This window comes from Lemur catta, chromosome 5, assembly GCF_020740605.2.
Source record: "Lemur catta isolate mLemCat1 chromosome 5, mLemCat1.pri, whole genome shotgun sequence".
NCBI classification, from domain to species: domain Eukaryota; kingdom Metazoa; phylum Chordata; class Mammalia; order Primates; family Lemuridae; genus Lemur; species Lemur catta.
Window position 1 is genome coordinate 100,116,811 of NC_059132.1, and position 144,179 is coordinate 100,260,989.

General features: G+C 39.1%; 2 protein-coding genes across 2 annotated transcripts in view; both read left to right on the forward strand.

Moving 5' to 3' along the window:
• Positions 1-4,577: 4,577 nt before the first annotated feature.
• Positions 4,578-119,239, forward strand: FAT1 (FAT atypical cadherin 1). Its single transcript, XM_045552343.1, has 27 exons — positions 4,578-4,686; positions 15,453-18,735; positions 55,780-56,094; positions 74,260-74,321; positions 75,185-75,529; positions 75,900-76,110; positions 78,422-78,561; positions 81,215-81,490; positions 81,619-81,829; positions 86,854-90,921; positions 91,471-91,667; positions 94,299-94,452; positions 95,267-95,500; positions 96,568-96,957; positions 98,245-98,459; positions 98,713-98,850; positions 101,709-101,852; positions 102,374-102,571; positions 102,979-103,780; positions 103,913-104,044; positions 105,479-105,636; positions 106,639-107,101; positions 108,589-108,742; positions 108,906-109,016; positions 110,455-111,086; positions 111,802-111,939; positions 117,813-119,239. Exons 1-27 carry the CDS (start codon positions 4,642-4,644, stop codon positions 118,439-118,441), a joined length of 13,845 nt encoding a protein of 4,614 aa, XP_045408299.1. The 5' UTR covers positions 4,578-4,641; the 3' UTR covers positions 118,442-119,239.
• A 15,143-nt stretch (positions 119,240-134,382) lies between these two features.
• Positions 134,383-144,179, forward strand: part of MTNR1A (melatonin receptor 1A) — a 10,416-nt gene continuing 619 nt past the window's right edge. Inside the window, exons 1-2 of the mRNA XM_045550699.1 lie at positions 134,383-134,581; positions 143,923-144,179. The exon at positions 143,923-144,179 is cut by the window's right edge and continues 619 nt beyond it. Coding sequence (XP_045406655.1) covers positions 134,386-134,581; positions 143,923-144,179 — 453 coding nt within the window. The 5' untranslated portion in view covers positions 134,383-134,385. The remainder of the gene's footprint in view (positions 134,582-143,922) is intronic.

The following is a 144,179-nucleotide window of genomic DNA, read 5'->3' on the forward strand; positions in this document are numbered from 1 at the left end:
TGTGTGTCATTTTTAGGGCTTGTAATGTGGTAAATTTCTAGTGGAAATACTGAGACATAAGAAGTCTGCTGGGCTCCACCAGTCTTCCTTTAGATCTCCTCCTCCCTCCTTGGCAATCTGGCACCTTCCGCTGCCACCTCAGTCTGGAGGGGCCTCTAAGACCCTATCCCACCCTCAACCCTCACCACCTCCTAGCTTCCTAGAGCCCTCCTCTCCCTTCCAAATCAAAATGTACCTAGAATCACTGGTGATCACCTGCTTTTCCCCCTCCTGATTTTACAGATAAGAAAACGGAGACACTGCAAAGAAGGTGGGGGGAAGGTAAGAGAACTAATACTGATCAAGTACTTACTACATGTTTGCTAGACACTTTATATGATGCCCAGTAAAAATGTGCTGCCTGCGTAAAGAATTTTTTTGAATGGATAAACACATGGATATATTTTTACTATGTAAAGCAGATATTATTCCCATAGCACAGGCAAGGATACTGAAATATAGAGAAGTTATATATGACTTCAAGGCTAAATACACATAACACTCCAATCACTGTATCTACTTAATCTTTTTCTCGCCTTACTGCTTAACTCCTTGCCCGGTTTCCTGTGTCTTCAGGGTTTTGCTCTTTGCCTTTCAAAAAGAATGACCAGCTAAACTAATCAATGGATTTACACTAATGGATGCCAATATAGTGATAGCACCTGCCCCCCAACCCCCTTTTTCAGGGATCTTCGAATTTTAATGCCAATCTTCTGGGGACAGTGTCAACTCACAGAAATGGCTCCCTCGGAATTTCACGCTGTTCAGCAGATATTTTATTTTGGTACTTTAAAAGCATTAGAAAATATTCCAAAGCAGGTATTTTCCTGGAGTGTGGATGCTTACATAAAGACGCCGCATTCAGTTATAAATTAAACTTCCACAGTGTTTGCGTGTATTTAGATATGTTGTTATTACGAAGAGTAGGTGATTGATTTATGTATTAGCCCCTATCTCTGTGGATGACTTGTAAGACACATTAGAAATTGGCTCCTCCCACGTCTCTTCCCCCCACCCCTCGGAACCTTATCTGCTTCAGAGTACGGTCAAAGACATAGGAGCATTTGGAAGGAATTTGAAAATTAAAATATGGCTGTGTGATTTTCAACACAAAGACCACAAACAGCGCTAGAGCACAAGAAGTCCTTAAAATACACGACATCCAGAAGTTGGAGGGCTACAAAGTGCAACTCGTCCAGGCCAGTCTGCAGAGATTGTTCATGCTTCCTCCCAGCAAAAAACCTGGCAGACGACACGTCGCGACGAATTTCAGCTGCAGAAGAGGAAGAGCATCACCTGCAGTCCGAGGCGTGGGAAACGGCGCCGGAGAAGGGTTCGTAAGCCGGAGAGGTGCGCGCGGCGGAGCTCGGGGCGGCTCAGGTGCCGAGTGCGAGGAGCCCAGCGCTTCGGGGGCTGGGGACGTAGGCAGGGTGCAGGAGGGCCGACGTCTCGCCGCAGGGACGGCTGCGGCCGGAGAGACCGCTGCGGCAGGGGAGACCGCGGCAGCCTCCGCGCCCGCTGCCGCGACTGCCGGGCCGGCGGACCCAGCCGGAGAATTCCGTCTGCGCCGGGGACCCGGGGGCGAGGCGGGGCCCTGACGTCACCGCCCCTGCCCCCTCCTCCAAGAGGGAGGGAGTGGGGCAAAGAGGCAGTGATCCGCCGCAGCTACCGGCCGCAACTCCTCAACTCGGCGGCTCGCCGCCTGGACATGTCCTGACAAACTTGGCTTCTCCGCGGCCCTCTCTCCAGCCCTCGCGCACTCTCTTTTCGCCTCCTTTTGGGGCTCAAGTTTCATCCCGGTCGGAAGCCCACGGAGATGCGGCCACCCGGGGCCGGGCTGCACGGGCGGATCGCACTCCGGTTGGGGATATGCTGAAGATCCGAGGGAGGCAAAGTTGGGACGTCGGACACGGCTCTTAACAAAATATCCAAACCGCGTGGGGATTACTGAGCTGCCGGGGACTTTCGAGCGGAGCATCAGGGACTCGGCTGGACTGGTGAGTTCTTTGTTTAGTGCGTGCCTTTTTGTATTTAAGTTTAAACGTAAATGAAATTACATGGGGGTGTTTGGCTCCAAACGAGAGCAGGAAAGCGTGTGCATCCTACAGGCTCGCCACTCGGGGAGCTGCACGCCCCTCTCTCCGGGTGTGCACAGCTCGGCAATGAAAGATCTGTATGCATAGCGTTTGGAATTTATAAAATACAGAGCACTGTTCAAAAGAACTTGAGAAGAGATGCCGTTTGTGCATTATTTTGAATGTAACTTATTATAGAAATGGTGCCTAGGGAGGGCGCATCGGGGACCGCGAGATCTGCAGTGGCGCAGCGCCCTCTAGTCCGGGCACCCGGCACGGCGCGCTCCTTGCCCGGCTCCGCGCGGAGGCGAACTCGGACCTCCCGGGCGCTCTGGGGACGCGGGCGCGTGCTCACCCCAGCCTTCACTGCCCACCCACCCTGGCCCATCCTTCACACGACTGCCACAAGTCAGCCTGGGTAGACTGCATGCAGAGGCTGTGCTGGAGGGAAGCGTTCTGTTTCGGGAACCGTCCCCCTTGTCCCTAATTCCAGGAGCCTTTGGGGATAGGGTTAGGGAGGGTCGATTAAAGGACAAATGTAGAACTTGAACCACATTCCTTTTTCATGTGAAAGTAATTCGATGGTGGCCAAAAAGGCATTCCCATTTCGTTCTCTTGGCGCTAAAGGATCAGTAAAATCGTAGCAGAGCCGAAGCCTGTAATCTCCATCTCTGGCTCTCGGCGGTTCCTGTGGCGACGAAGTGCAACTTCTTCCAGGCAATTAGGTTTCTCAGTGAGCTTGGAAAACCGGGATTCCCGCACATGTTTTAGTCTTAGTGAGCGTTATTATTTATTCATGAATGGTAATTTATTCAGAATTATTTTGTGCCACTTTAAAAAATCCTGTGATTCTGTGTTACAGGAATGGTATCTTTGCACTTTTTACTGTTCTTCCCTCCCCCTCTCAGCGCTGCTCCCGCCCCCCCCTCCCGGCAAACCGCGGCATTCCGGTGTGGTGGGCTTTTGCCGGGAGAATGCGGCCGGGGGCGCAAACCAGGGTGAGCTTGGAGATCAGGGCACGCACTTCCGAGGTGTTCCACGTAGGAAATCGACCTGTAACTCCAGGAGCAACTTGCGCGATCATGGCCGTGGCCCAGCGAGCGTTTGGATGACGGTGTTGATATTTGTTGGATGTGTGAATTTGTGTGTTTTCTAAGTAGTGAGTAGAACAAATAGTGCTACGAATCCGCACACTCATTCTGCAGGCATTATTTTGCTTCTCAGCCATAACCTCCTAGATGCCTTTATTTGTTCAATCACCTTCTTTAAGATGGCTTATGAGGTGACTGCATTAACTTTGAATCAAGGAATTCCTCAACAGTAGACTGCATCTGTTCCCCCTGAAGCTCCTTCCACCGGCCCAGGAAAATCGGGTCTCTTTGTCCTCGCAGTGTTAAAATGTTCGAGCCGCACAAACTTTCCGAGGTCACGTCCTCCTCCTCCAGGGGGCTGCGTCCCAGCACTGCGGGGCACTCCGGCTCCGGCGCCGCGTTGGGCCGGCGTCTGGAGGCTCACGGGCGCCCCGGATGGGAGCACGGCCCCCGGACGCAGCCGCGTGCCTCGGCGCGGGCAGGGAGTTCTCCGAGACCGGCGTCCCCTTCTCCCTGGGGAGCTGTAGTTAGCCTGGGCTCGCCGTCCGCGGGCCCATCGGAGCGGACTCACGGCTGGGAACGCTCCCCTGGCGGCACAGCTGCCTTTTGTCCTTCAGACCTGGGCGCCGGGGAGGCCGGCGCTGGGGCTTGCTCCCCGCGAGCGGGAGGTTGGGCATCTGGCCGTCTCTGCACAGAGAGGTCGCGGAGGAAGCGTTTGCATTTTCCTGGGACTTAGTGTGGACTGAAGAAGGAAGTGCATTCCAGTCTAGCAGCATTCCTTTTTTTGAGACCTTGTAGGACGATTTTTGTCCCACCAAGCAGTTGCAGACCCAGAACCGAGGCATTCAAATGCATATTTAGAAATTCCCTGAAGGTTCTAGAAAATCTAAAGGGATGCGTGGGAAGCTTTTACATTAAGCCCCAGTTGACTTTTTTTTTTAAGGCTAAGCTAACGTTTCCCCTTTACTAGCGGGGAAGATTCCCTATTCATTCCCTGCACAAGCGTCCGTGTGCTGGCCATAAGTAACCTCGGCATTAGAACAAGCCCCAAACTGTTCCCCGGACTGTCGCAAGAGCCCTCTGGGCGCTGGCTCGTCTCCTCCCTGCACGGAGTTGGCGTCTGAGAGGAGAGGGGCTCTCTCTGCCCGGGGGCCCCCCGGGCGCCGGCTCCCGCCGCCGGGGAAAGTCGGCTAGAGTTTCCGCGCCGGGAAACGAGTGCCGGCGTTGGCGGGCGTGGCCTCGAGCGGAGGGATCTCCTCCGCGCCGGGAGCGTGAGGTGCCCGTGCCGAGCTGGGCGGCCAGGATACCCGGGTGGCTGCCGGAGCTGGGCGCGCGGGCGGCCGGGCGGTGGGACGGTGGGCGCCATGCGAACGTGCGGGCCCAGGGGATCCCTCGGCGCAGCCGGCCCCGGCTCAGGGGCGCGCTGAGGTTTCGGCATGAGAGCCTCGAGAGCGCAGCCGCTACTTCAGAGCAACTTTGCTGTAAGTTAGTTGGGGCAGGAGGGAGAGCCGGCGAGGGGCCGGAGCCGTCCGCGCCCGGGGGGCGTGCAACTTGCTGCTGCGGGAGCGCGGCGCGGTGGGTGCCGCCCCCGGACCGGCCAGCTCAGGCCCCTCCTGCCCCTGGTGTGCCGAAGGGCGGATGGAAGAAAGAGTCTCTCTGGAAGGTGGGAGTGATTTGATCCTTCCAGCTGGGGAATTTCGGTCCTGGCCTCGTGTGCCGGGCGGCTTGGGGCGGACGCGGAGGCGGGGGGCGCGGTGGCGATGACCGGCGAGCGCCGCCGCTTGCGGGCCCGGGAGCCGCCGCCGGTCTCCGGCGCGCCGAGCTCGGAACTCCCCGCGCACCCCTTGCTCCTGTCCCGGAGAACACGGCCTGCTCGCGACTTCGCTGATCTCGCCCCTAGGGTGATTCTCCCAGCGTGTGAAATGTTTATGCACCGTATAGGTGAGATTAAGGAAAGCAGTAGGCTAAAGATGGGATCTTTGAAATGGAGTCGCAGAGTTCCCTTGGATGTTTTGTGCCATGCTGCCCTGAGATTGAGATGCCACTGGTTGAATGCACATTGAAAGGGTGCGCTTGATGGATTTCCCGGGCTGAGCCTTTGCAAAATGTGCGAGTTGTCAGTTGCTTCTGTCTTCTCCAGAAGAGAAGCTTATAAGTGTCTGTCTTTTTTTTTTTTTTTTTAAAGAGATTCTAGTTCTTTAGGGCTTTTTCTTACTCAAAGTGCTTTCTTGTAGGGAGCCAACTTTCTGTTGTCTGTGAGATTTTTTTTGTTCCTACTGATGTGAATTGCAGGGCTTTAGAAACAAGGACGCAATTGTATGAATTAGGAAAGTAAACTCATAAATATTTTCTATGCAGTTAGTTTTTTTTTTTTTTTTTTTTTGCATGGGTCTGAACTATGCTTTCGTTAAGTGGCATTTGTTAAGCAATTCCCTGGTGCCTGGTAGAGGCGTGTTTTTTTTTTTTAACTGGTTATTTACAGTGACTATTAAAATCAGGAAAGATTTAAAATGGTCTTCAGTTATTTATTTTTCAAAAGATTCTTAATGCTTCATATATTCGGAGATGAGTTCAATAGTTTAAGAAGATATCTGCGTGTGTTAACACTAGTTAATGGTTATATTTTCCACATTACTCTTAATGAGTTTAGTTAGGTTACCCAACACATCCAGTTGTTACAGGTACTCAGGAAAAGGTGTGTCTTCAGTTATATAGGGTGAATTCTGACATTTGACTTTGTGTTTGTGTCGTAGAAGGCCAGTTCTGATTCCACAATTAGAATTATCTCTTTCCTTGTTATGCATTTAAGCTTTAAGATGTAAAAATACTTGCAATAGTGTAATTTTTTTAACTATTGATAGAACTCTAAGTTATGTCCAACATAGCATTTAACACGCTCAATGTAAGGTTTGATTTGAATAAAGTTTGCATTTATATGCCAATTTCTTGAAAAATGAACTTTGTAAATGAGCCAAATTTTTTGTCACTCTGAAAAGAAGTGAGGTTGAGAGGATTTCATGAAATCATTTTGGCCCTTGTCTATTCATTTATATCTTTTAATTAGTCACTAGAAATATCCCTGTTGGGTTCTCAGCATGTTAGCAGATCATTTAAATCCATGTTATGGGCAGAAAAATGTTAAAAAATTGTGTGCAGACTAACAATACTGTTATCGTTCCCTTAATCCTCTGCCTCTCAGGTGCATGTCTTTAGACTTCGGTCTGGAGGGAGAAGGACAAGTGAACAATTACGGTGCAGTGTGCTAAGAGATCCATTAGGGCCAAGGTAGTCCATCATAGCACCTCAGTGTGAGCTGGGGGATTTGTGGTTGGTGGATTTACGACAGGGTGAGTTCGGAGGAAAGAGTAAATCAGGAGGGAATAATTCAAGGAGAGGAGATAACATGTGCAAAGCAAATTATAGAAACTATAGTCTGGCTTGACTGTGTTGTGAAGAATAGAGAGAAGAGTCTGGAGACCTAAGCATACCATGTTATCTTTAGGAAAAGGGTTTGTGGGTTTGTCATCCATGCTGCTTTTTTTTTCTAGGTAGGATATAGATATTCATTCTATGACTATGACTGCAGTTGGCCTATAAACCGGAGAGGGGCAGGGGTTAAAGATAAAGGAGAAGAAGGAAATGTTGAAGAAAAAGGTAAAAATAAATAAACTGTATGTGAGGAGCGGAGGGCAGTAAAAAATAAAATAGTAATGTTTGTGTTGTCTTTCAGAAGGGAAGATGTGGAGCCTGACCAGCAGGTGGTGGTGTTGACTTAAGACAGCTTGGTTGCTAAGCCTGTGGAAAGTATACCTTTTTGGTTCGAAATAGGAAGTAATATTGGGAAATTAGGTTAGGGAGAGAGGTAGAGGTCAGATTACCGAAGATCTTCAGTACAAGGCTAAAAAGAATATATATACTCAGCAGGCAAAGAAGAAATAGTGAGTATTTTCAAGCTAGGGAATAATGTCACAAAAAAGTTGGGATAGGCTAAGTAGAATGAGGTCCAGAAAGTAGGAATACCAAAAGACAATTGAAATACTATTCCTGAACAAATACACATATGAACTAGGTGGTAGCAGAAATGGAAAAGGAACCATTTTGTGAAATTGAAAATAAAAATGTCAAGTCTAGATACTTTCGAGAAATGGAGGTTTGGCAGGTAGGAATAAAAGATTGTGGAAATCCTGAATTTGAGAGAGAGAAGTGGAGTCCAAAGGATTAAGCAACTTCCTTGAATTCACACAGTTGAATAGTGACAATGCTGGCAGGGTCCCAGATTTGATGATTCTCAGCTCCTTTTTTGTCTCTTAGTTTGCAAACTTGGGTGATTTGGGCAGTGGTGAAACTTCACTGCAATTGGAAAATACACTGGAAGAGCTGTTACTTCGCAGTGGGGAATGGATGAAGAGTCTAATCAGTTGTCCCTTGGTATCGGAGGGGCTTGGTCCGGGACTCCCTGTGATACCAAAGTCAAGGATGCTCAAGTCTCTCGTATGAAATGGAGTAGTATTTACGTGCAACCTACACACATCTTCTCATATATTTTAAAATCACCTCTAAATTAGTTATATTACTTATTACAGTGTAAACGCTGTGTGAATAGTTGTTATACTGTATTTTTAAAAAGAATTTTTTAAGTTGTGGGTTTTTTTTTTTTTTCACCCTTAATGGGTTGAGTCTGTGGATGTGGATACAGAGATACAGAGGGCTGACTGTGTCACTTAGGTCTGATGGTATTTCAGGGGGAGTGTTAAAAGCACTTGAGAGATGGTAGGCTAGATTTGGGGTTTGACAGTGATCCTTCATGATTGAGGCAGAGGGGATGAGATCTTTAAGTAATAAATACACGTGTAGAAAGAGTTGGAAGACAAATTGTGATGCCATACTTTAAAGGTGGAAGAGTCAGTGTAGAATATAAAAATGTATTGAAGGGAATCAGGAAAAATTCCTGTTATTCATTTTTTGCATATTATGGATTGCCTCTGTTTTTAGGCAATCCGTGACCATATGAAGGACACTAGAGTGTTGGGGAGGGGAGTGAGTAGTGTCAAATGCGACATTTAAGTCAAGGAGGATGAGCACTGGGAAAAGGTCACTTGACATTAGCTTGTGATGCCAGAAGAAGCTGTTTGTGCTACCAGGAAGGAGCTGCGGGACCCTTGTGCAGCAGCGTTTAGAGGAGAGGGAGCTCTAAGGAAGTCAGGGTGGTGCTGAGAAACTACTATTTTTGATTTTTCTGTCAGTGTAAGAAAGAAAAAGATAGAGTGTTAATCTGAAGGAAGTGAATGTTTGAGTGAAGTTTGTTTTTAAGTAGGAAAGACCCTGTGTGTGGAGACTCAGCCAAGGGGGTTGGTAATGAAGGGGTGTTGAGGATGTTAGACTGGGAGAAAGGATTCCGGAGAGAAGAGCCCTAGAAGGGGCAGGATGTTATGGCATCAGGAGTGTCTTTATTTGTAGCTAGGGTGGGTGGTGTCTCTTCTGAGGTGTGAACAACAGGTGAAGAGAACATTTTAAGGAGAGGAGATGAGGACTTTCTCCCTGAGAACTTCCGTTGTCTTACTCTACAGGGCACATTCACATTCCTCATCCATCCTTCAGTGCCTGTATGTGCACCTAAATACACAGGGAACATCATTTGATTCATAATAAAACCTTACTAATTTGAGAGTGGAAGAAGTGGCCAGTGTTAATTATCGGCTGCCCTGCCAAAACACCACTTAAATTATTTCTGTGTGCAGAGAAAAATACATTAGGTGAGATGATCCTAAATCACAAGTTAAACAGTCTGTTTATTGAGCTTCTCTTTGGGCAGAGTTTGTCCTGGGATGTGGAGGAGGAGAAAGTGGCTGGAGGATAAGTGATGTAGAAGGGTCCTGTCTCTGTAAAGAGAAGGGAAAGGAGGAATAGCACAGGAATGCCTGGCCCAGCCAGAAATAGACATGCAGACCTTGTTCACCTGTCTTGTCTTTTAGGTCCCAACAGCACAGAACAACTAGAAGCTGTCATCTCCATAATGCCTGCAGACATGTTTTATAGGTTCATGTAAATTAGTAGGTTTTATATAGAGGCTATTTAAAAATTAGGACATCTGTTTAACTTTCTCAAGGCTGAGAACACTTTTAAGAATTTGTTTTGGATTGATTAAATCATGTCAGTGCTGAAGTTTTAAGTTCTGAAAAAGTCAGATTTGTAAGTTTTGCGTTGTCACTATCAGTAAAGACCATTCTTGGAGTTTAAATTGGAATCAATTGTTGATCATGTGAAGGCTATATTTAAATTAAATCTTGCTAGAGTTGTCAGACTTACAGCTGCCCTAATCAAAGCTAACAACATATGCATGGGGTTACCAGAAATAATTAAATGATCTATACCAAGCTTAAGCTGCAGCTCAGTTTCCAGGCCTCATAGTAACCCCACCATTTATACTGAAAATCCTATTAAGATGGGTTCAAAAAAATTAGTATGCACCCAGAAGATAAACATAATCTACTCATTGATTTTCCATTGTAAAAATAAAAACTCTTTTAAAAGTACTGTCCATGGCTATTGTAATTTACTAGAAAAATGGAGTTTTTTGTGGGTTTTTTTTTTTTTTTTTTGTAAATGTTATCTGGAAGCTCTAAATTGATTTTAGTTTAGTAAAGACAGGCTTTCTTAGTAAGATACAATAATTTTTTTTGCTCTTATTTAATGATTTTAGAAATTGTTAAAACATTTAATACATAACACTTTAAAAACAGGAGTCATTGACACTTCATATTCTCTTTTTTTGACAACTTCACGACATTGCTTTGAAAATGGCTTCGTATTTAGAGATCTGTAGAAATACTTTAACAGTAAACTGAACATTAAGCTCTAAATTTCACTAACAAGTTAAGTTTTAGTGATGCTCTTACCACTGTTGATAAAAAATGAGAGCATCGGGGGAAGCACAATGGGGAGGACATAAAGTTCTCAACTTTCATGTTTTTGTGTATTTTTATCAATATGTGGAATGAAAAGTTTAATGTTTTCGTATTATGTAGAGGGCTAGAATGACTTCTTGTGCATGTAAGAATTGTGACCTCTCAATAGTAAATAATACAACCTTTAACAGAATTTGTGGATTGGATAATGCCGTGTCCTACCTCACGTCCTGTCTCTGCAGCATATGAAATACCTCTAAAATGTAAGCTTGAGATCTAAATGCTTGAATATATGCAGTTATGTTCTCAGCACAGGAGAATGTGCATAGTAATTGATTGAAGTATTTGACATGAATGTCTCCCTAATGAAGAAATATGAGGATATTAATATCTGATTTTTACTAGAAAAATTATTTTTCTCCTGTACTTACGGATTTTCAGAAATCTGTGCTAAAGATATTTAAGCTTTGGACCCAGAGTTCTTTTCCCTAAAGATTGAACTAAGTAAACAGTCTTTGTTTTTGATTCCAAAAACATATTTTAGAAATCCTAAATTACTAGGAGTTCAAATAGTGTGATCACCTTCTAAATATCAAAGTGTAGCCCTTGGCTAAGATGGTCTTTGGAGTTTAGTTTTTGTAAGTGTGAAGTCTAGGTAATAATGTCCTTTTTAGATGAAATGGTATCAGTATCTTTTCTCCCCTTCAGCCTTTACTGGTTTGCATAGAGTCACAGCCATGGTTTTGATCAGGGCATTTTATAGTGAAACCTGAGTTCATGGCTCTTGGTTATATTACTGTAGGGTTAAAAATATCTCCCCCAAAATATACCTTTTTCCTTATCAAAAGAATTGCATTTAATAATTTATTCTAATTATGTTGGCATTCTGTTCGTCAGGTTTGCAGAGTAAATTCCGGGTTGTAATAGGTCTCTGTTATAAATGTGGTCCAAAAAGTTTATTCCAGCTGTGCTGTGTCCTGTGAGAACTCTGGTGGATTGTGGAAGGTGATGGGGTGGTGGCAGGGCCTGTGGTCAGACTGAATGGCCTGGAAGGCACCGGGAGAGGACAGCCATAGTGGTTTGATGTGTTGGGCATTTTCCTTAAGACCCAGGGGTTATGGCGGGGGCAGGGCCTTTCATCAGTCATGGTGGGAGCAGCATGGTACCAACCAGTATTTGTGGGTCATTTCCAAGTTCTAATGTTAGGCTTATGCACACAAAAGATTTACTTACTTATTGTTCCATATCGTACCACTCTTGGTTCCCTTACTTACTTCAGTGGCTACTCTGTCTCCTTTGCCAGTTCCTCCTCCATTTCTGCCTTTCACTTCAGGTCTTGGGGAGCAACAGTGTTCTTGGTTTTGTTTTCTTCTCTGTGCTTGCTTCCTTGATGATCTCATTCAGTTTCGTGATTTTAATAGCGTATTCCATGTCCTGACAGCTCTCAAATTTATATCTCTAGGCTGGACCTTTCCCACACATCTGACTGCCCACTCAAAATCTTTCCTTGGGTAACCAATTGGCATCTCCAACTTATCTTGTTAAAACTGAACTCCTGATCTGACTCCCAAAAACCTGTTTCTCTCTCAGTCTTCTCTCTCAGTCCCTGGCCACTTGTTCTCTTTGTTTAGCACACAGTCCTTGAAGCCTTCGATTCTGCTCTCTCTTTTCCTCCCCGTCGCCCCTCCAATGCATCAGCAAATCCTGAAATAGATCCAGAATTTGACCATTTTGAACACTTCTCCCACCTCTGCCATTTCCACTTTTAGGCCAATCTACTGTCTCTCCAGTATAATTACAGTAGCCTCTAACTGGTCAGGCCACCCTCCAGCTTTTACCCTTGCATTTCTCAACACTAGATAACCAATCACAGTGACCCTTTTTTGCAAGGTTAGATCATGTCACTCCTATTCAAAATTCTCTGGTGGTTTCTCATTGGTTTGTAGTAAACTCCAAACTCCTAAAAGCAGCCTGTATTTATGAGTCCATACTGATCTTTAAAAAAATGATTGGATAAAATATATAAATGGGGGAGAATGGACAAATCAGCATTATGGAAGAATTTAAATGATTTGGGGGGCATAACTCTCCACCCCTTAAGTGTGGGCTGCATGTAGTGACTTCTTTGCAAAGAGTACAGAAAGGGTGTAGGGCAGGGAAGAGGAGCAACGTTGCTGTGGAGAGACCTGGCTGACCCTACCTCAATCCTGGGAACGAGGTCCGTATCGACATGGATAAGTGATGTAATGAAAATGACACTTCATCTCTGTGGTCTTCCTCTCCCAAACACAGCCCCAGCCTAATCCTAAGAAAAACATCAAATTCCAGTTGAGGAACGTTTTGTCTGAAAGGCATTCTACAAAATACCTAACTAGTGCTCCTCATTAAAAACAAGGAAAATCTGAGAAACTTACCTTCTGAAGGAGCCTAAGGAGACATGACACAGGGTTTCTTTATTGTTTCTCTAACCTGGTGTTTCTCTACTGGGGGTGACTTTGAGCCCTGGAGCACAGTTGGCAATGTCTCAAGACATTTTTAGTTGTCACAGTTGGGGAGGATGGGGAATGCTACAGGCTTTTAATGGTTACAGACCAGGAATAATGCTGAACATCCTACAGTGCCCCAGAGAATCTGGGAGTTATATCTACCTAAAATGTCAGTGCTGCTGAAGTGAGAAACCCCAGCCCTTTTGAATTTTGGGTTCTCTCTCCTTCAGGTTCCTGTCCTCAGTTTCTCTTGTGCTTTTGTTTTTTGTCACTAGCATTTAATCATCAGCATCTGATGTACTTCTGTGTACTTGTTTGTCTCTCACCAGGAAATGTGTCCTCCATCAGGACTTGTTGGTAATCTGGTTCACGTTGGAATCCCCAGCATCTAGAACAGCACCTGGTACATAGTAGGTGCTCATTAAATATTTGTTGAAGGAATTAAATAATGAAGAGGATGATTTATCTACCCCTTCTCTCCTTTTTAAAACAAAAGTAAATGGGATCAGTTTAGTTTTTCCAGCTAATATATCTGAACATCTTTATATATCCATGTAGAGTGCTACATTATTCTTTTTAATGTATGCATAATATTTTATATTTAGAATTAAGCAAAAATATTTTAAGTGCTTGCAATATAATCCTGGTATAATACTGTATTGTAAAGTGGGTTAACAATAATAATGTCTCCTAAAACATAATGTATCTCCTAAAACAAAAGACAGTGCTTGTTGAACATCTTTTTAATTGTTCTTCAAAACATTTTTTTATATGCTAGTTTTATTTCTAGTTTATAAGTGCCTTGGGATTGAGATCTTTTGTCTTTTATTGTCTTAACTCCAGTCAAGGTGCTGTCTGATAGCAGGTCCTCAGTACCTACTAGGTTGAATTATATTGAACTTTTCACTTGTTTTGAATAAAATTACTAGATCATTTCATCCTATTCAGATTTCCCTGAGTATTAGAACTGTTGACCCTATTGAGATATTTAAAGAGATAGTTTTGGGAGAATTTTATTTCCTTATTTTGGTTAAATGATGATTGTTCTCCTAGAGGCCAAAAATCTGTCTAATTTCCTGACTTTATCTGCAGAGTTGAAGGCATGACAGCTTAAGAACAAGTTAGGGTGCTTAACTTGAACATGATTCAATATCAATTAAGCTTCTAATTGCTTTAAGCATATCAGGTCTTTTCTTTTTTTTTCCCCCGCCTAAGGAAATGACTGATGGGGCAAAGTTGGCAGTAGCTAAGATTTGATGTTGCCATACTAATTTCAACTGGGCTGTCCAACCAGCCCTCCAGTCTGCTGTTCTTTCACCTCAGATAGCATTCATATTCTATGAATATTAATTTGAGAATTACTTTGCAAGATTACAGTACTGTCCCTTATTGACATTGCTGTCCCTTACTGATAGTGCTGGGGGGTTTCTGAAGCTACATTGATTTACAAGATGAATTTGTTGGCATAGGGGAACAGTTGATCTGGAAATAGCTGTCCTGCTGTGCTGGCCAGACCTCAGCCCAGTGGACTTCGCCCAGCTTCTCATTTGATAAAGCACCCCTTTCTTCATTTCTTTAACTTCCCTCTGTCCTTCCTGGGTTACCCTCTGACTCTCCTGCAGGGTCTGCCCCCTTGCCCCATTGATTTGACCCTGTGAATGTGTTAGCTTAGATGATTTAGCTTTTGTGTGTGTGCCCTGTCTTCTAATGGAGGGCCCCAGGGTAAGAGGTTGTTCAGTGCCCTGAAGGTAGTAGACGCTCCTGTTGACAGCAGTGGTGATAAAACATTGATGTAGTTGGTGAGATTCGCTTCACTGACTTAGGGAGTAAAAACTCTGTTTGACATCAAGCAGTTGAATTCTAGGGTTTTTTTGTAACCTGCCTTTTTTTTTATGTTAGCATTATCAAACTGATGATATAATAATTTTAATACCTTTAAATATTATATAAAACTAAATAAGACAGTAAACCCTTATTATATAAGGAGTGAACTTACTCGTTCTTACAAAGAAATGATATAATTTCAGAATAAATGTTGGAATGAGATAAGCTACCATTACGGGAGGTCATATAAAACCACTGTTGGGTTTTTTCCCTCTAGATTAGTTGTTAGAAGCTTTGTATGCTCACAATACTGTTGTAGCATGAAGTTTGCAAGCTTTAGAGCATTAAATTCATTGTATGTAGTAAATGTAAGCAATAATCGTCTTTTAAACATTTGCTTGTATTTAAAGGTTTAAGTATAAGAATACAATTTAGTTGTTACAGTTAGTAATCTTTCATTTGATGTTCATTATGATTTGGGTCATTCAAATATAAAAAAAAATATTTTTGTTAAATTTAGTAATGCTAAGGCTGGGCGTGGTGGCTCATGCCTATAATCCTAGCACTCTGAGAGGCTGAGGTGGGAGGATCGCTTGAGGAGGTCAGGGGTTCAAGACCAGCCTGAGCAAGAGCGAGACCCCATCTCTACTAAAAATAGAAAAAATTAGTCGGGTGTGGTGGCGCATGCCTGTAGTCCCAGCTACTCAGGAGGCTGAGGCAGGAGGATCCCTTGAGCCCAGGGGTTTGAAGGTGCTGTGAGCTAGGGTGATGCCACAGCACTCTAGCCTGGGCAACAGAGCGCAACTCTGTCTCAAAAACAAACAAACAGTTTAGTAATGCTAGACATGTTAGGAGAGTATTGATATTTATGTTGGAAAATGGGGGGGGGGTGGAAACCCGAAACATTGCATTTATTCATACTCCATATAGATGGAAAATACTCTATTAAAATGTAAGGGTTTAAAACAATTTACACTTTTGCTTGTTTTATTTTCCCAAAGTAATGCTTCTTATTTCTTTTTTCTGTTTCAGGTTCCTGAGAGTAAAGCAATGGGGAGCCATTTGCCCTTGCTTCTGCTTTTGCTCCTCCTCCTCCAACATTTTGGAGATGGCGATGGAAGCCAAAGACTTGAAGAGACTCCGCTACAGTTTACACACTTGCAGTACAATGTCACTGTGCACGAAAACTCTGCAGCCAAAACTTACGTTGGGCATCCTGTAAAGATGGGTATCTACATCACCAATCCATCGTGGGAATTAAGGTACAAAATTGTCTCAGGAGACAATGAAAACCTGTTCAAAGCTGAAGAGTACATTCTTGGAGACTTTTGCTTTTTAAGAATAAGGACCAAAGGTGGAAATACAGCTATTCTTAATAGAGAAGTGAAAGATCATTACACATTGATAGTGAAAGCAGTTGAAAAAAATACTAATGCTGAAGCCCGAACAAAGGTCAGGGTGCAAGTGCTGGATACAAATGACTTGAGACCATTATTCTCACCCACCTCGTACAGTGTTTCTTTACCTGAGAACACGGCCATAAGGACCAGTATTGCAAGAGTCAGCGCCACAGATGCAGACATTGGAACCAATGGAGAATTTTACTACAGTTTTAAAGACCGAACAGATATGTTTGCTATTCATCCAACCAGTGGTGTGGTAGTTTTAACTGGTAAACTTGATTATACAGAGACCAATCTCTATGAGATGGAAATCCTTGCTGTGGACCGTGGAATGAAATTGTACGGTAGCAGTGGGATCAGCAGTATGGCCAAGCTAACAGTCCATGTAGAACAGGCCAATGAGTGTGCTCCTGTGATAACAGCAGTGACGTTATCACCATCAGAACTGGACAAGGACCCGACATACGCAATCGTGACAGTGGATGACTGTGATCAGGGTGCCAATGGGGAAATAGCTTCTTTAAGCATTGTGGCAGGTGACCTTCGTCAACAGTTTAGAACAGTGAGGTCCTTCCCAGGGAGTAAAGAATATAAAGTCAAAGCCATTGGTGGCATTGATTGGGACAGTCATCCTTTTGGCTACAATCTGACACTACAGGCTAAGGATAAAGGAACTCCTCCCCAGTTCTCTTCAGTAAAAGTAATTCATGTGACCTCTCCGCAGTTCAAAGCTGGGCCAGTCAAGTTTGAAAAGGATGTTTACAAAGCTGAAATAAGTGAATTTGCTCCTCCCAACACACCTGTGGTCATGGTAAAAGCCATTCCTAGTTATTCCCATTTGCGGTATGTTTTTAAAAGTACACCTGGAAAAGCTAAATTCAGTTTAAATTACAACACTGGTCTCATTTCCATTTTAGAACCAATTAAAAGACAGCAGGCATCCCATTTTGAACTTGAAGTAACAACGAGTGACAGAAAAGCCTCCACCAAGGTCTTGGTTAAAATCTTAGGTGCAAATAGCAATCCCCCTGAATTTGCCCAGACATCATATAAAGCCTCCTTTGATGAGAATGTGCCCATTGGTACCACTGTCATGAGCGTGAATGCTGTAGACCCAGATGAGGGTGAGAATGGGTACGTGACATACAGTATTGCAAATTTAAATCACGTGCCATTTGTGATTGACCATTTCACTGGTGCTGTGAGTACTTCAGAAAATTTGGACTATGAATTGATGCCACGGGTTTATACTCTAAGGATTCGCGCATCAGACTGGGGCTTGCCATACCGCCGGGAAGTTGAAGTCCTTGCTACAATTACTCTCAATAACTTGAATGACAACACACCCTTGTTTGAGAAGATAAATTGTGAAGGAACAATTCCCAGGGATCTAGGTGTGGGAGAGCAAATAACTACTGTTTCTGCTATTGATGCTGATGAACTTCAGTTGGTGAGATATCAGATTGAAGCTGGAAATGAACTAGATTTGTTTAGCTTAAACCCTAACTCTGGGGTGTTGTCATTAAAGCAATCACTAATGGATGGCTTAGGCTCAAAGGTGTCTTTTCACAGCCTGAGAATTACAGCTACAGATGGAGAAAATTTTGCCACACCATTATATATCAACATAACTGTGGCTGCCAGTCGAAAGCTGGTCAACTTGCAGTGTGAGGAGACCGGTGTTGCCAAAATGCTGGCAGAGAAACTCCTGCAGGCAAATAAATTACACAGACAGGGAGAAGTTGAGGATATTTTCTTTGATTCTCACTCTGTTAATGCTCATGCACCACAGTTTAGAAGTACTCTTCCGACTGGTATTGAGGTAAAGGAAAACCATCCTGTGGGTTCCAGTATAATTCTCATGAATGCTACTGACCTTGACACTGGCTTCAATGGAAAACTGGTCTATGCTATTTCTGGAGGAAATGAGGATAGTTGCTTCGTTATTGACATGGAAACAGGAATGCTAAAAATTTTATCTCCACTTGACCGTGAGACAACAGACAAATATACCTTGAATATTACTGTATATGACCTTGGAATACCCCAGAAGGCCACATGGCAGCTTCTAGATGTTGTAGTCCTGGATGCCAATGATAACCCACCTGAGTTTTTACAGGAGAGCTATTTTGTTCAAGTGAGTGAGGACAAGGAGATAAATAGTGAAATCATCCAGGTAGAAGCTACAGATAAAGATCTAGGGCCCAATGGACACGTGACATACTCCATCCTTACAGACACAGATAAGTTTTCAATTGACAGTGCGACTGGTGTTGTTAAAGTTATGCGCCCTCTGGACCGTGAAGTGCACCATGTGCACTACTTAAAGATTGAAGCTAGGGACCAAGCCAGAGACGAGCCCCCGTTGTTTTCTACTGTACTTTTGAAAGTATCATTAGAAGATGTTAATGACAACCCACCTAAGTTTATTCCACCTAATTACCGTGTGAAAGTTCGAGAGGATCTTCCAGAAGGAACCATAATCATGTGGTTAGAGGCCCATGACCCTGATTTAGGTCAGTCTAGTCAGGTGAGGTACAGTCTTATGGACCATGGAGAAGGAAACTTCGATGTGGATAAGCTCAGTGGAGCAATTAGAATTGTACAGCAGTTGGACTTTGAGAAGAAGCAAGTGTACAATCTCACTGTGAGGGCCAAAGACAAAGGGAAGCCAATTTCTCTGTCTTCTACTTGCTATGTTGAAGTTGAGGTAATTGATGTGAATGAGAACTTACACCCACCAGTGTTTTCCAGCTTTGTGGAAAAGGGTGTGGTGAAAGAAGATGTCCCTCTTGGTTCATCAGTCATGGCAGTGTCAGCCCACGATGAGGACACAGGAAGAGACGGGGAGATCCGATATTCCATTAGAGATGGTTCTGGTGTTGGTGTTTTCAAGATAGATGAAGAAACAGGTAAATATATTTTTATTGCTCTAGTTTGATACCTCCTTCCATTTTTTTCATGTCTGGCCTGTGACCCTTCCTTCATAGTTTCCAGGTGATCTTTATTAGGGCTCAGTATATAGAAGTGTGCATGTGAGAAAATACACATATAGATGTCCACTTTCTTGTCCAATTGCTGTATGTAGGTATGTTTATGTACGTCCAGTTGCTGTATATAGGTATGTTTATGTATGGTAAACCATGAAGATGGAACCAAAGGAGCCTGAATGATTAAGTGGGCATAAAATAGGTAAAAGAACAGGGAAAAATTGAAATTGTTACCAGTGGTACTGATCTCTGAGTTTGTCCTCTGTATTATCTGTCAGAGGCATTATTGTGGTTTTGTTCTCGCTTTGAGAAGCCCCGACATGTTTTTTTCAAGCTAATATATTTGTAGATTTATACTTAGAACTATCACCATTACCATCTGGCATGCTGTTCAGAGGTTATTGTACACCTGCAGAACTATGCAGTCTACACAGAGAACATCATGTGCTAACACTTCTATAATGTGATCTACTTTACTTAGTACCTCCTCTAGGTTTTGTCTGTGAGGCAGGTATAGGATAGTTAAGTGCTGAACTGAAAAGACCTGGCTTGGAATCCTGCCTCCTTCATTTGCTAATTTGTGATCTTGGTCAAGTGAATTACTTCTTACAACTAGCTTTTTTCATCTACATTATGAGTCATTCAAAGTTACTGCAAGATTTATGTGAGGCTAGGCTGGGTGCAGTGGCTACATCTGTAATCTTAGGATGCTGGGAGGTCCAGGTGGGAGGATTGCTTGAGCTCAGGAGTTCAAGACCAGCCTGAGCAAGAGTGAGACCCCCATCTCTACTAAAAAAAAGTAGAAAAAAATTAGCCAAGCACATAAAAATAGAAAAAAATTAGCCGGGTGTGGTGATGAGCACCTGTGGTCTCAGCTAGTCAGGAGGCTGAAGTGGGAGGATCGCTTGAGCCCAGGAGTTTGAGGTTGCTGTGAGCTAGGCTGACACCATGGCACTCTAGCCCAGGCAACAGAGCGAGACTGTGTCTCAAAAAAAAAAAAAAAAAAAAAAAGATTTATGTGAGGATAAAGTGAAAAAGCATGGGAAAGTTCCTAGATATGTTAAGTTTAATATCTTCTGGAAATAGTAGAGTGCTTTGTTATTATATTATATTCTTACACCTAGAATACAGTTCTAAAACCGGCACTTCCAGGATAGATTCGTGCTAGAGTGTTTATTGCTTTGCACTTTGCAAATACCTTACTTCTCCCTGCACAGATATTGTAGTGAGGTGTCAGTTTACTTGATGGAGTATGAGCCTTCAACGGCAGGCTTGTAGCTCACGCATTTTCTGTCTTCAGCACCTAGCAAAAAGTGCCTGGCATATAGAAGCTGTTCAATAAATATTAAAAGAATAAATTGCTAAATTAATGAATTTTTGGCTTTGAATGTCTTGTCCTCTGAGAATGATAATGGAAATAGAAAGAAACTGGGTAATCACAGCACTAATCAGTAATAGATGGGGCTCAGTTTATTAATCTCATTGATGTTTACTTTCTAAATCTGAAAAGAACCTCTTTTATTGCATTAAAACTTTATAGCACAAAAAAACCCTCCAAATTCTTGAGTCAACACCCACCCCAGTGCCTACGCCCACATTTAGTAGGTGCATAGCGTGTGAAAAATACAACTGTTGTCTTAGAAATAAGTTATTTTGGAGGATGTAGTATTTTTACTGTGCCTTTATCAATTCAATGGATTCTTTTTCTAATTGGTTATATACCACTAGTGTGTGTTAGATATATTAAATCTACAGATTATATGTCACTCATCTAAAGTACCCATAATTACTTTAATTCAAGAAAAAATAGCATAATCAACAGCATTTGATAACCATTCATATGAAGAGTAGAAATTCTTTATCATACTGTCTAATATAAATTAGAATTTTTGGATACAATGTCAACATAGAAAAATACACAAAAGTTAATAACTAAAGCCGAAACTATGATGTATTTTTATAAAATTTTCTAAGAACACTCATTCCTGCTTTTTTTCTTTCCAAAACTGCTTTCAAAAGTCTATAAAGAACTGTAACAAGTTAAAGTCGAGACAGAAAATAGAACCAAATCTTAATTTACATTCCCTTCATGACTTAAATTATATAAACACTGCCTTTTGGGGTTTTTCTTTCAATTGAAGAGTATTTTTATTGTTGCTTTTTAAAGAATCGTTTGGAAACTAGTGTTTTTCACCTATAAATTTAAGGAATTGGGATATTTTTACTACCAGGAGGGGAAAAAAAGGAAACAACCAACCAACCAAAGTGGTGTCCTGAAATAGATCTGTGGTAGTTTTGGGAGCTGAAGGGCAGTGCCAGACTTTTCCAATGGTAATTTAGCGGGAGGGCCGGGGAGGTGTTGGGATTTGGGCAGTGGGGTTGGTATGTGTATAGGAAATTTATGCATTTAGGTAAATACTGAGATTTAAAGGCGAGAGAGAAACTGGAGATTTCTAGGTCATTTTTTGGTCCTTGCTTTACAGAGGAAGATAAGTGGTATACAGTAGATTTATGTTTATATGCTTATTGAAATGGAATAAAAGTGATATAATAATATTTACACGTTTGATCTGGTATGTGTTACAAGATGTATTATATTTTTGGCAGAATTATCAGCCCAAATTATTTTAGAGATTCCTGGCAGGACAGTGGTATCATAGTATGAAATTCCTTTAGGAAAAATCAGTGTATTTTGCAGTGTGTTTCGTGCAGTAGGAATGTTAAAATTAGGTATGCTAATTCTTCCTTTGGAGTTTGTCTGCCTAGTTTCTGGGGTGTGGTGGAAGTGTGGAAAGAGGCTGGCAGATGAAGAAAAGCTGGGCCGGTCAGGACGCCAGCGGGGCCCCGCATAGGAGATGGCAGTGCGTCCCCACCTGGGCTGCAGTTGGCCTGGCTCTGGGCAGGTCGGTGCTTTCGGGAACTTCACTTGCTCTAACAGCGATGCATTTAATATCGGGCTAATTGATATGGGCCTGTGCAGGACTGTTTTGGCTCTGGAGACCAAGAACCTGTCTACTTAACTGTTTGTTTCTTGCTTTTGACTTATCTTTAAACTTCTATTCTTGATTGAGTCATGTAACCAGATTTTTGTGGTATTTTACCTATTTCAACATAGTCGCATATGTGTATAATTTATATACTTTTCACACAACGGAGAACATATCCAGCAATCTCAATTTAGTTCTATTTTTTTAAGATCCTTCCTTTTCTTTAAATCTGCTTAAATTTGGAACATCCTCTGAAAAGTAGTTTTCTGGGTTTTTTTTTCTTAGAAGTAGAAATCCTATGGATTACCTAAAATACGTCGCCAAATATATAGTCCTGTTAGCACTGGACTTTGTACATACTTTGCAAATGGCTTTGCGGAGAGATACAGTGTAATTGCAGTGTGGGGGTGGCATCATTGACTCATCTGCTAATCACTTGCTGTATCATACGCTTTTCCTGGAGAGGCCTCTGGGTAAATTATTAGTGAACTGTTCTGACAAATCCGTGCCCACACGATTACTCTTCCATTTGAGGTTTGCAAGGGTAGAGTGTTATGTGAGAAATTATTTAGAAAGTTGGTCTTGTTAGAGAGCCAGTCTCCAGAGCTCTAATTAAGGTTCTCCCCCTTAAATTTCACCCTTTATGGTCTACAGTGAGGATTATAAAGTAGATTTAACAAAAATGTTTAGTGGAGTAAATATCTTTGAAGCATGTATAGTTTCACACATAGGTTTTGATTTGCCTGACACACTTCTCTCAGCATTTACCCCATTACTTTAGATGTGTTTTTGGCTGCCCTGTAAGTTTTAATAACTTAGTAAGCAGAATAGAATCTTGAGCATCCTTTCTGTGGATCTGTGTAATAAACTCAGTTTAGTGTTCTTGGCTGATGGGTACTACCCATCAAGTTAATTATTACTTGAGCACTAGTAAAATACTGCAGCTTTTTGTTAATTTTTAAAAGTAAGGTAATGTCTAGAAAAATGCTTAGCTGAAAGATTTTTTTTTTTGTTAATAGAAACTTGCACTGAGACAGGGTTTCGTTGAGGTCTGTTTCCCTGATGTATGTATTGTAACGGGATGCCCTTAGGTATGTTTCATCTTCACTCTGGAGTGGTTTGGTTCAGTTTTTGCAGCTGAGTAAGAGTGTTTCCCCCTTCTGACTCTACTTATTGGGGGGACCGTGTGTTTCATTAAGATAAGAACAGATATCCTAACTTACTAGTGCTATGTTACTCTTAGAATTCCAGGCCTGGTTTCAGGATTGAAATACACATTTTGATGAAAAGACAAGGAATGAATTAACATGGAAATACAGTCATTGCAACAAGATAAGTCACCTTTCATGAAATAAGGGAGGGAAAATGAGGACTGCGTTTTTCTCAAGAGAAAATGGCTAATTCTCCTTACAGGCAAGTGTTGGTGCACCACTCCCGTATCACCCACTCGGAGGTCAACTCCTGCCTTCCCTAGTTGGGCGCACACTGGGTGAGCGTAGCTGACGGGTGGAAACAGAAGGGAATTCCAGCCCAGGCTAACCTTGCTGTTGGCCTCAGTGAGAGGAACAGTGTTTCTGGAGCTTGTGTCTGCTTTGGTAGAACTCTGAGTATTTTAATTATTTTATTCATTCAAGTTTAAAAAATCTTTTCCTCACTTTAATTAAAATACAATTTCATTAAATTCTGACTATAATCTGGGACCTACATTTGCTCCCGTTGCTTGTTCTGTCATGACAAGAAGTAGAATGTGGAGGAGACCGATGGGCCCAAGTGTCCTGACTGCATAGTTGGTAAGAACGGCTGAGCGCTGGGCACCTGTAGAGTGTGGCCTACGGTGTAGAGTGTGGCCTACGGTGCGTAGTGGGACCCAGCACCTCTGCTGGAGCCGGTCTGGAATTCCTGGCAGCAGGAACTTGAGTAGATGCTGGTGGGAGGGCCCGGTAAGGAGTTAAGAAATTTGCTGGTGAAAGGGCTTTTGTGTGCTTGCTCCTCCCTTAAGTGGCAGCAGCTGCTGCCCTCTTCGCTCTTTTTGTTCTCCTCCTAGGAAAGTTTAAAAGAAAAGAAACTTACTTCCGAGCTACAGTGGGACTGAACGTTGGGCTTTGGCAGAAATGATTATGATAGTGTGCTGTTGCTGTGTTTGGAAGTAAAAATCTGCTCTTGAGTGATTCTGAGTCAAGGCAGGGCGTGGTATTAACAATAATTTCTACTAGGGAAAGGATTCTTCTTTGAAGCAGGAGGATTTTAAGGTGAAAATAGAATCTAGTTAGAAATCCGAAGGAAACTCTATTTTGTTTTGAAAGAAAACAGAGGAACAGCTTTTCTTTACTTGTTTGTATGGTATTTAACCAGTGGATGCTTTAAGTACTGATCGAACAAATCTTGTTGGAAAGGGGTTGGAGTATAAAACTCTGTGAACTGTGTGATTCGAGGTCGAATTATGTTGTGGAGCAGAACATTGTGACACTGTATAGTCCCCTTGTATAATTCTAAATGATGTGCAAGTCCCAGGACCTGGAGGGTATGGGGTAGAACTGCTTACCTAAAACATGCTCGTTTTGGCCCCTGTGGTGGCAGTGAGCATCAGGGTAGTTAACCACAGACACTTAACTGAGCATTACCGCCAGGGACTGTTCTGAGCATCCTGTGTATATTAATTTATTTAATTCTCATAACTACCATGTAGATACTGTTATCCCCGTGTTACAGATGGGGAAATGTTTGCAGAGATGTTATGGGTACTAAGTGGTAGCAGAACTACATTTTATTGCCCCTCACTCTTTTAAGAATAATCTAGAGAGATGCTCTAAGGGAGCCCGTTGGAAAACTCCTAGTTAAATGAGTTTCTGAGCCAAGCTGGGTTAGGCTGGACTGGAGACTTGAATCCTGGATTTGAGGCTTGGTCTTGAAGGAATCTTGAATCTAAGAATCTTCTTCCAACATTTTTTATCAGAATGACATATTGCTGTTTAGTACATTTAGGAGAATCTGATTTTAGAACTACGTAGTAATGCCTTTAAATAATTTAAGAGTATTCCAATGAAATGGTAGGTGATGGGAGATGAGTATAGATAGCTTCACTGTCTATACAGTAAAGAGATGGACAAATGTCTTATCTGTGTTTGCAATTGGGAAAACATGATTTCATCAGTAAAAATGCTGCCTGTCTAAACTGTACAGGGTGTTAATTGCTTGGAGGCTTTTCTTGTGGAAACAATGTTTTAGATGGTTGTTTTAGATGGTTGTTAGGGTCCCAGCTAACCTTCCAAAGCAGTTTAACCCCTAGGGTAGCTGGAGCTAACCTAATTTGTACTTCCCCTTTGAATCTAGCTACTTGGAGTCATTGTTCTCTTGCATTGTGCTCCTTGATGCCTTGGCCTCAGCAGCTGTCCTCACCAGCCATCTGGTTCATGGTGGGAAAGCCCAAGCGAACTTATTGTCCATCTCTCTTGGCAGGGAACCGTTTTTATGTTCTGAGGATGTTTAAGGATGGTGTTCATAACTTCATGAATGACCTGTGTATGTAGAGATTTAATATTCAATTATTTGGTCTGTTCTTTCCCTATGCCTACCTTGTACAATTATAGAAATTGAATAGATCTTAAAACTTTAGTTGTTTGTTCATGTTGTATTTTTTTCTTAACTTTTTAGTTCCTATTGTTTTGACCTTGTGGATTATTTTAGTTCATAGGAGTGGATTTTTCAAGTTTTTAATTAATAGTTTGTATTTGATATACTATGTTATTTTACAGTTACCTTTATGACATTTATTTTTTTAAAAAACAAACCATGTTGGTTGTAAATGGTACATTACATGCTCACCGTACAAGACATAATGCCATGAAGCACAATCTTTCATGTCTTTGTTACTAGGAATAAATGGACTTGGAAAGATTATTATTCAAGGGCACATGCCTGTGTTTGTTGAATTGGCAGATCTCCAGTTTAACAGCAGTGATAGTAAGTCTAGGAAACTATTCACATATATACTTCAAAGGTCAGTCTTATCAATTAACTTGCCTTGCCAGTTAAACTATGTCGTATCTCCTTGGAATATCTCATATTGTATTGAACCTGTTTCATTGCTAGGTCTCCAAGTGGCTGAGTGAACTAACCGGTTGAATGGCATTCTTTAGAATTGTCTTATTTATGTTATGCTGGGGAGAGTCTACTAAATAGTCTTTTTACTTTTAGACTAATTGATTTTTTTAAAAAATAAAAGTTAACCAGTTATTTCAATAGTTACGATTTCTTATGATAATTTAACCATATTCTCAATCACTGGCAAGCTTTTTCTTCTTAATTATCATCACTATGTAATTACAGTTAATATTTATTGAACACTTGCTGTGTATCAGCCCTATTTGAAGCTCTTTACATAAACTATCTCATTAGATCGTCACAATTTATGAATAAAATTAGATAGTATTATACTCTGTTCATGTAGATCATGTCTATATTAAATTATAAAAGTATGACAAGTAATGAGATTGTGATGCATACTGTACCATTGAATTTTGAAATATTTTGTTGTCCTTTAAAAAAAATTAAGTAGTGCAGTAGAAATTGATGTGGTTTAAAGTGTGATGCATTTGAGGGTATTCTGGAAATACACTGATGGCTCTTTTTTTGGGGGGGGGGGGGACAGAGTCTGTTGCCTGGGAGGCTAGAGTGCCATGGAGACAGTCTAGCTCACAGCAAACTCAAACTCCTGGGCTTAAGCCGTCCTCCTGCCTCAAACTCCCAAGTAGCTGGGACTACAGGTCGCAGGCTGGTCTCAAACTCCTGACCTTAAGCAATCCTCCTGCTTTGGCCTCCCAGAGTGCTAGGATTACAGGCACCCGGCCCAGAGATGATTTTGAGCAAAGGTGTTCCATCTTTCACAGATTTCTCCTTAAAACCTTTCTGTGTCTTCCCATTTCCCCATTCCGTAAAGTCCAAGCTCTCCAGTGAAGCCTGTACCATCCTCACTGGCCTGCCTCACTAAGTTTCCTGCGTGTGCTCCCCTCCTCCCCTCCCACGCACCCTTGCAGCCCTCCACCCCTCTGTGCCTCATTGCTTCCAGTCTCCCTGCTTTGGGGTGCACCTTGACCACTTGGTCAGCTCTTACTACTTCTCATAACTGCTTAATAAAACTTACTTGACAAGCCTTTTTCTTCACATGGAGCTAGTTCTTTCCTTTTATACAATTTTTAAAAGACATTCTTCCAGATATCGTTCTAATGTAATTGTTTATTTAATTGTCCTTTTCCTCTAGATTGTCAGATCATTCATTGCCAGTTTACCATGGATACCTTTTGTTGCTCCACTTTTGGTATGCCTTTATTTAAGTAATTTGTCAGAAAATTTAGACTTCTAATAATAAAGTTAGCTTTCTTGACAGACTGAATTTTTATTTAAATGGACTTGAAAATCAAGGTGTTTAGGATTTAATAAACCAGGTTAGGTTTGTGAATAGCCCCCTATTCAGTACAGATGAAAATGGTGTGAATAAGTTATGCTTATTTTTGAAGATTATTTATTATAAGAGGAGCATTAAACAATCTTACAGGAAAGATGAAATAAGTGTATTGGTGGAAAAAATATTCTGATGTGAGGTTTATAGGCATTTATGTTCATATCACTTCTAGGCATGTGTTTTTCACCTCTGTGGAAAAACAGCTCTACCATAAATACTTAGCTAAAAGATTCTCCAAAATCTATTTGTGGGTACTGCTTTTAGCTCTCTAATTTTTTTACTTGCCTTTTTACTCTTAAAGCTGCCTGACATCAAGTTGTCTCAGACATCTGAATTTCTCCCACCACAGTGCTTGGCACACAGTTGCTATTCAGTAAATACTTGCTGAGTCATGTTCATCTTTTGATAAATCCATGTCACATGTCACATGATGTTCTTTAGATTTGTTGCCTAGCTGAAGGTATTTACACATTTAAATGAAAAAAAGATGAGTTTGCAATTTAAATACCAAATTAGACAATAGAATGGAAATCAGTTATTTTTAAAGGATCTAAAAAGTTTTAAAAATAAGTGATTTTTCTTAATAGTGCAATAATCTCATGTAGAAGATGGAAACTAATTAGGAAAGCATGAACATGAATAGATATCTGTATTTGGTTTAATTAGCTGAATGTTATTGGTTTCAGAAAGAAGTCAAACTAAGCATCATATCTACAGAGTATAAAGTTTTATAATTAAAGGTCAATGATTTTTTAAATATGTGTTCTCCATGTAGTATATATTAAGAATTATTTTAGCATATTTTTAAAATCTGCTGTTGTCGTTTGACTTCCACCAGAGTATAAGCTTTCTGAGGGCAGAGACTTTGCTCTGTTCATGTCTGTATCACTTGCTTAGAACTGCACCTGGCATATAGGCACCCAGCAAACACTTGTTGAATGTGTAAAATTTGAAATTGAAATAGATTGTTACAAAATATTAATGGAAACACTTACCTAAATAACTATTGCTGAGAAAGACCTTTTAAATTTGTTCAATAGGTCAGTCTATTCTGTTAGCATGGTTAAAGGTGCTCTTCCACTTAAAACACCCCCTTTCCATACCCTCCAAAATAATAAGAATTAGAACAACAAAATAGTAGCCATGCAGGTTCCTTTTTGTTTGTATTTTGCCTTAGCTAGAAGCAACTTCATTGGTCAGATTGAGTACCAAAGCCTAGAATTAGGAATTCTAAATTCTGTGGCTTTCCAGGGTAAGTATGCCTGAGTTAGGTGTTATTTTCTTGGGTTTTAGAATGGCAGTGTTGCCTATATCATCCTTCTCGACTGAAAAGTATTTCTTCTGCTTTAAGTATAAAAGATGAGTATCCATTTACATCTTACATTATTTAGCAAAAACTTGAACTCTTAGAAGACTCTTAGAAGATTAGCAGGATCTTTTTTTATTTGCTAATATCATTATTGAATAATTTCTTAAAGCTTAAAGAAATTTACTTGTAGAGATTCACAGACTATTTGAAACTATCAGTTTTCTGGATTAAATTGAACACACACACACACACATATATGTTTAAAAAGCTATTTATTGTGTATTGTATGTCTCTTGGTTATTTCTATTGATAGGTGCAATTTATTTATAAGCAAACCCCTTCTTTTAAAGTCTGGTTGAATAATGGGGTAAATTGAGTGACCAGACTAATTGAAGGAGAATAGTATGTAAAAAAACTAAAAATATTTTCCTTGTTTTAGTGACTACCTCTAAATAAAACTTTTTTTAAACTCTCATTTGCTGTTTGTCTACTTTTCTTGCTACATGTAGACTGATTCTAAACCGTCACCCATATAAATAGAAAATAACAGTAGCCAGTTCAGTTAGTCTAATTTAAAAGTAATTCCTTAGGATGATTAAAGGAAAGAAAGAAGACCTTTGTGGAAGTTTTCTCTGTATACTTGGGTAGAAATCTTAGGAGAGGCAGATTTAGAGTTTGAGAGAGATTGAGCAGCATGAGAGATGGGAAGATAATAGTTAGGTTAGATGAGAGATTAGAAGCTCAAATGGAATAAGTGTAGGCAGATCCAAGGCCGAATTGAAACGTTTTATTATCTTTGGGCTGATATTAAGTATTGTAAAGGAAATCACAGAGAACTGTATAATTTAGGATTTTGTTGGGAAACAGATTGTCCTAAAACTTAGTGGCTTGAAACAACCACCCTTTACTTAGGTCACAATTCTGTGAGTGGGCATTTGGGCTGGACTCTGCTGGGTGTTTCCTTGGCTAGTTTCAGCTGGGCTGACTCATGTTCAGTCAGTTGCTGTTGAGCTTGATGGCTCTACTTCTGGGAGTTGGCTGCGGGCAGGGGTCACTAGGCCCTGTGTCTGTCACCGTCCAACAGCGTGTCCTGGACTTGTTCACATGGTGGCCTCGGTTCCAAGAACACAAGGAAAGTAGCCTGTCCTCTTGTGACTGAGGCTCAGAACTCACAGACTCTCACTTCTCCCACTTCTGTTGGCCAGTAAGTTGATTCAACACCAGGTAGGAAAATAGACTCTACCTTTTGCTGAGAGGCGTTGCAGGGTATTGTGTTCAATTTTTAGTCTGCTAGACGCACCATTACCTAATTTTTTTCCCTTTGAGGAAATTCCTTTTGGATGTTAAAATGTGCATAAGAATTTAAAGGCTTTTGAAAATCATCTGTAAAAATATCTGTGATGTCTTAAAATATTTCTACTAATACCTTATATAGTCAGCTATACTTTAGATTATTAATACTATTAAAACATGTAATGGCATGATACATCTTCAAGTTATTTTTAATTACATTTCCGTTTAAGCTAGAACCTAAGCAGAGATACCAGTGGCATACATGAAGTCTCAGATACCAAAGCCACATTCTTCTGTTCCCTCCCTATTTCTATCACAAAGATTGCTGAAGTGTCTTACCCCCAAGGGAATTTGAGAGTCTCAGCTATTGCACACCGTCCTAAAGAGAAAGGAAGACATGCTGAGTAAAAGGCAGCAAGTTCTTCACAACAGGCTTTGGCCTGCAGATGTTGGTTTTGCTCATTAGCACCACTTCTCTTCTAATTAATTTGTCGCAGAAGTGTTCATTCATTTATTATTCTCCGTTAGAGGATGGAAGACCTGGGAAAAATGGAATTGGAAGTACATGGAAGGTTTTGGGGCCGTGAAAATAGAAACTGAAATAGGGAGAGAATATAGGAGTGTTGCTTTGGGATCTTTAGATTTCATGCACACCTTTGACATCTCTGCTTAAGATTCAGCTTAAATGGAAATGTATTAAAAATAACCTAAAGATGTATCTTAATACCATTTAGTATTATGCTAAATTTAGCTTATATTAATGATGTGCAACAGATTAAATAGTAAAGTGCTCTGTGATAAATTGAAAGAGAACTCTTAGGATTTGAAACAGAAACTTGTAACAGTATTGACTCACGAAACATCCTGATGTTATTTCTGTCTGGAAATTTGGGGAATGGATGTCTTCATACACATTGACATATATACATGGAAAAGGAGACTTGTGGCCATCTTTAACAGAGTTTTTTAGAGAAGTAATCATTAAACCCCAACTGACATTCTTCTCCTCAAAGAGATTAGAAAAACAAGTAAAAATCATCATCATTAGAGGTAAAAAATAAGTGGCCACAATAAAGCATAAATGTTTATTTATTGCTTGAAGAAAAGTTCAGCAGTCATTAAATATCCAAATGAGTGGTCTTGTTTCTAACAGAAAGCTCCTTCATAAAATGAAATTGAAGTTCTGTAACAAGCTTAGTTGACAAACTTCATTAGAAACCTAATCTAGAGGTTTCTAAATTTGATATTTTCAAGAGTAGTGGATCTTGGATATAGTTAATATAGTTAATTTTGTCTAAGAGAGTAATAGTGATAGCTTTACATCTCTACTAGAGATGATCCTGTATTACAGACACTTAATCAGTACGATCTGAATAAACTAAAACACAACAAAATAATTCATGTCCCAGGGTAGACCATAAAACCATTTATTAAAAATATTGCATTGTTTAGTATTTTATTTAGATATAAGTGCTCATATGAAAGCGTGAACTGATTTTTACAGTTTATGTTAATGGTGTAAATTCTGCCAGTATTTACTGTTATTTGTTACTGTTCAAATCAAGGGAGTCAGTTTAACAGGTTAAGGCAGCACTGCTTAATAGTACTGTCCATATATGTAATTTTACGTATTCTAGTAATCACAATAAATCAAACAGATGAAATTAATTTTAATAATAGATATCATTTAATCCAACATGTCAAAAAATATAATTTCAACATGTGATCAGCATAAAAAAGTATTAGACCCTTAACATTCTTTTTTCTCATATGAAGTCTTTTAAATCAGTATGTATTTCACACTTACAGCACATTTCAATTTGGACTAGCCCCATTTTAAATGCCCATTAGCAGGTTTAGCGATTTGTATAGAGTCCAAATGTCTTAAAGATTATTTGCCAATTTAAATCTGGACAGTGGGGTTACTGGGCTTTCTGTTGAATGGCATACATGAAACATTGTATTTGACATGCAGCTCCTTCTCTGACCAAGTCATTCTCTTTGGTTAGTCATTCACATCAAAGAACCTATGCTGGATTATTTTGGGGTGGATAGGGTGGGAGAGATGGTTTGGTTTCTGGTTGTTTTTACTTTCTTAACTGTCTTAAAATTACTAGCATTTAAAGAATAGTAAAATTGCGATAAATGCTTCATGACTAATGAATATAATTTATCTCCATAGTCTCAAGTATTCTTTTAAAAATTTTCTTTTTAAAGAAATACAGCTATGAATTGGGCCACACTCTTGTATGATGCATTGCAGTAACTAATTTTTTTTTGGTATTAATAGCTATTAGGGAAAATATAATTGACCAGTAACTGAGGAAGTGGCTACTGAAACCTGAAAAAATAAAATGATGAGGAAATTCCCTTAATTTTTTTGGGTGACAGGAAAAAGGTATGAGATCGTCTAATGGGGTGGTGATTCCAGTACTCTTTGCAAAGAAAGTCACATGGTGCCTTAGTTGTCTTGTACTTTCTGTGACTGTTAAGAGAGAACCACCAGCAAAGGAAGGCCCAGCACCCCAGGTGAGGTGAGAGGCCCTGGTCTAATCCTTTGTGACTGGCTGGCACACTCTTGTAGGACGAGGAGGTGGAAAGAGCTAAGTAGTTGCGCATGTTGAGTGTAGCGAACATTGTGTGGGTGCCAGGTACCCTGTTCTGATGGCATTCAGCGAGGACATTAAAAGCCCATTATGCTTGTGTTGCTGAAAATTCATTTGTCAAAGAGGCCGGTGGCCTAGATCCTGGCGTGGCTTTTAAAATATTACAGTGAAGCAATTCTAGTGATGTTAAACTAGTGTCAAAGGTAGATGGAAACTCATTTTGCAATCACTTGACTTGGGTGTGCTCTTTGTGTTAATGGATGTGGAAACAGGACCTAGCAGTTAATTTCAAAACAGAATCTTGTTTTCAATTAAAAATTGCCCAGTGATAGCTTTTGTGAAATTCTGAGTAAATCAGATGTCTTTACTAAGGATAAACATCTATTAGTGAAGTTGGCCCATTTAAATTGCTTTTGGGGGGGGGAGGGCATAGTTTGGATTGGTAGCATAATTCTAATTTGATTTGATCTGAAACATATACTTTCTTTATGTGAAAGTATATGACATCTTAAAATAATATTTTACAGAGTAATTTTTCAAAAGATTTGTTTAGACTGGGTTCCACATTTCCAAGTGAAGCAAAACCTTTTTAATGAGCTAACAAGTTCCTGTGGGTTTCCAAAATTGTTAACATGTACAGTATAATTAATTCAAAACCCATATTTTTCACACTTTTCTGTGGAATTAAGGGACATTCATAAAAAGCAGTTGCTGTTCTGTAAACTTTATCTTTGTGTTGTGATCTATTTATTTTCAGAGTTAAAAAGATCACATTTTCAGGTTTATGGAATTTTCCATGTAAAATTTGAATGTGTACCCAAGGATGATTTTTTCAGTTATGTTTATTTTTGATATGATATTTTCATGTCATTGGGTTTAAATGAACACAGACTATTAAAACCTATCCCATATTGTCACTGCTACCTTTGTGTCTCACAGATCTACCTGTTTCCATTTGGGCTTCAACAGTTTCACATCAAAAGTTGTGAATGAAGCTTAAGTAAATATGTTTATTTTGTGCTGGCTGTTGACGGGGAAATCTGCTGTAGGAGCGGAAGGGTTTTTTTTTTTTTTTAAACTCCTGCTGGGTGAACCATCACTGTGACAGGTAAATAGAATTCCTCAATAAAGCTTGAACTCCCTCCCCCTTCATTTCTTCAGGACTGTTGAATGTAGGGATTGTCTTGCTTGGAACCCTATTGATTAGGTCACAGCCTGGCCTGCAGAAAACTGAGCTGCCCTGGGGCCATCTCATTGCAGGGGATTTGCTAAAGCCCGTGTGAAAGGACCACGTGGGGTCTCACAATTACCTTATGAACAGGAATCAGTTCAGGCAGCAGATCCATATTAAGGACCTATTAACTTCTACAGGCTTCTCTTTGAGTTGAAAAGCACTTGGGAGCAAAGGAATAATAAAAGGAAATTGTTGTCAAAGCCACTGAAGGTGCATCTTGCCTTATCTCTGTGGGTGCATCTGTTGAGTTGCAAATTTATTTCCTGCTGGGGCTTCTGCTTAGCTTTGGAGGTCTCCTTTAAGGTTGTGAAAAGGGAGTTTGAAAATGATGGCACAATGTTGGTTTTTTTCTGATTTTTATAAACCAACTTTTTGGGATAGTATTCTCTGATTTAACTTACCTTTTTTTTTTTTTTTTTTTTGGTCCTCAATGGCATTTAAGGCTAATTTCTTTACACTATTTTTAAGTGTCTTCTATGTGCCAGATAAGGTTCTCAGGAAGGGGGTCTATAAAATGGGGTTTTACTTTTCATTTCACTTTGTTAGGTACTGTTTACCCTATAAAATCATAGATTTAGCACAAATTTTTAGTTGCAGTTGCTATGAGGCTTTTCAAATAAATGTAGTTTTACTGTTAAAAACCAAGAATATAAGTTCTTTCTTCCGTAAGTGGTCCTTGTGAATTAATTCACTGTCTTGTGTCCATAGTTAATGTGTACTCAGTAGTATAATGTTTGAATCAAAGCATATATCTTCTCCATGGAATGATTTGAGAACAGATTATCAAGGATCTGATGAGGCAATAAGCAATTCCTTGGCAGCCATTAACTCATTGGGAACTTGGGAAAGACTAGGAGGCAGACAGAAGACATAGGGCTCTATTCACAACATAATTGGGTAAAGAACAGTTAAAAAAAAAAAACAAAGTTACAAAAAAATTTCTAAGTTGGTGACTTAGGCATTAGATTCAAGAATTAAAAATTAAAATGAGATTTGTAATTTAGGCAGTGAGCTGCATTTCAGCAAATTAGGCCCAGATGTTGTGAGGTTACTATATTGATTTAAATATGCTGAAGTGATTTCATTGAGCGAACACTTGTTCAAAAATTAACAAATATTTTATTCTTTGTTAGCCTCATATTGCATATTTGTTAATATATAATTCACGTAAGTCGTAAAAACTGCATTTTAGAGTCTAATTTACCAATAAAATGATAAAGGTGGAAGAAGTATGCAGAAAAAAAAATCCCTACACGTTTTCTTGAGAATTTGGATGGAGAAGAAAATTCACAAATAATTATGGTATGCAAACTTTCTGCCTTCCCGCACCAAGGGAGACTCATTCTAAAGGCCACAGTATTGAATGGATGCATCTTTAATCATCTGGAAGTAAGAAATCCATTATTTTTCTAAACCAGACAGTAGTTGTCTGTTTTAATGGAACGGTTGGTTACAGCTCTTCAAGCCTTTATTTCACAGCACTCACTTCCCATAGATATTTGAGTTCAGTTTTAGGGATTGTTCATAAGTGAGTCAGAGTCAAAGGATTTAGAGTAGGAATTTGATGTTGCTTAATTTATTTTGGTCCAGAGTTAACTAAGGGAAGTAGGTGCCCTTATAGCAGATTCCCACAACCTTGGTGGTTGGAGTTTGTTGGATGCTTAGAAATTGACTCTTATCTACAAATGCCTAAGCAAAACTTTGGTATGTTCTGGTACAACCTACCAAATAGGACAGAGTTCAGAATCTGCCAGAGTTCTCTTTTTTAGTAGAGAGAACAATGATTCTTACCTTAGTTGAAGGGAGTTAAACAGTCTCTTACAGAAGTTAACAAGATATCTTTACTGTCTTTTACAATAACCAAATGTATGTTAGCTTTAGAGAAATCAGAGTTAAGTTTTAATTATAGAATACCATATATAGAAAACATTATGCAGGTTGAAAATAACCACTGGTAAAATGTTTTGAAAAGTTAAAGGAACCTCTGAGATATTCAGTGGAAAAGTTAACTGGAGTAAAAAAATATTGACTGCATAATCCTAACCTAAGGGATAATCAGAAACACTAAAGCAATCCAGGCCCTATATACTGCTCATAAAATCTGTGAATTTAAGAAAATCTTAATGAAGATGTTTTATTGAAAGTGGGAATTTTTAGGCCTTCATGTATTTTATGTTATTATTAAAAATAGCAGCATTTGGCTTATGTTGCTTTCACTGTAGTGGTCATTTAATGTTCTCTGATTGCAGTTCCATATACTGTCAACTATTTGAAATTTTATTAAAGGACACGGAAACGCTTCATTACAGCTTATTCATTCATGAAATTTGAGGCTTATTCTTCTTTCCCTCTGAGAAGAGCTTCTTGTGAATGCCTTTTGCCTTCTGGAATGCTTTGTTTGATCTAAGTGTAATGCCCTTGGAGTGCCCTTCCTGTCAAGAAAGAAAGGTGAGGTGAATCAAAGTGATGCGGGATAAGACAGGAATGTGGGCCTCCTTGGTTGTGGCTTTGAGGCTGTGACTGTATACTTTACCTTTCCTGCCCAAGGGACTAGGGAGGGCACTGGCTGACTTTTTCCCTTTTAGATACAGTAAAGTGGGACTTGTCTGCTTAATTCCTGAATTCATAACTTGATTTTTGATATAAAAGGAGTTACCAAAATAAGAAGAGACTGACATTTGCAGTTAGTGAAAACTGAGCAGAGAAGAGTGAATGAAAGTACCCCTTCTTTGTTTAGTATGTTACGCTATCCAGAGGTTACCCTTTCTGTTTAAATTTGTTAAATTTTTGTTTAATTTTGTTACCCTATTCAAATTATTTGTCTAAAAGTGTTTTACTGTGCTTTCATTAATACTGATGGGGTAAAGCGACGTGGTTTTTTTTCCTCATTACCCCCAAAATTAATGATTAATATATGGGTCATTGCCTTGTGAGCAGAATATTGATGCTTTGGAAACTACATGGTAAGTATTTAAAGTTTTGTAAAGAAGTTTGGTAGCTATTTCATTCTGTTGAAAATGAGCCAAGTGTCAATTCCACTTTATGTGGGGTGGAATGTTCAGATGTGCAAGGCAGGCGCAGTCCTCCAGGGAGGAGCGCAGTGCACGGTAGCTGGCGAGTCTGGTCTGAGAGCCAACAGGAACTCCGTGAAAGCACGTTCCCCCTCACGGCTACAGTCCTGGCCTCCTAAAGCATTCATTTCAGAGTGTCTGGCATGGAAGCACTACTGTGTACTGTGCAGTGGAACCTCAGTCTGGGCTTGGATATAATTGGAGGGGAGGTTCAGTCTAGATGGCAGTTTTTTTTTAAAAGGAGATAATGTAGTTAAATACACAGTGTTCATAATGACATAATTGAGTGGGTAGATAAGACTCCTAGGTAATGAAAAATTTCTTACAGATGTCATATGTTCTTAAATACAGCAAACATGACAAATTCTAGGTTATTTTCCTAAGTAAGCATATGTTTATAGTTCTATCTAGTTAATTTGCTTATTCTATTACTTGCATAACTGAATCATGTAATGCCTGTGAAGTGGTCAGTGGAATTGATGATGTAGCAATCTTAGTGTGCTATAACTATTGAAAACAACTGGAAAACTCAATTTTATTAAATTTTATGTACAGTATTTTGTGATTTAAAAAAATTTCTCTGAAGATTTTGGGGGTCACTGAGGGAGTTTATCCATTTATAGATTTCTCACAAGGATTACTGATCACCATGTTAAGTAATAATATGGATTAATAACTCCAGAGAGAGTAGAAAGAATGGTATAAATTCTGGTGATCCTTGTTGGATCCATGGCCATAGGGAGAACCAGTTTATGGGACTAGCCTGGAAGCCCAGGAGAGGAGGGTGTGGGGAAATGAGAATGTGGGGAGGTGGAGGGGGGCACGTGTACCTGCTCAGAAGGGCTGCGTGTCAGCAGTTTCAAGTCCTGCTGTAGGTCCCTGTAGGAGGAGCCTTGGGAGAATTTCACGGAGGTCAGATTCAGAGGATGAAAGGATGGCTTGTATGAAGAGCTCATTCGTGCATTCATTCAGTAATTGATGTCTGTTGACCGCCTCCTGCATGCCAGAAGCTGCTCTCAGTGCTGGGATTCCACAGCGTGCAAGGTAGACAGTGCTGTCGTCTTCAGAGAGCTTTCCTTCTGGAGAGAGGAGACAGCTATTAAACAAGGAAGGAAGGAAGGAAGCACACACAGTTTCAGCTTGGAAGTACTGTGGGAAAAAGTATAGGACATGTGTTAGTGGGTCTTTCTGCAGGCTGTGCGTGGCCTCCTTTAGATTGAGTGGCCAGGAGGGGATTTCTAAGGAGGAAATACAAGGGCTGTCCGGAAAGGATCCAGCCATGTAACTGTTCTTGTTATATTAGCAATGGCTGGATCCTTTCCAGACTGCCCTCCTACGAGTTGGCATTTGAATGACAAGAATGAAGAACCAGCCATTAGAAGACAATTTTTTTAAAAGATATATAAAAGTAAAAAAGTTTATTTTATCTTCTTAGAGGAGAGAAAGAGTGTGAGAGAGTGAAAGAGGTAGAAAAGAAGGAGGGGACAGAAGACAATTTTTGATCAGAGGGAATAGTAGCCCGGAAATACAAACAAGCTCATATGGCTGGAAGTCTGAGATGAGGTAGGCAGGGGCCAGGTCATGTGGCTTGTGGTCTGCACACCCAGGCACGGAGTCCCAGGGTGGAGTGCTCTGCTGCCCCAGCCCCTTACCAGGAGTGAGCCTGCCTCACCGCAGGGGGCACTAGCCTCTTGCCTGCCCTCCCTGTTTTGTGGCAGGTGCTCCTTTTTCCTACCGCTGACTGTCCTGCTGTCTCGGAAGTTCCATTACTAATTATTAGCCCAGTCCAAGATTTATGCCTGGCTCCTTGGGGCCTCTGTAATAGCTGGTAATCACTGATGACAAAGAGAAAAGGAGGAAAATGCTCCTCTAATCTATCTTACCGCTCTGTTCAGTTTCGGTGGCATGCCAAACCAATTTTCCTCTTTGGTAACAGACTTTCTTTTGGATATAAACCCTTGAAATAAGATTGCCATTTTAACTACTTAAAGTCATTAAAAATCTTTCTTCATGCATACACTTCATAAAAAATCACATTAGAAACATTTATACTTTTTAGCAATTCAGAAGGTAAGTTAATAATATTTTGTAAGAAATCTTAGGAGATGTCTGATTCATATTCCTTCATCTGGGTGGGAACCTAGCTTTTCTTCACAGCCCTTGTAAGGTCCCTATCTCCTCCATCTCATACTAATAATTTTGTATGTTTGGTGACTAAGGATGAACTACTGACTAAGGATTAACTATAGGTAGAAAATTTATGCTTTAATTTTGTTTAGTAATCATGATATATTCTAGGAGTGACTTCTGTTGAACTTGCTTAGTTTTAACCTGTAAATCTGTAACAACTTCCGAAATTAAATGTTTAAAAATGTAGTTATGACTAAATTGGATGAAAGTAAATGGGGAAAGAGTAATGGGAGTGAAGTTGGATGAATGTCCTTTATTTGCCCCAGGATTTTCTAATTTGATTTTTCCTAGTTTCCGTTATCATTTCATATTAGAAAGGAAACGTTATAATATCTTATAAAAGTAGTTCTTTATTTGGGGTTGGAGGGAGACTTTATGACAGACCTCAACTGCCACTTCAGCAGTATTGGTGCATACTGTGCACATTTAACATTTTTTTATACTGTCAATTGAAATAACTTATTTCTGTGTGTATTAAAAATGTTGCTGTAGTATTCTAAATGTCTTTTCTCTGCATGTATCTGTGCATTTCACCTCAGAGTGCTCCAGAGTGCTGGTCACTTGTCTTTCTAAAGAAGAGTCACCTGGTATTTACTATAAGTGATCTACGTTCTGTTTTAAACATTACTTTCCTAATAATGTGATTTCTATTGGCCAGTTTTCTCTCTGGAATAATTGTATCCTTGTAAGTACAGAGGTTAGGGATTAAGGTGTCACACGTCCATAAGAATCTTTCTGTATCTTGATTTTTGCTTTAGTTTCTGAAGCATCAAAATGAACTTGGTAGTAGTAATTACCTTTATTTTTATACTAATTACTTAATCCTTATATCCCATATATTTTCTGCTTTTATACATGAGGAAACTGAGGCATAGAGTGATAAATTGCTGAAGTTACACATTGATTAAAATGCAGAGTTGGGACTGTTAGCAGGCGTGCTGTAAGAATGATTGATTACATTGCTTAAAGACCAGTAGTACTTTGAGGTAACAGACTTGGAGAACAAAACCTACATTCTCTTAATTGTTTCCTTCTCCAATTCTGAAATAATTAAATGATACTCTGGAGTAGTGATTGGAGTGTGATCAAGTCAGAGTCATTGATACGGTGAGGGAGGGTCAGGAGTGCTTTCTAAGCTTTCTCACACTTTTGTTGGCAAATCATTAACTCTGAGATTGCATCACTGACCCTTGCTTTTCCTGATATCAGTCATTTCGCTTACAAATCAGAAACGCCCTATGAACATTCTACTGGAATTTGGGTTAGTGCAGCACGCACCTCTCTACTAGGTACCACTCCTGAGTGGAGATTGAGATTTCAGGAGACCTGGGTGCCAGTTGTAGCTTTGATTCAGCCTAGTAACCCAATAACAAGTCATTTATCCTCTGGTCCTTGGCTTCCTCAGCTGTAAAATTAGAAGGTTGCACTAGATGATTTTTATTGCTCTATTTTAACTCTTGTGTTTTTCTGTTTCTTTGGTTTGATCATTGAGGATAACTGAATGCCATGCTTTAGAATTTATGTTGGGTTTGGGAATCTATAAAGTAGTAGTCTTGTAGGAAGGGGTCCACTGCTTACATGTACCTTTATAAAGGTATTTGGGAGTGTGGATCCAGTGGTGTTTTCTTCCCTTCTGAGGGTGGGGGGAGTGCTGGATAAAGAGAGAGCATTATAGCAATGACAGAGCGTGATCGCCAACAATTATAGATGTGAATTCAGTCATATTCAGATTTCATGGTTATGTTGTTATGGCTGTATCCTTTGGATTTGCTAGTTTTACCTTAGTAGAGAACATCAGCTCTATTTTAAAGATGTCTTATAGCCTTTGTCTCTCAAAACTAGTTACCTCTTTACATGTCTCTTCTTTGGAACAGATTAGGTGAGTCTGTTGAATTGTATTTCTTTTTTAAAGACACAGATATGCCAGCCTTATTTCAAAATAGACTTGTAAAATGAACATCTTTAAAGTTCCGTCAATATTTGGTTAAATTAATTGAGACTAAATTTACAAACATGTTTTTCCCCCTTTTCCAATTAGGTACTGAGGTCATTTGGGAAACATTTGTTTATTATCTTCTGTTACTGGATATAGTTAGCAGTAGTAGCAGTTAGTTTCCTGGGTCTGTGAATTATGGCTGATTGAGAATTTACCAAATTATAAAGTGATCATTTAAATGATACCATTTTTAAAGTTTTTGAGTTTCAGATGATAACAAATAGCCTGTTACAACAAACCAACCAAAGTAGTAAAATAAGTGGAAAAACTGTGATTGCTTCACTACCTCTTTCTTAGATGGATGACCGAAGAGAGGCAGGTCCATCCAGGAGTTTAAGTAATATCTTAAAAATCAGTTTTAAAACTATAAACTTTATAATAAAACATGCATGCTCTTTCTTTTGAACCTGTATACCCAATATCCTGTCATGAGCTAGAAATATTTGAGCTTTAGCAAAACCAAGTGTTTTAAGGACCTTGGTATTTTTTTTTTTATTTTGAATTTGTATCTATTTTTTTAAAAAAGGAGCTAATTTTCTAAATAAAATGGGAGATACTTCCTGTGTTTGAGTAGAAAGGCACACTCTTGTTTCCCCTATTGTATTCTCACAACATGCTTCGGACACCAGATGCCTGGAGACTTTTTCCCCACACATCAAACAAGCAAGCAGGTTTGCAGTGGATACAAGGGGTGTCCCACACTGCCTACCTGGAGATTGTGTCAGACCCCACGGGTTGAGAGCTTACTCCACAAGGCTGTCCCGCACTTCACATGCCAGTCGCAAGCCCCAGGAGGTTCTACCTGTGCTTCTGAGCTGGGCTTCAAATCGGGGTTTCCAAGACCCCTTCCTTGGGTTCAATTAATTTGCTAAAGCAGGTCATAGAACTCAGGGAAACACATACTTATGTTTACTGGTTTATTATAAAATATCCAAATGAACAGCCAGATGAAACAAAGCGTGAGGTCTGGAAGAGTTCCGAGCACAGGAGCTTCCATCCAGTGGAGTTGGGGGGCACCACCCTCCTGACACACGGATGTGATCTTTTCCGCCTTCCTGGAAGCCCCCCTCGCTCAGTCCTTTGGGTTTTTATGGAGGCTTAATTCCGTGGCAAGATGGAGTAAGTCATTGGCCATTGGTGATTGGCTGGACCTTCAGCTTCTTTCCCTGGAGAAGCTGTGAGTTCCAGCCCTCCAGTGACATAGTTGATTCCCCTGGGAACCAGAAACCATCTGTGGTTATCTAGGAACTTTCCAAAAATCACTTCATTAACATAAGCCCTGGTGTAGTTGAAAAGGACTTATTATAAATACGAAAGACCATTTTTCACCTTTATTGTTCTGGGACTGTTCCTGTAGCTGTTGAAGGTAATAAGGAGGAAAGGCCAAATATTTTAACAAAAGATACTCTTATTGCCCTAGTCACTAAAGAAATGACAGGAGTTATAGGAGCTGAGAGCCAGAACCATGGAGGAAAACCAAGAAACCTAAATATATATCATGATATCACACTTCCATTTTCTTGAATTGCCGTTTACTTCACTATTAAGTAAGATATGATATGCTGTAAAGATGTTGCACTTTCAGCCCATTATACCTGTAATCAAGAGGCTTTTATTTTTATTTATATTTTTGTCTTCTCTGATACATATATTTCAGCAACTTCTCTGATATGTATATTTCAGTAACTATATATTTTTGAATATGTTTTTTCAGTGGTTAATTTGATTATACACTTTCCAAATATCTATAGCTACGTGATGTCCTGTATTTATTTTTGTATTCTGTATCTTCTGTTATCACATTATTTTATTAATGATTAGCAGTATTAAGGAAGAAAATATGCCACTTTTTAATGAAATATTTATGATTACTTTGTTAAAGAACTCTATTAAAGAAGAACTTTGGGCCAGGTGCAGTGGCTCATTCCTGTAATCCCAGCACTCCAGGAGGCCCAAGTAGGAGGATTTCTTGAGGCCAGGAGTTTGAGACCAGCCTGGGCAATACAGTGAGACCCTGTCTGCACAAAAAAATAAAAATATAAAACTTTGCCTTCAATGGAGGAAATTAAGAACAAGGATAATATAAGAACTACTGCAGTTATTCTCTATTTTTAATTTTTCCAAATTTCATTTTTTTTTTCTTTTTTAAGAGTCAGGGTCTCACTCTGTTGCCCAGGCTGCATTACAGTGGCACAATCATAGTTCACTGTAGCCTCGAACTCCTGAGCTCAAGCTATCCTTTCACCTCAGCCACCTGAGCAGCTGGGATTGGAGGCACACGCCACCAAGCCTGGTTCATTTTTGTGTAGATGGGGTCTTGCTATGTTGCCCAGGCTGGTCTTGAACTCTTTGCCTCAAGTGATCCTCCCACCTCAGCCTCCCAAAGTGCTAAGATTACAGGCATGAACCACCATGCCTAGCGTTTTTTTTTTTAAATGAAGACACATGACAGTTATTTGAGATTCACTGATCTATTATATAGTCTCTTAATGTCTCCAGTGAGAGTTATGTCTTCATAGTCTCTAAACTGATGAATTAGCAACAGTCTTTCTCTGCCTGTTTTAACTTTGTTTCCAAATACTTATGATATTTGTTTCCTGTTTGCTTAAAATACTGCAGGTTAGGTCATTTATATGTGTGCACCATAGTCTTGGTTATCATTGTTCAGTTTGTGATTGTATACTGGATATTCTAGGAGATTTGTTGAGTCTTAATTGTTTACCTCTTAGTTTTAGAATCCTGATACATACAGGGGTGACCTGTCTTTTGTGATTTCAAAAATATATATAAAATTAGAAATCTTCAGTTATACAAGTATGTCACACCTTTCTTCATTAAAAAAAAAACAACAGCAACAATTTAGAAAGCAAGTAAATTAGAGGATTGTATGTATTTACAAATTAATGGTTTTCCTTAACAAAGATTCTTAGTAAGGTTTAAATAATCAAATCCTGCAAAACACTTAGTTTATTATTTAGGGATATTTGACTTAAAGTGTTTCTTAGCATAAAAAGGCATATTAGAAGTTTCTCCTAGATTATCAGTGTCAGTTGAATCAATTCATAACTAGATTAGCTTGACCTAACTTTAGTTTCCAAGCTCTTACAGGTATTGGGTTTGGCAGCAAATTGTATGTTAAAGTAGCTGAATGTTGTCTGTAAATAATTCCTCTTCAATTTGCAAAATAATTTGAATTTTTAAAACTTAAAACTACTTTGTGGTTGAAATAGAATTTAATGGAGAAACAAGTTTGTTTTTTTTTTTTTTCATTTGATCAAAAGTGGAGGGTTGAGTGAAGGAAAATGCCACCTGCGAGTGGATGGGAAAGGGGGAGTTTATACAGGTCCATTACCACAGACACCAGCAAGTAAATGGGATTTTTATTTGCTTCAGTTGGCATTCCGTTCACTTTCCTTTTTGCATAATTGAATTGCATGTGATTCTTAGGTTTTATTTTAAGAAAAATAGTTGCAGTTTTCTGTATTTAGAATCCGTTTTAGAAGAGCCCAAACAAACCTTAGAAAAAGGAAAAATTGCTCTTCTACCAGCCTTGTGCATTCTAGGACTCTGGAGACAACTGTCTCTTTGGCAAGAGCTCTGTTTATACAGTGACCAGTGTAGTACTTGACTGTAGCAGGAGGAATCTCATTCCATTCCTTCTTTAGCAAGGGAGTGCTTTAAGGAGTTTGGCATGAGGCTTAGTCATTTCAACTGACATTTTCATCACTGAATAGTGCCTTGTCTTCCAACTGGAACATACTTTGCAATACAAATGCCTTAGGCAGTTGTTATTCAGCTTATGAAAACCTGTAAGTCTCTCTTAATGTTTAAAGGTTGCTTTTACATTTCTGAAATTCCTTAAGTTCTGCTGATACACTTTAGATTAACCCTTTATATGTATTGGTTTTAAAAATACATATTTATATGATGCATATATATTTTTTCTTCTAGAAAAATTAGAAAATATTAACACAAAGAGGAAAATAAAATTCATTCATCCCTATAACGCATCATTTTTCGTGTATATCCTCTTCTTTTTTCCCCCCCTCACAAAATGGAATTGTCATTTATTTTTAAAAATTGAGTTATTACATGTTGCATGATAAAATTCAGGCAGGAACTCATAACCTACTAAAGGATTTATTTGGCTCTATGTAAGAGATAGTTATAAAATAAATGGAAAATAATTTTTAAAGTAACTAGTTGTTAAAATACTGTGTTTTCTTTTTCTCCCTGCTGGTCCAGGGAATAAATTACTTTTTTATTTAACAGTCTTTCCCATATGACCTCATTTTACTCTTGTTCATTTCTTTAGCACCTTGTACTTGGCACGTGGTAGGAACTCATTCTGTGTTTGTTGAATAAATTAAAGCAGTAGCAGGTGTAAATCACTGATGCCAGGTTCCAGATTAATTTCTAACAGGATCCAAGCTACTACAAACAACATTAAAACCTTGTATATGAAGAGGATTTTATATAAGGTATAGTTTTCAAAAATCTATTATTTTAGTTTTGAGGACTAGATTAAAAAGTCATCAAGATTTCTTTTCTAAAGAAGAAAACCCAATTCCTTAAAACATCAATTTTGATCTGCCACAAAACTTTTATAACTGGTTGACAATTTAGAACTCTGGATCTACCACCTACCACGTAGTGTTTTAAAGATAATAACAATGACTATTCATAACTCAGGATATTCTCACAATGATATTCAGTATTATTGGTATAATGCCTTATACCTAGTATGTTTCGTTTAATGCAAATTTAGCCTTTGCATTGTAATATATAAAGATGATATGACAAATATGGTAACTTTCTGAGTAAAGAACAATGTTGGATTCTTTTTTTTATGCTTTTTTCTTTTTTATACTAAAAGAACTTAGTCATGTGGTAGTCTTGAACTTTGTACAGGGATCTGTTTGCAGTGCCTTCAGTTGAGTTTATAATTTATGTCATTCCTTTCACCGTGGACAAGTGCTGGTAAACTTTGGTTGATGTGTTGATTTTTTCCCACCAACAGTGATGGATTTATGAAGATCACCTGCACAGGCTTATAGGGAAGGAAGTAGGACTTGAGAGTCTGACAGGGCTGTTGAATCTTTGTTCTGCTACCCCACAGGAATAGCACCTTGGTGGTGATAAGTGTGAGTTCTGGAACTAGTCAGCCAGGTTTGGGATTCTGGCTTCTCTGCTACTAAAATTGGGCAACTTAGAACAACTCACTTAACTTTTGAGGCATAAACAAGTTATTAGATGTAAAGCACCAAGATGGGTAACTGGTAAGGTAACTCACTTAGTTACTTCGTTGGTTAATTTATTACTGCTATGATGATGAGTAAATAACTTTATATCAGTGACTTTTCAGCCCTAAGCCTCTGCTTTTGAATATGGAAAATGGGGAAAGACCAGGTTGATTGTGAAGATTAAACAATATGGCATATATAAAGCTTTTGCCAAGTGTCCTTGTAGTACATATACGGTGGGACAAGTAATCAACACTGACATTGTAAATTCTTCTAAAATTTTAAACAAACTGCTAGAAATATTGCCATTGATATGTAAAATATATTCTGTGTATTTTAATGCCTCCAAAATCTGGCTGTCTTATGTATGTAGTTTTATCCAGTTAATAGGTATTCACATGGTAACTTTTGATACCCAAAGATGATCCTCCTTAAAAAGATAGCTTATCCATAAAAGCTCTCATTAACAATATTAATGATTCTGATGTCGAAATCAGAACTTGGAATCATTCCTCAACAAAGCGTGAAAATGTGGTTTAGCAGAGCTTGCCCTGGGAATGACTCTGCAAACCTAACGAAATCCCTAGGCTTGAAACATGATGCTTAAAATCTGATTATGAACTTAATTAATAAAAGTTTTAGTAAGTTTGCAAGTCGGAAAGCTTCCTCAGCTAATTTTAAAGTTATTGCAACAACTTTAACTGAAAGAGTTGATACATATGTATTTTAATTAAAATGATTTAAAAGGCAATCTAAATAATGAAAAAACAGAGTGATAGTTGCTACATAAAAAGCTTTTCCTTTAATCGTTAACTTATGACCTAACTCTGGGCATTATAATTATAGAATTTTCTATACCTAAAACTTTCTAAGTAGTTACATGTCTAAATACTTTTAAGTGTTAGTTATTAAAACTATAAGAATATCCATTGTTATACATCTACTCAGATTAAATGAAACACATACTTGGAAGTGAAAGGACATGTCCTAAGAGGGAAATATTAAACAAGAAGGTTCTACTAGCAAAACTTTTAAAGATCTGTTGATACTATTTGATGTTTTATTGTGTGCATTTTAAATATAGATTTTAAATCCATTGTTATAAAAATTTACACATTAATAAATATTTTAGTTCACTGGATTGATTGTATTGTCCACTCATTACCTTGTTTATTCCAGACTTTTTTTCTCTACACATATAATTGTGTGTGTGATTTTTTTTTCCCCTCAAACAGCACTAAACAAAACTGAGACCATATTTTATGTGCTTTTACACAGATTTGTATTTTCACCTACTTTGTATGTCACTGACATTCTTCTATATAATTAATACACACATCTTTGTTTTAAAGCTGTATATGTACCACCACATATTAAACCAGTCCCTGTTCTCTCCTGATGAAATGGTGACTTCTTTAACCCAGATTCCCAAGTGCTGGGAAAACAGCAAAACCAATTTTTTCCATCTGGCCACTACATTTTTGCATTCCATTCAAGTCAGAACTTCTGGTGAAATTTGTTCTCTGTGTTCAGTTGCCCCTTAAGCTTCCCTCCAATTAAAGGACAGCCAGAGATTCCGAAACATTTAGCATGATTATCTGGAGCCAGACTTTTTGGGATTGAATCCCAGTTCACCACTAATGAACTATGTGACTTTGGACAAGTTGTTTACAATGTCTCAGTTTCTTCATCTGTGAAATAGGGTATGATCATATTACCTACTTCTGGGGGTTGCTGTAAGGAATAATGAGTTGATATATATTAATAAGAAGTGATTAAAATAGTGTCTGGTATATTAATAGTGCTGTAGATGCATATGCCGCTATCATACTGTCATTGTCATTATCGGTTCACTGAGTTTGCTCTGGTCCCAAATTACAAATGGCTTCCCCCAAAATGACACTCATGGCAAGTCATTGCTTTGGAAAGATTGGATCATGGTACTGAGTAGCATGGCTTCATTTAAATTGGAGAGGTATCAATTATACCTGATTTACTCTGTTTTTACCTGTAAGAGGGCAGAGAGGTATCTGCGACTAGCAGTTTGCTTGGTAATGACTCATTTTCTTTTACTTCTTTTGACTTTTTTTCTTTCTTTTTTGTTTTTAAAGAGACAATGTCTACTGAGTTACCCAGGCTGGCCTTGAACTCCTGGGCTCAAGGGATCCTCCTGCCTTAGTCTCCTGAGTAGCTGGGATTATAGGCATACAACACTATGCCCAACAATTTTGACTTATTTTTTATTATCAAAAGCATGGAATATTTACCTTATTCGTGTGGTCTCAAGCAATTAAAATTGTAATTATTCTCATACATATATACACATAAATAGAACAGTCTGTTTTAAAAGTACTAGAATTTGTTTTTGTTCTTTTTCTGCAAAATAAACTATTAAACATTAGTCTTTACATTTTCCTTATGTTTTATGACTGCCAACACCAGTGAAGTAAATAGTAATTTCTTGTTTACATCAGGTCAAAGGAAAGTGTAAATTTTAATTTTGGTACTGAAAGCATTTTTTCTGTGTCATTCACTGATGTGAATAGCTATTTAGAATTTTAAATGCCTTCAACTTAACAGACTCATCTTTTTTCATTTCTTCCTATATTTTAGTCAACAGTAGTAATACAACTTTGCCAATTAATGGCAGAAACAAGCAAGAACATTAAGTGTATATTTACATTTTTTTTAGTACACACACGATCTATTGTACTAATATTTCTAAAAGAATTCAAGGGTTTTGACTTACTAGATAATAGGCAAAACAAGTAATGATTTTTTCATAATTTACAGTACATTTAAAAGTTAAAACGCAGATGCTTAATTTTTGAATTAGATTGTTATTTAAATCTGTAGCTTTACATAAAAAATTTCTTATATACACATTAGAATCTCTCAAGGTATCATCAGGATATGGAAATATTAATAACATAAATGAGATGAGATTAGTTTTACAGAAGGAAAGAAACATTATATATTATAAGCTCTGATAGATAAGCTTTTAAAAAAATTTAAATAGATTTACAGGAAAATTGAGCAGAAATTACAAAGTTCCCATAGAACTCCCTAGCCCTACCCCACACACAGTTTCTCCTATTGTTCACATCTTACATTAGTATGGTACAGATGTTAACAATTAAACAGTATTGATAGATTCTTAAAGTACATAGTTTATTTAGATTTTCTTAGTTCTTGCCTAATGTACCTTCTTTTGTCCAGGACACCGCGTTATTACATTTAGCCATCATGTCTCCTTAGGCTCCTCTTGGCTGTGACTGTTTCTCAGAGTTTCCTTATTTTTAATAAATATCTCTTTTTCAGCACTTGCTTATGAAGCATCCACTATTTCCCCGGCCTTGAGCAAAACAGATCACAAATCTTTGCCCTTAACAAATTTGCATTCTAATAGGGAGCTTAGTCTACTTTTAAAATTTAATTTTAAGGAAGAATTAATGTCTCTGAGCAGATTAATGTTTAATATGAAAATTCTGAAGCTTCTGATTTTTCCACAATTACCAGAAAATATTGAGTAACCATTTATAGATTAATTTCAGAAACCACAGATATTGGGTCTCTCGTGTGTGGGTGGTATCCCCATTCTTTTCAATATTGTTTTTATATTTGGGAAAACACTTATTTCCAAAAGAGTTATTCTGGACATGGAATTGGAGAAAAGATCGGTTAGCTTGTTGTTGCCTGTAAGGAAAATATCACCAAAAATTATATTTCACATTTAAGTTTTTCTTGTAATTGACCAAAGCAGATTTCATACAATTGCTGCCTTAAGCAATTGTATAAAAAGTTTTAAGAAAATGCATGTGACATGGTATATCAGAAAGGAGGGTAGGGTTTGCAGATTAATGTTGCTGGGTTGTTGCTGATTACAAGTATTGAGTTGGAGTAGCTGAAGAACCAGAAGTAATAAGGTTTTGTTGAAAGCTTTGGCATTAAGGCTTGATAGGGGGCCAAGGCCTGTTAAAGAAAGAAAATAGGAAAATTCCAGGAAGAAAGGTGTTCCATGTGGCCGTGGAAATTTGAATCAGTTAAATTATTTTTGGCTGACATATTACCTATGATTTTATTTTTGCCTTGAAACCATCTTGCTCCACCTGTGTCAGTGGAGGGAATGCTGGCCTTTCCTCTTCAGGGACAATATTCATTAACAGCAACATAGCCATCAGTGGTGGGTAGTAGAATTAGTTATTCTTGGAAACCTTTACTTACTTTTGAACCATCTATTTGAACAACTCCAAAACCTTTGAATAATCAGGCTATGGGAAAAGAACATCAGTACCTGTTTAATTAAATATATGGACATTAGTGAACATATCCACAAAGAAATTTTGCTGTGAGCTACACTTTCAACTACATTGGTCAAGCTCTTTTAGAAATTACATGGTTTTTTTCCCCCCTTAGGTCTAGTGCTTCCACTGTATGCATATTTAAAATCAGTTTCCATAGTGACATCTGGTGGTAGTTCTGAAATCCTGGAGACTATGTTTGGAATGATAAATATTTTCACTTAATAGCTCTAAATTTCTGACTTCCTTTAAACTTTTCAGATTATTAACAACTTTTCCTGAAAATGTCTCCATTGTATTCTCAAGACTGGAAAGCTAGGCATTTATTACTTTTGTAATGCTTCATTAAAGTAAAGGGATGATTGCTAATAGCACTGCTGAGTGGGACATAGAACAAGCTTCTCTAAATTTGTCTTCTCTGCTCTGAACATGCATCCTAGCATCACACAGGAGCATCACTACTTGGCCTCACTGCTTGTGCATTGTAGCCTCCTGACATGAATGGGGGTGGTGTTTTCCTGGCATTCCTCTCATCTGGCTCATCCTGGGCTACCGCCTTGCCCTCTTTTGCAGCCCAGGCTCCCATATCTGCTGGTTGCATCCTATTGTTGCCATTTCAGAAAGTGAAAGAGGAACTGGAAAAGAGGACAGAGGTGGCTGAGAGGGGAGAGAGTCAAGACAGAAGGAGGCCACAGCAAAGAGTATGGGGTGGATTGGATGCACGTGCACACACACACACACACAAAAGATGAGGTCTTGTTTTGAGTATATGTTTAAGAAAAATGTCTGTAAAATCTATAGTTCTTTCTGGTTTCTTATTTTTTCTCCAGGAAGAGTGAGTACAAAATGTAATTATTTAAAGTTGATTGGTAGACAATTCTGGATTAAGAGAAATAAGAGTGGGGATAGAGTTTTGAGAAGGAACACAGTTGTTTGATTCACATCCAGTGATGGCTATGGCTAGGAGTTTTTAGTTTTATTTTTTGTTTTTCTTTGTTAAAGGTACTAATCAGAAGTCTTACCAATGGAAATTTGAAAATCTGTTTCTCTTTATGGGATTAAGGTAACTGTTAAAGTTACAGAAATCAATTTATGATCCGTAAATGCCAGTTGTGGCTTTAGGAAGGATTAGTAAAAGAAGGATGCTAAAGTATAGGGACAAGGACCATAGTGACTTAAAGAATAAGCACTGCTTCTGGTCAGACTTCCAGATAGCTGGTGTGTTGGTCACCTCAGAAGCCAGGACTCCTTTAAAGGATGGCTTCAATCCTGATGACTCCTGGTTAAGGAGGTACCTTACTCTAAACTCCCTTTCGCTTCCTAAAGTTGGACAAATCATTTTAGCTTTTTTTTTTAACAACAACAGTATAGCACTGGAAGATTTCCAAAGGGTTCCCAGTCTAGTTCTTAATTCTGAGATGGCTAAGGCTAGATCTACTACTGGTCTTTCTTCGCAGATTACCCAGACGCTTACCTAGCCCTTCCCAGACCTTCTTCCTGCTCTGGATTCAAGATGGGAAGCTTGAGGCTTTGACCTGTGATCTCAGGCTAGTGCGATTTGCCCACTTCAGAAGCTTCTGCCTGGGAGTCTTGAGGAGCTATATCTTACAACTGAAAAGACAACAAAATAACCCTGCATACTTGTGGCTTCTTTCTACCCACTTTATGTGTATATGACGGTTTTCGGCAGTTAATAGAATAGCGCTTAGGTACCCTGACACTCTATGACCAAACAGTCTTCAGATCCTCTCCTCTCCTTCATTGTCCTTTAGGCATGAGGGGCACCATTATTTCAGCATTTGAAAACTCCTTGTAGTTGTTACGGTAATAGCCCCGCTGTGCCCTTGGTGCTGGGGAGTGTCTGACGGTGATGCAGTGGGTCAGGGCACAGCCTGCTCGGAGACCCTGAGTTCTGGAGGAAGACTGTCCCCTTCTGACCTGGATCTCACTACTTGGACTCTTGACCAAGACCGTGTTTCTTAAGCACTGTAAGGCTTAAGCAAGTTTCTTGATTTATCCAAGTTTCTCCTTCCTCATGTGTAAGACTGGGATGAAAGTCATACAACTTCTTTGTTCTTTAAATGATTTAATGCATGTAAATCATCTAGTGGAGTGATTTGGCGTACAGTGAACACTTGTTAACATCCTCATGGTGAGTGTGAGGGTATGGGTTAGAAGAGGTTATTCAGTGTGCCCTCCTTTCCCTTTGGCAGCTGAAATTCTCTTTATTTTACAGCTCTCTATAAATTGTACTAGTTTTTTTTCTTTTACAAGGGTATAATGACTAAAATATATAAAAACATAAATATCTTAGCAGTCACCATATGGTATTATAAAAGTACACTGTTCATGAATTCATGAAATAGTAACATTGGGCATCTGACACATTAATATTTACTATTTTAATTCTTAATACAATTCTAATTTTCTGCCATGTTTAAATAGAGCCACTTTATTTTCTCACTTTTTATTGTAGGTAATATCCAGAGATTACCAGGGTGGGAAACTTCCCTGCTGACTGTGGCTAGGGGGCATGTAAAGAGGGATGCGGCGCTGTCCGCGTGCTCAGGTGCTGGGGAGACAGGGGCAGTGCCCAGCAGAAGGCATCTCACAATTGTGTGAGTGGTCTGGACACTTACAGACCAGATAGAACGTGATGCAACTAATAGCTGTTTTTATCTGTGATTGTGCACTTCCCAATATATCTCCATTTTATATTTCTTTTTTCCCCTTTACCTTGAGACTATAGAGAAAGCTATTGTGTATGGACGAATACTGATGTGTAAAACAAATGGATGAAATATAAAGCTTGACTTTTCTGAGTTACCACATTAAGTTTTGTGTATTCCACTTTTGTCTTACAAGCTATAAGACAGACGAGGAATTTTGCTGGCACTGAAGTCAGAGACTTGTGGTGTCTAAATTCCAGCTCTGCTGTTTACTATGACCCAGAGAAAGCTCCTGATCGCTCTAAATTTGAGCTTTTCATCAGTGAAATGGAGATAATAGCACCACATATGTAGGCAGGTTGGATATAAAGATTAAATAAGACAATGCATGTAAGACACTTATCATAGTGCCTGGCATGTAGTAAACATGGAGCAAATTGTTTTTGAATGCCTGTGAATCACATTTAGAGGCACACATTTTTAAACAGTGGATGACAGCATGATTTATGTGAGGATTAGAACTCTAAAGAGGTGAATAAAGGCACCAGGTACCTGTCCTCTTGAAATTTACTAATAACACTTTACCTGTCAAACAAATTTTATTGCATTTTGATGAAGTTGTAGAATACAGAGGAACATATGTACATTGGATTTATTAATATGTTATTCTCCTAAAGAGAACATTCTGCTATTCCCTGACTTCCTTGTATCTATCAGTGGATGGGTGTGATAAATTAGAGAAATGGTGAAAAATTATTCTTTCAGACTGCAAACAGATATAATTTTACTAATTTAGCAAATGGATTGAGTATGCATAGATTATGTTTGGGTCAGAGAAAAAGGGAAGTGTGTTTGACTTTATCTTCAGTTGTCTGTTGTACGGAGTGAGCGTTAGCTTCTTTTTATTTAGTTATGAGGCTTTATTCCATATTTCTAGAAGTTGTATTATAGATCCTTTTTGAGGGTTCAGTGAGAATTAATGATGCAATACTAAATAATAATGCTTCTGAATGGCAGTAGACATTCATTTTATGATAATTTATTTCACATTTTGTTACTTGGTTACATTTTTAACTTTTAAGTTATAAGCTTTTTGGGGAGTGTTAGATATGACAATCTTCCACTCAAAATAAATGAGTTTTCATGATATTAACAACCTCAAATAAGCAAATTTTTAAATTTAAGTCATGCTCAAAAATATGAAATACATATTTCTTTTTGTTTGAGAAAAATAATTTCATTTCTGAGCATAGATGAAATTGATATTTGTTATTTTTCTCATAGTATTTTGCGTTGGATGGGAAACTTTGGTGATTCTAAAGTTGTACAAGTTCCAAAGTCCAACCTGGACCATGGTGTTGAACACAAAAAGTATCATTAGCTCAGAATGATCAGGCCGTGAGAAAAAAGGCAGTAATGTATTTTGGGAGCCAAAGGGCAAGATTACACCATGATTAAAAAGGTGGGATTTGCTGAAAAGAAATGGATATTTCCACTTTTAATCACCATGAGAGGAGGTCAGTCCTGGGATTAAGTACGGTTTTGACTGGTTTCAGTGGCTGGCCAAAAATTAGATGCTCTAACCCTCTTCTTCATAATCATGTAATTTCATCTCTTGCTAGTTGACTTAATAAGAAATGTGTCCTACTATTTCTTATTAAGACTTAGTAAGAAATGTGTCCCCCAATTGAAGACTTTTCTGTACCAACTGCAGTTAATATATTTTTACATTTCATTCATCTATTTAATAAGTAATTATTATGCTTTGTGTAAGGTGTGAGGGCTACTGGTATTTGAGAATGAAGTGACTTCTGCCGTTTTGGAGTTTATAGCATAATTGGAGAATTTATATTTTTATAGCACACTGATTATCTTCCCCTTTGTTTGAAGCGATGAAATGGAAGAGAACTGAGCAGTCCATTATTCTGGACTTTGAAAGGCTATATTCTCTTTCCTCAGCCACTGTGAGAAGGAGTGTGTGTACAGACTATGCCGTCTCGAGGAGTATTGCTCCGGCCTCTTTCCTTCCACGGTGGCAGTACTGGGTCACAGGAATGCAGTGTGGGGAGCAGGGACGCTAGACTGCGGGGACTCAGATCTGGGTTGTGGCTCTGGTGTTGTCCCTGGCTTCCTGATTAGCTGCTTGGAAAGTCACCAAATCTCAACCAACCATAAATTTCACCTTTGGACAAATGAAGTATTGGACCGTTAGATAATCTTGTAGTGCCCATCCCACTGACTTCTTTTGAGATTTAAGTGAGATAATATTTTTAAAGCACTCCAAATAGTGCCTAACACCTAATGCTAACAATAATAAATACTTTTATAGCCCATATTATGAGCCAAGTGTTGTTCTAGTTATTTTTATGTGTATTTGTTCATTTAATCAACCTATGTAGAAGAGTTGTTACCTCTATTTTATAGGAGAGGAAACTGGGGCACAGAAAGGCTAGATAACTTGCTCAAGGTCATGCAGCTAAGTAAGTGGCACATAAGCCCTCAGTAAGTCAGCGTAATTATCATTAGGCTGACACTTTCTCAGAGTAGCAGTGTTTTTTGTTTTTGTTGCTGACATGCTACTTGACAGTTTTCTTCTTTTTTCTCTCTAGGTGTCATAGAGACTTCTGATCGACTGGACCGTGAGTCAACCTCCCATTATTGGCTAACAGTCTACGCAACCGATCAGGGTGTTGTGCCTCTTTCATCATTTATAGAGGTCTACATAGAGGTTGAGGATGTCAACGACAACACGCCACAGACATCAGAGCCTGTTTATTATCCAGAAATAATGGAAAATTCTCCCAAGGATGTATCTGTGGTCCAAATTGAGGCATTTGATCCAGATTCTAGCTCTAATGACAAGCTGATGTACAAAATTACAAGTGGAAATCCACAGGGATTCTTTTCAATACATCCTAAAACAGGTGTGTGTTAATACTATTATATGGAACGTTCATGCTTATACTCTCCTATATGGGAACAATTAAGAATTAGCATTTATCTTTTGCGTAATTTAGTTTTTGATAAATTATTTTCCTTTTGAATTATTCAAAACAAGTCTCTATTTTCAGATGAAAATGTCGTCCAAATGTGTGTTTTTTTTCTTTTGAGTTTGCTTTTATACATCTATTGTATGATTTTCCTCATTAGTAGAGTTTCACTTCCAGGTGAAAATGCAAATATTGTTATTTCAGTAATAGCTCCTAAATTAGTGATATATTTTAAACTTACAGCAGAGTCTACTGCTGCTAAGAATTTGAATTTTCTTAACTCAGCGTTTTGTATAGAATATCAAAAGAGTTTATTTCACAATTCAGTAGTTTTTTAATGTTCTTTTATATTTTTCCCATAGAGCAGCTCTACATCTCTGCAGGTGGTAGGGGATGGGGATTAAACAGTTTTCACACTGGCAGTGGTTACTTTCTTAAACTGACACCTCCATATTTTTCCTCCTAACTTTTTTCTCTTCTCAATGTTGTGACCCCCTGCTGCCAAGAAGATAGCTCTGTGATCCCAAAATCTTCTTCCAAAATCCTTATAAACTTCTAATCTTTGCTTTCTTACATTTGACAGTGTATTATTTTTAGTTCTTAGTTCTCTTGTATTATTTCACCAAAAACAATGTTCAATGTAGTTATCATTTTGTGAATGATAACTTAGTCCTCATTTGTGCTGTGAAAACTTCCCATGTGGAAGTTTGATTTATTGATCAGAGTTAAAGTTTGAACCACCATCTGACATTGAGAAGACAGTTTATTTGTAGGAAAATAAAACTGTTTATCAAATAGATTACTGGTCTTAGACAAAGATGTGTAGTTATTCAATAATTGTCGGTAGAATCTAATAGAAAATTCTGAAGAAGGAGATTTATTTAGTACTTTATATACCTCAATCATGTCTTTGCTTATTATGTTTTTCCTTATTCTAGGGTAATTGGTCTGTTCAGTTACTGGGGTAAGTCAGAGAAATAATATACAAAAACCAAAATTAAGGAAGCAGCCTCAGCTTCTTTGCCAGTCTTTGCTATCCCTTTTGTTGTGTCATTCTTATTTCCTAATTTCTTTTATTGAATTTAAAAGGAAGCAATTCTTAAAGTGGAAAGAAGCTTGAGTTTAAGATCTGTATAACAAATGCTTATAGAAAGGTAGAGATCATGTATGTATGTAATATTTTGTTTCTCGAAAAGGATGTTAAAATGTTAGTTTTTAAACCTCTTGTCAGCATATTTCAACCTGACATTTTTAAAGACTTTCTTGATTGTTAAAAGTAAAAACATAAGTTTAAGATTTATTTTGAATGTGTTAGTATTTGCTTTTCACTTTGAGATAGTTACTCTCTACCTTTGGACAAATTCTGATGAGTTCCTCTGATGAAGAAAGGAGGGGTGTTGGATTTAGAAAATTGGTAATTGATTATTAAAATTGAGCCTTAAACACATTTATATAGGAGAGAGATTTACAGGGGCTGAGAGTTTTTTCTTTTGGATGCCTTCGGGGTAGAGTGCGGGATGCTGGGCCCAAGAAAAGGGGCTGGAATTAAGACAAGAACGTGCAAAACTTGAAAAAGCTTCTGTAAATGATTAATGAAAGACTTGTTTTAGCATGTGGTTGTACACTATTTTTACTGCACGAGTGTTAACTAGGTTCACCCACTGTTTTGTGAAATAAAGCAAAAGAGCTAAGAATTAAGAGCTGAAAAATTATAAGGCATTGTCAGGTATAAAATAAGAAAGAAGTTTACAAGAATTTTGGAGGAGGATTTCAGAATCCACAAAGTCTGCCTTTCTGGTGGTGGTCACAGACCTTGAGAGAGAGAGAGAAATCTAGAAGTAAAAGCCTTGAGGTGGTGTGAATGTGAGGGGAGAAAACAAAAAGCTACTCAAAAGAGTTTTTCTCCGATTCTCTTCCTAAACTACAAAAATCATCAACACAGAAGATTTCTGTGACCGAATGTGTAGGGGCTTTCCCCACACACCAAGCGGCGGACACCAGCTGGGTGTCCTTCCATTCAGTTCTGAGGCTGTCTACCTGGAGGTGGCCTCAGATCCCACAGGTAGAGGCTCGGTCCCGTGAGACTCTGCCCTCCCCTTCAGATACCAGGCGCAGGTCTGGGCCTCTGCAACTTCTGACCAGCTCCATGTTGGGTTTCCTATGACTCCCTCTTGGGGTCTGATCAATTCGTTAGAGTGCACTCAGGGGAACACGTTAGTTTACTGATTTATTACAAAGAGTATTTTAGAGGGTATAAAAAATCAGATGGAGAGGTACATAGGGTGAGGGTCCCTAGTGCAGGAGCTTCTGTCCCTGAGGAGTTGAGGTGCACCACGTGGGTAAGTTCTTATTCATCCTCCTGGACCCTCCCAGAAGCTCTCCATACCCCATCCTCTTGGGTCTTTTATGGAGGCTGCATTGGATAGACTGATTGATAACCTTGTCAAAATGTGACTGGACAAACAGGGTATGATCTTATACTAATAGACTGGGGAAACCTAGCAGGCCTGTCTGTTCAGATGCTGCTTGGCCTCTCTGTGCAGCATTCCTTCCTCCAGGGTATGGGACAGGACCCCTGTTGGAATGAGGGTCTTATGACCCACAATCAGATTAGAGTCCTGCCTCAGGCAGGAGAAGGTCAGAGAGAGAAAGCGATTCTGTTTCCTCTGAGGCCTGGCTCTGAGGCCTAAAGTGCCCCAACATTACAACAAAAGACTAACAAGGGTTATGGGAGGGATGAGCCAGGAGCCATGGTTGGAAACCTGTATATATATGTCATAATATCACAGGTAGTAATTCAAGAACATAATATTATTATGTATTATGTCTGTATTAATATTGTTGGATGAATTAGATTTAAAAAATGCTTTTGTTTTTCATCTCTTCTTTTAGATCAAATTAAATTCTCTGTGAAGAGATGGAGGGGGCAAAGCAATAAATGCCCTTTGAAATGTCTGAACAAAGAGTGTAGTTCTGGGCGTAATATATATGTGAGGAGAAGAAGCAGAAAGAAACTTTAAGGCAGTTACATAGATTGGAGCTGTGGTTCTTCCTGGGCCCTCTGAAGTGATGCCATCAGGGCTGTGGTCTGACAGCTCCTAGAAAAGATGTCTGCAGGGACTTCTTCACTCTTCTTTATCTTTGGCAATAATAAATCCCCTCCAGGAGCCCACAGCTAGCTCCCAGCCCTGGCTGGAAAGCACGTGCACCTGCTGCCAGGACAGCAGGAGAAAATTCATTAGGGTGTCCAAAGAGGTTTTCTTTTTTGGTGAGACGAAGGCAGGTAATAGTGGAGAATAACTGCAGTTAGTACACAGGAGCATTTCTTGTGAAGTACGTTGTAAACCGAATGGTTAATAAAAAGTCTGATCATTCCACAAATCACCTAACGTCTCTACAGATCAAGAAATAACCATATTTTAGTATGGGCATTATTAAAGAACATGGTAAATGTAGCTTCACAAGATCTGTTTCTAGATGATTCTTCTGCCCCAACACAATAGAAAATTTGGGCGTGATCCTCAGAGCTCACAGCGTACATGCCTCATCTTCCTCACAACCTTTAGAGCAGACTGGTGTTTAATAGTAGGCCAGCACTGTGGGGGACTTGACTGTGGAAGTGCTTGTGATTTACTGACCCATCACACTGCCTGGAGACCCTAAATCATGTCACTTAATAATTAATGGCTGAGTGAGATGATCACCTGGCTGGAAGTTAGGAGATCTGAGCTATAGTGAGGCTTTACCTCTGGGATCTTGGGGAAAACTGGCTTCCAGGTTCTCACATTTTGTAACGCGGGATAACTGTTTTGCACTCCTGTTAAGACTTGTGTATGCAGAGTGCCGAGCACCCAGAGTCATTTATGGGAAAGGTGCCACAGCCTCTTCCACTTGCAGGTGTTGTAGTGGCTCTGTTACTGTTTATAAGACAATCAAGATTTTACTAGATTAATAAATTTGTACATCTCCTTTGGATAAATAAATTTGGTAGAGTGAAGTGGATCTACTTGCTTCTTAGTGGCAGAGATAAAATTGGGCCCCTGGTGATTATCATAAATGTCCAGCAGACTAGAGAAAACCTAGATTCATCATCATTCAAAGGATTTGTTTATGCATCAGATACAGTCATGTGTCCCTTAACAACAGGGATACATTCTGAGAAATGGGTCATTAGGTGATTTCATTGTTATACAAACATCATAGAGTACTGAAACAAACTAGGTGGTACAGCCCACTACACACCTAGGCTACAGACCTACAGCATGTGGCTATACCGAATACTGTAGGCAGTTGTAACACAAGCATAGGTATTTGTGTGTCTAAACACATCTAAACATAGAAAAGGTAAAATAAAAATGTGTTATAATTTTATGGGGCCATCATTGTATATGAAGTCTGTCTCTGTCCAAAGTGTCCTTAAGTGACGCATGACTATTTAGTGAGCTTTTCTACTCTATATACAGCACCTTAAGAGAGGCTTTGAAAATTTGTAGTATGCAAAAGTGAAATAGCAGAGAGAAACACACGTGCACAACAGAGTGTGGCACAGGCTCTGATAAACGTGTCTGCAGAGAGTGGGAAACAGACCGACGTGGTGGGTATAATTGGGAAGAGGAGGCCCCTTGGGAAAGTTATTGGGCTGATTTTGAAAGTGGTAAAAATAGACTGATGGAGAGAAGGTAGGGGATGTTGGTCGTGTTGGGGGACAATTTGAAGAAGTGTTGAGAATTAGAGACCAAGAGATAAGTTAAATGAGTGTATGGGAAACAGCAACACTATCAAACGTTTCTATCAAGAAAACTTGAACACCAGAATAAGTGTTAAAGATAATATTTGTTATATTTATAAATAATGACCTATTTTAAAGAGTCTATGTATAATCCCTTGGGACATTTTAAATTTAAATCAGATGACCTCATTAAAAGTCATCTCCTCAATACCTTTCTCTTCTTTCAAAGTATGATAAAAATATTTTAAAAACAAAAATACTTCTTAGGACTGAGTTTAGTGATTTTTATGAACTTTGGGCTCTAAATGACAAGTTTGAATGAAATTTTTGGAATGTTTTTTGTCTGCCAGTCACAGTTTTTGTGCTAATTATGGTGCCAGGAGCTATCTTCTACATCTCAGACATTTCTTATTTTATTGTTTATAAGTAGGGTTGGCCGTGGGTTTTCTTTTTAGGGTGTACAAACAAAAGATTGTATTCAGTTTCTTTTTCTTGATACATACACTTCTGTTGGCACTGTAAATTTGTATAACATTTTTAGTTGATTATGTACAATATCAGTTAGGGTAAATTTGCTTCTTTTAACATAAATTGTGCAGTCGCTCAAGGTGGGAGAGAGACAAGAGTGTAGAATGTCAGATTGTTTGGAGCTTCAGCAGCACAGCCCTGGCAAACCAGAGCTCACAGCTTTGTGGTATGTCAAGGCCAAGAGAGGAAGGGGAGTCCTGAACAAAAGGGACGAGTGTGAGCTTCTCAAGTTTCATTATCCACAAGTAACCTCGGGAAACTGACACCACCCTTGCAAAGTGTCTTTTCAGTTACTAAGTTAATCAATTTGAACTTTGAGGAATGATATGCATCTTAGAATTGGCAGATAACTTTGAAATGTTACTTTTAGACATGTGGGTGCTTTAGAAAGGACCACAGTCTTATTCTTTTATTTGTATGTTTGGTAATTTTTAAGTTTTTGTTACAAACCTAGTATTGCTCTTAATTTTTAAAAAGCTTGTTTGAGCTATAATTGACATATGACAAACCGCACATACTAAGACAACAATTTGATTTTGATAAGTTTTGACATATCTTACACATCTGAGAAACCATCACTATAATCAAGCAATGAATGTCTCCATCCCTCCCAAAAGCTTCCTGATGCTTCTTTGTAATCCCTGTCCCCTCCTCCTCCCTGCCCCCATCCCCATGCAACCACTGATGTGCTTTCCGTCACTGAATATTAGTTTGCATTTCCTAGAATTTTATATTGATGTACTCATGGCATATACCCTTTTTTTCAGTAAGCCTTCTTAGACTTTTTTTGTAAGGCTTCTTACACTTAGCATATTTATTTTGAGATTCATGCATCTGTAGTGCATGTCAGTACTGTATTTCTTTTTGTTGCTGTATGTCCCTTGCATAGATAAAATTTGTTTATCCATTCACGTGTTGATGGACACTTGTGTTGTTGCCACTTTTTGGCTATTTACAAGTAAAGCTGCTATGAACACTGAGTACAAGTCTTTATATGGACACACACTTCCATTTTTCTTGGATTTCACACAGGAGTAACTGTCTGCAAACTGTCTCAAGGCAGTAAGCTGGTGCAGTCATAGATCTCACCTTGTTTGCTTCTGTCTTTCAGGAATCATTATCTTTCTTTGCCTGATGTCTAGTGTCCTGTAAACTATTTCATTTATTTTATCTGTTTCTTGGTGGTTTTATGTTAGAGCATAAATCTGACCCCCTGACTAGACCTAGAAGGTTAGCTATTGCTTTTTAATCCGGAAAAAAAATGCTTTTTCAATTTCAAAAGTGCCGCAAATATGTATATATTAATACTACAAAAACCTCGTTTATTAAATAGTGAATCTTCTTAACCAAGGTTTTTGTGTTTTTAAGGAGTAAAAATAAAATTCTAGATTTATTTTAAACAGAAACTTAGCAATATCCTGGATATATTTCTGGAGTTTGTAGAAATATAAATCAGTATATACATACTTTGTATGTCTTCCAAAATTGTGCCGTTGTGTTGTACCTAATAGCCTGAATGGCAGTCCTCAAGTTCCCCAGAATGCCGTTCATTATCAGCATACTCTGCTTACCAAGACTGGAAAGTACATGTGTGTTTGTGACGTGTACACACACATAACACACCTCATAAATTAAGTTACTTTTTTAAAATAGTAATGTGGTACAAAATTCAAAAGGCACAAAAAGATATTCAGTGGGATATTTACTCAGCTCTCCAGACACTCAGTCCCCTGCCTTAGTATATTAACTGTATTTTCTTATTGCCCATCCCTTGATGCTCTGGCTCATGAGGCCTCACTGGCTGGGGAGAGGCTGCCCCTCCTAGGGCTAGAGACCGCTAGCTAGTGACTGGCCCAGAAGAGTGCTTTTCACATGCAAACTAAGCAACCCGGAGCCCTGTCTTCAAACTACCACCTTTATGGTGCTAAGCCCCTGTTCCTTTGCCCGGGTCTTCTCAGGGCGAAGTACCTGACTATTAGGGACAGCTCCTGTGTCCCAGAGCCTTTGAAATTATTCAAACCAGCCCATCCTAAACCTGCTTACTCTGCCTTGCCTAGCCTTTTGGAAACCACAATCAAGGCCCTTGCCCACGCTTTCCGTTGTTCCTTCTGCCTCTGAAGTGACTCTGGAGCTTCCCTGTGTGGCCCTGCACTGCCTTGTCGGTATTTCAGTGGGGTGACAAGCCTCTTGGGGAAGGAACAAACCCTTCAGTGGGAGTCATATCCTGAACTGTTGGTCTCACCATACCTTAATAATAATAAAGCCTGCACTTTTTAAAACACTGAGAGGCTAATGTTTTGCATTTTATTTCACTCACATATAAGCAAGTAAGAATACATTATTTTTTTCTCTTTTTCACAGGTAGTAGCATACCATACACACTTATGTGCAACTTGGGTTTTTCCCTTAACTATTAAATGCTGTGTTTTTAGAAAAATCACTTTATTATAGTTATTGGTGAACTTGACACAATATTATAGGAGTGGATGTGCATATACATGTACCTTTCGTTGCCCATTTTACTAAGCCACTGATTTTACCTAACAAATGTGTTACTTTTTACCTCTTTTCATTCATTGATGTACGTCTTCCTATTTGGGAACAAATACACTGAGAAAGAATTCTATTTTGTGGCTAAAGATACATTCACCAGAAATGCATGGAAAAGCCAAGTATGGTGGCTGGAGCCTGTAAGTCCCAGTTACTGAGGATGCTGAGCTGGGAGGATCACTTGAGCCCAGGAATTTGAGAGCAGGCTGGGCAATGTATTGAGACCCTGTCTTAAAAAAACAGAAATGTTTAGCAAGTAAAGGTAGGGCATCCTTTTTTGAATATATGTGTATGTTTGTGTATGAGATTTCTATGTGTCTACATGTGCATATTAAAAGGGTCTAGGCTCTTTGACAACTGCTACATCTATTTCTATCCACTTAAAATTTTAAATAGTTTAAAAACTATTTTGAGGCTATTTCAGCTTAATGTTTCTTAGCTTTTCCTTTATTAATTTTGTAGGGTTAAAATTTCACGTATTTTGGAGGGTGATCCTTACTCTAAATCTCATCTCATTATTGAACTTGGAGCATGTTGAGCTGTTAGACTCTTGTGAGTCCTGCTGGTTCTTTCTCTTTGAGCAATTTCCATCCACTGTCTTAGGCCTGTTCCCTTTGAGAATTGAGCTTGAAGGAGACAGCCAGAGAGAAACCAGCAAAGCCTGGTTTTCTTCCTTTTGCCACCTTTCTGTCTCATTCTCTGGTCCACCCTTTTACCTTCTTTTGGCATCATGTGTGGATAAGGCTGGAACAAAACTTTCATTAGGAGTCAGAGGGACGTTGACATGGGTATCTCACATGCATGTGTTGCACTGGGAGGTCGAGCCAGACACACATGAATTTCGTAACTGCCTCTTCTCTGTACACAGTGCCACTCGCATGCAGTGTGCCTTTGGGTTTGGTGTGTGGTTTGGGGGCCAGTTTTTCTGTAGCTTATCTATTCTTTGTATTAAGAATTCCTGTAGAATATAATAGTTGCTTTTGAGGCTAACCTTATTTACATGGTACTTTCAGACCAGAAAACACAAAGCTTCTGAAAAACAGAAGATGTTTAAACTTAGTTTTATTAACTATGTACTGGAGGGGTCATTTAACTTTTTCTATAAAGGGGCATAATATTTTTGGCTTGTAGGCCATGCAGTCTCTGTCACAGTACTCAGCTGTCTTTGTAGCACAAAACCTGCCACAGACAATATGGAATGAATGAGGATGGATGTGTTCCAGTAAAACTTTATTTATGGACATTGAAGTTTCTATTTCATATACTTTTCATGTATCACAAAAGTCTTTTTTCAGCCATTTAAAACTGTATAAGCCATTCATAGCTCATAGGCCATACAAAAACAAGTTAGCTATAGTTTCCTGATTCCTGATTTTTGATGTATTTACTAGTAGGACTAGGTAAGCCATATTGATTTTTTTTTTTTTCCCTTTTGCTCTAAGCAAGAATGCTTAGAAAAGATGATATGTATTTTGCTTTTCTGGATCATTAAAATTCTGGGTTTTGCGGGGGGTGGGGGGAGGTTTTGGTTTTTTTTTTTTTTTTTTTTTTTTTTTTTTTAAACAGAGTCTCGCTCTGTTGCCCTGGCTAGAGTGCCATGGCGTCAGCCTAGCTCACAGCAACCTCAAACTCCTGGGCTCAAGCGATCCCCTCGCATCAACCTCCTGAATAGCTGGGACTACAGGCACATGCCACCACGCCCAGCCAATGTTTTCTATTTTTAGTAGAGATGGGGTCTTGCTCTTGCTCAGGCTGGTTTCAAACTCCTGACTTCAAGCCATCCTTCTGCCTTGGCCTCTGAGAGTGCTAAGATTACAGGTGTGAACCACCAAGGCTGGCCTAAAATTGTTATTTAAAGAATAGTGGTTAGAGACCGGGTGCGGTGGTTCACACCTATAATCCCAGCACTTTGGGAGGCCAAGGCAGGAGGATTGTTTGAGGCTAGGAATTCAAGACCAGCCTGGGCAACATAGTGAGACACTGTCTCTACAAAATAATAAAATTAGTTGGATGTGGTAGTACATGCCAGTAGTCTCAGCTACTCAAGAGCCTGAGGCAGGAGGATCACTTGAGCCCAGGGGTTTGAGGCTACAGTGAGCTGTGATCACACCATTGTACTCCAGCCTGGGCAACAGAGCCAAGACCCAGTCTCAAAAAAAAAAAAAGGGCAGTTAGAATATTAGTTATCAATGTTGAAATCTCAGATAAGATTAGCAAGTTGATAGTATACTGTTAGATTGCTTTTACTTTGAGAAATAACTTTCTCTCATTAGTAGATAAAATATCCCTAAATTTTGAGATTTTCATAACCTCTTTGTGTTGGTGTGTCCTGTTGAAAGTATTTCAGAGCTCCAAATTCTAGCTCATACAGTGGCTATATGTGTACTTACCAAATCTTTGCAATTTTCTCTATTTTTTTAATCCCATATTCTTTGTTGAGATGTTCATGTTCATGTTACTAAATTACAATTTTGTATGCTTTGTAGAAGTCAGTGTTATCCAGTGGCACATTTTTTGTTCATTTGTTACATTGTAGAATAGTATATAATATAGAATTATTTTATGTTCAGTATAAAAATGTGATTTTTGATTGCAGACAGATTGGATAAAGATACAGTTTATATGTAGTAATCCCTAAAGCGCCGCAAAGTCACAAGATGCTGTGATAGCTAATAAGTATATTGGGTTCTCCTCATGTGCTAGTCCACTATCACTTTACAGCTATTTTTTTCTGAACCAAAGTAAATGGCATTTTATTGCGGCTGGAACGGAGACTGAAAAAAGCGTAATAGGAAATAGTTACAGCTGCAAACAACTTCCAAGTGTTTCCGGTAACATTTGATAGCTGCAAAGGAAGGAAATGAAGGGCCAGTCCAGTTACAATGGCAGGAATTCATTTTTTTTTTTTTAAAAAGAAGTTCACCTATGTGTAGTCTTTTTACTATGATATGCAAATATTTTAAGGTGGAATCTATAGCTTTTTCTTACCTGTTTCTCATACTAATTTGTATTTTATAAAATAGAAGTGTATTATCCCTAAAATCTGAACAAAGTCACATTTTAGTCAATGCCTTTTCTGCACATGTTGATAATAACATGCTTTTCCAACTAAAATTGATTAAATCCTTAGGATAGATTCTATCAAGAGGCATTTGGATTTTTTATATGTTGCTGAATATCATTTGCTAAAATTATATTTAAGATTTTGCATTTAAAGTGCCTAAGTGAGATTACTCTTTATGTCAACATGATGTTAACCTTACAAATTGTTGGGTCCCTTCCCCCTTTGTTTCTGTACTTGTTAGGTCTGACATTTATAGGAATGCTGAGGGCAGTTCCCCATAGATTGAGTTTTGCTGTTGAACTTGTGTTCATCTTATGTTTTAATACCATCAGTTTTAACAAGAAACAGCTAGTAAGATAGAATTACAATCAGAAGAGAAGTCCGGAGATTTTAGGGTACAAGTTGTTGCGCAGCCACTCCGTGTGTGACTTTAGTCTTTTGATTAATTTTATTAGTGTTTTCTTTGGAACTCTGGAAGTTTGAACCAAATGAGTTCTGAGCTGCTTTCCAGCCTCGACAGTCTATGAATAGAATTAATTCCATCTTTGGCTCCAAGCCTAATCCTGCCGGCACCAGTATTACAGTGACAAACAATAGCTGCTCAGATGGCCACAGCTGCCAAAAGAGCTCTCACCAGGCCACAGTTAAATGTGGTCCTAGAACACCACCCAGATAAAGACAGCTCAGTGCTGCAGAGTGTCTCTGAGCCCACAGTCTGAAGCTCTCAGGGCCTGGATGCTGAGTGATAATGTAGGAAAAGTTGAACATTTGCACATGACCTACAAGCAAGTCCGTATTTTTAGAAGGGGAATGGAGGGAAGAGATGTCCTCTCTGCCAGTCTGCAGGTCAGCTCTGCCTTTCCAGTGTTGGCTCTGGTCTAGCCTGTGTTTCGGGGATCCAGCCCTGGCCCAGGTCCTTATGGGCCAGGGCCACCCCTTATTCACTTACTGTATCTACCACAGGACCAAGGCTGATACTGAGGGGGTGGTTGCTGTGTAATGCTTTCCGGTTGACTGGTAAAAGATTTTTTAAATTAGCCACATTTGAATGATTTTCCCTTTCTCCTGTTGGAAGAGGAACCATAAGACTTTGAACAGATAAATGCTGCCCTTGGTTTAGTTTCTGTCCCTCCCCTGTCTGCCTGTGACGCCCTCTGCCTGCCCACTGTGCAGATCTCAGGACTCCAGCTGTGAGCTCGTCAACTGCAGTGAGCAGCCTTGTCCTGAGGCCATTTTCATTTTACGGAAGCTGGTTGAGTACAGAGCTGTAGACCAGGATGTCCCATAGAACAAGTGCTGACACAGCGACAGTCACGCGTTACCTGGAATTCTGCAGTTACTGTCTGCTGTTTCTCTACCTCACGGCACTTTGTTTTACTTAAATGCTTCATTTTAAAAATCATTATAATTACTAATTGCATTGCCATCGTTATTCTCCGTACATTTGGATAGTCCCTGTAGTTCTTTGATAGTTTAACTAACTCAAAAAAGGCTCAGTAGTACACCCGGGAAATTTTTTAAAAATTATACAGGAGCCCAAGGTTTGAAATACATGTCCTGTGAAGTTCTAAAACACTTCTAAAGTCTAACCTCTCATATCTTTAATATTTATTTTATACAAGTTATGTTCATTTATCCTGGTAGTAGGCATTTTATTATTTTTCTTAGTTTCTGTGTAAGAGGAGTTAGAGTTACGGCTAAAATAGAAAGGACAGTTTGGCAGATGTAGGGTGAACCCAAGTAAATGTTTTTAACTAAAGAGAATATTCTAGTGATGCGGCATGGTGGCTTATGCCTGTAATCCCAGCACTTTGGGAGCCTGAGGTGGGAGGATCGTTTGAGGCCAGGAGTTGGAGACCAGTGTGGGCAACATAGACCCTGTCTCTAAAAAAAAATTTATTTTTAACTAGCTAGGCAGTGGTGGGCACCTGTAGTCCCAGCTACTTGGGAGGCTGAGCCAGGAGGATCGCATGAGCCCAGGAGTTGGAGGCTGCAGTGAGTTATGATCATGTCCCTGGGTGACAGAATGAGACCTCATCTCTTTAAAAAACAAACAAAAAAACACCCAGAAATGCATCCTCTCACAATTCTGTATGCCAGAAGTCTGAAATCAGTGTCAGTAGAGCCATGCTCTCTCTGAAGTCCCTAGAAGGAGAAGTCTTCTTTGCTCCCTCAAATCTTCAGGCATTTCTTGGCTTGTGACAGTGTCACTCCAGTCTGTCTTCACATGTTCTTCTTCCCTGTGTCTCTGTGTCCCAAATCTTTCTCTGCCTTTCTCTTAAAAGGACTCTTGCCATTGAATTTAGGGCCCACCATACATCCAGGACGATCTCATCTTGGAGGTTGGAGTTAAATTGAGGTCCTTGATTTACATCTTCAGAGACCCTTTTTCCAAGTAAGGTCACATTCACGGATTCCACATTTGACGTATCTTTTGGGCAGCAGCTACCATTCAAGCCACCACAATATGTATTTCCAAAAAGACAGAAAATATGCTGTTAAATGGAAATTTATATAGCCATTTAGATTCCTGTTTGTTTGTTTCTTTGTTTTGTTGGAAAGACTACATTTCATTTAACTTACGTTCTAACAAGATTTAAGGATTTGGTCAATAGTTGCAGACTTTCCAAGAAGATTCTGGGAGATGTTTTAGGCCTTGATAAGTAATTTAAGAGCAGTTGGAATCTTAAGCTACGCTCCCCTGGCCACATTGGTGAAGTATTTTCTGTAATGTTAATTATTGTTCTTATGTATATGATATATTTCTCATATATTTATAGTCCTGTTAGGTTTCTGTGTATCTCAAATAGTATTTTTAAGAAATAGATAATATACTTTGTCCCAGAATATGTCCAGTAGTAATTATTATAATGACTAAAAACAAAACTATTAAGTGAGTGAATTTTTTTCAACTTCTGTAAGCACTTAGACTGCGAAGGTTAGCATTGAATGGATCTCCAAGTCACTTGGAAACCTTTATGAGCTTTTACAAGCTGGGTCCTAATGGAGATTGTGATTTGGCGGCTCTGGCATGGGGTGGTACCTCATGACTCTGCTGCATACCTGGTTGAAAAGGGCTAGAGCAATAGAGAGACTTCTGAAAACTTTCTTTGGTCAGAGCTCAATGCTGGTTTCCCCTCGACAGCTAACTCTGAACTTCAGGAATTTATTTAATATTCCTACACCTCATTTCCCCAATTTTTAAAGTGTAGGATTTGGGCTAGAGGATTGTAAGAGACCCTCTGGCTGTAGCAAACTTTGATTTCACAGTATGGGAATATTTGAGCATGTATGATAGGTGTCATTAAAAATTTGTTTCAACTCAAAAACATTAGAAAAAGTTGTTTAAGGTATGCCACTGTAGTGTTTCCAAGAAGTTTTAACCTTCTATACACATGGCCATATATTTTAGGCTTCAAAGAAATCATTTATTTGGAACTTTCCAGCTTAAGATTAGTTTTCAACCAAGAGACAGTATTTCTTTTTGCTCTGAGCTTTAAAATATTTTATTGGTTAAATTTCTTTATGTACTTATTAAAAATTAAAGATAACCACAATGAAGAAGTGTATAAAGTAAAAAGTGAAGAGCCCTCTCCTTTTGCCCCTCTTCCTTTAGCCACCTGTTCCATTTCCCAGGAGTAACCACAGGCAGTATTTCAGAGTTTAACCTGTCAGAACTTCCGTGCACAAAAATGTGTGTATGTGTTGCATATGTACGTACATATGTATGTCTCACGCCAGTGTCTCGCCTTGCTGGGTTTTGTAGCGCTCCTTGTCCAAAAGTTGCTCAAGCAATGTAAGTTTTACAGTCTACTCAGTGGTGTATTACAGGTTTTTTACTGTAATTGTCCTAATGGTGCTGATTGTTAAAGCGTACTGAATGTCCTGGGAGCAATCCCTGCCAAAGTCAGGATTGAAAGGTAGAAATCCAATTTCCAGATCGTGGTAGCAACAGCTGCTGAGGAAATTAGCCTGTCTATACTGAAGGCCCCTAAAACTTCAACCAAACACTGCCTTTACCACTAAATATGCCACAGTTACAGTTCTTATGTTTAGCATAAAGTAGAATATATGAAAGTGTTTCAGAGAAATCAGTGGGGGGAAAATGGCTGAAAATCACATATCTAAAGTGCATGCCTACAGTCAAAGGTTCATCACAATAGTGCTGTGATTCATAAAACATTATGAAGAAGTGATAGAGCCCCGCGGACTCCTACAAAGGAGCTGAGTTTGGTAGAGAGAACATTCCAATCCGAGAGTAATGTGAGAAAGCCACATGTATGCACTGAATAATTTTATTGTGTAATCATTTTACATATTAAATATATAATTATGAATATACACTTACAGTTATTTATGTGAATTAAGAGCTTGGACTCTGGAATCAGACAGACTTGGGGTTCAGTTTCAGCTTTGCCATTTACTGGCTTTGTGATTTTACCTCTCTAAGCCTCAGATACCTTTAAAATGAAGATAGTATGCTAGTGTCTCCCTTATGGGGCTGCTGTGATTATCCAGTGAAAGTGAAATATAAAATCCTTAGCCTAGAGCTGGGTCCTGGGAAGCACATAATTAGTGTTGGCTAAACCAGGAGCTATGAGTCTAATACCCATCTCTACCTTTTACTAAGACGGCTGTATCCTTAAATAAATTGTATGCCTTTGAGGACAAGAGCCTTGTCTTAGGGTTTTATGTATGTGTCTCAAAGTAACATATTTGGGGAAGACATTCTGAAAAGTAAGTTGAGTAACAATGCAAGCAGAACAAGTGGTGGATGTCTGTGAGCTGGTACACATGACATCATTATTGTTTATGAACATACACTTATTAATTTTTAGTGCTTAGCAAGAGATTTTAGAATCAAAAATATGTAAATTAGTAGCATAATGATTCTTCAAAAGTCCTGGTTAACAGAGAGACTTGATTCTTAGGTCTTCAGATGAAGCCATAAACTAACAGTGATGAACCAGGTTTCTCCATCGCCAGCTGAGCCCAGGGAAGTGGCAACTCATAATGGGGAGGGGATGTAATCATTGCAAAGCAGTGTCAGCACAATCAAAATCTTGGAACATTTTGCTTTTTTTGCTATATAGGATTAAGACATATGTGGATTTGGATCTGGATCAAAATTTGGATTTTGATAAATATATTTACTATTGAATTATTGCTTCAAATTTTAGCCACAGGAAAAGATCTTAAATATTGTAGAGGTCCTTGTGGGCTTTGCTACATAGAAGACTTTTAAATGAGTGACTATAATACTGTTGGATGATGCTGTGATAGAGGAAATTTAGGGCTCAGAGAACCCAGCAGCAGAACCCAGATTAGCCCTGTCAGACTAGGCCTTGGAAATGAGCTTACACTCATTTCAGGTTAAACTGAGAGTTGAAGAAGTGAATAGGAGTAGTCAGGCTGAAATGGAGAAGAAAGGAGCATTATAATTCATTGCATTTGAATGGAATTAATGTTCCATCTGAGTTATCAGAGAATTAATTTGAAGCATATAGAACATACAAATAATTTCAAATCTGGGAAGGAGATATTCGGGTTACTTTTTGGCTGTATATGGTAGTATGGATGTAGGCACGCCTTTTGTTAGCCTTCTGATGTGCTGTAAATAAATTGTAAAGTGGGGAATTGTGTTTGCTAACAGATATTTGCGCAGTGCTGTTGCTGAATGATTAAGTGTTACGCAGAGAATATTTTGTGAGCATGTCATGCTGTTGCTCCATGTGATATTACCATTGATAGCTACTTGTGATGGATGCTTTAGAACAATTAGGTGAAACTAATAAATGTGATTTATTGTCATTCTTGAACTATTTAAAACTGCAGTCACAAGAGGGTGGCAAATTTTTGATAGAAAAAAAGGGATTCACTTAAAAGGTTTTTGACTAATGAAAATAAAGTTTGTGCCACATTTAAGCATCATGTTCACACCCTTAAGCATGTGAAGCATTTTCCTTAAGACCCTTGTGATTTGTTATGTAAGTATGGTTTGGGAAAAATCCCAGTATCTAGCTGTTATATAGTCTTTTGTTGTTCTTGTGTAGACAGCGCTGCTTCATTGAATTGTGAGGAAGATCATGTTGATCTAGATCCTTAGTAACTGTTTAAGAAAAAAAACTTTGAATTCAATGAAAACACGAACTTCTCATTTACAACTTTAGAGAAACATTTTGAATAGCCTTTAAAATGTTACTTATTTTTTTAAATGATGGTGGAAGTAAAAAAATTGGTAGTCCTTTGAAATTAGTTAGGGTTATAGGATAAAAATAATTTAGAGTGATACAGTCTGTTTCTAAATATGAATTATTTGAAATGTTTCCCTGTGGGAAAAAGCTAGAATGCCTGGCAGGAGAAAGTTTAGCCCTGTCGGTTGTCATGTCACACAGGCTTTACCTGATCTTCAGGTCTAATGTACAGATCGCTCAACATGCCCTTGTCTGTGGTCAACACAGATTGGAGAGGATATTTTAGTGGTTAGGGGAATTTGTTTGTTTTACAAGAATACATTTTATCAATTTTAATGGTCTTCTAGGTTCCAACATATGTTGACTATTCAGACAGTTATTAAAATTAAAGTTCTAGAGTGAAGTTGAAATTTACAGATATTCTAGTTTGATAAGAAAATTAAAGACATAAAGAATATGGAATTTCTTGGAGAATCACTTACTTTCTTCTTTTATCAGGAACTAAATGAGTACTATTACCCAGAAGATCATATTAACTTTTTATAACAGGTTTTCAGTTTTGAGGGTAGATGGTTCTAAGGTAATAAATTATAGTTAACATTATGTTTTTCAATGGTCATTTTAACATAGTTATATAAGTTGTTTCTATAAATTCTTAGTTATCTCTGGAGCAATTAAAGGAGATATAGATGAGATTGAAATCCTCATAACTTCATCTCACTTTTTAAAAATCTTTTCTGACAAAATATATATTGAAACTACTAACAAGTAGAAAATGTAACTGGTTTGAGTTTTTCTTCTTCCTTAATACTTGTTTATCTAATGTGTTTAAGAATCATTAAAGTGAAGAAATATATTGTTGTTTGTAGACAAAATAATCATACCTAAAAATTAAATATCTCTAGTAATCATTTTTTTTCCCTTGAGAAAAAGTTAGAGGTTTGCTCAGACTTTTACAAGAGTGTAGTTTTAATTACAATATTTTGTAATTGACCTTATTTTGTGAGTATTAATGAACTATTATCATTTTACAGGTCTCATCACAACGACATCAAGGAAACTAGACCGAGAACAGCAAGATGAACACATATTAGAAGTAAGCATTTCTTTATTTTCAATTATTTTAAAAATATTTGTAATTATAAGTTATCACGGGAAAGAACAATCTTATTCCCATTAGCCAGTATTTATAGCTGTTAATATTTTGTTATATTATTTTCTGATCATTAATATAATAAAAAGGAAAATAAAGAAAACTTCATGAATATAGTTTGTATGTCCTTTATCCCTGCCCCTCCCCAGTCCTTTCCCAGAATACATGACCACTGTCTTGCACTCTGTTCCAGTCTTTGTACTTTATACTCGAACACACGGAGCAAATGTAACTATAAAGCATTAAAAACTTGTATGTAAGAAAACAGCCCAACAAAATAAAATGGTGATAACTAGTATTAAAAGGTGTACTATTTAACATGTACTTTCAAATGATGATTTGGCAGACTTTACTGATGAAGCTTACAAGTGACAATTTTTTAATGTGGCATGTGGAGATTTTATTTTTAAGTATATAGAGTATATATTATTTTTAAGTGAACTCTTTAAACGTTTAAATTAGAATTTTCACGTATCTCTTCCACTGCCTAAATAATTGTTAAGTTTTTGGAAGCTTACTTAACATTTTGGTGAAGTTCACTTTACAGTTACAGTAGTTTGAGAAGAGAGGGCATGGTCAGGAAAGAGTGAGAGTGAACAGCTGTTTCTTTCTTAGCCTCTCTGAGTCCCTCTGTAAAAAAGGGAGGAGTTGCCTTCCTTCCTCACAGGGCTGTTGCCGGAATGAGAGGAGGTGGCCTGTGTACCGTAGAGCTTGCACAGGTGCTGACTACCATTAGGAAGAAGGTATTCACTTTTTATGCAGGATATCTTAAAAACGTTTATTGATATGTTACCTTTAAAAAACAGGTTACCGTGACCGACAATGGTAGTCCCCCCAGATCAACCATTGCAAGAGTAATTGTGAAAATCCTGGATGAAAATGACAACAAACCTCAGTTCCTACAAAAGTTCTACAAAATCAGACTCCCAGAGCGGGAAAAACCAGACCGAGAAAAACCAGACCGAGAAAGAAACTCCAAACGAGAGCCTCTCTATCGTGTCATAGCTACAGACAAAGATGAAGGTCCCAATGCAGAAATCTCCTACAGCATTGAAGATGGCAATGAGCATGGCAAATTTTTTATTGAACCAAAAACTGGAGTGGTTTCATCCAAAAAGTTTTCTGGAGCTGGAGAATATGATATTCTTTCAGTGAGTTAAGATCATACCCTTTGAATTTCTTAAAACATACTTTAACGATAAACCTAGTCATGGATTTCTTCTCTTAAAATTTTATTCCTAAAGTAAATGGCTTCAGTGTTTGTGACCTAACATTCAGGCAGTGCTTGATACTGCTTGAGAAGTATGAGTTTGTTTTTCCTTTTCAATTGTCACTCCATTTGCTTCTTTATGTTGAGTATGGTCTTGAAGTGGTTGCTCTTTTTATCAAGCATTAAACACATGGTATACAGATATTAAATGTTTGAAATTGGCCCACTTTAAGACCGAACCAATCTATGCTTCAGTTATGGGCTGTAACTCTGACTTGCTTTTTGTGTCCCCTCTGGGTATATTTTTATAGATTAAGGCAGTTGATAATGGTCGCCCGCAAAAGTCGTCCACCACTAGACTCCATATTGAATGGATCTCCAAACCCAAACCGTCCCTGGAGCCAATTTCATTTGAAGAATCGTTTTTTACCTTTACTGTCATGGAAAGTGATCCAGTTGCTCACATGATTGGCGTGATATCTGTGGAGCCTCCTGGCACACCTCTCTGGTTTGACATCATTGGTAAGCATTCCTCGTGGTGGTGGTTATCTTTGCTAGGTTACACTGAGGAGAACCTGCGTATGGGTGTCTGAGTTTTGTGCACATCTCATGATTTAATATTGGAAGTAACACCTATAGGTGGAGAATTTGCTTTAAACTATAATATTTTGATTGTAAAATTTTTCACAGTGTGCAGTGTATATTAAACTGATTTAAAATAGGTGCTCTCTATCCACCGAGTTGTTAATGTAAAAGTAAAGTTTTTAAAATGTGCATCAAGGAGTTACAGAAAAACCTAAATGTTTTGGTCCAAAAGCACAGCTTCTTAATTTTTAATTATTAATACATAACATATGGCACATTATTATTTTTAGTGAATATGATTGGAACATTTAAGGTAACTATGCCTGTGTAATTGTCGCATGTCACTATTTTGTAGGGAATAAGCTTACAAATTTTGTTTTCTATAACTTTAAATTAAAGTACCAGCTATGGCTATTTTAGTTTTATTTATCTCATTTTCAAAAGGAAGCAGGGTTCATTAGATTAATTCACCATCTACTAATAAAATTTACATGCTTAATAAGCCATTTCTTCTCCTTTTCCGTCATCCAGTTTAGCTCAGACATATTCAACATGCTGTAAAAAATTCACATTGAACTTTAGCATCTTAGATTTTTTTTTCCTTCTGTTTCTTCACAATATTTTAATTACAAGAGTATTTAAGATCAAAAGTATGTGTTGCGACTCAGCTCTAGCTGGAACTTTATGTCCATTTTTCCTCCTCTGCCCCTTAGCCATGTTACCCCCAAACGCTCCTTCAGCAGGTTGAAGCTGAAGGGATGCAGACTGTGGGGACCTGGGATGCCAACAGGGCAGGCTTTGCCTCTCTGAACTTTCACAGTCAAAGGCTGGGCTGTTACCCCAGTTTGGGGTAGTATATGAAATAATTGATATCATCAACACCTGTGAAACCATTACAGTTTAGTTTTGAGGGAAGAAAACAACTATTTTCATAGTTATCTGTAATCAAAGTAGCTTGTTTGCTTCTGTTAACTTTTATCACATATCCAGATCAAGAGGCTGCTGTTACGCAGTATCTGACTTGGCAGTTTAATACTTATGGTGTTTGGAGCTAGTTTGATTGACTGTTCTTATTCTGTGCTTGCTTTCCATGCTTGCTTGCTTCTTTTTGGCTGGCCAGGAGACACCTTTGCTAGAGAAGTTTTTTACATCTTTCAGATGACTTGTGACCTGAACTGTACAGCAGAAGGTATCTGCTGAGATCACATAATTTGCCTCAGATTATGAGATCTAAAATAAATGCATTGTTTTTTTTTTTTTTAGAACTTATTTCCAGTGACTCTCTTTCATCGCTGTTTCTTCTCATAGTGTGCACATGGTCACCCATTCCAACTGCAAACACGTTGACTTAGTACACCCCTAGATCCATAGTTTTAGGTTTGGCTTAAGACTGTGTGTGCGTTGTTTTGTTTTTTGGTTAGATTTAGTAGTAGAATTTCATCATGACATTAAACATTTATTTTCATTCCATTACATTTCATTAATATAAGTGTCTCAAGTTCAATGGTTTTATCTAGAATATAATTGAGGATGTATTTGGCTAGTATTAGTAGGACAGAAACTTTTGCTTCATTAAGCTTTGTATTTGACAAGAATGGGAAAATAAATTCTTTTCAGATAGTGTATAGTAGCCAGGATTAATTGAAGTTAACTACGTTTTTTTTTTTCCAGAGTTAACATTTATTTATTTCTTTCTTTGAGACAGAGTCTCGCTTTGTTGTCCAGGCTAGAATGAGTGCCGTGGCGTCAGCCTAGCTCACAGCAACCTCAAACTCCTCGGCTTAAGGGATCCTACTGCAACATTTATTTTTAATAGTTATTTTACTAGGGCAATATGTTCAAAATATCAAAAAACTTTTTTTGAATACTTAAACATTTAAATGGCCAATGATGTTTCATATAGCTACTGAGATATAAATTGAAGATGCTCAGATCCCCTGAAAAAGCAAATTGAAAGTAACTCATTTGGCAATATTAGCAGCGCTTTCTGTTTTCAGAGTTGCTTTCTGGCTTCCTCTCAGTTGGTTGCATCCTTGACAGTTAGGGGTCCAGTTTTGCCTTAATAAGCATTGTCTTTCTAATTGGCTGCTCTTTTCTTGTCTTTCTGAATGCTTGCTTCTTGGAATCACTTTGATCAGTATATCAGAAGGTTTTCCCCGCTACCATTAAATGTTAGAAAGCCACAAAATAAAGGACAGATTTTCATCCTGTGACCTGTTTTTACTGATTTTATCCTAATTTAAACTAGGTGGCAACTATGACAGTCACTTTGATGTGGACAAGGGCACTGGAACCATCATCGTTGCCAAACCTCTTGATGCAGAACAAAAATCAAACTATAACCTCACAGTTGAGGCTACAGATGGAACCACCACTATCCTTACTCAGGTAAGTGAATTACTAATGGTAGATTTGTGAGAGGAAGATTCAGATAACATTCTGATTTAAGGGCCCACAGGCAATATGAGCGGTTGATTTTGCCCTATGAGGTTCTAAAATTAGAAGTATGTTAGTATGTTGATACAGTTTACAACTATAAACTATGCCAAGGCTTTTTTTTCGGGGGGGGGGGGTTTTGTTTTGTTTTGTGTTTTTGTGATAGGGTCTCATGCTGTTGTCTGGGCTAGAGTACATCATAGCTCACTGCAACCTCAAACTCTTGGGCTCATCTGGTCCTCCCACCTCAGCCTCCTGAGTAGCTCACACTACAGGCATGAGGCATGTGCCACCATGACCAGGCCTGGCTAATTTTTCTATTTTTTTGTGGAGACAGAGTCTCCCTATGTTGCTCGGGCTGGTCTTGGATTCCTGGTCTCAAGTGATCCTCCCACCTTGGCCTCCCAAAGTGCTGGGATTATAGGCATGAGCCACTGCGCCCAGCCCCAATGATTTTTATTTAGAGAAAGAAAATTAGTTCCAAATCCCAATTTAGGTTTTGGATATAATTAAGCAGTTTTGAAGATATTGAGAGATGACTTTAAAAACAAAAGAAGCCTACATTGCCATTTGCTATCAAAATCTTCTAATTTGGTGCTCATTTTTCAGCTGTTGCTGTAAAATACATCTCTGTTGAGGATGAATTGTCTAAGTCATTTTCAATAAAACTGGTTACAGTGATTAATGTTTTAAATCACTTTTTTTACACTCCCCCTCCCCCTGGGCTACCTTAACTAGGACTGTGTAAAATAACTGATAAAATCATTCTAATAATTCCTTTAACATTTTTATTTGTTCCTGTCTGATGACAGAGATGGCCAGATTACTGAGATTTCAAATTTAAATGTTAAGAAGCTATATGTTAAATTTTTAATTTCTCTTCTTTTTAATAATTCTCTTTGGTTCTCAGTGTGGGCTATTTGAGCTCTACAAAAGAAACATTCCTGGATGAATGACCATCATAAGGTTTCAGGGGGAGGCAGAGCCATTCATTTAACAGATATTCGTTAAACATTTGTTATATGCCAGGTATTGTTTTTGAAACTGAATAATAGAAAGAAAACAGACAAAAAATGCTACCATCTTGGAGCTTACATTAGACTGATAGAAGCTAAAGGCTTGTGTATAATTTGTGTTCTAAAAGAAAAAGGAAGAAGTTAAACAGTAGAGTTTAAAATGCTTATGATTTCCAATTCTCTAGCTTTAGGTTATACTATTTTAAAGCTTAAGTGAGACAGATCATCTGCTAAATCATTTAGTGGTGGTATAGGATAAAAATTGTAGTCTGGGATGTCTTTTCAATTAATAAATGAGTAGATAATTTAAAGCCACTTGTGAATAATTTATTTCTATTTCCAAATCCTTGTGATTTTTTGTGTATGTAAAATTGATATATGTACACTATTCTGTATGCTTTTGGGATCATTTTGAGATTGTCATGTAAAAGTGCTAGTGCGGTATTAAAATTTCAATTTCGTTAGTAGCTGTTCTCATTCTGGAGACAAGCAGAATCAATTGGTTTTCTCTCTCTTTAAGGATAAGCTCTTGAAGGTAAATTTTAGAGCATGAAAATGAGAATAAAAGCATCAAGAATTGTAATAAATCTAACAGGATAATTCTAAGAGAAGGATTTAAAGAGTGTAACTATAGTCCTGTTCATGTAATCAACTAACCAGAAATCCAGCAGAAGGAACTTAATAAGCAGTGGGAATGGCCCGGTGTGTCAAGCATTCTCATTGCTAAATACGATACATCTACCTGAAGCATTCATTATTTATTACATCAATGAATACTTAGTATTGCACTTCTTTCCCAATAATTGTATTTTTAATTAGTACAGTTAAAAACTTAGTATGAAATATGTACATTGACTAAAATTCCTATAAAACCCAGGAAATATATTCTAGTTTTCTTTCTCAGGGGCACAGTAAATCTCACATTTCTATGCTTCATTTATACAGAAGTATAACTTATTTCGAGTCATTCTCAGAGGGTTTTGATAATCTAAAGAGGTGCTGGCAGGGAAAGGTAGTCAGAATATGGGAGAGTGATTCCTGAGCCCGGGTTGACCTGTGAAGGTGTGGGACAAAGGGGACAATCAGTAATTAGGTTTAGGTTTTCAGTCTGGGGCAGAGAACAGGGAGACGGGAATGGGGGGTCGGGGGGCGTGCAGAGCCCCATACACCACACGAAGAGCAGCACAGATCAGACCCGGGTAGACAAAGCACTGGAACACGGCAGGGTAGATTTGGGTTTGTAGGTAAAACTCAAAAACCAACAGAGCAGATTTTGTGCATCCAGGTGAGCAGCAGCAGATGCCAGGTTTGAGCAGGTTTAGGAGAAGGTTTGGGAGAGTGTGGTGGGTGAAGCAGGGCGATCCTCAGCCGAGGTGTGTAGTGGGAGGGAGGGTCGGCACACCCTTCAATGAGAAGGGTTTAAGAAGTTTTTGATTCTAGATTTTTATTGCTTTTATTTCTCATTAGTGTTTCATTTTGCTAAAATAATTGTTTTTTATCAGTGTACATTGGATTTTTTTCCTGCTTTAAATATTAAAACATCACAATTAGGAATATGATTACACGAGTCACTTTGTCATTCATTACAGGTATTCATCAAAGTAATAGACACAAATGACCATCGTCCTCAGTTTGCTACATCAAAGTATGAAGTTGTTATTCCTGAAGATACAGTGCCAGAAACAGAAATTTTGCAAATCAGTGCTGTGGATAAGGATGAAAAAAACAAACTAAGCTACACTCTGCTGAGTAGTATAGACCCATTGAGTCTGAAGAAATTTCGCCTTGATCCTGCAACTGGCTCTCTCTATACTAATGAAAAACTAGATCACGAAGCCATTCACCAGCATGTTCTCACAGTCATGGTAGGTCGGGCATTCTGCTCGCTCTTCTGCCACCTTTGGGTCCTGAAAGATTTCATGTGTTTGAGAATGATTTTTAATCAGTTATAAGGAAAACCCCAACAGGATTGATAACGTATCGATTCTTTCAGGTACGGGATCAAGATGTCCCTGTAAAACGCAACTTTGCAAGGATTGTTGTCAATGTCAGCGACACGAATGACCATGCCCCATGGTTCACCAGTTCCTCCTATGAAGGGCGGGTGTATGAATCAGCAGCTGTCGGCTCAGTGGTGTTGCAGGTTACAGCTCTGGACAAGGACAAAGGGGAAAATGCTGAAGTGCTGTACTCAATTGAATCAGGTACTCTTGGGGCACTCAGTAGAGTGCTTCGTACTTGCTAAGTACGAAGTTAAAGTTATTGAAGCATTTCTGTGTATCTTTGCAAAAATTGCTTAAAGTTATCTCTAGCTACAATATTTTTACATGTTAGGGGAAAGAAGAGGATTTTAAAAAAAAAAAAAAAAGCTTTCAGCCCATCAGAGAGCAAAGGTAGGGTCCTAACTAAATTCGGGTAAAGTTCTTGGGGATTCATGATATTAGCATAAGTCAAGACTCTGAGAAGTCCTACCGTAAGGAAAACTTTATTTGACGAATTCAGTAATTCCAAAATTATAACCATACCTTTTCTTCCATTATATCAGTTAACTATGAGACATACTTAGGAAGATGCTGGCCTAGTAATTTAACATTTTACTACTTTGTCAGAGTATTTTCTCTTGGGCAGAGCAGGAAATCCCATGACAGAGTGCTGACTCATGCAATTCCAGTTGACTCAAATCTCAGAAAGCGGGTGTCATACCTCTCCTACCCTTTCCAGGTTTGGCCCATTTTTTCCCACTCACTTTAACCAGTTACCTTTAACCAGGTGAGTTTCATTGATGGAACTGGGTAGTTGAAATAGACCCCAGAGTTGTTGGGACTGGACTAGAGGAATGTTGACAAGGCCGGGGCCTGCCAGAGCTGTGCGTGAGGCAGCGAGGGCCAAGGGGCCCCCTGGAACTGCAGGTCAGGACAGCTCTTCCAGGGACAACAGGGCAAGAAGCCTGGAGTCTTACTGGGGACAAGGAGGGCCACCAAGAAGCAGTCCTGGCAGAGTGAAAAAATGCTTTCGTTTCCTGTTCTGTTTTGTGCTGCTATTGCTGCATTCACTCCACAGGCAAGTGAGTGAAACTCGTTTTATGTGCCTAGTGCCACGTTGGGAGCACTCATGCTTGATAGGTAGGGGTTACCATTGGGTCCATATGATTTATACAGTCAGAAATCTCATTGCTATGGGACTTTGCCTACTCATGCCAAATACTATAAATGAGTGATTAAATATTGAGAGGCAATTCACAGTTCTCCATTTTCCTCAGTGCCACTGTTAGTACAAGGAATATAGTCTATTTCTGTCTTCTTTGTAATGAGTTCAGAGAATTAAGATCTTCCATTTAACTTGACTTTAGCTCTATATATTTAGAAATGGTCTCTTCTAGGAATTAGAATTGGTACAGATGTATGTTAACTGTAGATCATGTAATCAAAATCTGAGTAAATGGAAAGTAATTAAAAAAATACTGATGTGTTTTAGGTAGTTAAACTATTTTTATTTGTTAACATATTTGAAATTTCATTTGTTTCCCTTAAAACAACCAAATTGAGTTCATTATTCACAAATAAGATCTTACATACTGCCTGTGATTGCAGTGTTAAAATGCATTGTAGTGTAGGTAGTGCCTTGAATAAAGATGGAGTTTTTTTCCACTGGTTCAGAAATTTAGCTGTTAAAAAAACAGTGCATTCCATTTGTGCATGCCTGAACACTTCAATAAAGTAATTTTGTCATAGACAAACTGACGGGGTTTATGTAGGAGAAAATGTTAAACTTTCCCTTAGCTTTCACATAATTTTCAACAACTGGGTGGTTAAAATATGATTGTTGGTGTCTGAGTAAAAGCATGTGCATTCTTTGAATGCTTGTAGTGACTGATGGAATTAGTAATTTGGTATTTTAAGAATGGAACTCTATCTACCCTCAAAGAATAGATAAGACCAATGGCCTATTTAAATGTAGAATTAGAGCTTTTTAGAAGATATTTTTATAGTTTTGGTGATGTAAAATTATGCTAAACAATTACTTGATAGGAAACCACTATTAAAATGCGCTAGAATTGTGTGTGTGTGTGTGTATTTGGTGGAATAGTATGAATTATAAAATGTTCATACTGCCTGTCATTTAACAGTTTATTCATAATCACCTGCTTGTAATTTGTGTCAGATAACATTTAGTAAAGTTCAAAAGACTAGTTATAAATTCAGTCCATAACACTGCATGTTTAATTAGCAGTAATTTATTGAGCAAAAGGTTTGGCCTGATTAGGAGTCTTTAGGGAAAAAGGAATTAATAAAAGATATTTTTGGTAACAACTGGCTTATGTGCTAGAGACACATCAGTGCCATACTCTGGCTGTATGATGTTTTCTTCTCTTTACGTCTTTTTTAAAAAGTAGATTATTGGAGCACTACTTTAAAACTTTTGTAATGCCTAGAAATAGAAGACAGTAAATACACTTACTGATTAGAACTGGTCTTCTTTCCCAAACTTAGGTTAAATGCAATTGCCTTGAAAGTTGATAGAGGTTGCCATCCTGTCAGCCAGTCAGCAGGTCCTTACTGACCGTCCCAATGAGTCCACAGGGGAAGAAACAGACCCCCCTGTGCAGCTCTGTCTAGTAGAGTGATAGCTTAGGAGCAAAACTTAGCTGTTTATCTAGATATACAGATAACAATTTAGGGTTGTTTAGAAAGTCACTAATATTTCAGCTAAAGTTAGTGAATAAGCCTCCAACCTAGTACAGACTTCTCCTACTGCCTTATTCATTCATTCACAAATACCATGTGTGTAAAAAATTTCAGTGTTTGGTGAATGTACCTATTATTAGCAAAGGCAGGGGCACATTCATGCCACTCAGCAGCCCTTAGTGCTTCTCCAGATAAGTATGATGCTGCTTTCCTGGCTGCAAATCTGATGATTTCTGCCTTAGGAATAAGGCAGTGAGATCCGTATGGCAAATCACTAGCTGGGCTCCTGTTTGACTTCTTATTATCAGTGACAAGCTCAGAGCCGTCTTTATCAAAGTCAAGACACCCTAGATAATAAAGAATGTTTCTCAGTTTCCCATGGCCAATGAAGAACAAGACTATATACTGTAAAGAAAACTCAGGGTGAGGAGACAGAACAGCCTTGCTGAATTGGGACGTCACGGGAGGCTCACAGGGGGCGCTGGAATACAACCCGAGTGAATGAGTGAGTGGAACCACAGTGAGGGTGGCTGGGGAAGAGTGTCCAGGAGAAGACATGCCACATCCAAGGGCTCGGTGGTGAGTGTGCTCTCCTGGTTCGGGAGCCGAGGAGGTCCCAGCATGGCTGGACGGCAGGGAGCAAGTTGCATGGAAAGCACAGTGTTCAGCACAGCCAACCTGAACACACTGCAGATAAAATCTGTTCCTTCCTTCTTGGAGGCCTTACATATTTGAAGCTTTACTGGCAAAATATTTCCCTATACAAAATAAGAGAAATGCACGTAGAAGGATGAATATAAAATATGGCAGATCAGCTGCTTTATGAGTACAGACACAGGAAGTCTGAGGGGTGGGGAGGGAGACAGTTAGCACAGTCTCCTGTGTCGGGCCGGGCCGCCCGTCGCAGTTCTGGGAGGTAGGGGTGATGCGCCGGTAGGATGAGAAAAGGATCCTGGAGCTCTGATGACTGCCTACAACACCAGGACCTGGCATCGCTGCCTCTTGTAAATACAGGCAGGCCGGAAATCAGTGTCTCAGCAGCCTGGCAGGGGCAGCAGGACCTCATCCTGGGCCAGGGTTCAGCTCCAAGCGCCAGGCCTGAGGAGAGAGCCTGGGCCTCGCCCTGTTGCAGACAAGACGCTGCCTTGGGGCCTGGACTCAGAGCCAGGCAGACTTAATGAAAACCAGGCTGGGTCTGGCCTCTGAAAAAATGGTCATGGATTTTTGGAAAATGTATTAAAGGAAGGAAATGAAGACTGTAGGGGAAGTGTTTACTGTTAATGATGTGGAGAAAGAAGTACTTGGTTAATCCCCTGGTTTGCAGCTCTGGTCTGTGAAATGCCATACTGATTGCAAACCTAGAGGAAGAATTTGAGAAGGCAGTTAAATGGCAAATGAACTTTGTTTTGGGTAGGTGTAATAGTTCATTTGGGGAAAATAAATTCCATGCTATGATGAAAATAATGAATTCTGGACATTCATTTATGAAATAGGAAAGGGGTGGAGGTTTCGTGGACAAATCAAATGTGAGGGCCCAAACACTGCCTTGATCTCTCCAAAAGGGCTGCAGAAAGCTGCTGTTTTCTTCAAAAAGATTTCAATTGATGGTACGAAACTATGGAATTATTGTAGAGTTACAGTTGCAACTAAATATATATACACAATATAGCCTGAAAAAGTCCAAAGAAAAGCAAGTAAAACAATCCTCCTAGAGCAGTCTCTCAGCTAGACACTGTTGATGTTTTGGGCCAGATGAGTTTTTGTTGTAGGGGGCTGCCCTGTGCACTGTAGGATTCTAGGCAGCATCCCTGGTCTCTACCCACTAGATGCCAGTAGCACTCTCTCCTTCCAAGTTGTGACAACCAGAAACGTCTACAGACATTGCCAGATGTCTCCTTGGGAGCAAAATCACCCCAGTTGAGAACCACTGACCTAGAAGATAAATTGACCTGAAAAAGATTAAGGAGGGAATGTTGCTGAAATCTTTAAAACCCGTAGAGTGGGATGAATAGTTACACAAACTTATTCATCAGTTTTCTGAATATTTAAAATAAGAGGCAGCTCTTTTGAAGCTTGATGTAAGTTTTCTTGCTAAATTGACATATATTCCTTTATAATGAAGAAGAATCTTGAGAATCTATGAGATATAACTGCTGAAAATACGTGTTCCAGAAGGATGTTGTGAAGGGACCCTTGGAAAATTATTAACTCCCGCTGTTTTACGGAAGGATAACCATGTCCTTGCACAGGACCTCCCCAGTTTAACCCAGAGAATGAGTTTGGGCTTTAGGTACAGGGTGGTATTTCTTCTGTTTCTAGCTTTTCATAATTTAGGAAGAAAATTCTGAAAAGTATAGCTGGTTTTAGGTGGATAAAAATAAAACAAGTTGACGGTTCTGTTCAAATATTATACCCCGAATTTCTGCTTAATTTCAGAATATAATTTTTCAAGACATCTGTGTTTGTTTCTGTTTCTCCAACTATGATACTACTTCTATTGCTCCTTGTATTTTTCTTTAACATATTTTTTTCTCTCCTTCCAGGAAATATTGGAAATTCTTTTACAATTGATCCCATCTTGGGCTCTATAAAAACTGCCAAAGAATTAGACCGAAGTAACCAAGTGGAATATGATTTAATGGTAAAAGCTACAGATAAAGGCAATCCACCAATGAGTGAAATAACTTCTGTGCATATCTTTGTCACAATTGCTGACAATGCCTCTCCTAAGTTCACATCAAAAGAATATTCTGTTGAAATTAGTGAAACTGTCAGCATTGGGAATTTTGTCGGAATGGTCACAGCCCATAGTCAATCATCAGTGGTGTATGAAATAAAAGATGGAAATATAGGTGATGCTTTTGATATTAATCCACATTCTGGAAGTATCATCACTCAGAAAGCCCTGGATTTTGAAACTTTGCCCGTTTATACATTGATAATACAAGGAACTAACATGGCTGGTTTGTCCACTAATACAACTGTTGTAGTGCATCTGCAGGATGAGAATGACAACTTGCCAATTTTTATGCAGGCAGAATATACAGGACTCATTAGCGAATCAGCTTCAATTAACAGTGTGGTCCTAACAGACAAGAACATCCCTCTAGTGATTCGAGCAACTGATGCTGATAAAGAATCAAATGCTTTGCTTGTTTATCACATTGTCGAACCATCTATACACAAATATTTTGCTATTGATTCTAGCACTGGTGCTATTCATACAGTCCTGAGTCTGGACTATGAAGAAACAAGTATTTTTCACTTTACTGTACAAGTGCATGACATGGGAACTCCACGTTTATTTGCTGAATATGCAGCGAATGTGACTGTACATGTCATTGACATTAATGACTGCCCTCCCGTGTTCTCCAAGTCAGTGTATGAAGCATCTCTTTTGTTGCCATCATACAGAGGAGTAAAGGTCATCACAGTAAATGCTACAGATGCTGATTCAAGCACATTCTCACAGTTAATATACTCCATCACTGAAGGCAACATTGGGGAAAAGTTTTTTATGGACTACAAGACTGGTACTATAACTGTACAAAACACAACTCAGTTAAGAAGCCGCTACGAGTTAACCATTAGAGCTTCTGATGGCAGGTTTGCCAGCTTTACCTCTGTGAAAATTAATGTGAAAGAAAGCAAAGAAAGTCAGTTAAAGTTTACCCAAGATTCCTACTCTGCAGTAGTGAAGGAGAATTCCACTGAAGCCAAAACATTAGCTGTCATTACTGCTATTGGGAATCCAATCAATGAGCCCTTGTTTTATCACATCCTCAACCCAGATCGCAGATATAAAATAAGCCGCACTTCAGGCGTGCTGTCCACCACTGGCATTCCGTTTGATCGCGAACAGCAGGAGTCGTTCAATGTGGTTGTGGAAGTGACAAAAGAAAATAAGCCTTCAGCCGTAGCCCACGTTGTTGTGAAGGTCACCATAGAAGACCAAAATGACAATGCACCAGTGTTTGTCAACCTTCCCTACTATGCTGTTGTTAAAGTGGATACCGAGGTGGGCCATGTCATTCGCTACGTTACTGCTGTAGACAGAGATAGTGGCAGAAATGGGGAAGTGCATTACTACCTTAAGGAACATCACGAACACTTTCAAATTGGACCTTCGGGTGAAATTTCACTGAAAAAACAATTCGAACTTGAGACCTTAAATAAAGAATATCTCATTACAGTGGTTGCAAAAGATGGAGGAAACCCAGCCTTTTCAGCTGAAGTTATTGTTCCAATCACTGTTATGAACAAAGCCATGCCTGTGTTTGAAAAGCCTTTCTACAGTGCAGAGATCGCAGAGAACATCCAGATGCACAGCCCAGTTGTCCATGTGCAAGCCAACAGCCCAGAAGGGTTGAAAGTGTTCTACAGCATCACAGATGGAGATCCTTTTAACCAGTTTACCATTAACTTCAATACTGGAGTGATAAATGTCATAGCTCCTCTGGATTTTGAGTCCCACCCAGCATATAAGCTGAGCATACGAGCAACTGACTCCTTGACGGGGGCTCATGCTGAAGTATTTGTGGACATCGTAGTGGAAGACATCAACGATAACCCTCCTGTGTTTGTCCAGCAGTCGTATGCAGCCACCCTGTCTGAGGCATCTGTAATTGGAACATCTGTCGTTCAAGTGAGAGCAACAGATTCTGATTCAGAACCAAATAGAGGGATTTCTTACCAGCTGTTTGGGAATCATAGCAAGAGTCATGATCATTTTCACATAGATAGCAGCACTGGTCTCATTTCACTAGTCAGAACCTTGGATTATGAGCAGTTCCAGCAGCACAAGATTTTCGTAAGAGCTGTTGATGGTGGAATGCCCCCACTGAGCAGCAGTGTGATTGTCACAGTGGATGTCACTGACCTCAATGATAATCCGCCACTGTTTGACCAACAGATTTATGAAGCCAAAATCAGCGAGCATGCCACTCATGGGCATTTTGTGACCTGTGTCAAAGCCTATGATGCAGATAGTTCAGACATAGACAAGTTGGAATATTCCATTCTGTCTGGCAACGATCATAAAAATTTTGTCATTGACAGTGAAACGGGCATTATCACACTCTCAAACCTGCGCCGGCACACCTTGAAGCCATTTTACAATCTTAACATTTCTGTTTCTGATGGAGTTTTTAGAAGTTCAGCTCAGGTTCATGTAACTGTAATTGGAGGCAATTTGCACAGTCCTGTTTTTCTTCAGAATGAATATGAAGTGGAACTAGCTGAAAATGCTCCCTTACATACCCTGGTGATTGAGGTTAAAGCAACTGATGGGGATTCTGGTATTTACGGTCAAATTTCTTACCATATTGTAAATGACTTTGCCAAAGACAGATTTTACACAAATGAAAGAGGACAGATATTTACTTTGGAAAAACTTGATCGAGAAACACCAGCAGAGAAAGTAATCCCAGTTCGTTTAATGGCTAAAGATGCTGGAGGAAAAGTTGCTTTCTGCACCATTAATGTCATCCTCACAGATGACAATGATAATGCACCACAGTTTCGAGCAACCAAATATGAAGTGAACATCGGATCCAGTGCAGTCAAAGGTACATCGGTCATCAAAGTTCTTGCAAGTGATGCCGATGAGGGATCCAATGCTGATGTCACCTATGCCATTGAAGCAGACTCTGAAAGTGTTAAAGAGAATCTGGAAATTAACAAACTGTCTGGCGTAATTATTACAAAGGAAAGCCTAATTGGCTTAGAAAATGAGTTCTTCACTTTCTTTGTTAGAGCTGTGGATAATGGGTCTCCACCAAAAGAATCTGTTGTTCCTGTCTATGTTAAAATTCTTCCACCAGAAATGCGGCTTCCAAAATTTTCAGAACCTTTTTATACCTATACAGTTTCAGAAGACATGCCTATTGGAACAGAAATAGATGTCATCCGAGCAGAACATAGCGGGACTGTTCTTTACAGCCTGATCAAAGGGAATACTCCTGAAAGTAACAGAGATGAGGCCTTTGTGATCGACAGACAGAGCGGGAGACTGAAACTGGAGAAGAGCCTGGATCATGAGACAACTAAGTGGTATCAGTTTTCCATACTTGCCAGGTGCACTCGTGATGACTATGAGGTGGTGGCCTCTGTAGATGTTAGCATCCAAGTGAAAGATGCAAATGATAACAGCCCGGTCTTAGAATCTAGTCCCTATGAGGCATTTATTGTTGAAAACCTGCCGGGGGGAAGTAGAGTCATCCAGATCAGGGCGTCTGATCTGGACTCGGGAACCAATGGCCAAGTGAAGTATAGCCTGGATCAGTCACAAAGTGTAGAAGTCATCGAATCGTTTGCCATTAACATGGAAACAGGCTGGATTACAACCCTAAAGGAACTTGACCATGAAAAGAGAGACAGTTACCAGATTAAAGTGGTTGCATCAGACCACGGAGAGAAGGTTCAGCTCTCCTCCACAGCCATTGTGGACGTGACCGTCACTGATGTCAACGATAGCCCACCACGATTCACAGCGGAGATCTATAAAGGGACCGTGAGTGAAGACGACCCCCCGGGGGGTGTGATTGCCATCTTAAGCACCACAGATGCTGATTCTGAAGAGATTAACAGACAGGTCACATATTTCATAACAGGTAAAAAAATTGAAACTAAATGATTTAATTTAAAATCAAATTCTTTCAGAAGTATAAATTCTGAGATATGTATTTTATGAAAATTGGGAGTTAAAGGGATGATTTTAGTTAAGAATATCTAAAATAAGTAGAAATAACATCTGTTAGGCTACATTTCAAGTTTGTTACGAGAGCAAAGCTAATAATAATTGTTTCATTAGGCTGTTTTATTTTTATGACTCATTCTATGGAACTTTATACTCATTGTAAAATAAATATACTTTTTTATAATTAAAGAGATAACTATAGTGTTAATGTAGGCTAAATTATTAATTTAGCAGTCTTTATATTTTATTTGGCTTAATGCTGTGTTCATACATTTTAATGCTGCTTTGCTTTGTTTTATAAATAGGAAAGCGAATATATACCAAATTTAAATTATTTTTTAAATCCTTAATTCTTCTAAACCATAATATCATATATCTTCTGTACAGTTTATTTTTGCTGTTAACTTATTTTTCTCCTTCTTTCAACAAATTTGACTTTGATCTTCCTCCATTGACATAATAGGAGGGGATGCTTTGGGACAGTTTGCTGTTGAAAATATACAGAATGAGTGGAAGGTCTATGTGAAGAAGCCTCTGGACAGGGAAAAAAAGGACAATTATCTTCTGACAATCACAGCGACTGATGGTACCTTCTCATCAAAAGCTATAGTTGAAGTGAAAGTTCTTGATGCAAATGATAACAGTCCAGTTTGTGAAAAGGTAGGCTACTCTTTCCTTAAATTTATATATTATGAATTTAAATTTCTTTCTGAATCTTTTCAGTAGGACTGTCATTTGATGCTGTGGTGTAATTTAAGTGTTTTACATTGTATTCACTTACTATTTAAGGAGAGGTGAGTGTTAAATGGGATGAGTCTTGGAAAAGCTTCAAAACTATTTTGGGGAATGCTAAATAGGTCAAAAACTTCATTCTAAAAAACTGTAAGTTATGGACAGGATCATAATTGTGTCCAGCTCTAAAAATGCTCTGTAAACTTTTCATGAAGGGATTCTCTCAATTTGGGGATACAGTTATTTTGGGGGAAATATCTGGTCCACCGTTCTTTAGACAAAGCTCTGATTTGCTTTGAGAGACCATTTTGGGGGCACTTGCTCTTCTGCATAGGAGAGAACCAGAGGAGAACAACAGGGCTCCTGCTCTTGTGGAGCTCGGCATTTAATGAGGGAGAAAATGTAGACGAGGAAAGAGCCAGTTCCTTCCAAGGTTAGGATGAGGGCAGGGGGTTCAAGCAGGAGTGGTTCCTGGTGCTGGAGGATGAGGAGGGCCAATCAGAGGCAGGACTGGTGCTTGGGAGGCCATGACTAGACTATTGGGAGCAGATGGGGAGAGGCCAGGGGTGTGCAGATGTGGGAGGAGTCACTTAGTGTGCCAGAGTGGGGAATGTGCGTTGAGAGTCATGGAAAAAAAGTTTCAGGGGAGAGAGGGATGAACTGCATTATAGAGGGCTGTGACGTTCATTCCAGGGGATTTGAACTCTTCTCCTAAAAAAGTATGGGCTCTGACTCCTGTATTTGGAAGGTAGAGACGGTGTGAACCAACAGTTCCTGAAAGCAGTTCGGTGTGGAAGTACTGTGTCCTTTATTGAGATAAGGAGGGATCATAGACAAAGCGAGGCAGCAGGGGAATGAAAGGAGCAAAGACACCACATGGAAAACCATCTGTATGCAGCAGTGTGGCATGTGCGAGGAGTCAAGACTGGCTTTCGTGGCAAAGAGGAGCCTTGAGTGGGAGCTGGTTTTAGAGGAAGCATGTTGAGTTCCGCTTCAGATCTGTTAAATTTAAAGTAATAGGACATTTAGTTACATGTGTTTTGGGGGCATTTAGAGATGGTGAGATTGAGGATGGGTCTTAGGGAAGGATATGTAAACTTAGCAGTTTCTATGAATAGCTGGTAACTGAATTCATTTGAGAGGGTACTAATAAAAAGAGATAAAGGGAAACAGATATTTATATTTACAAAAGGAAAAGGGAAAAGGAAGCAGGGCTGGAAGGAAGAGAACAGTACCAGTGCAGTGCCATCCTGAGAAGGCAGGATGGTGGGCAGAGGGGTGATGTAGCCAAGAAAGATGGCTGGGATGTGAAACAGACCGTTTGGATCCTATGCCCAGCGTGGAGGTGGCAGTCTCAGTACGGTGGTGTGGATGGATGCCTGACTGCAGGTTAGAGTGTGTGTTGGTGAAGAAATAGATTTGGCCAGGGAAGAAGGTTGAGAGCGAAGGAAGGAAGAAGAGGGTGACAGGTTAAGAGAAGGCTGCATAGAGGGGAACATGATTTTGAAGTGGGACAGAGGAGTTGGAGGACGCTGCAGGTGCAGTAAGTACTCAGACTGGATTATGGCTGTGGAGAGTAACAGCTGTTCTCAGGGAAATACCTAATATTTAAAATTCATTCATGAGAGGAAGTGGAATTTCTGAGGGAGAAAGAGTTAATTCCGATCTTCATTTGTACTTTCTGTTATATTTTGGAGAAAGGGCATATATATACATATATGTATCTCCCCTTATAGAAACTAAGTGTTTATATTTTGTTGTGTATCTTTTTAACACTTTCATTGTATTTGGTTGTGATACCGTGTCATCTTCAGGAGTAAATTAGGACACTAGATCCTCTGAATTCATCAGTATTGCAAAATATCTTATTTCTTGAGTCAAAATACAGCAATATAAGTTCACCTATAATTGAGCGCATATTAAGAAAATAAATTCAACAAAATCATAATCCGCTTCTCTTTGTTTTCATTTATGGCATGGGTTTCTAAATACTTGTAAGTGGAAACAGCTGATCATCGTGTTTGAGACTTAGCGCAGCTGTGAAGAGAGAGGGATCGCGATGGAGCAGAGTACCAGCAGGGCCCGAGCCTTGTGTCCCCTCTGTGGCCATCGGGAACCTGTGTTTTCCCCCATAACGCTAAGATCGCTTCCCTCCCAGCTGCAATTATTTGGTTACGTGTTGGGAGCACTTACAGACTGAGTTCTTGTATTTGGAAATAAATAGGTACGATGCAGTAGGTATTTATTCTCTCCAGTTTTTAGGTAAATATGGATTCCTACTTAATTTTCTCATAAGAATTAAAACTATGAAACTAACTCAACAATACATAATATTGTGTATTCTGTAGATTAAATGTCAGGTCAGACTCAGGGATATAGAGCTGGTGACATGGCTCCTTGTTTTACATGTGTTTTATGAGAAAAAATTTTTTTGGATTTTAACTTTAGTCATTTCCCATGTTTTCTGTGGCCAAAGATAAATGATTTCTGTTATTCTCTTGGCAGTCATTCTGACTTTCAGTGTTTTTTTGCCAACAATATTGTTTAAAATCTTTGTAGACATTATATTCAGACACCATTCCTGAAGACGCCCTTCCCGGGAAATTGATCATGCAGATCTCCGCTACAGATGCAGACATCCGATCCAACGCTGAAATTACTTACACATTATTTGGTTCAGGTGCAGAAAAATTCAAACTAAATCCAGACACAGGTAATGATGGAGTTGGGGACAAAATTAATTATGTATTCCAACCAGATCATGTATCTGAATAAATTTGGATCACACACAAAATTTGAAATTACATTTTATCCTTTTCAAATTTGTGCTGATGCAATGAAATTGACATCATTTAGAAATCTAAACAGTACCTCAGTTGTAAAATTTGGGGCAATATAAAAAACTTAACAGCAAAAATATTACCTACTGGAACCAAGGATTTAAAATTTAAAAACTGTGTATACAACTTGTGTTTTAAAAAAGACTCAGAAGTTAGAGTATATCTCAAACTTTCTCCTTTATCCGTTTTATTTATATAGCACGTTTTCTTGAATTTATGACCATAAATTTGTAATTTAGCATTTTCATATTTAAAATGATTCATGGTATTTCATTAATTTTTAAATAGAGTTGTTTTCTTCTTTTAATTTGTATTTTGTTAAAATTGGAATCAAGTAATGGTTTTCCTTTAAGCTTTTTAATTACCCCCAACTAATCATGAACATAGTAATATAATTTTTAAGTCAACTTAAAAATTGCTTTAATTTGTTAAATTACGTAAATGTTTTATTTTGCAACAGTATAGATAATATAAAAGGGCCTGGTCTCTCTGACTGGAAGAGCTAGCACCTGGCAGGATTTGAAAACCTGGAACTCACTGTGTGCATGCAGCAGTTGAGTCTGTCATTGATAAAAATTGTTCTCCGGGGGAAGGCTGTTAGTCAAAATTTTGTAATTGTAAGAGAAAAGCTGCTCCATTGGAGTTCACATTGTAAATTTCTAGTGAGTCCATTTTTGTCCATTTTAGGTGAACTGAAAACATTGGCCCCCCTTGACCGTGAGCATCAAGCAGTGTATAATCTTCTAGTCAAGGCCACAGATGGCGGGGGCAGATTCTGTCAAGCCAGCGTTGTGCTCACGTTAGAAGACGTGAATGATAATGCACCCGAATTCTCTGCTGACCCTTACACCATTACAGTGTTTGAGAACACAGAGCCTGGAACGCTGCTGACACGAGTGCAGGCCACCGACGCCGATGCAGGTATCCTCCAGAAGATGCTTCTGCCTTCAAACTGCTCACTGAGATCTTAGGAGCCTCCGTGTTAAAACACATCCCAGATTCAACCTGTTTAACTCACCTTACCTCATGCATGTTGAATAGCCCATCTTTGTTGGGGAATGAAGTCTTTAGAATAATTAATTCATTGTTAATGAATATTTAAAGTCCCAAAATCCTGACCAGTGAACCTACTGCTGTAAGGTGTCCGGTGTCACTAAAATTTGGGTTAGTGACTATATTAACTGCTCTTCAGATCCTGTTCAATTAATTAATGAAGTGTTATTTTGTGGTTAAACTATTAGTGACATAGAGAGGTTTTTGGCTTCATTGAAACATAACAGAAGCAAATGTTGTTACAGATTTATAAATCTCTCAAAATTCTTTATGGAGAAAATTTGATTGTAGGATATATATGCATAGCATTTGGATAGCAGAGAATAAATTCTTCAGTCATATTGCAGGTTAAGTATCCTTTATTCAAAATGCTTGAGACTAGAAACGTTTTGGATTTTAGATATTTTTTTGGATTTTGGAATATTTGCACTATACTTACCAGTTGAGCATCCCAAATCCAGAATGCTCCAACAGGCATTTCCTTTGAGCATCATATTGACACTCAAAAAGATTTGGATTTTGGAGCATTTCAGATTCTGGGTTTTCAGACAAGGGATACGCAACCTGCAATACTGAAGAACTAGAAGAATAGCAAAGATGTTACTTTACAAATAATTCTTTGTCACTGAAGCTAAATAATAAATAGATAACATTTTAAAGGTCTGCTGGATACTATAGCATAGGCTCCTGTATTAAATAGTTTAAAAAAATCAGATACCCATGAAATTATATATATATACATATGTATATATATATTTGTTTTAAGTCAGTAAATTGTTAATCCAAAAAGTTTGCTTTTCAAGATCATAATCATAAGAATTTTTTAAAGAATGTGTATTAACATTTTCTTTTTTATATGCACTATGTTTTTTTAAAAAAAATAAGTTTAAATTTCTTGATATAAAGCCTTCTGACATGATTTCATGTCTCAACAGGATTGAATCGAAAGATTTCCTACTCACTGCTGAACTCTGCTGATGGGCAGTTCTCCATTAATGAATTATCTGGTATTATTCAATTAGAAAAGCCTTTGGATAGAGAACTCCAGGCAGTATATACCCTTACTTTGAAAGCTGTAGATCAAGGCCTGCCAAGGAGGTTGACAGCTACTGGCAGTGTTATTGTGTCAGTTTTGGACATAAATGACAACCCCCCTGTGTTTGAATACCGTGAGTATGGTGCCACAGTGTCTGAGGACATTCTTATTGGAACAGAAGTTCTTCAAGTGTATGCAGCAAGTCGGGATATTGAAGCAAATGCAGAAATCACCTACTCAATAATAAGTGGAAATGAACATGGAAAATTCAGCATAGATTCTAAAACAGGTAACCTATCCTGTGTATGAGAAGAAGCCCTTTATCCCAAAAAGGCTAGATTTGCTTGTCACTTTACCTTATTCTAAGTGACAGGCCACATACTGTCAGTAGTGTTCTAAAAAGATAAACTTTTTCTTTTAGTTGTTGTTTAAACTGGGATTGAAAGTGGTTTAGAAGACTTCCGACTGTAGTTCTACTTAATAAAATACATTTCTGGCATATCCGTTATAAACTCTGAGCAAATTAACTTATTAAAGCATCACATTCTAATAGTTTAGTCATGGTATAAGGTGTACCAAGTTAGTAAAGATAAGAATGAATAATAGTAGAGGACCTTGTGTAATTACTCCTTTTATTTCTTATATCAGACTCATGGGAAGTAACTTCTTAAGTAAAACAGTAGTTTCAACCTCTTTGATCTTAGTTTCTATAGTGGCCATCTGATAATTTGTTAAATTGACTTTGTTATCATGCAGTTATTTATAACAGTTGAAAGTACTTTGAATCACACTTGAAAGACTGCCAACAAGGTCAAAAGTCATGGGAACTATTGACTCTCACTGCATAAATACTTTCATAATCTTGCTAACCTGTGGTCTAAATTAGCTATAAGTCTTAGAACATTGTAAAAAGTTGCTCCATTCAAACTGTTTAATTCTATGTGACTATTTTAGATAAAGAATAGCTATGTGATGATGCTATTTTAAAACATTTTTAATATGTGTCATAAAATTATTTGTAGGGCTCTTTTATCCCATTCTCTTTTTAAATAGGATAGGCTGTAATGAAGTGAAAAGATGTTAAAGGAATTATTAAGTCAAAAGGGATTTTTTTTAACATGAGGATGTAAATAGAGGGTTATTCTAGAGATTAAATAAAAGGATGTACATCTCTATTTTTAAAAAGTATGAGAAGGAAAAGAAAATGAAAAGGCACAGAACAGAATTTTTGTGTTTTTATTAAACTAGAATGAAGTTTGTAGTGAACTGTGGTTTAGAAGAGCTGAGATAGTAATCATTTTTTAACAGATATAGGTCATGTCTGGGAAAGCAATTTAAATATTGTGAAGAGTATCAGGAAAATAATTAGGAGAAATAAATAAGGATCTTGGGATGGACAAATTCCTAATTTTTAATTATTGAATTGAGAAATTAGAAAGCATACGTAAATGATGAGTAGACTTTAGAAGTGAAAACTAAATTTGTTTGAAAGTGTTACTGAACTAGTGTTCAGTCACTAGTAGGGAAAAGTGGTGGCGTTAGAAACTGCTGGAAATAACTTCGATTTTCTGTACAGGGGCCATATTTATCATTGAGAATCTGGATTACGAAAGCTCTCACGAATATTACCTAACTGTGGAAGCCACTGATGGAGGCACACCTTCGCTGAGCGATGTCGCGACTGTGAACATTAACGTAACCGATATCAATGATAACACCCCCGTGTTTAGCCAGGACACCTACACGACAGTGATCAGTGAAGATGCTGTTCTTGAGCAATCTGTCATTACGGTGTGTATTTTTCCCCTTACAGTTTGCTTCTTCTGGATCTTTGTAAGAGTTTTTAGTAAAAATTGATGTAGTGTTTGCAGTGGCCTATTTGAAAATATTTTGGATATGTTAAAATGTCTTTTGTTAGTCCAATCGATCACTGCTTTATGATAAATAATTGCATAAAACTGCCAGCTGTTAATATGAGAAAACGTGTTTAACAGATGCACGCCCCTGGCTTAGCTCCCTCCTAAACAGGAATGTGATTTTCTAGGTTATGGCTGATGATGCTGATGGACCTTCCAACAGCCACATCCGCTACTCCATCATAGATGGCAATCGGGGAAGCCCATTTACAGTTGACCCTGTCAAGGGCGAAGTGAAGGTCACCAAACTTCTAGACCGGGAAACGGTAAGTAGAAAAGTTTGATTTAAATTGTTTACCAAATCAATAAGTAGAAGTGCTTTGTGTTCGTATCTTCTGGGCATGATTGTGAGGTATCAAAAGGGCAGAGCCAACCTTCTCAGGAACTGACGAGCAAGATGACAATACTTGAAAAGCAATTACAGTGTGAAAATTTCAAGAATATAGGAAATACGTTCCATACTAATATGAAGTTTGTGTTCAGGAAGAAATTACTGTTGGCTTTAATGTGCTGAGATACTTCATGAAGCTAGAAGCTGGATTTTACATAATAGCAAGGAGTTGGAAAGCTATAGAAATTGCGAGAAGGAAATTCCCTGTGAGGAACTGCATGAACAAAGGCTTGGAGATGGAAGCCAAGAGTAGACTCAGGGGCCTTTACCCAGTTGTACTGAAGTAATCATATGAAGAAGTAGAGGGAGATAGAAAGGTACTTTACAGACAGATTATGGGCCACACAGAAAACCAGGATCAGAGGTTTAGACTTGATGCTGTAGGCATTAGGGTATTACTGGATATTTGTGAGCTGAAGAAGTCCAGCCAGCCCTCTGTATCCTCAAGTTCCACATCGGCAAATTCAACTAACTGTGGGTCAAAAATAGTCCCAAAAAAGGGGGAAAAAAACAGTAAAAAAAATAGCAATACGATGGTAAAAAATAATACAAATAAAAAAACACAATGTAACAGCCGTTTACATGGTATTAGGTATTTTAAGTAATCTAGAGACAATTTAAAGTATGTGGGAGGATATGCCTAGATTATATGCAAATACTGTGCCATTTTATATCAGGGACTTGAGCGTCTGGATTTGGGTTGGGGTTGAGAGCGGGTCTTGGAACCAGTCCCCTGTGGGTAGTAAAGGAAGACTGTCTATTTCAAGGAGACATTTTGGAAGGTTAGTACGACAGTAGGTCTAAGTGTTCTGTTAGCATAGTGAGAGACCAGGGGAGGTGAGACAACTGTGATAGTTAATCAGTTGTGAAGCAGCAAGAGCATGACTTGGGAGAGCAGCAGTGAGAACTGAGTGGAAAAGCAAATGAGGAAACCTGGCAAAGGAAGAATTAGAATCCAGAAAGCTTAGATATGGCCCTGCATAGAAAGCAGTGTTGTCAGAGGGGACCTAATTTTCTTCAGTCTTGCTTTGACCGGGTAGTCCCATTAAAGAGAAGTCGGGAGGTCGGGAGGTATAAGCTTGTAGGGGGCTGGGGCGGGGGTGGTTAGTCAATGTAGTTTTGGATGTGCTGGTTCCTAAAGGAAAATAGTACATTCAGTAGAATCATTCAGCTGGTATTTGGAGATTGTAGTCAAATTTAGATACTCGAAAGCTGGAGATACAGATATGGTAAATAAATACCCTTGGAGAGGATCACAGCAGTGACATGAGGGATTGAGGTGGATGAGAACAATGAGTAGCGGCAAGCCAGGCTGCACATCCATCTGTCCATCCACCATCTGTCCCCCGATCCATCCACCCACCCATCTGTCCATCCACTCAGACTCACAGACAGGAAGGGAAGTGGAGCAGGAACTGCTTCAGAGAGGTAGTAACATGGAGAAAGGAAGAAAGCCTTCATCTTGGGAATTAGAAGGACATTGGTGATGATAATGGAATTTCATTCAAGACCAGCCTGAGCAAGAGACCCCATCTCTACTAAAAATAGAAAAATTAGCCGGGAGTGGTGGTGCGCACCTATAGTCCCAGCTACTTGGGAGACTGAGGCAGGAGGATTGCTTGAACCCAGGAGTTGGAGGTTGCTTTGAGCTATGATGACGCCACTGCACTCTAGCTGGGGTGACAGAATGAGACTCTGTCTCAAAAAAAAGCAATTTCAGAAGAATAATGGTTCTATCTAAGATTAGAGGAATTTGGGGGGATAGTGATGAGATACCAAAGTCCTAATTCTTTAATTTCTTTTCTGTCCTATTATTTTTGAGTAGGGACTTTCTAAGGGTTTAGAAGTGTGACTGTTATGCCTAGTATTGTACTGCTGGGTAGAATAAAATTTAGTATTTTTGACTAAAGAACCTAGATCCTTTAATATACCTCTGCTCATTGTGGGCTAGCAGAGGAGATAGCCTATGGTGTTTCCCAAGCTAATTTGTCCTCAGAACCGTTTTTTCTTGGAGCATCTTACAGACTAACATTGTGCAGAACATACTCTGGATTTAGCCAGTTTTCTGACTTCTTCCACCACTCAGTCTAGAAGGGAGAGCTTTATAGGGAACTGCCCTGAGAAGCTATCTCGCTTGACTTAATTTCTTTTGTAGGAGGTCACAAAGATAATCTTGAGGGATTTAGACAGCTAGGTACAATCCAAGTGTGAAATTGGGGGGGAGGGTGATCTGGAGTATCCTGAGGTGTTGGAAATGAGCATTAACGTATGATAGACAGCTAATGTCTGTGTACTTCTGGCTGAGAGCAAGATTTGGGCCCTAAGGAAGGCTGTCTTCCATATTACCAAAGCAACAGCATTTGAGATATGTTAACTTTTTTTTCCTAATCATTTGTTATTGCTTTTCTGTCATAATTTCTTAATTAATAAGTACTGCACATTAATAGAAGTGCAAATTTTGAAAGATAAAATACTTTAACAAAATGAGTAAATTTTTGAGGGGCATCAAGGAACCTAATCCCTGTTAATAACTTTTACTGTGGAGAAAATGCATGTTATTTGCAGTGCGCTCATTCGTAGATGAGAGAACTACGCACGTGCTGGCCCCAGCAGGTGCTGACAGTTAATTGGGGTCTGCCCTTCCAGACTGTCAGGAGGACACTTCTGATGGAAACCCTGTTCACTGGCCTTGTGAAAATGAACGTGCATTTTCTCTGTCTTCTCCCCGAAAAGATTTCAGGTTACACACTCACAGTTCAAGCTTCTGATAATGGCAGTCCACCCCGAGTCAGCACGACCACGGTGAACATTGACGTGTCTGATGTCAATGACAACGCTCCAGCCTTCTCCCAGGGGAACTACAGCGTCATTATCCAGGTACACCTGTACTCCCTGTGTTGCCGCGGGACTCTGGGAATCCTTTTGAAATGAGCTCTTTCTTTGGCCTCAGTTGTGGGTTTGAAATAATCTTTCTTTTCCAAAGACTTCTTTGTTGAAAAATGGGAAAAGTAAAGTTAGAGGAGTCTCTGTCAATATTAAAAGAAGAGCATTTTCAAGATGCAGCCAAGCTTTTATCTCTCCTTTTGAGATAGTCTCAGTTCTGGGATTAGTGAGAGCTTGTTTCTTAATCACGTCTTCTGCTGCTGTTGCTTTTCCTACTTGTTGCTGCCCCCTCTTGACCTTCCTCTTCCCTCCCACTCCTCCTCCATCCCCAGTCCTTCCCCCTTCTCCTCCTCTTCCCCCTCCCTCTCCATCTCTCCTCTCCCTTTCGGATAGAGCAGCTATAAGGCTTGTTTTCTATATATTTTATATATTATACAAAACTCACATGTGTCTCTTACCATATCAGTTTGGTTGTGTTGAAAGGTTTTGTTTTGTTTGTTTTTAATTTTGTGCAGGAAAATAAGCCAGTGGGCTTTAGTGTGCTGCAGCTAGTCGTGACAGACAAGGATTCTTCTCACAATGGCCCACCCTTCTTCTTCTCTATCGTGAGCGGGAACGACGACAAAGCATTTGACGTTGACCAGCAAGGAGTCCTGCTGACTTCAGCTGCCATAAAGAGGAAAGTGAAAGATCATTACTTGCTGCATGTTAAGGTATTACAGTCTTTCTTTATGGTTTTATTGTGTATTGATAGAGAAGAGTTGCCTGGCGTGGTTACCTCCATATTTAAGCAGCTTATATTTCATGAGAAAACACAATTTATACACTAGTGGTCTTTGGTTGTTTTGCCCTACCTCCCATTTTTATCCCACTGCACTTTGGGGAGCTAATTTATTCATTTGGTTACTTTATCAAAGACATTGATGGAGCTGAATTTCAGTATGAATTAGTTTAAGGGCTATAAAGAAGTGATTTGTCCTTTTCCTTGATGTGCTTCTCATGTGGAGAAATAGATATCTAACAGTTAGTAGTTTTTCTTAGAACTTGAATGATATAAATGTATTTTTATTAAGAAGTTGTAAACAATGATATAGACAAGATGATTTTTTTTTTCTTATAGGTGGCAGATAATGGAAAGCCTCAGTTGTCCTCTTTGACACACATTGACATTAGGGTTATTGAGGAAAGCATCTATCCCCCTGCAATTCTGCCCCTAGAGATTTTCATTACTGCTTTTGGAGAGGAATACTCAGGTGGTGTCATTGGGAAGATTCATGCAACTGACCAAGACGTGTATGACACTTTAACCTACAGTCTTGATCCCCAAATGGACAACCTGTTCTCTGTTTCCAGCACAGGGGGTAAGCTGATAGCACACAAAAAGCTAGATATAGGGCAGTACCTTCTCAACGTCAGTGTAACAGATGGGAAATTTACGACGGTGGCTGACATCACAGTACATATCAGGCAAATAACACAAGAGATGTTGAACCACACCATTGCCATCCGCTTTGCCAATCTCACTCCAGAAGACTTTGTTGGTGACTACTGGCGCAACTTCCAGCGAGCTTTACGGAACATCTTGGGTGTGAGGAGGAACGACATACAGATTGTTAGTTTGCAGCCCTCTGAACCTCATCCGAATCTGGATGTCTTACTTTTTGTAGAGAAATCAGGTAGTGCCCAGGTTTCAACAAAACAGCTTCTGCACAAGATTAATTCTTCCGTGGCTGATATTGAGGAAATCATTGGTGTTAGGATATTGGATGTGTTCCAGAAACTCTGTGCAGGACTGGATTGCCCCTGGAAGTTCTGTGATGAAAAGGTGTCTGTGGATGAAAATGTAATGTCAACACATAGCACGGCCAGACTGAGTTTTGTGACTCCCCGCCACCATAGAACAGCTGTGTGTCTCTGCAAAGGTAATCCACATACGTATGTGCAAATAGGTGTTACAGAGTATTTAGTATACAACCTTTGATGACTACACATTAAAGATCATTTTCTTGATATTTTTGTTAATTATCTCTCCCCCTCCCCACTTTTCTTTAAAGAGGGAAAATGCCCCCCTGTGCACCTTGGATGTGAAGACAGTCCATGCCCTGAGGGATCCGAATGTATCACTGATCCCAGAGAGGAGAAATACACCTGTGTCTGCCCTGGAGGCAAGTTTGGTCAGTGCGCAGGTGAGAGTCTAATGATTTTCATGTATTATTTAAAAGAATCTCTTCCATTATTTCTTATAATTTTCATCTTTGAGTCAAAAAATACTGCAAAGTATGTTTATTATAACAATTCAAATGTAGGTATGAATAATGATAACAGTAACATCCTCTTTTATAACAGTACACCCCTTAGTTCATAATTTGGCGTTCCTCCTTCATATCATTAATGCTTATGTAAACATAGCTAAGTAGATAGCCTTGTGGGTACAGGTTTATTTTTCCTTTTTCTCATCTGCTTCCTTTTTTAAAAAAAAAAAAAAAAACCTTAAGACTGACATGTCTCACACAGTTCTCTAGCTCTTGCTTTTTTCCTCCACCTGGCAGTACATTAAGGACATCCTTCCAAGTCAATACCTGTAACCCTAATTCTTATTACTGGCTGGACAGTATTTTCTAGCATGGCTGTACCATCATTTAGTCAACATTTTCCTTATGTATAAAGATTCAAGTTCTTATGTTTCCATTAAAAAAATCTTTATGCATGTATCTTTACATATTAGTGCTTTCAAATCTCTATAATAGATTGTTTCTTAAACTAGGATTTTCTATATCAAAGATTAACTACATTTTAAAGTTTTAAAGATATCATTGTTAGTTTCCCAAAAAGTTGTGCCAATTCCTGTTTCTTCCAGTCATGTACGAAGGTTTCATTCTCACCATTCTCTTGCTAGTATTGAAGGTTTCCCATTAAAAAATGAATTCCCCCCTCCATGTAATGGCCATAAAATGAATCTAATTATTATTTTAATTTGCATTTCTCTGGCTACTTGTGAAAATTGTCTTTTCATTTGTTCATTGCCTATTATCTATGTGGCTTGCCTGTCCATATCATTTGTTTGATTGTCTGGGTTATTTATCTGTTTCTTAGTATTAATGCATAGAGTTCTTTTTCTCCTCTCTGTATGTTATTGATCTTTTGATTTGTTAAATGTATCTTTTGTCATTGCGAAATCTAATTTTTATTTAGTCAATTCTGCATAATTACATAACAATTTTCATCTCTGGGGATTGATGCCATTTTCATCTTTGAGGGATGGAGATTGTTTATATTTTGCTTGAGAAGTTTTCTCAAACCACCTAGGGGGCTATATAACTATTTTCTGAAGTTGTCTTCTGCTAACTTCATACTGAACATTTTTATATTTAGATCTTTCATTTTAGAGTTCATTTCCCTGTGATGTAGTAGTCTAATTTATTCTTTTCCAAATGGAGAGCCAGTTATGCTGTGCTATTTATTAAGCAAATTGGCATTTTTCCTTGGAATTGAATTTTTATAATGTTATAATTCTTAAATATAAACTTAGACCAATCTCGGGGGGGTGAAGTAGAAATCATGCTTTTAAAAATACGCTTAAACTTGGTTCTGATTTATTTTTGCCTCTTTGTGATTCACAGGGAGTTCATCTATAACATTTACTGGAAACAGCTTTGTGAAATATCGTCTAATGGAAAATGAAAACAAACTAGAGATGAAATTGTCAATGAGACTCAGAACCTATTCTGCTCATGCAGTTGTAATGTATGCTCGAGGAACTGACTACAGTATCTTGGAGGTATGTGTTGATATAGTTTTGTACCTCAGGTTACAGAAGACTTTAAAAATATAAATTCCATTTTATGTTCAGGTTGTCCATTAAAAAAACAATACAGTAAGTGAAATGGTTGAATTCCACATTTAAATAGTTCATTAATACCTATACAAGTTCTAGACTTTGTGGGATGAAGAGCTCTCTTTATGCTCTGCAATGACATAGAGACTTAGTTCTGTCTTTTACAAACATTTTTAGGTATGTGACAGTTAACATTCAAACTGTAGATGATTTTATATCTTAATAATGTTATAGAGAGTTCATAGAGACATCCTACAAATGCACGAAGTGGTAATTATCTTGCCTGCTTTCTTTTTTTTAAAAAAAACGTAATTCAGTTTTGACTTTTTTTTTTTTTTTTTTTGAGACAGAGTCTCGCTTTGTTGCTCAGGCTAGAGTGAGTGCCGTGGCATCAGCCTAGCTCACAGCAACCTGAAACTCCTGGGCTCAAGCAATCCTTCTGCCTCAGCCTCCCGAGTAGCTGGGACTACAGGCATGCCCGGCTATTTTTTTTTTAATATATATATATTTTTAGTTGGCCAGATAATTTCTTTCTATTTTTAGTAGAGACGAGGTCTCACTCTTGCTTAGGCTGGTCTCGAACTCCTGACCTCGAGCAATCCACCTGCCTCGGCCTCCCAGAGTGCTAGGATTACAGGCGTGAGCCACCGCGCCCAGCCTGTTTTGACTTTTGATATTACCTGATGCTCCATGTGTGTGGGAGTTCAGTTAATCATTAGTCACTTCCATGATGCTTTTTGGATGTGCACTGGCACTTGAACTTGATATACCTAAAAGATCCGTTTTTATTATTTGTACAATGGACAAATGGGTATATGCTCTGTAGTACTTAAATGCAAAACTTTCTTCTTTTTACCTTCATTCTCCAAACATACCTCTTCTATAGATTTTTAATAATTGAAGGTTCTATAAGAGTGATGTGAACAGTAATTGTTTTTATCACAGATTCATAATGGACGACTGCAATACAAATTTGACTGTGGAAGTGGCCCTGGAATTGTCTCTGTTCAAAGCATTCAAGTCAATGATGGGCAGTGGCATGCAGTGTCTCTTGAAGTGAATGGAAACTATGCTAGATTGGTTCTAGACCAAGTTCACACTGCATCAGGCACAGCCCCAGGGACTCTGAAAACCCTAAACCTGGATAACCATGTGTTTTTTGGTGGCCACATCCGTCAGCAAGGAACAAGGCATGGAAGAAGCCCCCAAGTTGGTAATGGTTTCAGGGGTTGTATGGACTCCATTTATTTGAATGGGCAGGAGCTCCCTTTAAATAGCAAACCAAGAAGCTATGCACACATTGAAGAGTCGGTGGATGTGTCTCCTGGGTGCCTACTAACAGCTACAGAAGACTGCTCGAGTAACCCTTGTCAGAATGGAGGCATTTGCAATCCATCACCTAGTGGAGGTAGGCTTCATAATGTTTTAATCTTTAAAATGTCATACAAATGTGTTTGGCTTTTTATTCAAATAATATTGTCAGATATTGTAGTCAGTGTTGGAATCCAATGGTACATGTATATATACTAAGAGAACAGAGCAGGGCTTTGGATTTTTCCCAGCAGCTGGGCCAAAGAAAGTTTTTCTGACTGCTGAGTGTCTGCAGTCACTTCTCAGGGGCTTGAACGGGATATTTCTATAAACGGCTCATTCTGCACCGGTCACCACAGGCAAACCACAGCTAACAATGAACTCTTCTTCCACCTCACCTCCTTGGTTGATCCAGGGGAATTTAGAGTTAGTACCACTTAGTTATTCTTGGTTCCTTTTTTATCCAATAGTTCAGCACAGAGGGACTGCTAGAGTCTTGCTAGCAATAAGAAATGGGAGTATGACTTGCCAGAAGGCCTTGAACCCCTCCTGAAGTGTTGCCATATCTGTCTGTTTTGAAGCCCTGGCACAGTGGGGTTCTCTGTGGCTTTTATATCCTAGACTCCTTTCAGCCCACTTACCAGTAATAGAATATAGTTAGGAAAATAGCAGTCATGCCAAATAGAGCTTACTATAATTGATAGAGCAAAAAATCAGATAGTTTAATTAAGTGAGATTTCAAAAGGTTTGGTTTTCTACTGTTTTCTTTGGAAAACGTATATGCATACTATATGCATAGAGTAGGCCACGTTATTCCCACAATAACACTCTGAAAATCTCAGTGGCATAACACAAGAAAAGCTTCGGGATGAAGCTACGAGAGGCATTTTCTTGAAATGTGCTACCATGATCCCCAAAGCAGGAGGAAAGGTACGTAGCAGCCGTGCACTGGCTCCTAAAGCCCTAAGCCCAGAATGCCACATTTCTTTGGCCAAAAAAAGGCACCGTGGGAAGTACCATGCTGCCGCATTTCCCAAAGACAGATAGATAGTTGGAAATGGTCTGCCATTCTGTCTGCAGCCTTCAGGAAATAGAGTTGACGTTCAGACAAGTGTGATGATTTCCTTTCTTACATATACTAAGTGATTTCCTTTTTTAAATGAATGGTAATTTATAGTCTTCAGAGTGCTTTCCACATTCATTATCATCTCATTTAATCCTTGAATGCTTGTGAGCATTGAATTTGGGATGTTAAGTAGTGTTGTCTCTGTACTTGGTAACTCAAACAGAGAACTGTTTTTTTTTTCTCTCTATGTGTGACCCGATCATCCTAAATATACTGTGATGAGCTAAAGCTAAGTGAGTTCTCTCTTCAGTTCTTTGTGCTTTGAGTATACCACCAGTGGAAGGCTTGTTGATAGAGACAACTTTCTACCCAGAGAGAGTGAGAATTTTACTAGCTTTTATAGATCTTGGACAATTAACACTTACTTTAAACATAACTCAAAGGTAAAAACCAATATAATAAGACTGTTTTTTGAGTTATGAATGATAAGACTTTTTTATTCCTTTTTGCCCATTTAGGTTATTACTGCAAATGCAGTGCCTTACACATAGGGACGTTCTGTGAGTTGAGCGTCAATCCGTGTTCCTCCAATCCATGCCTCTACGGTGGGACATGCGTTGTAGACAATGGAGACTTTGTTTGCCAGTGTAGAGGATTATATACTGGTCAGAGGTATGTGTATTTTCACTAATTTTCATAATTATAGTGTGGAATTTTTAAACATGTAATTGTACTTGTAAAAGGTCTCTGTATTCTTTTGTTAATGTTTTCTGTTTTGCTATATTTAATTGCAATAGAATCACGAGGTTTATGCTTATTTTTCATTATTCTTCAGGTGCCAGCTTAGTCCATACTGCAAAGATGAGCCCTGTAAAAATGGTGGAACGTGTTTTGACAGTTTGGATGGTGCTGTTTGTCAGTGTGATTCAGGTTTTAGGGGAGAAAGGTAAATGAGTTTTTCAAGATTTATATCTGTACCTTTCTGTAGTGTCGTATTGATTAGCAGATGCAACAACACTTCATTAATTTGGACTATGTTGCTTCAAAATTTGATAATCCTCATATTGGCTCTTTATGTAATTTATCTCTTCACTCTAAAATAAAAAGAAAATATCAAGCAGATGAATGTAATATGTATATAGTACTTGAAAAATCTGCTTCTGTACTTTGCAGCTATTATTTATAAACAAAGAATGTATGGGTTCTTGCAGGCAGCAAATGTTTGTGCAATGAGTGGAATGATGATGAGTTTTTAAAGCAGACACCTGTGGGTCTGTACCCATTCACCTTTGTGGCTGGTGGTGATGACCTTTTTCATAATATCCTATAACTAACATTTATATAGCATTTGCAAATCTTTTTCAATTCTCTCATTATTGTTGGTAATCCTAAGAGGTGGTTATTATTTTCCAGATGAAGAAAATGAGGCATGGGGGAACTTGTTGTATACCTTGAAAGGGGGGTGGATGAGAGATTTTAGTTCCAGGTGCCATTTTACCTTAGACTTTCACCAGTTCGGTTATCTGGGCCTAGTGCAGCACACTGAGAGACACCTTCGCCGTCAGTCTTACCTGAAGCCCTTTGGTGCCCTGCCTACAGGTATCCATGTAGTTTTGCTCTGGTAGTAGCTGTAACCCAGAATTTTGCCATCAGTCATATCACCTTAGTTCGTAAGTTGACTTTCCTAATTCTAGCTAATGAATACTCTTAATATATTTGACAAAAATGTATTGATAAGCAGAATTTTCATACCAGGTGAGTATGAGGGATAGTAACTAGATAAGTTTTATTAAAGGAGGAGGGGGGGGAAGGATTTGAGAAGGAACAGGTAGATCTGCACAGGTGGAAAATACGGCCCTGCTTGGAAAGGCAATAGGCCTTGCTTATGAATTGTTCTGGAAAGGTGAGGAGCCCAGGAAGGTTTTCAACAGGAAATAACATTTTAAAGTGGAAAACAAAGCTTTCTGTCCTTTCACATGTGTTTCGGAACTGTCATATTCCCAAACAGGACCATTTTCTTAGACATTTCATCCAGCCTGTTGGAGGAGTTTACAGTGTACCATCTCAGAAACAAACCGATGTTTAACCAGTGAGGTCGATTTAGTAGTCTGTTGAAATCTAGAAAAATGGCAATTAAATATTGGCTTGATATGTTTGTCTCCCAAATATACATTGAAAGCATGTAATCAAATGATTACTCCACAAAAGATTTTCTGTTGCTATTTATTATTTGATAATTATGTTTTCTAGTTGTTTTATGTTTGGTTTTGTTTTTGGCATATCTTGTTAAGAATGGATTAGTCTTCAGTCTCTAAGGATTACAGGCCTGGCATATTCCGATGTATATTGCAAAGGTCGCTCCTCACTCTTTGCTTTCTTGGCAGGTGTCAGAGTGATGTTGACGAATGTGCTGGAAACCCCTGCCGGAATGGAGCCCTTTGTGAGAATACACATGGCTCCTATCATTGCAACTGCAGCCACGAGTACAGGGGGAAACACTGTGAGGATGCTGCTCCCAATGAATATGTGTCCACCCCATGGAATATTGGATTGGCAGAAGGAATAGGAATTATTGTTTTTATAGCAGGGATATTTTTACTGGTGGTCATGTTTGTCCTCTGCCGCAAGATGATCAGTCGAAAGAAGAAACACCAGGCTGAACCTGAAGACAAACACTTGGGACCAACCGCAGCTTTCTTGCAAAGACCGTATTTTGATTCAAAATTAAATAAGAACATTTACTCTGACATACCACCCCAGGTGCCTGTCCGTCCTATTTCCTACACTCCGAGCATTCCAAGTGACTCCAGAAACAATCTTGACCGAAATTCCTTTGAAGGATCTGCTATCCCAGAGCATCCTGAATTCAGTACTTTTAACCCTGAGTCTGGGCACGGACACCGAAAAGCAGTGGCAGTCTGCAGCGTGGCCCCAAACCTGCCTCCCCCACCTCCTTCTAACTCCCCTTCTGACAGTGACTCCATACAGAAGCCTAGCTGGGACTTCGACTATGACAGTAAGAGCACCTTTTTCATCTCACTATAATGCCACTGAGATAAACAGTGAGGTTGCAAGTTCTGCCAGAGCTGGGGTTCAAGTCAAAATGTGGAGTCTTTGTTAGACTCAAAATATGAAATCCCTATTCTGATTTGAAACTTTTTTGGATGTCTTGAGTGCTGGCTGAGCATTGTGCCTATAATATTTTAATTAAGGAATTTAGTCTAGTCATGTTTCAGTTAATATTCTAGGAGATCATTTCATTTTGTAATGGATATAGCTTCTCAACTATAATTTTTTGAGCTTATGACAAAAAAATAATTGGAAACAGGGTGTTTTCATGCTAGGATTTTTTTTTAATATGCCCAGAGAAAGTGGAGGTATTTCTCTCAGTAACCTAACATATATTTGATGCTTTAAAAAAAAAAAAGTTTTTTATGCTGTTTTAAAACAAAATTTTAATGTCCTTTATTGTCTAATGATATCCATAGGCATGTTTATGGGGAATTTCTGTTCTATGAATCTCCAAGAAGACATGTAGGGTTTTTTTGTTTGTTTGTTTTGTGTGGGGAGTATGTGTGTTTGTTTTTAAGATGTTTCTCTCTTTCAATCTTTATTAAATAAAGCTCAGGCTGTTGTTCACTAATGCTTGCTTTGCATCAGAATGCAGCAGTAAATGGAGCAGTCTTGGCCCTCATGGAACTTCACGTTTGCCTTTCGTCTCTTCCTTTTAGCTAAAGTGGTGGATCTTGATCCCTGTCTTTCCAAGAAACCTCTGGAGGAAAAGCCCTCTCAGCCATACAGTGCCCGAGAAAGCCTGTCTGAAGTGCAGTCCTTGAGCTCCTTCCAGTCTGAGTCATGTGACGACAATGGTGAGTGGAAGGGATGTGGAAATGCTGTGTGTCGCTTGCTCATTGTGCACCGTGCTGCTCACAGTGTGGCATCACAGTCTACATGCACGAGGTCGGTCCCCTCATTAAGTCTCCACAGATTTTCATATTTCACTTGGACCACTTTTAAGCAGTTCTTTGTACATATTTGCATGAACATCTGCTGGGGAAAATACTTAAAGTGTTCTTAATGAATAGGTGTTTGGAACTATAGCTATTTGTCAGGGAAGAACATTAGTTAATTGAAAGATAATTTCTATCTGATTAATCTTGTGTTGACTTTTTTGCACAACAGTAAATGTTGTGGAAGTTTTGTGGGATTTTTAAAAATCCTTATAACAGCTTTCTTGACCACACAATACATATACTCTCACGCACGCTCTAAGAAGACATGTGATAGTCTGAAATGTTCGATCTCAGTAGCACCTCTGGTATTACAAGGTTTTATTTGTCTCTTCCCCCAACCCCACTGCGGCCCCAGCTCCCATTTGGATCAGAGCGTACTGACTGAGAGCACAGTTTAAGAGATTGCTAGTAAGTTGGATTATATTTCTAATGAAGAAAGTTTGACAGTGGGATCTTTGGCACCATTCATGTTTGTCTGATTATATAAGGTAAATTGCATTGATAACTAGCTTTACCAGATTAACACATGACCATTAGGGAAAATTATCAATGTTCAGTAACACAATAAATTTCTAGCAGAAATTTTTGAATCTCAGAATTAGTAAGTTTAAGGTAATTTTTTTCCTGCATAAAAATGTAATGCGTTTGCATATCTCAACTATTGATAGAAAGAAGTAACTCACTAATAATTATTTGGTCTAGAGTAATATAGTCCATGGTACATTGTGTACGTATAGTCATAAGTCCATAATACATTGCAGAGTCCTTTGCCAAACTAAAGATGCCGTAAGTATTCCATTCCTTATGATATCAAAGTATAACCTGTATTTCTTAGTAATGGGCTATATGGATATAGCTTTACTTGTTAAACCAACAAGAAGAAAGAATTATTTCTTTCATTAGTTTTAATTCAAAGAAGTTCATGTTGCCAGTTTATGTAATAATTTATATCTAGGCCCCTGAATGTTCTTCATAAATGCATTCAGAATTTTGTCAGTTTTTTTTTCTTTTCCTAGTTCCTTTTTTTTGAAATATCATTCTTTTTAATTATACTCATGAGTGCTTGTAATAAGTGATAGCCAAATTAGTTATGAAAATTAAGTGCCAGATAACAGTGTGAAGAAAAAAACATACAGAGTTGTTTTTATTCTATTTTAATCATCACAATTTAATCATTATCAGTCTTAAAATTTGTTCAGAGTCTGTACTTGCATTGTGTTACTAGTTTGCTGAGGCTATTGTCACAGATTAACCACGAACTTCGTGGCTTAAAACAACATAGATTTATCTTTTTATAGTTCTGTAGTTTAGGAGGCCAGCGTGTGTGTTTCGCTAAACTCAAGCTATCAGTGGTACTGCATTCCCTTCTATTCAAGGGAAAAATCTATTCCCTTAACTTTTCCCAGTTTCTACAGGTACCCACATTCTTTGGTTCATGGCTTCTTCTGCCTTTCAAAGACAGCAACATTGCATTTCACTGATCATTCTTATGTCTCATTAGCTCCCTCCAACCATAGCTGGGACAGATTTTCCCCTTTTAAGTCACCCTGATAATTTGAAAGTCCCGATCTCAAGGTCCTTGATCACATCAGCAAACTCCCTTTTGCCGTGTATGGTCACGGCATATGTCACAGCCTCCCAGGATTAGGACATGGAGATATTTGAGGGCCATCCTTCTGCCCACCACATGCATACGTATTGTCCTTGGCATAAGTGCTTTAAAATAGTCTGATACACAAATGACAAAGGAATTTACAAAGGAAACAGCCAAACAGTACGTACTTCTCTGTTCACCAGCTATTAGTCTATTTTCAAAAAGACAAGAAATTTGCAGTGGGAGCAAATAGGGCAGGGGCAAAACCATTTTTGTATTTATATTGCATATGTATCTCCTCAAATTTCTTTTTTTGGGGACAATGTATGAGTTCATTAAATGGAGCTAGAAGGGTGGCTTGCCAAGGATTTTACTCTTTGAAATAAAGTCCTTTGCCCATGAGATGTTGTAAAATAAGAGTTGTTTTGACCTGACACAATCCACAATTGTTACTATGAAAAACTTGATAACTAAAAAATCTTTTCCTAAATTCCAATAAAATATGGTTACTTTACTCCTTCAATTAATAATAACAAATATATGGCTTGATTAGAAAAGTCTCTGAGACATGTCACTATCAGAGTGCAGGGGTCATGCCTAATGATATTATGTAGTTATATTAAAGCCCTGACTTCACGTTTCTAAGTTATGAGGTAGGAATTGTAGAATATAAAGAAATTCTGTTTCATGCACTGTTTTCTAACTGAAGATTTTCCTAATTGACTCCTTTTGTACCTTTTTACAAGCTTCCATAGTGACTGTAATACACCTTGTCAATGCTGTAGTTGACACGGTGAATAAAGAAGGTATAGTCATAAATGCTTGTGCTTTGTGTTTGTGTTTTATAGTGACTGTGTCACTAGAGTACTGTGCTTATGCCTGTTGTAATGTTATACAAAATAATTTGTGGTTCTGTGCGGGTTGAGTGCTTTTATTTTGTGCAGGTGTGGTATATTCATAATACCAGTATATCACAAAAATATGTCTTTATATGTATGTCTTTTTGTTACTTTTTCCCATTTGTAGTGATTTACATAGACATCCAGAGGTACCCCTAGGATCTTACATGGTACAATATAAAGAAGTTAATTGTAACTACCTAAAATTTCTTTTAATACAAGAAATCCTCTTCATAGTAATACCACGTTACCTATACCTGATTCTTCACTTTTATTTTTCCCTTAGTATGATCAATGAAAATGGGGGAACATGGTAAAAGTATATTTTCATATTTGGTTTAGTGAAAATCATTTAATATGAGGTATTATCTGTTTGAAATTTCAAGAAAAAAACATTGACCACCTCCCTCAAATTATTTTAAATTAAATTAGTCCTTTATTAGTGCATGGAAATTGGGGGTAATCACATGTGAAAGGCTTGGGCTAGGAGTTGTCAAACTGCAATCTAAATCAGGTCCCCGGAGGGTGTGTTAAAAGTCTAAGTTCTAGTTCCCAGCACCAGAGTTTCTGATCCAGTAAGTCTCGGTTGGGCCTTGAGAGTTTGCATTTTCAACAAGTCCCCAGTTCTGATTTTCCTGGTCTAGGGAATCACATTTCCAGAGCTACTTGCATAGGCCATCAAGAGTAGGGATGTTATCACCAGAAGGCTCCAGGATGCTTTTTGCTAAGACATACGTGCTGTCAAGATTTAAGTGGGAAGAAAGGAAGGTTTCGTGCAGACATGATGGGCCAGGATTCAGTGCCAGTGCTAATCACAGTGACTGGTGAGGCTTACGCTTACTTTCTTGAGAACCATGTTTTTCCTCGGTGAATCAGAAAGTTATCTGTGTTTTGTCTAGTGAATTTTAGTTTTAACATGATGACCTTCCAACATTTTAAGTCTTATTGGAGTTTAAAGAAGCAGAATTTAAACAGCTCCTCATTGCAATCTCCTTCATTGAAAAATACTTTTTGGCATATCCAAGAAGTATAAATTTAAAGTTGAAAGCTAGCTTAAATGTTAAGAATTATCCACTGCCTATTTAATAACAAAAGCTGATTTTTTAAAAGGGGAATTACTACATTTTTTTGTTAGACTTTTTAAAAGTTCTATAGAAGCTGGTTTTTAGAGCAACCAGTCTCTTCAATTTTTTGTTTAAATTTCTGGGAGAGAAGTATCAGTCAGATATTATTTGTTCTAAATTGGTTTATTCCGTGTGTCTTCAAGAACATTATAGAATGCATAGAAAGTATTGTCCTTGTTTAGCAAATCACTGAAGTGACCATATTTCTACCGTGATTTCCACTTTCACAATTATTAACGGCACCCAGCAGTTAGTGCTTGCCCTGCGTAACAACTCTAAGGGATTTTCACCCCATTTCAAAGAAGGAAGCTGAAGCACAGCCCGGGTGGGCGTCAGTGGCCCTGCCTGGTAGTGGCTTTGCATTCATGTCCTCTGCCTCCTGCAGAGCTCTGCAGAAATGCGGGAGAGGCCCTGCAGAGTAAGCTAGTTTCAGATTGGGGAGGAGTAAATGTGGCCAATGCTCTCTTTAGGGAAGGGTTAACAGTGTAGATATAAAATCATACTCAAAATGGATAAGATCTGGAGAGATTTTCAACTTTCAGTCTATCTTTAAGTATCTAAGTTTATTCTTGAATTTCTCTGAATTTGATGTACTTTCGAAGGTTGTAATATGTAAAGTATGTATACATTGTGTAGCTTTAGGTATATTTGGATTATCACCTCAGTAACCTGATTAATTTACATTTTATTAGAACCTGTAGGTTTTATTTTAATTATTCCCTGGAAAATTATGTTTTCAGCTTTAGATTGTCAGAAACAACAAAAAAGTAAAATAATATTTGAGTTTCCTATGAAGTCTCTAGGTCATTACCCATCATTTTGCTCCACTTCCATATCCCATTTTATTTGTGCTACATAAATTTCTCAGCCATTTGGAATTTTCATAAATAATGGCTTAAAGACGTGGTATATGGCTGACTGGGCCTTTATAAACAGTTTACATTGTACTGTGGTTACTTATCTTTATTGCCTTTCAGCCGTCATCTGTTTTAATTATGAATGTTTTCTTTTCTTTCTACTGTGCCACCAAAAGAATCTTTGGCTGCTCCTGACCTCAGCAAACCAAGAGGTGACTTATGCATGCCAGTTGTTCATTGATATTCACTAAAAACAATTGGTAAAGATGTGACCCCGGTGTTGACTTGCTTCACTTGGTTGCTCAGTGTTTGCAGCAGTAACTACGTATGTGGTTGTGTTTGTGCGCTGCATTCTAAACACGTACTGCTTAACCTTTTCCTATCTGCCAAAGGATTTAAAAAATCCTAAGAAGAAAAAAAAACTGTTCCTAAATGGGAAGGTTTTTTTTTTTTAATAGTGATGCTTTTATATAGTCTAAAATGATCCCTAGTCCTTTTGAAAGTAACAAAGATTGATACAGTCTATCAAAATTTTGTTATATCTTGCAATGCTTGTTTGATTGTATTTTGCTTGATTTAGAGGCATGCTTTGATATGTAGCTATGTTAAGGTAATCTGTTGTCTTACGTAGAGCTGATGAAAAATAGTAGTTTTTAATGTTAACTATATTGCATATTATAAAGGAAGTTTATTTTCTAAATTTTAGCATGCTAAAGGTTACTTTTATTATTTTAAAAAGTTGCATTAATTAGGTTTTTTTAATGACAAGTAGTGCAGACCAAGTAACATTTGATATTTTACTTGGTACAGACTCCTCCTTTCTGAAAGGACAAAACTTATTTAGTGATGTCCTAAAACTGAACTAATACTTTTCTTCATATAGAGCAATGGGTTCTAAATTATAGAAGAAAAGTTGAAAAGATGATTGGAATCATTTGTAGAAAAATGCATATAATATAGATGCTAGTATACTGCTAGAACTGTTAGAACTCCGTTTCCTTGAATGTTAGGTGTGTATATAAAACCCTAAGTCCACATTTCAGAAACAGAGCCTGGTTCATAGAGGTCTTTAAAACTGGGTCGGGTGGAGGGATGGCTTCAAAGCAAAGACCAAAGGGTTTCCAAAGTGATGGACTTTGAATGAAGTCATAAATGTATTTGTATTTCTGTATCTTTGATACACTGAGCTCTTTTTCCATGACAGAAGAGCTCAGGAGGAAACACACTGAAATCTCTTGTTTTCTTTTCCATCAAGGATATCACTGGGATACATCAGATTGGATGCCAAGTGTTCCTCTGCCCGATATACAAGAGTTCCCCAATTACGAAGTTATTGATGAGCAGACACCCCTGTACTCAGCAGATCCAAATGCCATCGATACAGACTATTATCCTGGAGGTTATGACATTGAAAGTGATTTCCCACCACCGCCAGAGGACTTCCCCGCACCTGACGAACTGCCACCATTGCCTCCAGAATTCAGCGATCAGTTTGAATCCATACACCCTCCTAGAGACATGCCTGCTGCCGGTGGGTTGGGTTCTTCGTCAGGAAGCCGGCAGAGGTTCAACCTGAACCAGTATTTGCCCAGTTTCTACCCCATCGATATGTCCGAACCTCAAAAAAAAGGCACTGGTGAGAATAGTACTTGCAGAGAACCCTATGCCCCTTACCCTCCAGGGTATCAAAGAAACTTTGAAGCCCCCACTGTAGAAAACATGCCCATGTCTGTGTACGCTTCCACAGCTTCCTGCTCCGACGTGTCAGCGTGCTGTGAAGTGGAGTCTGAGGTCATGATGAGTGACTATGAGAGTGGAGACGATGGCCACTTTGAAGAGGTGACAGTCCCTCCGCTGGACTCCCAGCAGCACACGGAAGTCTGACGCTCAACTCCCCCCAAAGTGCCTGGACTTTAACAAACCTAGAGATTATATGAGTAATCTTCTGCATTGTTCTCCGCAGCAGTGCTTAAGCGCTTTTTTTGGCGAGCTGAAATGGGCATGGCTGCACTGGCTCCCACGCCTCTTGACATTAGCCATTTCCAGTGTCCTAACCTACTGTAACTGGGTGAGGTTTTCCTTGGCTGTGCCATTTCTAAACATCTTTTGGTATTTACATTTGTCTGTGTTACAATAATGAAACGAAAATCAGTCCTACCATCTTGTTAGCATGATTCATGTATTTATATAGATTTGATTATTTTAATTTTCCTGTCTTTTTTTTTGTAAATTTTATGTACAGATTTGATTTTTCATAGTTTTAACTAGATTTTCAAGATATTTTGTGCATTTGTTTTAAACTGAATTTTGGTGGTGTTAGTGCCATTACCTAGCACCCTGACTTTTTAATATAACCAGGGTTTCACTGTATGTCTTTTTCCACAGAAGTATATTTCATTAATACATTTCAATATAGTCATTCATTTCTAGCTGTACATAGAATGAGGAAAGATCTGATACATGGACATGTCTTACATGCGTTGCTGTATTTTAGAATTATAAACATTTTTCATTATTGGAAAGTGTAATGGGGACCTTCTGCATACCTGTTTAGTACCAAAACCACCATGACACGGTTTTTATAGTGTCTGTATATTTGTGATGCAATGGTCTTGTAAAGGTTTTTACTGAAAATTATCATTAGCCAGTCTTTCTTACTGACAATAAATTATTAATAAAATACTTTAGCTTTACTGCCTATTTTTCCTGTGTATTTACATTCCTGTTCAGGATTCAGTTGCTGAATTGAGATAGAAGGATGGATTTATGAATGGAGAGATGGACATAGATGTATTCCCTTTTAGTGGGTAGTGGCTTAAATGTGAAAATCTTCTTTCCAGGTGCCAGTCAGGCTGTACCTGCAGTTGTAGCCACTAGGTGGCAGTATATGGCTACTTGATACTGTTCGAAACTGTAGATACCAAGGTAAATATTGTAACATTTTTATAATAAATATTTTGCAACTAAAACTTAAGAAAATTTTCCTTTATACACTTTTAACTTATTAGTACATATTGGCTATGATTTAAATGCTTCTATGTTTTTCAACTTTATCAGTGATTTACATCAAAACCAGAGTCTCATGAAGCATTTTATTTCAAGAACACATACTGTAAGATTCATTGTGAAATCCAGAAGCTATTTCCCTTGTGTTTTTATACAGTCAAAATCCATCTGTATATCCAACATATTTATTGAATACTTACTATATGCTAACTACTGTGATGTAAATTACAACAAATCAGGCTTTCTGGAACTTTGGAAAGACACTTTTTCCCTTTAAGTAAATGTTTTACTTTATCAAATAATATGTATACATAGTTTAATACATATAACAAAACAGCAGTCTCGTGTACTCTACTATACCCACTTGCAACTCTTTAAGCTATTTTGCTCATTCTTCCTTTCATATTTTCAAATGTATATATTATTTTTCCCGAGTCATTAAAGTTAGAAATTGCCTATTGACTCTGTATGATGTTGGAGGAAGACCATATAATCTAACAAATCTTCATCACTCTTGTTATCTTACCATTAGTTACAGCATAATTTTCAGATTGGTCCATATGCAGTGTTTCCAGTATTTTGATTGTGTAAGTATTCACCGCTGAGCTAAGTAGCATATAGCATTTATTTCAATTTACTTTGCAACCTTCTCTTTTTCTTAAACAATTGCCTTGATTTTTATTTTACTTATTTTTTAAAACTTGTGACTATTTCATTTATTTATTCAAAAATTTTTTTGGTCATCTACTATGTATTATTTCACACTAACAGACATCAATTCTCTGCCGCCTTGCCCCTTATGTTTGGTGGGTACAGATGGCAGGAGGAGACAATCAGTAAATAAGATAACAGTAGTGTATAGAGTAATGAGTGCCAAGGACAGAAGTTGTGATTTTGGAAGGAATGTGTGTGATGGGGAGGGCCGGGAGGCCTTGATGACAAGCAGACAGTTGAGTCAACTCCTAAAGTAGATGAGGCAGAGCACCATGTGGTTCCCTGGAGGTGGGAGTGTGAGTAGGAAGTCAAGAAAAAGAGAAGAGACAAATGTGGCCTCTCATGGAAAATGCCTCTTACTAGCTATTCAAAGCTACTGGAAAATCTGTCAGGTCCTTTTCTTGCCCTTGGCCATTCCCCTCAGGGAGCCCTTCTGGCTGGTGGTGGTTCCCCCTGGAGGTTCTGTACACCCGTGTTCCAGGATTCCCCTTTGTTGTCATCCCGAATATTCCCCTTACCATGGAGCCATAACTTTCTCCGGGCTTCACTCTTGTTTTGGTGGAGCACATCCTCCTGTTCTTTTCTGAGAAAGAGTGCTTGGGAAGTAATTTTTGTGACTTTGTGTTTCTGAAGATGTCTGTATTCTACTCATACTTGATTAATAGATTCAGTATAGATTTCTGGTTTAGAAGTAAATTTCATTCATAATTTTGAAGTCATTGAACCAGTATCTTCTAGCTTCCAGTGTTGCCATTGAAAAGTCCAACGTCATTCCTATTCCCAGGTTATTATTTGTGACCTAATACCACTCTGAAAAATCTTTTTGTGATTTTCTTTTTGGGACATTCCTTTTCTCTCCAACATCCTGCCGTTTCCTGGTGGTGTGTCTTGGTGTGGGCCCTTTCCCTTGCATTGCTCTTCAGCTTTCACTGTGGAAATCCACACTGTGGGGAATGTTCTAGAGTTATTTCTTTGATAACTTCTTCCCCTCTGACTTCTCAGTTCTCTCTCTGAGGCTCATAACTGTTGGCTCTTTGACTTGCTAAATCCATCCTCTCCTTTTTTGATTGAATTCCTATTACCCATCTTTGTCTTTTGTTCCACTTCCTAGGAGTCACTCCACTTTTATGTTCCATTCCTTCTATTAAAACATTTGATTCTGCTGTCATTTTTAATTTTTAAGAGTTTGGTCTTGTTCTGATTGTTCCTTTTATATAATATGTAGTCATTTATTCCTGTTACTTGGCCTCCCTAGTATCTCATTTTTTCTAATGGTTTTTTTAAGCAGTCTTCCCATTTTGCCTAGTTTCCCTCTGAGTTTCTTTTTTTTTTTTTTTCATATTCCTTCCCATGGGCCTTGGTCTCTTTTTCACTTTGAAAGCTTTCCTCTTGCTTGACTTCATGTCTAATGAGGTGCTCTACCTGGTGGAAAGCCGTGGGTGGTACTTGTTAACTGATGGACTTCCTGTGACCTGGTGGGACGGTCAGCTTGTTTTCCTGATTTCCGTATGTCTTTTCTTTGAAGAGTCTTTCTATTTCCAACCTGGGAAATATTGTTGCTCTTATTTTAAAGTTGGCTAGTTAAGGGGACTGGAGTTTTGTCATTCATTTAGTCCTCCAGCTCAGGGTTAGGGAACATTCCTGCTTCTTTCTCTTTGCCTGTTGTTGCTGAGTCTGCTCAGGATAGAGCTGAGAATGTGGGGTCTGACAGCGTGAATCAACTAAAACAGTGTCCCTGCTACTCGCACCCCATCTTCTCGCCTTTCCAGTGTGCATAACAAACTGGCCTGTTGCTGTTGGCTCTGACATCTCATGTCCGTCCCTAAGACGTGACTTACCCTCCTTCTTCACCTGCCGTAGTGTGGCTTGGGGTTAACAATACCTCTTAGTGGCATTGAAAGCGGAGTTATTTTTTTTAACTTTTCCCACCTTTTCCTGTTTTGGATTGATTATTTAAAATCATGTTTTTGGTTTTTTTTTAATTATTGGATTGATTTTCAAGGAAAGAAAGGGGACAGAAACGCAACACTCTGCCGTCTTAAACTGAAAGGCTGGAGTGTGCTCTTAACCATTGGTTTCTGCTGTTTGGAAGAACATTGGGATATTAGTTTTCTGTTGCTCCATAGCCAATTACCATAACCGCCATTTATTAGCTCTCATTCTGTAGATCAGAAGGACCAGGCACAGTGTGGCCACGTCCTCTGCTCAGGCTGAGTCTCACAAGGCTGAAATCAAGCTGTAGGTAGGCTGTGTTTTCCTCTGAGGCTCAGGGTCCTCCTCCAGGCACACATGGTTGTTGGCAGAATTCAGTTCCTTGCAGCTGTAGAACTGAGGTCTCATCTTCCTGCTAACTGTAGCACTGAGCTTCCCTCGTTCTTGCTAGCTGTCCCCGCTTTCTTGACAGCCTCTTCTTGACGCAGGTCCTAGCTCCTTGGCCGGCTCACAACGTGGTCGCTTACCTCAACAAGAATTCCCTCACGCTCGCCACCATGCCCAGCTAATATTTTTGTTTCTATTTTTAGTTGCTCGGCTAATTTTTTGTGTTTTTAGTAGAGATGGGGTCTCACTCTTGCTCAGGCTAGTCTTGGACTCCTGACATCAAACAATCCTCCCACCTAGGCCTCCCAACAAAGCGAAACTCTGTCTCCAAAAAAGAAAAAAAAAGAATTTCCCTGGAGCTCCCGGTCTTTCTGACCTCAGGGCTCACCTGATTAGGTCAGGTGACCCACCCAGGAGATCAGAAATCTCCCTTTTGAGTAAAAGTCAGCTGATCAGTAACCTCCTCATGGGAATTCCCATCACATTCACAAGTCACATGCACACTCAAGGGGGGAATTATACCATGTACCCCAGTGGGGGGGAGGTGGTTCTTCAGGGACATCTTAGAATTTTACCTACCCAAATCGGCACTATTTGTTGTTTCTTATTTTTGTTTTTTTTTTTTGTTTGTTTTTTAACAATACTTTGTACTTCTAAAATATTAGGCAGCATTTTAAACTGAAGGCTTTGCATTTTATTGTACTTTTAAAAATAGCATGATCCTTTGAGCTAGTTGGAAGAGACTAAGCCATTTGCATGAGGTCTTATAACCATTACTTTGAGTTATATTGATTAGCACTGAACACTTTCATTACAGAAGAATCCAAGCAACCACATAGAATTGTATCTGCCCTTTTTTTTCCCCTCTGAAGGCCTTTTATCTCCATATCCCTTGGCAGGCCGGGCAGGTAGGGTCTGTGTTCCCCTGCCTAGATTTCATTTTTGCTTGTTTACTTGACACCCATTTAAAATTCCACTAGAAAACTGAGGTGCCTTACAAAATTCCAGGCTTCTTCAGGGTGTTTGGACACTGCTGAATGTCATTTTCACCTGGATTGTCTGAGATACAGTTACACATACCTACTGGATTTGAAGACCACTTGCTATTCGTCACAATCTTTATCTGCTACCCTTGGGAATTAGGGTTCAGTTTAAAACAAAAGAGATTTATAAGTTATTAATAAATATCCATTAGAAAAAATGCTAGTAAACACTTGAATTTTAAAATGTTTTATTTCTGATTTCAATTATTTTTCTTAAATTCTACCTCTAAAATTTAGGTTTCCATGTTTTTGTCTGATGGGAAGACTAGATTTACCTTAGGTGATTGAGCTTGTCTCGTTCATTTTTATCATAGCGTGTGTGGAGCCGTCACACTCACCTGCTGAAAAGTGACAGAGGCTTTCCTGGTGCCCAGGGACACTGAATGTCTTCCCAGACACTCAAAGCTGTGTTAGCTTTTTTGGGTCACTTTGAATGCATGGAAGCAGGGACACTGGGTGCCGCTTCAGCTTCAATGTGCTTTCCCAAAGAAGCCAAGCAATCACCTGGGAAATGGGTCAATTCTAAAAGGTGGTGATGGAATCCGAAGGCTGAGCCAGGATGCTCATTGCCAAGGGGATAACAGGAACTCAGAAGCTTTCCTTTACTCCTTTTAATGAAAATACTAGACTAAGTTATAGGAAATCAGTGCTTTGAATTGCCAAAATGAACTGTTAAAAGAATTTTGCCTACTTTACCACTGGTATTCATTGGTAATTACAACCCAGACTGGTAGCCCAGGGTATCAACAGGAAGTAGGAGAAACTTTGCCTGTCTTAATTCTTTGTGATACCTGAGAGTGTAAGAGAATGTGGCAAATAAAGCAAGCTGTAAAATGCCATCTCCAAGGGGACTCCTCTTCCTTAGCTTTAAGGTGCCCTGCGTGCAATGCGGGGGTGGGGGAAATCAGTCTCCTGCTAAAAAGAGAAGGACAGATACTGTGGAAGCAGAAGAAGGAAGCAGCATCCGGGATGCACCAGCCTCGAGCTCCAGTTTCCAGGGAGTATTCAAGAGTTGGGCGTGAGTAACTGGAAGACTAATAACTTCTTCACAGGAATGCATGGCTGCTCGTCAAAGTCAGTGGCAAAGTAAGAATATTGGTGAGGGAGAGTGCGTTCCAGTGAGAGGATTTGCTGATGTGTGCACACATGCATCTGCCAAGTATGACCACCTTCACCGGGTGCCAGAAACTGCCTTCCCTAAGACCTCTCAGCTTGGTTTCTTCTAATAATCCTGGGATAATACCCTATTAAGCAGAATAGTTTTTTTTAAAATGTTTACAGTTTTAAAACATCTAAATATAAGTATTAGCAAAAGATTTTAATCTCTTGGGGAAAATAAGATGTTGGTCAAAGGTTACAGACTTTCAGTTATAAACATACAAGTTGTGTACATCTCATGTGCAGCATCTATAGTTAATAATAATGTATACTTGAAATTTGCTAAGAGCAGATCCTAAGTGTCCTCACCACAAAAAAACATATAACTATGTGAGGGAATGGATATGTTAATTAGATTGATGGTGATTATTTCATAATGTATATGTATATTAAATCAAGTTGTACACCTTAAATATTAAATATATGCAATTTTTATTTGTCAACCATATCTCAATAAAGCCAGGGGAGATAAACTCCAAGAGGGGGAAAATACCAGCTTCCATCCACTACTGCCTTTTAGCATTTCTGCTTCCGGGAGATGATACAGAATTCAAAAACCTGGCCATCCCAAAGACAGAGGGATTCAAGGCAGGGCCCTTTTCTCTCTCAAGGTGATTCCCGGTAATACTCAGTTTATTTCTGTTCACATCATCACCAGACAACATTGGAATGGGAAGTTTACTTCTTCATTTTGTCATCCACCTGCACAAGAGGAAAGTCTTTTGCAATGTTGTATATATTTTAATTAAAAAAATAAAGGCCATCCATACTGTATTCACAAATGTAATTTGTAGTTATATAAAGTAGAAACCAAATGATCACCTCAGACACATTTTCTTAAGGTTTCTGGAATACAGTCAACCCAACACTTTAAAATTGCCATTCTGTAAATTATCACATTTTCATGTTTACTTTTTGGCTTAAAAAAGTAAACTATTTAGCAAAACCACAGAATTATAATCCTATCATCTACAAACAAATTCCTTGTCACTTTGTGTGCATAATCTGATTTTGTTTTGCGTGTACTACCGAAGTGTGGTTTGCAAAATTGGTATCTTGTATCCAATTCTGCACTCTGCTTTTCTCACTTTAAAGTATGTGAATATTCCCAGAAAAATTCCATTTTAAGGAGCTGCATAAATATTTCATAGCATGGATTTATTATAACTTAATTATTTACCTATGTTGCTACTTTTAAATTTTCAACTTTTCACAGCAATCCCAGCATTAACGTCTTTGTTCATTTTTGCTCCTCTTTGGGACAGATTCCTAGATATGTGGATTATTTGTTTGCAAGTATTGCCTATAATATAAAATTCTAGACCTACAATAATAAAGCTTTGATGGGCACAGTGCTAAGATTTCCTTAATGTTGATGCAGTCCTCCACTGATACTTCTTGGATAATCTTTTTCCCCTGCCTTTTCCATGTCATGGCATATGTAGAAAACAAAATTTTATGGCACCAGGGGTGGCATGAAGGGACTCAGCTGCTCTAAACCAGAGTTTCCATAGGTGTGATGCTGTGGGCTCCTCCCAACACCCAAACCGCCCCCAAAAGCCAGAGGGCTAGGGGATCGACTTCGGTGCAAGGAAGCTCTGCTACAGAGAAAGGCGGAAAATCCTGCCCTCCTGTCTCTTCCTGTCAATTTATTTCTATGAAAAGTAAAGTCTAGACAAGAACTGGATCATCCTTGTGGAATCATCTTTAATTTTGATTCAATTTGCAGTGATTTGTGCAAGTGTAAGGTTTAGATTTGTTATCCATCAGGCCTCATGGAAAACTATGCCACCCCCTACCTGCCACCTTGAGCCTTTTTTTTTATGTCATTGGGCTCCCCTGTGGCGGCAATCTCCACATTGACTCAGTCTACCCCATCTGGTCAGTAGCTTTTTGAAGATCAACGTGGGCCACCCTTTCTGTTTTGCAGGCTGGTGTTCTGTGTGCTTTCTGATTGCTCTTCAGTAAAGGCAATAGATTCAATTTCAATTAATGCCCCAGCTGCGAGAGAGAGAGCTGTTTGTCAGAACTTAATTTCCTCACTAGCAGGTTAGCCTCTACCGCAAACAGAATGAGCCACTTGAAAATAATGGCAAGTATTATTTTGCCAAGAAAACCTATGCCCCTGTGTGAACACTTAAGTAATTAGCGCACTTGTTACTGTGCTATTACGAAATGTGGATGTACAAAAGGCTACATTTTCAAATGGTGCCAGATGTTAAGAAGAAAGAAAATATATGACACATTTGAATGAAAACGTCATCAGCCCAAATGTATCTTGTAAATGCAGGTCTCTGTAGAATAGATGATAACTATGAGCTCAGTTTCTCTAAGTCCCAGCCATTATCCAATTATCTCAAGGGGTAAAATGAAATTCTCAAAATGTCTAATGACCATTCCTTCAATTCTTTTTAATGTTTATGGGCGCTATCTAGCAATTTTAGGATAAGGGGAGGATGTAGGAAAAGGAACAAGTAATCTACCCAGAGGGTATGTCAACCTCTCCTGCCTGTCAAAGACTTAGCACCAGTGTTCTAGGGTTCCCTTTTCTCCATACTCTTGTCAACACTTATCTCTTGTCTTTTTGATCATAGCCATTCTAACAGGTGCTATAGCTCACTGTGTTTGTAATTTGCATTTCCTGATGATTAGTGATGTTGAGCACCTTTTCAATTACCTGTTGGCCATTTTTATTTCTTCTTTGGAGAAATTTCTATTCGGGTCCTTTGTCCATTTTTGGATTGGATTATTTGTAATCTAGATTAAAGAAAAGTAGAAAAGATGGGTTTTTAATGTATTTAGCTCTCGTATTCAGTAAGGTTTTTGAAGAGCAGCGAGTACATTTATAAAGAAATTAATGAGGCCATTTGCCACCTTTGCCTGAAAAACAGATGCCCCTTTCCCAGCGCACACTGACAGATGAGTGTCTGTGCTGTGTGGCCTCCCCACCACTGTCCCTGCACCGATGATGGCGGCATTACTCTCCGTCCGAAGTAGCTCCACACCCGCCCTTCCTGCAGATTCAAACCCTTAGATAGTCTTACAACTTAGGGAAAATTTTCCTCAATTTTTTCAGGTTTATACCCCATGCCACTTTGAAACTTGGTCACAAACTCACCACATTCTTTTCCTATGTTCTCAACTTGCCTCCCAACGATCACCAAGAGACATATAGACCCTGATAGATGGCCCTGCAGTGCCTCAAACTGCGGCTAGTCTTAGTGGGTCAGCAGGTGCAACCTCTGGATCAGAAGGCAAGTCCCAGGACTTCCTCAATGAACTGGCCTCTCATTTGCCAATTCTGATTCCAGGTGCACTTTTTTTTTTTTTTTTTGTCTTCTTGTTTTAGAGACAGGGTCTTGCTCTGTCACCCAAGCAGGAGTGCAGTCGTGTTATCAGTCATAGCTCACTGTAACCTCAAGCTCCTGGGCTCAAGCAATCCTCCCACCTCAGCCTGCCGAGTAGCTAGGACTACAGGTGTGCACCACCATGCCCAGCTAATTTTTAATTTTTAATTTTTTGTAGAGATGGGGTCTCACGATGTTGCCCAGGCTGGTCTTGAACTTCTGGCCTCAAGTGATCCTCCTCCCTCAACCTCCCAAAATGCTGGGATTACAGGCATGAGCCACCACACCTGGCCCCAGGTGGTCTGTCTTTATATGGTAATCATGGGCCACATTTATAAACACCATCATACTGCACATAGGCACATTATTAAACTACTTTTGTCATTTATTTGTTGTATGTACATCAACAGAAAATCTTGAACTACTCCTAAGTCATTTTCTTCTGTAAGCAATGTTTTATTTGGGTTAGTATGAAATGAAACCTTATGAATAACATTAATATTTAAAAACTATTTTTAGCTCTAGAAATTAGGGTACATGTATTTTTAGTGAAAATACATATACTGTAAATAAAATTGAAATTCTTGAATTTGCATTGTTTTACATCTTCCATAGTACCTAATGCAGTGTTCTCTTTACAGCAGTCAAGCACATAAAATCCATATCAACTAAGCTCACAATGTAACATAAAAATTCTGTGAGTGAAAAATGTATTTTCTCCTTCCTGCTGTTGACTGGATAAATAAACATAGGGAAAATATCTCATGACTTGAGGGTGACATATGCATTAAAAATCCATTAGCCTGTCAAAGAGTATTTTTTTCCTGATAAATTAGTAGTTTCAAAATATGATAAGAGATATAATTTCATGAAAATTATGTTATCTTAAAGGTACCAGACACGAATGGATTCATTTGCTCTGTCGTTTTATTCAACAAATAATTATTGCTGTGTGCTGGATGCCAGCCACTGTGTAAAGTGGGGATGCAACCACTTATAAGCTACACCCCCTGCCTGACTGCTAGAGGATCCAACAAGAAAACAGATAGGTACAGTATGGCACATGGTAAGTGTTAGGATAAAGGGCATGCAGAGAATTGTAGGAGCACAAAGGAGGAAAACACAAGCAAGTCTTGGAAGATGACCTCACAGATCAGTTATTCCGGAGCAGGGGATGGGAAAGAATGTTTCCTGAAAAGGGAACATAGATAGGAAAACTGAGAGGAAGGAGGGAATGCAATGTCTGGGGGTCTGGAAAAAGTTCTCAGGGTTGGAGGGTAGAGCAGGAGCCCTGGGAGAGAGGGGATGGGCAGGAGGGAGCAGGTTGGGAAGGACGAGTCATGGAAGGCCTTGGAAAACTTGTGGAATTCGGCTTGAGTCCCAGGAGCAATGGGCATCCGTTGATTATGTATGTGTGCATGTATGTATTTGTTTGCTTTTATAGAAGGAGTATTGTAGTTAGATTTCTAATTCAGAAAAGATTTGTGGCTATTGAAGGGGAGTAAGATGGGAGCCAGAGGATTGATTAGGAGGCTGGGATAGTAATTCCTGCAAAAGACAGTGGTGACCTCAACTCAGTGAGGAACCAAAGGAGGGAGGTGAAGTCATGGATTTGAAGCTCACTTGAGAGGTAAAATAAACAGGATTTGGTCTGTTTGGTACAAGAGGCAGAGAAGATTGCAAGACCAAACTGGCATACCTAGCATCCATCTACACACACACACACACACACACACACACACACACACACACACGCCAAAGGAGCTCCTTGTGTAATTCAGAAAATGTTGTCTAAACCTACTCTCACATCCCTTCCTATTTTCTAAATGAATGTATACATTAATTATCATTCTACAGATTACACAGTAGATAAATGCTTGCTTAGAGTTAGAAAATAGTGGCTGGAGACGTAAGTCACATAACTCAAACTTTGAATTTTAGCAAGTGCTGATTAATGTGATACTATAGTTGCAGAGCTAGGGTAGGAATGATGCCTATGTCATTTCACATTGAAATTTCCACCACAAATCATAAATAGGAAAATAAAATATTTTAAAGGAATACCAGCAGGCTAATTTGATAGCTTAATATATTTTAAAAATAAATTTTATTGTGTATATTTAAAGTATACAACGTGATGTTATGAGATGCATGTGGGTAGTAAGATGGTTACTATAGTGAGGCAAATTATCGTATCCATCATCTCACAGAGACACCCATTTCTTGTGCGTGGAAATAGCAGCTACAATCATTTATCAAAAATCCTGAATAAAATACACTGTTGTTAACGATAGTCCTCTCATGTTGTACTTTAGATCTCTACACATCTGCTACTTTTTTTGTTCATCCTACATGTTATCTGGTCCTTTGATCTATATCTCCCTTTTCCTTCTCTCCCCCCATGCCTGGTAACTCTGTTTTATTATTCATCTCTGTATATTTGACTTTTTTTTTTAATATTTCACATATGAGATAATGTAATATTTTTCTTTCTGTCCCTGACTCATTTCACTTAGCATAATGTCCTCCAGGTTCATCCATGTCTGGCATAGGGCAGAATCCCTTCCTTCTTTAAGGCTGAATAATATTCATATATATATATGTGTATATATCACAATGTCTTCAACCATTTGTCTGTCAATGGGCACTTAGGTTGTTTTCATATCTTGGCTTTTATCAATAATGCTGTGATGAATATGGGTGAGCAGAAATCTTTAGATGGTAATTTTATTTCCTTTGTGTGTATACCCAGAAGAACTGCTGAGTCACATAGTAATTTTATTTTTGATTTCTTTAGGAACCTCCATACTGTTTTCCACAGGAGCTACACCAATCTACACTCCACCAACAGTGTACAAGCGTTCCCTCTTCTCCACACCCTCACCATCACTTGTTACCTTTTGTCTTTCTGATAATAGTTATCCTAATGAATTCGAGGTGGTATGGAAAATTTAATAACTTAATGTATTATTAACTTTATACTTTGGTACCCACACTCTCTAAATGTACATCAGTAATATATTAATAAAATTAACAGATTTACTATCAAAATTTAGAGGCCGGGTGTGGTGGCTCACGCCTGTAATCCTAGCACTCTGGGAGGCCAAGGTGGGAGGATCACTTGAGGTCAGGAGTTCGAGACCAGCCTGAGCAAGAGCAAGACCCCATCTCTACTAAAAATAGAAAGAAATGATCTGGACAGCTAAAAATATATATAGAAAAAAAAATTATCTGGGCATGGTGGCACATGCCTGTAGTCCCAGCTACTGCGGAGGCTGAGGCAGAAGAATCACTTGAACCCAGGAGTTTGAGGTTGCTATGAGCTAGGCTGACGCCATGGCACTCTAGCCCAGGCAACAGAGTGAGACTGTGTCTCAAAAAAAAAAAAAAAAAAAACTCTGTAAAATTTAGAGATACAGAAACTGAGATAATAAATGGCTTTTAAGCCTCTAAATTAATTTAATTAAGGTAATTTGTTATGACACTAATAGAACACTAACACACTTTCTGATGTGAATTCAGCTGCTAGTTGGATTAATTGTTCACCTGTAAGTAATATGTTGCTTTTCTCTTACTGATTTTTATATTTGGATTTCAGCAGGTTGACTGTGATGTGCCTTAGTATGGTTGTTTTTGTTCATTCTGCTTGTCATTCATTTGGCATCTTGTATGTGTAAATTTACATCTTTCAATCTTTCATAAAATTTGGAAAAATTTCAGTCAGGATGTCTTTCAATATTTTTTCTGCACCATTCTATCTCTACAGCTAGTATTCCAATTAGGTAGCGTTCTTAGCTAGGCTTGAGCTGTAGCTGTTTCTGGTGTGGCAGCTCCAGCTTTAGTTCAGATCTTTCGCCTTATCTACTTTCAGTCTATTCCTCACATGCTCAGTTCAGGGTTCACTCTGATATGGACAGAGTTCGGGGTTCCCCTCTCTGGCTCTTTCTTTTCTGGGATTTCCCCATTATTTTCAGTGTCCATGGATTCCTGCCTTTACTTTTCCCATTCTCCATTCAAGAAAGATTGTGAATTTCTCTTTTATGTGTGTGTGGATGCCACCCCTTTTGGGGGAGAGTTAGCCATTTGTGCCACTGTATTTCATCTCTTGATTTCATTAATTTGTTTATCAAAGCCCCAATGGTAGGGAGTTTAAGTTTTCTGCGAGGAACCACTATGTGTCCTTATGTATTTAAACACTGGTTCAATTATTTTCTATTAGTAAAATTACTAAGCTAAAGGATGCACGGTTTTAAGACTTTTATATGTAGTGCACAGGAATGGTTTTTCACCACATTTTTTAAAACCATACTTGATACTACCATCTTTACTGTTTTCAAAAGTAATAGCTGGAATGGTAACTTACCATTATTTTTTTTCCGAAAGAGAGTTTACATATAAATTTTTAGTTTTTAATTGTCTAATTACGACTTTTAAATATATTGCTATTGTTTTATCCTTGTTTATTTGAAAGAGTTCTTTATATAACTGTCTTGGTCTGTTTTCTGTTGCTGTAAAAGAGTACCTGAAACTGGGTAATTTTTTTACAACCCTCTCTGGCAGTAACTAATCCAGTTGCAGGAGAGCGAGAACTCACTCCTGCAAGAATTAACCCAGTCCCACAGAGTGAAAGTAATCCTTCTTAATGATCTGATCACCAATTAAAGGCCCCACCTCCCATCAGGGACCCAATTTCCCACACATGAATTCTGGGGGACACTCTCAAATCACAGTAATAATGAAGGCCATTAATGTTTTGTCTTTTAGATATGTCACAAATTACTTCCCTAGTTTATCTGGTTTTTACTTGTTTATGCTATTTTTTGAATATAGGAGCTTTAACTTTTCTGTAGTCAAATGTATCACTACTGAGAAACACTATCAGTTAGTAATGAAGTTCATTGCTTGGGAATCAGATCACAGTTCAAATTCTCCACCCATTACTAACTCGGACTTTGGAGTCTTACTTATCCTGTCAGTGGTGTAGGTTTCCCATCCATAAAATGGTCCTAGCAACGCCAAACCTTGTAGTATTGTTAATATATTGTGCAAGACAATGCATGTAAAATACTTATCCCAGAGCTGGAAAATAAATATCCAGTCACTAGTAGCTGCCACTGTTCTTTCTATTTTCTCTCCTGTCTTCTTTTCCATGGTTACAGAGTTCTCCACCTCAAGGTTACAGATAATTACCTACATCGTCTTTAAATGCATCTTTATTTTCATAATCTATCCCTCCCTCTCTTATTTGAAATGTTAACTTTATCAAATCTTTATCTTATATGTTCTTGAATTGTCTATGAACTTAACGCTGTTTTACTTATTGTCATTTTTACTGTATGTTTTAATATCCGTAGGTCCCAACTCTCTCTTATTCACTCAAATCTTTTTTCTTGTACTTTCAAAGGAACTTTAGTCATTTGGTATTTTTATCGGGCTGGCATAAAGCATATGAGGAAAATGAAAATTTCAAGTTTCCAATCCAGGAACAGGGTATGACTTGCCAGGTGAGCCCTTTCCTAGCCATTTTACATTGATTGCTGTCATGTGTCAGATCTTCAATCTAATTGTGCGTTCTATGTCATTTTTACTGGTGTTTAAGAAAGTGCTTACACTCTTATCATTTCCAGTATTGGTTTTACATATTTCTTTTTAAATCCCATTTTATTATCGGAAACATCTAGCGCCATGTTCAATGGTGCAATACATAACTGAAAAGAGGCCTTGATTTTTCACATCTGAACTAAGTGCGAGGTTAATGAGTTAGTATTTCATTCCCATTTTGCAGATAGAGAAACTGGGGCACACAGTGGCTCAGTAACTTGCCTCAATCCGAGTTCAGGCTCGAGCCCAAGTACTCTGTCGCCGCTGGGCGGAAAGTCCCATCTGAGACTAGAGCAAACGCGAAGCAGGGACGCCCGACGTCGCCACGATGGGAGAGACGACTCTCTGGGCTCCCGCACCGGGGCGCTGTTGGCACGCGGTGCGGGGTTCGGGTCGCGAGCCCGGGAGTCCAAGTTGCCTCGCGGCGGACACCAGGTGTCACCTGGCCGTGGCTGCCCAGCGCGGAGAGGGCGTCGGGCCGCGGGGAGGTGGCGGAGTGGGCGGGACGGCTGCGACGGGGCGCGCGGGATGGGAGGAAGGCGCGGGGCGCCCCGCGGGGAGCCCTAAACAGCAGGGCGGTGGGCTGCGCTGTGCGTGGGCGAAGGGGACGCGGAGGGCGCACGGCCCGGGCCGCGCCACCATGAAGGGCAACGGCAGCAGCGCGCTGCTCAACGCCTCCCAGCAGGCGGCCGGCGGCGGGGACGGGGCGCGGCCGCGCCCCTCTTGGCTGGCCTCCGCGCTCGCCTTCATCCTCATCTTCACCATCGTGGTGGACATCCTGGGCAACCTCCTGGTCATCCTGTCCGTGTACCGGAACAAGAAGCTCAGGAACGCAGGTAGGAGATCTGGGCCATCTGTCCCCTTTTCCCGGCATCTTTCGGGACCCGCGCCCTCCGTTCTCAAGGGCCTTCGCTGAACAAAGTTTCCTTCTTTTTCTTAAAAACTGGGGACTCGGGAATCATTTTCCCTGTTAGTACTTTTCCTTTAGGCTGCCCATCGTATAATGCCTTTCATAGGACAATGAGTCTCGGTCCCCAAGAGTTGGAGACTTTGCCGGAGTTCTCTCCGCTGTCGGGGAGCGCCCGCTGTCTGGTGTTGCCTGTCTGCGGGTTGTAGATTGAGGGGCACAGGTTGCAGAAAGTTCCTCAAGGATCCCTTTCAAATCAGACCAACGAATCTACCAATTGCTTGGCTTTATGAGTGATTTCGTTTTCCCAGCTTTATTAAAATAGGAGAAAGCATAAGTGGGCAAAATAATAGAGCATCTGTTTTAGTTTTGTTTGGAGTTGCTTTCATACGATTGAAGAACTAGAGGCTCCTAAACGTGCTTTGGAAAGCCAATGGTGCTCCTCCTAGTGAACAGGTTTACGTTTTAAAAACAGAAGTTGTTGTAATAAAGAGTGCACTGACACATCATGTACAACTAAAGATAATTTTGTGCCTGAGTTAAAACTTGCTCTTTCCTCTGAGCAGTGAATTATTGAAGCTGGTTTGTCCACAGGACACTGGATGTTCCGGCCTCTAAATGATGATTAGATCGTTGGTTCTGTGAATATTCTATTTTTTTATTTAGAGGCAAACTTTTGGGAGAAGGGGTGGGGAAGGAACCATGCGCTTAAATATTTGCCCAAATAAATGTTTTTGTTCTAACCAGCTGACTGATAAAAGCTCTAATTTTATTTAGCTCCTTTTGGGGAGAGTCCTCCCTTTTTTTTTTCTGTTGCTTTCTATGATGCTTGCACAGTGCATAGTTTAAGAATTAGTTAATAAGCACTTGATGATATGAATTGAATTTCAGTTAGTAAGTTGAATAAGCTCGCTTCATAGGTGATTGACTTAAACTAGAGCAATTCTGCCTTCAGGAAGAGGCTCATTCCCTCCTAGCTATAAAAGCAGCTTTCTGTGGACCAAACACTGTTCTGAGCATTGGGTTAACTGACAGTGCCTGGGTCAGCCCTGTAGCGAGGTACCATTGTTACCCACTTCACACAGGAGGAACTGATGAGGGTTGGTCCCAAGGCTATAAGTGTGAGCAGGTTTCACCCACAGAACTTCTTTCTGGAGCTCCACCTGCTTCCTTGCCATCAACTGCAGCACTTGGGAAGTTTGTATCCTGCAGAACCTTTCATTTAAAAAGTGTTTCTGTGCCTGGACAATTCTGCTGCTTCTGTTGCATGAAAAGGAGCTCATGAAAAGCGCTCCTCACATTTTACTTTGTATTTTGTTTATTTTCTAAAGCAACTTTTTAAGAGGATAATCTATAAAATACTACATTCCTGTCGCCAACTTGGAGACCCTTAGCTTTAATCTGTGAAGCTTTTGAACTTTCATATTTTTATAATTGAGACTTTATATTCAGAGGTGCTGCTGTTGCAATTCAGACCATCTGAGGCTTTCTAGAATGGATGGTAATTTGAAACAGTGATAGTAATAGCCGATTGAAATCCTAGTTTGGGGATGCTTCTTACAAGTTTTGCAAGTTTTGATGAGTGTTCAGTCCTTCCATTTCAGTTAAATTAATGTTGTTAGCTTTAAGGATGAAAAGGAATAAAAGAGAGTGGAAGAAATAAGAACGCTACTGCATCTAAGCTTTGAGCTAGTATTTTCTTTTGGAAATTTGTTGTAATAGCAGTTATTTGTCCTCCCCTTCTCACCCTCAATGGCATATGTTGCATTTGATACCCAGGGAAGAAATTAAAACTGTTTAACAACCTGCATGGCAGGAACACTGGCCAATCTGAGCAGACACAGACTCCAGACAGCCAGTGGAACTTAGGTGCCTGAAGAATGTTTGCTCCACTCCTGTCTAAAATTTGATGCTTCCATATTATTTCTTCTGAGTAAATATCATAGCATAATGGGATGATTCCTGCAGTGGAGCACTAGGGTTATATCCTTGCTATCCACCTTCTGATTTGAGAAATCAATTAAGTTACCAAACCTCATTTTCCACATTTGTCAAATACAGATAATATCTAACCTTTTAGCCTCACATGATTGTTGCAATTACCTATCAAAATGATGCATATGAAAATACTTTGAAAAGGATAAAGCAAGTAATGTTATGTCTTTGGTTTTTTCTGGGTACACCTAACAAGGGTGTGTTCAGTGTGTTAAAAATCACTGGGCTGTAGACTTAGGATTCATGCACTTTTCCATATGTACATTTTACTTAAATAAAACTTACCAAAAAGAAGTATAAAGCAATAATACAATAATATTTTGCCTATTCAAAATTCAAGTATCTGGCAATCTAACCTAGGTAGAATATAGCCAATAAATGGAAATTAGCAAAAATGACAAGCTGTCACCACAAATTTGTTCTATCTTAAGAGTTCCACAAAACTGTGATGCTAGTGTCTAGATACCTGCAGATTATAAGCAGGGAATGAGGAAAAAGATCGACACATTTAAAGAAATAGCACATAATAGCAAGCAGCATGGGTTGAAATAGACTCATTAAGAGCAGGTCTGAAAAACTGAACAAGCACAACCTTTTGTGGGCACATTGTGAAGAAACAAATGACCCTGCTGCCATTAACTGCTCCTGAAAGCAGCACAGTACAATAATGTGCTTATTAATTAGGCCTTGCTCCATCAGGGAAAGGTCCAATCATGGACAGTGTCGTGGGTACCCTAGGCTCACCAGCTGGTGCTGAAACGGAACCTCCAAAAGCTATTCCCCCAATCTGCCAGGCCAGCTGTTTTAAGATGAGAAACATGGTAAGTCCAGTGAATTCCAAGAACATGACCCCGTGGTTATACTTCATTGGCTGGGAGGTGAATTCCCCAGGCAGAGGCAGTGCCATGAGGAGTACCGTGGTGTTGGACAAGGTGTCCTGTAGGTCCACAGATGTTAGGTTGGTGGAAGAATTAAGGGTCTTTAAAGGTAGGAAGGACACCACCGTATCCAGAGTGTGCTTCTATTCCAGTCAGAATGAAGTCCTGCCCCTTTCAGTGGTGGAAGTGGTTCTATTAATATGTAACCCGTCTCCCTCCAGCGTCTGGCTGATTTTCCTGGGGAACTGTGCCATGTCGGTGTTGATCTCTAATCTTGGCAGCTGTGCATGCAGCAGTGTAGTGGTGGCTGGAGCCACATCAGTATTCATGAGTAGTAATCCACGTTGCTGAGCCCTCAAATAACTTCCATCATTGCTGCCGTGACAACGTTGTGAGCCGATTGGTCAAGGACAGTGGTGGCTGAGGACAGATGAACTGATGTCCACAGGTCATATCAGGATACAAATATCTTCACACCCAGTGCCCACTCTGAGAGGCCTGTGTGCCTGCTTCTTCTCTAGAGCCCCGTGTCACCAGTTTTCTGACTGTGTTTCTTCCAAGTCTTTGGCTGTACCACTAGCCACTGCTATGGGTGAGTGCAGAGCTGCACCTGTGGCCACCTCTCCCTCCAGGGAAAATGAGCGACCATTTGGAAGTTCCGCTGGAAGCCCTGCTCAAAGTTCTGTTCACTGGGACAGAACTTTGTCCCTCAGGGTCACTCTGGGGTGGGTCTGTCATGCCATAGCTCTCCAATTTCAGGTAGTGTTGGTAGTTCATGAAGAGCCTTCTGTAAGCCAGGCAGGAAATTGTTTCTTCCTCTTTCAGCTGGTCAAAGGGAACTTGCCACGAGGCCATAGGAGTGAGCTGAGAAAATGCTGGCAATGTGGCAGCAATGTGGCCACGGGCCTCTGTGCTACCTGCTCACGCATCCTTCTTGTGCCTTCAGGCCTGCTTCAGCCAGGTCTTATATCCATCACTTCTGTTTGAGGCCCTGCACGCCCAACTTTAGGACTGGGTGGGTCAGACAACACCAAGTCCAGGAAGGAGCTTTCAGATCACATGGTCACTTGGTGCACAATGGTCAAGCATTCAGACGCTACTAAAGCTGAGTAGCAAGTCCAAAACTGTTTCTTAGGAAGAGCATATTTAGTGCAAAGGATGGTACGGGTTTACTGCAAAATCCCAAGGTCCTGTGTTACGAGTCACCTGTGTGTGCTTGCTAACACTGCCTCACAGCCTCCCGATCTGCCACAGCCTTCTGTGTCCACGGGTGCCACATCCATGGATTCAACCAACCATGGATGGAAGCTGTGATATTCGAGGGACACGGAACCTGCAGACACAGAGGGCCGACTTTTAATATCCACGGGTTCTGCAGCCCACTGTGGGACTCGAGCATCTGTGGATTGTGGCATCCACAGGGCTCCTGGAACCAACCCCTGCCAGTACCCAGGGACAACTATACAAACAGTTCAAGCACCACTGGTGTCTTAGTCAATTCCTGCTACTACAACAAAATACCTTAGACTGGTATTTTGAATTATAAATAATAGAAATTTATTTCTCATAGTTCTGGAGGCTGGGAAGCCCGAGATTGAGGCACTGGAAGATTTGGTGTCTGGTGAGGGCTGCTCTCTGCTTCCAGGATGGTGCCTTCCTGCTGTGTCCTCCAGAGGAGACGATTGCCGTGTCCTCCTGTGCTGTAAGGGACAGACAGGGTGAAGGGATGGACAGCTCACTTTCATCTCTTTTATAAGGTCACTAATCCTATCCATGAGGGTCCTGCCTTCAAGACTTAATTACTTCCTAAAGGCCCTACCTCACATTGGTGATTCAGTGTCAACAAATGAATTTCGGGGGGACACATTTAGACCATAGCCATTGGATCAGACGGATCGAGGGGCTCAGCAGCCTTCAGGGCCTTTACTTGTTCTGGGCACCACTCAACACAGACAGCTTTCGGTTTACTCAGTAATAGCTTGGTGTAGCATGTCAAAATGAGGTGTATTTTGGTTTTTTTCTTAGTGGTAGGAGAGAGGATGCAGCAAGTTGTCTTCACCTTGGAAGGTGGGTACAGGTGATCGTTTAAGTAACTCTTTTGCCACTATGTGCCATGAACTACCAGTCCCCTTTGCTACTGGAAATAGGGTTTTAATGCATTAAATCTAGTCCTAGGACAGAATCAATTGCAGGTAACCAAGAACCAATGCAGAGAAACCATCATCCTAACGGTTCTTCTTGGTCCACTTCCAGTACCAAGCTCTGCGTCAGTCAGGGTTCAATCAACCCAAGAGGCACAATCGCTAGAGTCATTGTGGGAGCTGATGAAATAGTGTATTTGAGGCTGTTGCTTCTGTGCCTGATGCTGGAGCCTGAAGTCCACGGAGAAGGCAGTTGAGAAGGAAAGATGCATGTCAGGAGGGGACGCAGGGGAAGCTAGAATTTGGGAGAAGGGACTGGAGCCCGGGGGATGATCCAGACTCACCTCAGTGAGTCGCCTCTCACTTCCTCCCAGCCAGGGGGAGTTCAGCAGGAGCTGGAGAGGCTGTGGGCACCCTGCCCGCCACCACTGCACACCAGCAGATGAGACCCAACTCGCCCAAAGTTGCAGGGGTGCCTGGCGCTTGACACAGACCTGTGCACAGAGAGGACACGGCTGCTGCTGCACTGCCGTCTCTGAAGTTTCACGCTGGTTGTCTCTTGTGGGGACCCTAACCTGGAGCTCTGAAAGGAAATGTCTTTTCAGCTTAACGAAGTTGACACAGTATAAATCCACCGTATGTTTATTAATTCTCTGCCAGATGCTGATCAAGATGGGGGTGGGGTGGGGTAGGGAGGAGATATGTAAGACAGGCACTGCCCTCGCCGAGTTACTGGCTTGGGCTGTGCAAGGTGGTTAGAAGTAGAGAAATAACTGCGCCAAACAGAAAAGTGGTGTCGCCTTGCTGTGGCCCTTCCCAGGTGGAGATCGCAGGACTACTTCTGAGGGAGGCACTTTAGACAAGCCAACTTTTTAGTTGTCTCTTAACTTACTTTATTCATATCTATGCCACATTTCACTTCCAATTTAAAGTTTTATTCACAGGAACAAATATTTACTCTGCATCTTTTAGTTGGTGTCTTCAATAGCTGTGAGCTATTAGCTGTTTCTTCTTATTCTGTTTATTGCAATTATGTCTCTACTTCCTACCACCTTGCACAGCCCAAGCCAGTAACTCGGTGAGGACAGCGCCTGTCTTAGACATCTTCCCCCTACCCCACGCCACCACCGTCTTGCTAGTAGAGTGGCCTCTGAGTGTTCTCCTTCCTCCCATCTACACTTTATAATTTCCTCGTTCTAATACGCTTTGTAGAATTATGCCTGAGAAGGCGCTAAGCCAGAGGGCCCAATTTCTGATCTTCCTATCTGTGTAGGAGCACATGACCTTTCTTAGGAAAGTAACACTGAGCTAAACTAACCAATCAGCGGCATTGCTACAGTCTTGATTCTTTCACTAACCAGTTTTATTACTTCATCCAAATCCACATTTCTGTTTTCCTCATCTTTAAAAAGTGGGAATTATCCAGGGGAATCACTAACATACTTCTCAGTCTTCATGTTGTGTGACTCTGGGATTCCTCCACAGTAAAGACTGGAACCAAAGCCACCAGAGAAGAAATCGTTAGCCCGTAGCAGACATTATTTTAAACTTCCAAATGCATTATCATACTGGTTGCATAGAGTCTTGGATGTCTGTGAAAATGGATACATTGTTAATCTGGAGTTGCACAGAGCTGAGAATGGAATAGATGACCTTGTAATGTGTATAATTATGATTAAGTTATTTAATTACTCCTATCAGGTGAAGTTCATAAAAGAAATTCCTTTCCCCTCCTGCTCCCCACAGCACACACGTTCCACACACACGAGCACATGGGATGTAGCTCCCGGCTGCCTGACAGCCATGTCTACACAGTCTGGGGCTTAATGTTTTTTCCTTCAAACGATTGTAAAACACAGGATTAATTCAAAGCAAATTAAACCTATGATTCAATTAATGTAATTACTTGGACAGTAATGAAACATAATTACTACAAAATAAATGAAGCAGAGGATTAAAGCCATGAAAGCAATTTATGACATCATTTGTGATTTTATTTTTTAGCTCTCCAGAAAATAAATCTACATTAGGACAGTTTGTCGTCATGACAGTCTCAGTAAAAATGTACTGTTACAATGACAATTTAACTGGTAACTGAATTTAATATGCTATAGATGTTTTTAAAGCATTAAACATTTTGAGTTAAAATTTTATTAAAATATGCCCACTTCGGAATTTAAGCGTCTCATTGGTAATTGAAAGTGATCTGTGGGGAAAAATCAATTTGCGTTATAACTTTAATTGGAACTAATAGAACCAATTTTTAAAGAATTTGCTTTTATGAAAATTTATCGGAAATTCCTACCTAAATGGCACAAACATTTACCTTTATTTCTTCACAACTGCTATTTTAATTTTTTTTTTTTTGTAATAATTTTCTTGGGGGAAGTTCCAGTAGGAACTTCAGGGACATAGGTTATTTTATTTCAAATGTTGGGAGGTGACAATTAATTCATCAAGCATATAAGCAAAAGTCCCTGACCTGGGAGCTCTTCAGGATACAGAGATGAGGACAACACACAGGGGGCCATAGTCTGGAAATACAGGAAAACCAAGTTTACAGATGACAGAGCAGAAGGTGAAACCTCCCATCCCTCCACCTGGACCCTCCTCCCTCCCTGCCTAGCCTGCTTCTTCCACATTTCTGCTTCTGTCCATACTCTTCTGCTTCTTACTCTATAGTAATTTTGTTTGTTTTCTGGTTTTTCCTGTCCGTTAATTCCTATTTCCTCAGCACCTAATATATGTATTTAATAAGTTTTTGTTGAATGGCATTTATTATAATTTAATCTAAATTAAAGGTGGTGCAAGTAAAGTGGTTTGGGAGCCTTTGAAGGAGGAAGCGCTTACATCTGGTTGGGCAAATAAGCAAAAGCTCTGGGCTTTTCTGTTGGAGATGGACTTGGGAAAATGGGTACCATTTGAAGAGTTGAAGTGAGGAAGCTTTGGAGGCTGAAGGAATAGCAAGACACAAAGGCAGAAGAGTTCAAAAGAGTGTATTCGCAGAACATCTCATAAAATCTGACTAGGGTTTTTTTTCCTATACTTTAAAAATATGTTGAGTTATTTTATTAATTAATTTTATTTCATTTTATTTTTTATTACCTTTTTTTTTTTTTTTAACAGAGACAGGGTCTCACTCTGTTGCCCTGGCTTGAGTGCAGTGGCACTATCACAGCTATACTGTAGGCTCGAACTCCTGGGCTCAAGCAATCCTCCTGCCTTAGCCTCCTGAGTACCTGAGACTACAGGCACATGCTACCATACCTGGCTAATTTTTCTTATTTTTTGTAGAGATGGGATCTTTCTTTGTTGCCCAGGCTGGTCTTGAACTCCTGGCCTCAAGCAGTCCTCCTGTCTCAGCCTCTCAAAGTGCTGGGATTACAAGTGTGAGCCACCACACCCAGTCTATATTAATTTACAAAATCATCATGTACTCGGAATATTTCAAGTTTAATTTTTGTACCTTACGTTCTTCCTAAAATCTAAGAGAATTTCTGCCTTTTCCTTTGGTTTGAGGTGAAGGAGTCACAGAACATGAACATTTATACAGCATCAGACACCGTGCACAGTACTTGACATAGAATGCCTCATTTAATGGTCACCACAACCCTACATGGAAGATTATCCCATCTTACAGGAGAGGAAACCGAAGCTTGGCAAGGTGCAGTAACTTGCCCCAGTTAGCCAGCGAGTAAGGGGTGAAAGCCAGTGTTCTCATCCACACAGCTGATGGCATAGCCCTTTTCTTCTTAACTCCTATGCTATGGACAAGGATCCACTGCTCTCCAAGAACAGAAGCCAGAGGCTTCTTTGAGAACTGTTGAAGAACTGGAGAGATGTAGGGGACCTGGAACTTAAGGAAGGTTTGGCTGGCCTGAGAAATAATGTGACATGAGGTTCCTCAGGTACTGTAGAAGGTTCCAGAACAAAAGACATAATACAAATATTCTGAACTCAGGATTTTTTTCAAAGAAGAAATCAAATGGTTTGAAAGACAACAGTTTTGAACTTGGAATATGCCCTGTTCTGGGGATGCAGAAATCTGTGAACAATGCACTGCCTTTGCTGAGGGCAACAGTGGGCTTCCTTGCTGGTGAAAACGGCCTCCACTTCATTTATAACGTGGTGGTGGGTGTGATGCCAGGTCGTCGGAGCTGTGGAAACAGCTCTTTCTTTAATAACTGTGACAGAAAACCAGTACAATCCATGCAGAACTGGCATTCACCCGTGCTTTATACACCTTTCTCTTTCAGGAAACATCTTTGTGGTGAGCCTAGCGGTGGCAGACCTCGTGGTGGCCGTGTATCCGTACCCGCTGGTGCTGACGTCGATATTTAACAATGGGTGGAAGCTGGGATATCTGCACTGCCAAATTAGCGCTTTTCTGATGGGCTTGAGTGTCGTCGGCTCCATCTTCAACATCACTGGGATCGCCATTAACCGCTACTGCTACATCTGCCACAGTCTCAAGTACGACAGGCTGTACAGCAACAAGAACTCCGTCTGCTAC

What these genes read in the sequence shown, in the direction of transcription:
- FAT1 (XM_045552343.1), top strand. Translation starts at nt 4,642, where the DNA reads ATGAGAGCCTCGAGAGCGCAGCCGCTACTTCAGAGCAACTTTGCT. An exon ending in TTGAGCAATCTGTCATTACG is followed by an intron (nt 98,460 to 98,712) that starts GTGTGTATTTTT and finishes GTGATTTTCTAG; the next exon opens with GTTATGGCTGATGATGCTGA. An exon ending in AGCTGTGTGTCTCTGCAAAG is followed by an intron (nt 103,781 to 103,912) that starts GTAATCCACATA and finishes TTTTCTTTAAAG; the next exon opens with AGGGAAAATGCCCCCCTGTG.